General features: G+C 37.9%; 2 protein-coding genes and 2 pseudogenes across 2 annotated transcripts; 1 reads left to right on the top strand and 3 right to left on the bottom strand.

Annotated features, from left to right (window-relative positions):
* Window positions 1-9355: 9355 nt before the first annotated feature.
* Window positions 9356-65098, bottom strand: RIF1 (replication timing regulatory factor 1). The gene is given in 37 exon segments (XM_032857758.1): window positions 9356-9625; window positions 10087-10195; window positions 11884-12037; window positions 12660-12775; window positions 12864-12941; window positions 13257-13403; window positions 15364-18615; window positions 19132-19186; window positions 19269-19349; window positions 19735-19886; window positions 21103-21222; window positions 23905-24004; window positions 24562-24764; window positions 25322-25364; window positions 26722-26986; window positions 29382-29481; window positions 36478-36627; window positions 36989-37096; window positions 38427-38607; window positions 39017-39090; window positions 39716-39802; window positions 41780-41880; window positions 42135-42197; window positions 42877-42952; window positions 42954-42988; window positions 43191-43364; window positions 44407-44524; window positions 45882-46033; window positions 48489-48627; window positions 54787-54879; window positions 57083-57272; window positions 59158-59252; window positions 59341-59468; window positions 60668-60764; window positions 63588-63666; window positions 64472-64585; window positions 64956-65098. Coding segments are annotated over 36 exon segments (7434 nt in total). The 5' UTR covers window positions 64576-64585; window positions 64956-65098; the 3' UTR covers window positions 9356-9410.
* On the top strand, window positions 49597-52354 carry LOC116867913 (annotated as a pseudogene).
* A 13231-nt stretch (window positions 65099-78329) lies between the features above and the next one.
* LOC116867933 lies at window positions 78330-81035 on the bottom strand (annotated as a pseudogene).
* Window positions 81036-103243: 22208 nt separating this feature from the next.
* TNFAIP6 (TNF alpha induced protein 6) lies at window positions 103244-118896 on the bottom strand. The gene is made up of 6 exons (XM_032857756.1): window positions 118722-118896; window positions 114403-114540; window positions 112326-112487; window positions 108686-108914; window positions 105975-106015; window positions 103244-103486 (listed from the first exon to the last, which is right to left on the bottom strand). Exons 1-6 carry the CDS (start codon window positions 118813-118815, stop codon window positions 103317-103319), a joined length of 834 nt encoding a protein of 277 aa, XP_032713647.1. The 5' UTR covers window positions 118816-118896; the 3' UTR covers window positions 103244-103316.
* Between the last annotated feature and the right edge of the window lie 7922 nt (window positions 118897-126818).

The following is a 126818-nucleotide window of genomic DNA, read 5'->3' as shown; positions in this document are numbered from 1 at the left end:
GGAGGAATTGGTAAAGTGAAGGGGACTAAGGGTACATTTATCATAGTAAGCATAGTGTAATGTACAGAACTGTTCAATCACTGTATTATACACCTGAAACTAACATTGCATGTTCATTATACTGGAATTAAAAGGAACAAAATAAAAGGGGAAAATTCTGCATGTATTTTCAATATGAATTTATTATTTATCTGCTTAATAATGCAATTTGCTTCCTTGTTTGTAATGCATAGTTTTGGGGGAGCCCATGGAAAATGAGGAAGCTTTAAAAATGAGCTGTTGGGGTGCCTGGGTGGCTCAGTGGGTTAAGCCTCTGCCTTCAGCTCAGGTCATGATCCCAGGGTCCTGGGATCGAGCCCTGCATCAGACTCTCTGCTCAGCAGGGAGCCTGCTTCCCCTTCTCTCTCTCTGTCTGCCTCTCTGCATACTTGTGATCTCTGTCTATCAAATAAATAAATAAAATATAAAAAAAAAAAAGAAATTAAAAAAAAAAAAATGAGCTGTCACTCTTGCTCCTCCACTCAGGGAAAATATGGCCTGAGGGGAGCTAAGTACAATGAAAAGAAGACGGCAACTGGTCTCCCCAAATATACATCCTTAATTTAAGTGCTAATTTAAATTTAGAAATAGGTTATAAATTCACTACTGCAAAACTAAAAAATTAAACACGATAAAAAAAAAAAAACTATGGGGGCACCTTGGTGGCTCAGTAGGTTAAGCCCTCCCTTCGGCTCAGGTCATGATCCCAAGGTTCTGGGATCGAGCCCTGCATAGGGCTCTCTGCTCAGCGGGGAGCCTGCTTCTCTCTCTCTCTTTCTGCATCTCTGCCTACTTGTGATCTTTCTCTGTCAAATAAATAAATAAAATCTTAAAAAAAAAAAAAATAGCTAGGGCACCTGGGTGGCTCTGTGGGTTAAACCACTGCCTTCAGCTCAGGTCATGATCTCAGGGTCCTGGGATCGAGTCCCACATCAGGCTCTCTGCTCAGCGGGGAGCCTGCTTCTCTCTCTCTCTCTCTCTCTGCCTGCCTCTCTGCCTACTTGTGATCTCTGTCAAATAAATAAATAAAATCTTTAAAAAAAAAATAGCTATAGGATCAAATCCTAACCTCAGGGGTTCTTTCTAATCTGCAGCCGGCAGGCTGACAGCACAAGGCAAAGAGCAAATCGTCCTCAAGCTTTTTTTTTTTTTAATTAATTTATTTATTTGACAGAGATTACAAGTAGGCAGAGAGGCAGGCAGAGAGAGAGGAGGAAGCAGGCTCCCTGCTGAGCAGAGAGTCCGATGCGGGGCTCGATCCCAGGACCCTGAGATCATGACCTGAGCTGAAGGCAGAGGCTTTAACCCACTGAGCCACCCAGGCGCCCCACCGTCCTCAAGCTTCTTAAGGTGTCTCTCCTCTCTCGAGGAGACTGTGCACACGTGTGAATGCTTAGAGACCACATTTGCATGCCAGGCACCACACTAGATGCTGGGGTTAGAGTGATGAGCCAGAAAACTGCTGTGTCCTTATGAAATTTAATAGTCCCGCGAAAAAGGCAGGCCATGCTGAAGCATCTTAATGGTGGAAGAGAGAGCAACTCTCCCATCTTCAATCTTCCTTTAAGCTGGGCTAAAAATCCAGGTTAAATGCACCAATACCATTGTGTGCTATGTTTCCAACCTTGGGAACAAAGTTTATGCTGTCTCAGTTATGATACAGGTTTTAAAATTTCCTATTCACTTTTTAAAGCTGCCGAAGTATACTTTGCAGTTGCTGTTACAGATAAACAGACACAATTTTTATCTAATTCTATGGCTTTTGGTTAATAGCTTGAAAATTTTCATAAACAAAAATAGAGAATCCTACAATACCCACCTCCTGTAGCCTCACAAGTTTTCAATTCATGGCTAATACTGGTCTGTCTACTTTACCAGTGCTCTCCTCCTGTTACCTTAAAAGTGAATCCTATTAATCGCATCTTAAAACAATCACAACTGACACACCTTAAAACACATGACAATCCATGTCCAGGGAATTTTCCTGCTCATCCAATCTGCAAGACTTCTGCTTGGACCTCCATTCCGTGAATACAATGGTAACAGGGAAGTCCTTTGTGCAAATGATCCACTACCACACCCTTAAGACGACCTACCGCTGCAAAATCCTCCATGACTAGCTGTTCATACCAGCTGCAAGAGGTTATAAAAGAGATCAATCTGCAACTGAGTTATATTGGAGTCAGAGTCAGAACTTCTGCCCAGGTCCCTCCATCACTAATCATGACTAGTGTTCACGGTACTACCCGATGCTACTCTTGGGAAATTCTTAATATGGGTTCTTCAGGTCCCCACAAACCCTAACCATCATCCCACCACCACCCCACCACCCCACCACCACCCCACCACCCCATGCCTCAGAATGTGACACTGCATAAGTTATTAGTTAAAATGAAGTCATTAGAATGAGCCCAAAGCCAATACAACTGGAAGTCTGGGGGCGCCTGGGTGGCTCAGTCATTAAGTGTCTGCCTTTGGCTCGGGTCATGATCTCAGGGTCCTGGGATCGAGCCCCACATCGAGCTCCCTGCTCAGTGGGAAGCCTGCTTCTCCCTCTCCCACCCCCCTGCTTATGTTCCCTGTCAAATAAATAAAATCTTTACATAAATAAAATAAATAGAAGTCTGGACAAATACAGAGAACACCACGGGAAGCTGAAAGCAGAGACTGGAGTGAAGCTTCTACATGCCAACAAAGTAAAAAATTGCTAGCAAAGCAGCAGAAGCTAGAGGAGAAGCATGGATCTTCCTCACAGCTGTTTTAAAACACCGATCCTGTGAACAACTTGCCTCAGGCTTCCAGCCTCCAGGACTGTGGAACAATACATTTCTTATTAACACTCGGTTTGTGGCTCTTTGCTGCAGTATTCTTCAACATCATTAAGTCTATTTCATTTTTAATTTGGATGTATGGCTCTGCAAGCGTGTGGAACCCAGAAACTACGAATACAAGAGAACCTTTTCTATGGCTAAAACGGGTGATAAACTAGGAATGGCTCATGTGTCTGTGGAGGGTCATGGTGTTCACTATGTTGGTATGTGGATTATGCTCATCTTACTCAATTCAAAGCCAAACCAAACAAACAAAAACAGTGCCAGAATTGTTTAGTTTTTATAGTTTTATTTAAGATTAAAGTGCATCTCTTTCAAAATGTTTCAATATCCAGTCTCAATTGGCAAGTGGTAACAGTTAACTCTCAATAGATCATGAAAGTTTTACTGTGGATCAGACAGATTCTCCCTCCCTCAACCCAATCATAATGAACCTAAAAATACACTTTTAGTATTGGTCTACCTGCTTCAAACACTGTATAAAGCATTACACACATACCACATCCTTAGTCCCCAAATGCTAGTGCAGTTAACTGACTAATGAACAGGTGCTTCTTCTGTGAAATTTCAACTTAAAACATTTGACTTATCAAATATAAACACTTCAAATGTACAACAAAGCTCTCAGAGTTCATCAAGTGGTGGGAACAAAAATATTGCAGGGCTAATAAATGACTGATCTGGCTTCTCTCAGCCTTTTCTAAGTGCATTTAGTCAAGTCTATCCACAGGAGGTAGTGTTAAGACAGATTGAAATCAATGGATTCACCACCAACACAGAAAGCAAACTCCCTCAACTCCCAACTTATTTCACAGGTCTGACAGAACCACCCAGTGCTAGATGCCTTTCCCTCACACATCAGTGTCCCTTAACATCCATAGTAAACACATTACTGTCATTTGAGATTAAATAGGAGAAAAAAAGTGTACCTAAAAAGTACTAGTATCTCCTAGTATATGTGTATTTGAGCAATACAGTTAAGATACAAATGCAATCATGGGAACACATTTTTTGTAAAAGAAAGATCTAAGTAACAGCAATAGAAATTTAGGACTTAAGGAAGCAGGAGCCCCGTCTGCCATCTAGAAGCAAATGACCAACTGGATTTACAGGCCACATATGAACGAACCTACCCTTTTTAACAGGGATCAGCAGACTTTACACAAAGGGGTCAAATAAATATGTGAATGTTAGGTGTTAAAACAGGCCATACAGCCTGTCACACTATTCCAATCTACTACTGCAGCAGGAGAGCAGCCAAAGATACTATGTAAATAAACATAGCTGTGTCTCAGTAAAATCTTATTACCTCCACTGAAATTTTAATTTCATCTTTCCATGTGTCACAAAATATTATTTCTGAATTTTTTCAACCTTTTAGAAAATGTAAAAACCATTCCTACCTCAGAGGATGGATAAAAAAACAGGTGGCAGGCTGTAGTTTTTCAACCTGTTCGTAACAACATACTAGGTTAAGATTGCCATGCCAAATTTCAGTTTCTATACTCAAAATTCATTGTTCTTCATTTCCTAGAAAATTCTCATTCTACAAAAATAAAAATGTATTTAGATACTTGCTAATTATTCAGTTAAATATAAAAATAGCTATTACACTATATTTCATTCCATGACTTTATTTTGAAGGTGAACTTTCTAGTTATATGCAATTTATTCATGTAAGAAATAATTCCATTATTGGGAGTTATTCACTTTACTCCTCTTTGGGGGGCAGGATATTAAATAATGTGTATTTTATTTTTTAAAAAGATTTTATTTTTAAGCAATTTCTACCCCCAACGTGGGGCTTGAACTCAAAATCCCAAAATTAAGAGTTGCATGCTCCACCAGCAACTGAGCCAGACAGGTGACCTGTAAATAATGTGTATTTTAAATAATTATTCAGGGTATTTATCAGTATCAGTTCTGGTACTTATCTACAGTATTTACATACAGGATAACTACCAGTTATTTTCAAAGTATATATGACTGTACCTATACTAAAAAGCTACCTTTTTAATTTTATTCCATGTGCTATCCATTTAAAATACTGTCCTTTCAATCTCATATTCTCAGGTAAAAGAAGAGATTTTCTTTTCTTCTAAGGTATACTTCAGGAGAGTAAGCATTTACAGCTTGGCACTTCATTTTTTGGTTTTCATTGTTCTTTGGCTTGGTATATAAAGAAAAAAATGGTTAAGACCACGATATAAAGTTTAACATTCTATTCCAAGAAATGAGTGAACATTCAATTCTGTTAGACTACTATTCTATTAAAAAGCTACAGATTTCGGGGCGGGGTTATGGACATTGGGGAGGGTATGTGCTATGGTGAGTGCTGGGAAGTGTGTAGACCTGGCAATTCACAGACCTGTACCCCTGGGGATAAAAATATATTATATGTTTATAAAAAAATGAAGTTAAAAAAAAAAAAAAAGCTACAGATTTCAAACCCTAATGACTCAGATTTTAATACTTCCAAAAAGCAACAAACAAAGCCTGGTATATGATAAACATATCATATTGGACCATCACAAACCAAAGCCCAGATTTGTTTTATAAATCAAGCACTCAACAAATTTTGATAAATTAAAAATCCCACTACTTAACTTCTGGCTACATTTTCTTAAGTGCTCTGAATGAGTACAATTCTTATGAAAAGAGTACTTACAACACGTGAGGGAAATAGAACTGAATGCCAAGAAAAACTCACTTTTAGAAAAATTATTCAACTGTCTTTCAAACACCATTTTAAGATGAAATGGAAAATTTCAACAATGTAATAACAGCAAAGTAACCAGAGGTCTTTAACTAAAATGACAAGTCATATCTGTCAGGGCTTATTTTGGTACTGCTAACTTTACTGCCAAGTTAATCTTAGTTAGGTAGTCAGTTTTCAATGTTTATTAGTAAAATAGTGAAGCCCCATAACTCAGAAGGCAAGATTTATTTAGAGACTAAATGTATTTCTAATATCTGAAATTTACTTTTATTTTTATATTTAAAAAAATGAGAACATAATCCACTTACACTACTCATGAAAAAAGTCACACTGTCCATTTGTTTAGTTAGGTTCTTTATAACATGAAATACGTAACTGTCTGCCTATTTAAAAACATAAATCTTCCTCCCCAAACCATGAATTTTCCTATCTAAAAAAGGCTCCAAATGAGGCAAAATTCTACTTTTAATTCTTAAAAAACTTCTGAACTTTAATTTGAAGCCTTCAAGACCAGTCTGCACCCCCAATCATAAACCTGAAAAAAGTTGTTTAAAAAACAAACACTAAATCTTTTTTGTGGCAGTAATTCCTGAGACTTAAAGCCACTTATGTTATCACCTAATTCACAGCCTGAAGCTTCCTGGCCTAACCACCACAAACGCAACCCACAGACATCAGCATTTGTATGGGTCACGTGGGAGCTTTTAGAGATAAACTAAACTATCAGGCCCTATTCCCGGACCTGCTGAAACAGAATCTGCATTCTTACATACAAACAAGTTTGAGAAGCACTGTGTTGAAAGTCTACACTTAACACTTGTATATAATGTCTAAGACCTTCCTGATGGCTTAGGGATTAAATAGATAGGCACTGTGCTAATGAGTGAACAGCTCCCTCTTCAAGCGACCAGTCTTAGCCTAATACTGTCAGTAACTGCTATTTTATGGCCTTCTAGCCTAGCTGCAAATTATCTCCCTGAAAATCAGTAATGAAGAATGAGATGGAAACTACACCCTTCTTACCGGATTATAAAGTTGGAAAGAATGACATTAAGTTTAAAATGTGAACGCTTTAATAAACTCGCATTTTCTGTTAAATTCCAACAAAGGTTTAACAGCACGTATTTTTAATTACTGTCATTCCTTTATCTTAAAAAAAAAAATACTCTAATTGTGTATTTTACCCACACCCCTCCCATTTTCCCCTAATTTTGCTTCTTGCCCTGCCACTTTTATTTTAGGCAAGATATAATCCAATTTCCTTGACGTTTTTATGATTCTTAATATATAACAGGATCCCTAACTATTTTCAGGCTATAAAGAATCCACGAGCAATGCCAGAAACTATCACATTCAGATTTAAATCTTATTTTTGCCTATATTATCCGATAACATTATCACTAAACCTGATTCATCCTACACCATATGGAATTTGAGCAAAAGCTCCATCCATACCATTCAACAATGGCTTTCAAACTTGTTCAAATATAACACCTTTGACAATGGGCTCCGCGCAATACTGAAAATTTAAATCCACCACATGAAGTCCATTTTGGAACAGGAGAAGTTATACCGTGCTGCTTTCTATAAGCAACCAGATTCTTTTTATAAATGCCTAAAATAAGAAATCACATTTGAGTGTTCTTACTAATATTTGCTATTTTTAAATTAACCATTAGAAAATACTGAAAAACTGATTTAATTTTAATAGTTAAACAACATACTTAAACTGATCAAGAAGAATTAATAGTTTTTGCTATTTACGAATTATTCAAGTAAAAATTTAAGGCAAGAGTATTAAAAATAAGGTGCCTCAAAAACACGCTTAACTGTATCAACAATGAAGATTTAGCAAACTGGTTTCTGCCTTCAAGTAACATTTTTAAACAGATCCTTGTTCAATCACAGTATCTGAAAATACATACTTGTGCTTTTATCAAATTCAGTGATTTAAGTAAATGTTTATCACTCTTCTCCTATACTGTTCGAAGTTCTCAAGAACTTCCATTTCACCAGCTAGTTTACACAAACATTAAGATGCAGTCATGAGATAAGCCAATTTTGACTCCATACAAACACATATACATACTCCTTCTTACACCTGTTAACTAAAAATTTATGTGCCTCTTTAGTATAAAGTATAATTTGGGAAATGGGAGGCAATATAAACCACAATTATAAGTCTGTCATAAAGTTTCTATTTTTACTTATTTTGTCTAGCTTACAATCCTCAGTTTTACAGTCCCAGAATTTCCTTTAAACCCAACCTTGGTGTAGGACTATGAAACTTCTACCCCTAAAGTATTTGTAATGATGGATTTATAATTACGAAAAAGACACCAACTTTTCTGGCTGGCAGGTGGTCCCCTTCTGAATATAGGAACTAACTAAGCATAAGAATTAAACTTTCTGTAACTTGCTAAAAGAATGTTAGTTCTGAATAAAGTATGAAACTGTGAAGGTCATTCACTCATTCTAATCAGAACAAAGGAAATATTCTCACTGTAAAGAGACAAAACAAATATGGGAAGTCAGGCACTAATACTAGTCGGTAAAATTTACAAATGTTTTAATTATATACAACTTTTTTTAAAACTAGGCAAACATACATATTTCAAAAGAACAATTTCAATTTCAAATTTCTTCCAAGTTTGCTTTACGTGTAGGTGAAAAGAACAGATAAATCCTAGATATCATTTAGCCCAAGTTTTAACAAAAATAGTCACACTAACGCTCCACTTTAAAAAGAAATGTAATGAAGCTTTCTAGTGGCAGATACCCTCCTTGCAAACAAAAAAAAAAGGGGAAGGGGTGGTATGAATAGCGAAGTCTTCATATAATACTTTCTCATTTCTGTAAGTTTAACTCCTTCTGGTTACTTTAGAAAATAAAAATTCGTGTTTTTACTAAGTACAAAACTATCTGTTTCTGTAGATACAGAATCCTACAAACATCCGCAGCAAGCCCACAAAGCACTTCCATGGTCCACACTGCTATCTCAGTGTTTAATATATACAAAATAGGTTTCTATTAAACAAAGGTATTCACAAGTAGCTGCAGAAAAATTCATGCCATTAACAAAGGCTGAAATTTATAAATTAAAAACACTGTAATCTATACATAATGTACAAATAGTCGTGCATTTTAAAATAAGTGTGTCTCATACGACTAAATTTTCACAAGCAAATGCTGCTGCATAAATATTTGCTAAAGCAAATGAACGGCATCTTAGTAAGTTCGGCTTATGTTAACCCCAGAAGTTGCAGCTTTTGGTATTTTTCTTGGAAGCTGCCCAAAGTTGACATCTGTGGAAAAAAAGGTTCCAATTCTTTTGCATCTCATTTAAGGTTTTCTACTGAGAACAAATTTCTTAAACCTCAGGCACAACAAATATAAATTAAAAAAAAAAAAAATCAAGTATAAACACTGTTATCAGTTCAGGAAAAAATTCAAATAGAAACGTTAAATTTTACTTACTTAAAATAAGGTATTTTTCATTTTTCATGAATGTTTCATCAGAATATGTAGGAGTTTAAGATGTGTGCAATAAATTGCTTTTGTTTCTAGTTTTTGCTTCCGCATTTCAGTAAGATATTTAAATTTTTGAAAAACTATGCATAGCAGCCAAGAAAATATTTTATGAACAAAAATCGTACACAACGAACTTACAAAACTGAACTTACATAAGTCACAGCCCTTCAGGGTTTGAAATGCTATCAACTTTGCAAACTTTCAGACTGAAACTGAGCTGTATTTCAGAACTTTTATGATCAACAAATCCAGTGATGTTGGGGGGGAAAGTCCAATTTTCTCTTAAAATACTAAACGGAATTTTCATGGGTTGGTGACCTCCAACGTGACTGCAAATTTTTTATTATGGAGTTTGCCATGCTACCAAGTTTCTCATGCATTTCAAACAGCTGGCTTCCTGAATAGTTACGGAGATCTTCTGAATCTAGCTGAAGAGCAAGTGCACTGATCTGTGCCACAAGATTTTTAGGTAATGGAGTTTCCAAAGCAACAGGATCAATTAAATCTAAAAGAAAAAAAGCACAATTAATTTATTCCAGATAAAACTTAAGCTGTACATATTTCCTTTTAAGTTAATAACAAGTTTAAGTGCCTAAGATTTGAGAGTGCAGGCTGAGGTACTGTTCTTCCTCAAGACACCAAGGCAACCGAAGACTCCACACCGTAACTTACTCAGTGCCACTGAAGAAAGAGCCAGTCTACTTCATTTTTATTAACAACAGAACTGAAACACACTATTTACTTTATATCCCTGAGTAGCGGTTGACAGTTCGAGAAAAACAACTAGACATAGTTGGAATCAGTATCAGCTACTTTTTCATGCACGTGGCCACTGGCATCAAAAAACCCCCCCAAAACAAAAAACCTCATCAAATTAACAGAGCATGGTCAAATTAAAACCAGAAGCATATATTCAAAGTCAACTGACGCTGTAAATAAAAATTGTCCTGCTTTGCTAAAACATACCTGAGGCAAGTCTTTCTTCATCAGAAGGGAGAGATTTAGTTTGTATTCCATTTACTGGTTTTTCAGAAATATCAAAAACTGGAATCTCCTCTAGTCCCCGAGATTTTACCTGGATTACACACAGGCCAGTAAAACAAAAACAAAACGAAAAAATTGAAAGTTGCTTTTAAAAGGACCAACACCACCATCACTGGAAAAGAATCTGACATGTTTCCCAGCCCATCATACGACTATTAGCTTACTAAATCTTGCTAAGAAACTATGTTGTACTAGTGACACAAAAAAATGGGATTATAAAGTGTTTTTCAGTTTTTTCAAAAAGCTGGTTAAGTATCTCTAATATTTAATGGGCTTCTCAGGAAATCGCCAGGTAGCCAAAAAATATTACACTGTATTTCCCAAGTTTAGCAGCATAAGAAAAGAAAATCCAAGGCAGATTATTCCCAAACTTAAAAAACATATGGACTTTTAAAAAAAGAATACAACTTTTGGGGTGCCTGAGTGGCTCAGTGGGTTAAACCTCTGCCTTCAGCTCAGGTCATGAAATCAAGCCCTGCACTGGTCTCTCCCTGCTCAGCAGGGAGCCTGCTCCATTCCCCGCCCCCCCCCCAACACCGCCAATTTGTGATCCGTCAAATCAATTAATAAAATCTTTAAAAATAAATAAATAAAAGAACAAAACAATTTTGAAAGCTGTCCGTAGGCATACAGATTAATGACTGAGAAGATACTAGTTTCAGAATGTTATAGTTACCATATTGATGGGTCCATCAATTAGACTCCTGTGTAGATACCCAAGAGAAAGAGTAACACATCCACACAAAAACTTATGAGTGTACATAAGAGCAAAAGGTAAAAACAACCTAAATGTTAAGCAATTGATGGATGACCTAAATGTTGTACATTCATGTAAGGGGTATTATTTAGCCATAAGGAGGAATGAAGTACTAATACACATGAACCTTGAAAACATTATGCTCAAAGAAGTCAATCACAAAAGACCACGGCTCATATAATCCCACTTTTATGAAAGGTCCACAGCAGACAATTCTATGAGACTGAAAATTACTAATATAATCTTAGAAGTTTTTAAGGATTACAAATACTTAATTTTTAAATCAAAGACTTTTAAGAAAACAGCAGAAGTCTTCAGTAGTTAGCTAACTCCAGTCTCAGAAATTCTAATGTAAACACTGGTTTTCAAGCTTTAACATAACCTGTTCTCATTTATTCACAATTTTGTGTAGTGTCAGTGAACACATAAAAGGTCTCTGCATAGGTTTCACAAGAGTGTGACTCCTTCTGAAATAATGAGTTTTCTATCTGTATTTTTATTGAGGGTTAGTGAGTAGAGAATCTTGAAAAAGGTCTATGGGCTAAAATATTTATGTGCAAAAAGTTGGTAAGAACAAGAAAAATTAGTTACAGTTGTGTTGGACATCAAAAGAGAAATACTGTCAAATACAAATTTGAAAGATTTTTTTAGAATGTTTAGATTTGAACCTCTAGGTTTTAGGAAAAGCAGCCATGGAACCAATCACCAATTTGGTGGAAATGAATGAGACAAGGGGATAGGAGAGGAGAACTCAAAGCATAGAGATGCATTACACAAACCAGACAAAACCAAGAAGCAAACCTCTCTGTGAAATTATAAAGTGATGTTTTAAGTTAATCCTGAATGGGGGGGGGGGGGAGGTGGAGGGGGCATAAAATGAGTTTTTAAGCAAGACTACCAACTTCTGTAATTGCTACTGAGAGATCATTTATCTATACATGATTTATAACATCTAAGTTTACCTGCTGCTCATGATAGATTCTAAGAGCCTTTTTTACATTGGACACTTTTGGAGAACGGATAGGAAGAGTTTTTATTTCAGATGCTGTAAGAGTACTCAAATCACCAATCGTTTTTATATTCTTAGCTCTAATGAGCTGTCCCAGTCCTCTTGCCCTGAAGAGATTAAGAAAAAAAAGGAAAATTTTATCAAATACCTTCACATTTGTTCTATTTGTGAGGGCCTATCCAGCTGGATTTCCTGATTTATGCTCAGTCATAACTGAATTTTATACAGGCTCACCTAGCCCACTCTGAGGGCAGGCACATATACCTTTAATTTAAAACAAAATTTGAATTTGACGTGTTTGTTTGGCTTAAGCAATAATGCTGGGAAGAGACTAAGCCCAATTTGTGTCTCAGTCTTCACTGACTTAATGGCCTCATGACTTTGGTGGAGTAACCTTTGTAAACTTCAACTGGTAAAGCAGAAATAATAATTATACTCCTTATGGGATCTGTGATTAGCATTAAATAAGAGAACATATGCAAAGAGTTCAGCACAGCATGTGACAAATATTACACATACATTTAATTATCTTAGCCATTACTGTATTATGGTAGATGTTTCTCTTATTGCCTTACCTGTCCCATCTTCCCACATTAATTTATATTTCTAAAACAAAATGTGTGAAAGCACATGTATGGTCAATTCTAAATATAAGAATCTCGATCACTTAAATATTCCTCTTAAACAGCTGGCATCTTTAAGTATACACCAGCACAAGTAACTACTTACCACATGTTTGAGGTAATCTGAGGTAAAATGATATCAACTGGAGCCACACAGTTCACCAAAGCTGGGTAAACACTTTCTGTTGGACCTGGCATAGATTCTTTAGCCATTTCTGTAATCTTAGAATAAATTTCAAAATCGTTAAATAGAGGTCACCTCACTAAACATGAAAATATAAAGTTACATGAAAACTAAAGCACTTCTTACTAAACACTTCTTTGAGCTCTTAAACTTAGGGCTACGTGATCCTGGGGACAGAAATCCTTTGATTGAAGTGGCATTATGCTAGACAGAAGAAAGGAGAGAAAAAAAAAACTCAGAACCCTAGAAAACTATAATATTATAAACTCTACTTTCATTACTTAGAGTGCGGTAATTTCCTAAAATTTTGAGAAAATGTAAAATGTAATAAACTATTACCTAACCAATTACTGGATTATCACGGACTCTTCCCACCTCTTCATGTTTGTTTACAATGTTGCAGACAAAACAATGTATCCAAACCAAAGACATCTTGTTCTTTATCAGTTTTAAGATAAACTACACTACGCAATTCGGTACCTGCATTCATGTATGTGTATTTTAAAGCTCACAGCTTACCTTAGATTGTGCAGTAGGTGAAGTTTTAACACTTTTTATTATGGGAGAATTATTTGAAGAATGGGACCTAACAATAGAGCATCGCCTATCAATGTCATCTGCCAATCCTGCTTGGTATATTGGATCTGCAAAGGAGACCCGGCGAACCTGAAAACACAGGCCATGCTTTTATTTACAAAGTTAAAGTTAAAAAAAAAAAAAAAAGAAAAAAAGAAAAAAAAAAAAAGAACAAAAACCACACCATAAATTCTCACTATTAAGGTCCCCCAAAATAGAATGTAGGTTTAGAAGCTTAATTTACTTCACTAGAAGCCAAATGTACATAGCTGTATTTCTTCCTAATGGCTGCTTTCACAGGTAATACCACAGGTCATTCCAATTATCCATGTTCTAAATGATATCTACATAATATACCAACAAAAACTGAAACAGGGACAGTGGCAGAAAAATGAAATTACACGTAGCAGCTGAAACTATATCATCCAATTATACTAATCTTGTGGGCTTACTGCAGTGACTTAAAAATACAAGGTAAAGAGGCAGAAATAGTACTAACTGACCTCTGGTATACCTTTCCAACCTCTGTTCTAAACTCTTTAGAGGGTCCCAGAGTCATAGCAACTAGGTGGCAATTTTTCATTTTAGCCTCTTCTGAAGTCTTACGATGCTTTCATTCATTCAGCTATTTGATATAATATGCAATAAATAAATATGCAATAAGGCATAACCACTAACCATGTATATAAATGCCTCCTGGTCTTGACTCCCAAGAGTGGGCAGATTCCGTACATATCTGCTATAGAAAACTATGTCTTACTGTTACCTAAATAAAAATTAAATCTGAGGTACTATCACACAAAACATGACTAGTTAACTTTTTTAAAAATCTAAAATATACTGAAGGAAAATAAAATATACTGAAGACATCAATCCCAACGCATTCTATCTTCATACTTTTCAAAGACTTCACTTAAGTTACTTAAAAAAAAAAAAAAAAGAACTTCAATATAAAAGCAAAGCAAAACAGCCAAAACCTCAATTCTCAGTGTAAGAATTTTTGGTATATCTTGAGGAAGTCTTCACAATGTGCCTGCCAGAAACAAGATTAAGTCTACCTTCAATTTCTTTTTTTTTTTTTTTTTTTAAAGATTTTATTTATTTATTTATTTATTTGTCAGAGAGAGAGAGAGAGAGAGAGAGAGAGCGTGCACAAGCAGGCAGAGAGGCAGGCAGAAGTGGAGAGAGAAGCAGGCTCCTGGCCGAGCAAGGAGCCTGATGTAGGACTCGATCCCAGGACCCTGAGATCATGACCTGAGCCAAAGGCAGCGGCTTAACCAACTGAGCCACCCAGGCGCCCCCTACCTTCAATTTCTAATGTATGTATGTATATATAAACACATGTATTCCACATTAAATGGCAGGTTCAATTTCATAGGTAGAGAATGCTCACATAACCTTTTCAGAACATCTCCTTTACTAAGTAGAGGACAAGCTGAGCTATGTAAGCATATGTAACTTTTACTTTTTTAACTTAATCATTCAACAAATTATGTCCAAGTTATAGGGTCAGGAGCTAAAGCAAATACAAACTAAAGGAGTCAGTTTAGTAAAGATGGGGAAATAAAATAATAAATGAAATCACATCCAGAAACTGATAAAGGCACAGCCTGAGATTTTTTTCATTAGATAAGGTCTGGAAGTAAGAATTTATATGAAAACTTAAATGGGAAACAGACTACATAACGTCCTAGCACAAAGTGAGTGCTAACTAAAGCTACTTTATCAGTTTCTAAATGTCTCCTCACATTATGAACAAAAAAACCAAAACCTAAAAACCCACAAGAGATCCTCACCAATTCTGCAAAAGGTGAATAATGTATATGGTTGAAGATCTTTAGTGTCCTAAAGTAAAGGAATATATACGGCCTTCAGTTTCCTTTTATCAACACTCTTTTTTTCTACCTGCCCCTTTCCCTGGTCACTGTGGTTAATTATTCAAAATGAGTGGTCCTATCAGTCTAACATTCTGTCATTCCCCAGGAACCACTGTACTGCCAAATACTCAATTAAACATGGGCTAAATAATATTCAGCCTCAACTCCCCTACCTTGTGAACAGGTGACGATATCTCATCTTCCTGAGGTCTTTTTAGTCCTCTCTTTAAAATGCTGGTTGATGGAGAAGCCAAAGGAGACCAGACACAGCGTGTCTGCATGCCACTAGGACTGCCATTTGCTGATACAAGTAAAGGATCTAGTTCCCTTAATTTTTGAGGAGATGCATTATTGTCTTCTGTTATTAGTTCAGAGATGGCTGTTTCAGATGTCAGAGACTGTGATGTGTCCTCCACTTTCTCTGAAGTATGGTGAGCTTCCTGTAGAATTTCATCATTTCCCACCATTTGATTGTCAGCTGATACTGTTTCTTCAGACTTATTAAGTTCATTTTTTGTTTCAGTTTCATTAAAGTCAACTTTTCCTTCTTCAGTGCTCATCCCAAGTGTGGTGAGAACAAAACTGCTGACTTCCATACTTGATATCTCTGATTCAGCTTGTACAGGCTTGGTAGAGATTCTGGTAGTAGAGTCCTGGCCTTCTGTTTCACTGATTTGGTCAGCTTCAGCGCTCACCTCACCAATCACTGTCTCTTCACAAGTTTCCATTTCAGCATTCACTCCTTCAGATGAGCCTGGACCAGATTCGTGACTTCTTTCATCTAATTCTCCAACTGCTGTTTGTTCAGGTATCTCTACCAGAGCACTCATTTCTGTGGTATTATCATAATGATCAACAACAGAATTAAATTCTTCAGCTACTGCTTCTTCAGCCTTCAGTTTCTCAGCTGCCTCTGCATCAGATTCATCACTTCTGTCACTATTTATCTCCACTACTTCTTCTTCACTAATACCAGTTTCAGTACTCTTTTGTTCAGAAAAGCTAGCTTCAGATTTATCAATTTCTACACCCAATTCAATAGCTTCTACTTCTGGACTGAATTTTGCATTAGCTTTACATGCATCTGTTTCAACATTGACAATGTTCTCTATACTTAGTTCCTTTTCCGAGACAGCCTCTGACTTTTCTTCTTTGGTCCCCAAAGTAGAACATTCCAGTGAATTATTTTTAGAATCACCTAAACATGGGCTAACAGCTTTACATTTTTTATTGGATGGCTCTTGGCTCTCAAGAGGTGTTGCTTCTTCAGAATCCATATCACAAGTTTCTTCTTCAAAATTTACTACTCCAGAAGGAAGAGGGTTTTGTATAGTATTTTCTTTCAACTCATTTTCTGATATAATTAACGAATCATTAACAGCATCATTCTCCTCCTTGAGTCCCAAATGAAAATTCACACAATTATGTTCATCCAAAAGTTTTACCTCAGAGCACAGATTAGCTTTAGAAGTCTCTGATACAGTTACAGGTGTATGCATATCTGTCTTTTTTGTTTCACTGACTTTTACATCATAATTTTCTGTACTCTTTAACCCAATTAACTTTTCCTGAGGTTGAGATTTTTCTCCACAGCAATCACAACCTTTAGATCTTCTTACCCTCCTACTTCTCTTATGTTGGCATTCAAGTGTTTGGAAAGTTTTTTCAGAAAGCAAGGAAATGTCTGATGTCCCTATTTTTGAGGATTCTCCCATGTTGTTATTTTCTATAGAATCTCGTTTTTGTAATCTCTTGCTGGCATTCCTAGTCCTTAGATTTGAATCTGGCACAGAAGGGTCTGAAAAGGAATGTTCTGTACATTTGCTGGTTTTACTTTTTCCCTCATAAGCAGTTGACACATCAACAGAAACCTGTAATACATCTGAAGAAACTGTAGAATCTTTAGGAGTTACAATAGTATTCTCATCTTTTTGTTCACAAATCTGAGATTTTAGGTCTCTCCCCACTTCAGAATTTGCTTTGTAATCAAGTGTCTGGTTTTCAACATTTACACATTCCTGTTTTATCACTTTGTCCTCTTGGTCTTCAATGTCAACACTATCACTGCTTTTGCTTTTCCACTTTCCAGATCTCTTCTTTTTAGAACTTTCTTCTTTTGCCTCAGAACTATCAGATTCTGAGTTTTCAATGCTGGAAAGTAAACCCTGGGATGCTCTTCTTGTTTGATAGCGTGTTCGTCCACTTACTGGTTTTTCAGAGGACTTATCTACAATGTCTTGGGCACTGTCTCCCTCAGACTTAATATTCTCAAGGTCTAGCTTTTTTTTACTTTCATCAATTTCAGAGGTAGTGCTAGTTTCCCCAAAAGTCTTCTCGTGTAAATTATTCCCTTTATCAATTAAATTTTCCTGTAGAGTTTGTTCAGAAATCAGTTTTTGCTTAGGTAACACATCATCTTTTACATGCAATGGACTTTTCTGAAGGGTCTTTTCTTCTTCCTTACGTCTGTCTTTTTTTTGATGATTATTTTCTTTCTCTTGGCTCTCAGTGGTAGGCTCTGCTATTTCTGAACGTCGTCTTGAGGATCGTCTAAGCGTTTTCTGATTTGGAGTTATCTGAACAGGACTATCCTCATCTACCATTTGATCTGCTGGTATTATAGCTGGGGGTGTATTTTCTTTGGATTCCAAATTGATTCCTAATGTTTTCTCTTCTGCAGTACTGTTTTCTAGTAATATTGCATTTTCTATTGATGGTTTAAGCATTGTATCCTCATCCTCCACTGTAGGTTCAGAGAGATGAGCCTGATTATCTAACACACATTCTGTTTGATTAAGCAAACCAGGTGGGTTATTTTCTAAGACTACTGTGCCATCAATAGATTCCTGAGTATTTTTCTCCTGATCAAATCTCATTAAGAGCTTAGACCTTTTGTTCCCTGTTTGTTCAGCTTTACTTGACCTTCGGCTTGATCTCTTAATTCCATGTGCTATTTTTTCAGCATCAGATTTTGCAAGAGCCATTTCTCTTTTCTTTGCTTTTGGTGGGTTATCTATTTTACCCATGACTTCCTGGCTATTTTTCATTGTAACAGTTGATGACATATTATTTAAGGCAGACGGACTAAAAGGTCTATTTTCTGAACCATCAAACTTCTCCAAAGTAATAAAGGTTTGCCTCCGACTTGTAGGCTGTGGGAGAATTCCGGAAATGATGGCATTAGAAACTGAGCTAATGTTGACACCAGAAGTATTTTCTGCACTAGATGAATATTCAGTTGTTTTCTTTGATGAAATTAAAGCATTCTTTCTGGAGTCATTATTACTGCTCGGTACTTCTGGACTGGTTTCATCATTAGAACCACGCTCATTATCTGAAAGAGAAGCCTTTTCAAGATGTTCATCCATACCACGGTTTTCTGTGACATCCTGAGGAATAACAATGTCCCTCTCCATTTGTTCCTCCTGCACAGAAACGTACACATGTATATAGGTTAGCCAACAAGTCCAAAACTTTTGGAATTCAAAAGGCACATCACTGACTTTCAGTATTTTTTTTTTTAAAGATTTTATAAATTTGTGAGTAAAAGAGAGTACGAGAAGGGAGGAGGTCAAAGGGAGAAGCAGACTCCCCATGGAGCTGGGAGCCCAATGTGGGACTCGATCCTGGTACTCCGGGATCATGACCTGAGCCAAAGGCAGTTGCTCAACCAACTGAGCCACCCGGGTGCCCTGATTTTCAGTATTTTGTAAATATTCCAAAGGTGGTGACAGATGCCCATTAATTTGTGTTTCTAATTATAAATACTTAATAAAGCAAAAAACCATTTATTTTAAACAGATACATTCACATACATCCACAAACACAATAACTACAATTTTGCTAAAGTATATCAGAGTTATGAGATTATGCAATATATCTTAAAATTAACACAAGACACTTCATAATGGAATAATGATTCTAAAAACCCCCAAATATACCTTATATATCATCTTGGAATCTTCCGTTGATTTTTCAGTTAAAGGAGGAATTTCCCTGAAATAAAAATGTATAAATGAAAATACTGTTTTTAATTAAAAATTAGAAAGTCAGTTACTTCAACAGCTTCCATACTTACATGGACTCTTCCTGGGTATACTGAGAAAACAAAGTGTCTTGTGAAACATCCAGATTATTATACATGACAGGAATATCGTATCTGAAAAAGATCTTACATAAATAACTTCAAAATGTGATATTCCTATAATTAGACATTAAACTTAGATTTGTACATCTACTTATCTTTTAAGAACAATGTAAAATTAAGGCTTAGATATTTATTTTCCTCAAAATCATTTTTGATTTTTTCCAACACCACCTCCATTAAGGAGTCAGCTATGAAGGCATAAACATGTAGTATGTTACTAAGTAAACATTTTTATTATGAAATGCAGCCATGTACGGTGTATCTTTTTGGCATTAAAATATATATTAAAATATATATTATACCTAGTATTTTAGTTCTAAACACAAAGTTACAGTTATACTGCATGAAATCTAAGTGTGAGTACAGAACACCCAATTCACGATAAAAGGCTACAAACCTCTTTGTTTTGAGTACTTCTTTCTGATGTTCTGTTAGTATTCTTTCCTTTGCTTCTTTTCCTTCTGGAGGTATAAACACGAAGTCAGTAGACTTTTCCTCTTCCAAAGGCATTTCACTCTTTGTTTTTGTAGAAGATGGTTCTAATTTCAACTGCAAATTTATAAACGGCAAATGTACATTTGAGTTTCCAAATTATTTTCCAATACTTCAATCAATTTCTACTCTAGCACTCAATAAACTTAGAGTATAAACTTATAATGACTTAGGAAGTTCGAAGTTCAAACCTATTGGATAAGTTAATAATTAGTACAATTATCCTTGGTTAATAGTACAATGCCCCTCACTTTCTGCTTCTAATCAACATTCAGAAAATAAAAACTATTATGCCTCTTTAAAAAGTAGGCAATTTAACAACATAGACATAATGTTTTTCAGGCCAACATACAAAAATCAAGTGGTATGGCAAAAAGAGAATGTATCAGCAGCTCTCAAGCTGAAGCATAAACCAAGTCAAATTGAGTAAAAGTTGCCAATATAATACACGCTCCATACCAGTAACACTGGTAGTGTTATTTTTACAAATTTTCAGTGCAACTATTTACACTTATACTTTTTAACTGAAACAAGACTGTGTTGAGAGTCATTCTGCAAAAATGGTATTTTTTCTTTCATTTTTGCCAAGGCCATGGTCTCAAGATTCTAGAATACCCTCATTAGAAGTCATGGGGAGAAAATTACTGCGTGAAAATCAGTTAATTACTGCGTGAAAATCAGTTACTGGCAATTAGTAAGATGAAGGTTACTAGACTTGAGGCCAAAATAGGTATCTTACCTAAGTGTTCTCTTTCTATTCAGTAACAGAAGTTCTAAAATGTTCTTATGCTAACTATACTATATTCATACCTAGATTTCATTCCATCTCAAGGGGGCTACTGCCTGAATTAACTATACTTAATGGATGTTATATATTTTTTCTAAAAGATTTTATTTGTCAGGGAGAGAATAAGAGGGGGAGCAGCAGAGAAACAGACTTCCCACTGAGCAAGAAGCCTAATGTGGGACTTGATCCCAGGACCCTAGGATCACGACCTGAGTTGAAGGCAGACAAGTAACCAACTGAGCCACCCAGGCCCACCTGGATGCTACATATTAAGCATACTTTAGTAAAAATGAATCAATTCACAAAGCTTCTAGACTTCCACGCTATCTTAATTGTCTTTTTAGGTCAAGCTCTATTTTTCCCCTTTAATCCTATCTTCTATTTGGCCTTTAATCACTTTTTTTCCCTATTAGAAGCTGTATTTTCTCCAACATCCATCTACTTTAATATTAAATTACCATTAAATAAAAGTTTGGAAAAACATACTTTGACTGGTGGTTTCTTATTTTCTTTTGCATCCTTTGTTTGTGCCAGAAAAGAATCTCTTTTTCCACTTGATTTTCTTTCCATGCCACTTATCTTCATATTTAACTGTGAATTTTCTGTCTGTTTTATTAAAAATAAAAGTTTTTAAGTGCAAATGTTTTATTTCTCCTTTTCATGCTTTGAAAATTCCAGTATAATAAATACTTATTTCAAGTATAAAATCTCTTCTCATTATTCACTTATTAAAATCATGTCAAAGAAAACATGTCTTATTTATTAACAGTAAACAGGTTTGGCATCTCTAACTCATACAGTAGCTACTTTGCACCATTTTTATAAATTTTATGAATTCTGAATATTTTGAGAATTTTACAAATTATAAAAATAAGATACACAAATAAATGCTAAAAGTCAATCAAATTAATGAACTCAAAGACCCCTCCTATTACTGGGAATATTTCCCTCCTATTACTGGGAATATTTCTAAGAAACAATAACATTCATAAAACTTTAAATATCAAACAAGGAGGCATGCACGATAGAAAGTATTACCTATCATATCCCTTTTAGACTTTTTCAGGATGAATTACAAGTCTCCACAAATCTAATTATCTGATAAGGAATTTTATTTTGGCCAAAAATGAAAACTGGAGTGCTTAGGTAACTGTTAACTTTTTTCTCTCATAGGTTCTAAACAATGAACAGCCAAGACTCCCATTTGTTGCTGAGTAGGAAAAAAGTTGTGTAATAATGTCTACCTCATGGGTATGTAATACCCATACTTTTACTCCTTGATCAGACAGTGATTATTAGCCAAAGTAATCTTGTTCCAAATGGGTTATATGATAGCGAAGATGTGTTTTTCTGACAGAAGGAATGAGATATGCTGGAGAAGAACTGAAAAAATGAAGGGCAACTCTTGCTTAAACACAGACCAGTAACTATTATTTCTGGTTTACCTAAAGCAACACCTTACCATTTATTTTAATAATTACATCTACAAAGGAAAATGCACAAAATGCCATAGTTCAAAAAGGATCATTAATGAACAAGAATCAGAGACTATTTACCTGAGAATCTATGGTGAAATTTACTGCTCTTCTATCAGAAAATTATTTTAGGCCAAAGGGCAAAAAAATATCTAAATAAACAAATGAAACTACATCAAACTAAAAACCTTTTGCACAGTGAAGGAAACCATACACAAAATGAAAAGGCAATCTACTGAATGGGAGAAGATATTCACAATACATCTGGATAAGGTGTTAATATCCAAAATACATAAAGAACTCATGCAACTTAATATAAAAAAAAAATCCCAATTAAAAGATGGGTAGAGGACTTGAACACTTTTTTTTTTTTTTTAAAGATTTATTTATTTGACACATGGAGAGAGATCACCAGTAGGCAGAGAGGCAGGCAGAAAAGAGAGGGGGAAGCAGGCTCCCTGCAGAGCAGAGAGCCCATGCGGGACTCAGTCTCAGGACCCTGAGATCATGACCTGAGCTGAAGACAGAGGCAAAACCCACTGACCCACCCAGGCACCCAAATGAATACATCTTTTACTGGAGATATAGAGGGCCAACAGGCATATGAGTATATATGCTCAATGTGACTATCATCATCAATGATATGCAAAGGAAAAATCACACCATGACATGGGACTATTATGGAAAAGAAAAAAACAAGTGCTAGCAAAGATGTGGAGAAAAGGGAACCCCTATACAACTGCTGGTGGGAATATAAACTGGTGCGACCACTATGAAACACAGTATGGAAGTGCCTCAAAAAATTAAAAACAGGGGGCGCATGGGTGGCTCAATTGGTTAAGCGACGGTCTTCAGCTCTGGTCATGATCCCAGGGTCCTGGGATGGAGCCCCACACTGGGCTCTCTGCTCAATGGGGAGCCTGCTTCCCCCTCTCCCTCTACTGCTCTGCCTGCTGGTATCTCTCGCTCTCTCTGTCAAATAAATAAATAAAAATCTTTAAAAAAAAATTAAGAACAGAACTACCATAGAACCCAGTAGTTTCACTTCTGGGTATTTGTCCAAGGAATTCAACCCCACCAATTTGAAGAGATGTTCACCCTCATGTTCACTGCAGCATTACTTAAAAAAATCAAGACATGGAACAACCAAGTTCTCATTGAAAGATAAATGGGTAAGACAAACACACAAAACAGACGATCACTTGACCATAAAAATGAACGAAATCTTGTCATTTGTGACAACATGGATCAACCTGGAGGGTATTATGTTAAGTGAATATCAAAGACAAATACTGTAGGATTTCTCTAACATTTGCAATCTAAAATGTAACATGAACAAACAAAGCAAAACAGACTCAAAGACAGGAAACAAACTGCTGGTTACCAGAAGGGGGATTGGTTGGGGACATATGAAATTGGTGAAGGGGATTAAAAAGTACAAACTTCCTGTTATAAAAGAAAGAAGTCATGGAATGCTAAGTATAAGAATACAGTAGGTAATATTGCCATAACTCTGTAAAACAGATGGCAAACTAGACTTATGAAGGTCATTTCATGATGTATAAAAATATCAAATCACCGATGTACATCTGAAACAGGATACTCTATGTCAATTATACTTCAATTTTTTAAAAGTGTTTAAAGCTAGGAAATGGGACTTCATAGAAAAACCCTATATCATGACACTCTTATGCTCCAGTTTTACGCACTTATCACGTCAAAAAAATTTCTAACATTTTGTCTTTTAAGAAATTACACTGCAATCCAATAAATTAAGTGCTCAAATATTCAAAAGTAAAAAATCTCAACTTACTGAATCTGAGTATGGTCCACTGGATTCCTCCGTAATTTCAACATTTTCCAAACCAGGTAAAAGCAATAGAAATTTCTGTTTGGCTTGTCTTAGTACTGGTCTTTAAAAAAGTACATAAACATACACACCTTGAGTCAAGTAGTACTGGTGAATACTGGCAATATGTTAACAAGAACACTTTAATCATAATTTTAGAGTACCAAAATACATCCACCTTAAAGACTGTTTCTCATTCTACATAAACAAAACTGGGACAAATGTAGAATTTTTAGTTTTTTGCTAACCTCTTCAGTTCCCAAATATTCTTCAAGAAGTTTCCCAATTTTTATCACGTAAGATTCTAAGCAAAAGTAGACTATTACATTAAACTCTTGTGTACACATCACCTATATTTAATAACCACCAATTTCTTGCTTTTTATATTTCTTTTATTAAGGAAAATGTAATACTGCTTTTAATGTTCCTAAAAATCACGGTTATTCTCAGGACCAAAGTAAGAGGTCAAGTTATGTTTAATAACTACCATGTTATTCCAAGTAACATTTCAACTGAGGAATGTTCTGCAATAATTCTTCAAAATAAAAATTCATATTAAAACCAAAATACCAATTTAAGCAATCACAGTAACTATATAAAATAGTTTTGTGCTTAGCATACTTTAACTCTTCAGGGTAAGTCAACGTTGTCATTTTAGCAAATGTGGCATTCCAGAACTGAGCACTTTGTTTTCTAATCTGCTTATTCTTGTGCAAAAATATTATGCATAATAATGGAGAGATCTGTTCAAGAAGTTCGCTGTCATAAGTTCCAGTGTAGCTGAAGTGTAGACAAGCAATTATCTCTCCCAGTAGCTTTTCTAACTAGGAAAAAGGAAAATTTTATTACGATAACATATGGAAATGTCCTTTTAAAACAGGAAAAAATAAAAGCACAAAACATACTGAACAACTCAAAACATGTCATTTCAATTTTTTAAATTCAAACTTTTTTTTTAAAAGCTCCCATCTGTCTCCTTAAATATATGATTATAAACTGACAAATTATCAGGTGAATTTACTGTGATTATTAATACAAAACCATGATTTCAAACAATCTTCCATTAACAGAAAAAAATTACATTTCCTCATGAACAGAGAGTAATAGTTAACTACACAAGTTTTACCTATAAAATACTAGGAACCAATTACCCTCACGTATAAAGGGCTAAGATAGGAGGTGGGGAGCTGTATGAATTTAAAGCAACATGACTGAATCCTTCTTTAAAAACTATGTGCCCATGTCATGTTATTAAATGTCCATTAAAACTGGAAGTATAATCCTTTTACAAATCAGAACTATGTACCAGGAAGTCAATTACTTAAACCCTAACATTTTTCCACCATGAAAATATGTTTTATAGACAACTGTCTATTTTTACCTTGTTGCTCATACAACTATACACTTTAGGAACTTCATCAAGCCTGGGAAGAAAAACACAAGAGTTACCACTTATATTTCAGAAAGTAAAACCTAAAAATATATAATGTAGCCATAAAAATGAGACATGTGTAGTGATATAAAAAGGTGCCCAAGACTTAATTTTAAAAATGTCAAATTATCAAACAAACGTGAAACAAACCGGTCTTCAAAAAATGAACCCCCGGGGCGGGGGAGAGCCACAGAAAAGCATCTAGAATAGATCTCAAAATACTAATATTAGTCACTTCTTTCTGTACCTCTTTAAAAAAGCATAAATTGGGGCGCCTGGGTGGCTCAGTGGGTTAAAGCCTCTGCCTTCGGCTCAGATCATGATTCCATGGTCCTAGGATGGAGCCCCGCATCAGGCTCTCTGCTCAGCAGGGAGCCTGCTGCCCTCTTTCTCTCTGCCTGTCTCTCTGCCTAATTGTGATCTCTATCTGATAAATAAATAAAATCTAAAAAAAAAAAAAAATTTAAAAGCATAAATTATTTTTAAGCTTAAAGACTAAAAGATGCACAAAGAGCTAATGTACTTTTATCAAATTTGTTCCTAAAACTTTCTCCATGTATTTAATTTTTAAAAGACAGACTATTATGACTGAACCACATAAGTTTGCTAGAAGAAACATCGATGAATCCTTTCAAATTGCTTTTTTAAAAAAGTTATGTTATTTGGGAGTTTTCATGGTTCAAGGCATTGCTTATTTCAATTTAAATGGAAAGGACACTGTAAATTTTTACAGGGTAATTCAGAAATTTAAGTATGTATACCTTTTGAACCAACAATCTGACATCTAGGACCTCTTTCTGCAGAAGTAGTGGCAAACATGGACACTGTTATGTGTACAAATATGTTCAACTATAATACTGTTAAGTTAGGGAAAAGGCTAGAAAAACATTTATGTCTGCCAAGAGGAAACTGGGTACAAAGATTTATGGAACCCTCTGCAGACATCAAAGAGAATGAGATTCTTAGATGAATGGTACAAGACGCATACAATATTTTAAGGGTATACCATATACTTAACCACAAAGTAGCATGTCAAATATGCTTCATATACATCATAAATTTAACAGGTATGCTTGTTTGTATTATCAAATCTGAAAAGGTATGCACTAAATTGAAAGGGGGGGGGTTGAACTAGCACTCAAAATTTAAAAACTCCCAATTTCTACCTCTTATTTATGTATGATTTGAACTACCTTTTTAACAAATGCAGTTTACTATATTACCCTCTTCACTAAATGGTAACAATTACCATCCATAACAAGAAGCTAATAGGAAAATGACAAAAGTTTGCTACCTACATCTAAAGACATTTAATGTAAAGCTATTACATAGAAATTCTAAATACTTACTTTAAGTTTTCATAAAATAATGCCAGAGGTCTTGTTAAAGTTGCAAATATTTTTCGGATCATAGAAGGCAAAGAAATACGTCCAAGTACATTAGAAAGAATACTGATGATTGAGTTGCCGACAGTGAGGAGAGTATCAGAATGTACTTCCTTGAAGCTCAGAGTGTGGAAAGAATAGATCACTCTCACAGTAAGTTTAAATAAAGAGGCCAATTTCCCTAGAGGTTCCTTCTTCTTTTTGGACCAATCTGAAGGTCTCTGTGGTGCTAAGATAAAATTGAATTTATTAAAAACTCAAGTATTTTGAAAAGTGTTACTCTATGTCTTTATAATTTAGATCATTTAAATGAAAAGTAATCTATAAAAATGACAGATACTTCTAATATACATGTTTCTGTAGAGTGATACCCACAAATCTTAAAATGATATACCATTAGTGGTAAGTATCACAACATTGTCTTTAAAACTGAAGCAGAGACAAAGAAAAACTAGTAGGCAGATCTAGAAGAAATACAGAAAAATGAGCATTTTCTCTAAGGAGTTGTGAAATGCATTTCAAATGTTTATATTCTGAATTTCAACAACTGATTTGTAAGAAAGTACTAAGTTATAAGACAAGGTCCATGGAGTGCCTGGGTGGTTCAGTCACTTAAGTGTCTGACTCTTGTTTTAACCTCATGTCATGATCTCACTGATGGTGGGATCAAGCCCTGTGACAGGCTTTGCACTCATCAGGGAGTGGGCCTGAAGATTCTCTCCTTCTGCCCCCCGACCCCCACAACTCACATGCAAGTGCTTGCCGTAAAATAAATAAATCCTTTTTTTAAAAGATAGGTTCCAAAATTAACTTTAGAAGTCACAAAACTTCCCTTAGAAATTACTGCTCCCCAGATCATCTATAATAAACGGAACCCTACAAATAACACTCAAGTCACAGATCCAAATCCTCAGAAAGACTGCAAAAAAGGCAAGCCTAATGTATCTTAAAAGCACTGTCTGACTTTTCTGTGTACTATTTTTAGATCCTGTCTCTCTTCGGATACCTACCTACAAGGATAAACCCACATTTGTCAAGAAAATCATAGGTTTTTAAAAATTACCTTTCTCTCAAAGAATCTATTCTCTTAAGGTAAAATATCTCAGATTTAAGAGAAAACTCTAAATCAGTGCTTGTTGATGAAAAATATGTGGTGAAATAAAAAACAAGTGTTACCAACAAATGGAAGTCAACCTTCTTCCCTAGGGAATGGCCACCCAAAAATTCCAGGCCAGTATGCTAAGGCTGAGAAGACAGCCATGAATCACGTGACACATATCCCACACCTGTCTACTCAAGAGGATCCAGGAGCAGTGACATCTTAATAATAACAAACAGATCTCGGTTTCTAAATGCCATCCATCCTCAGCAAAGGACCAACATTCCTTGGAAATATGGTTGGTTCCAGGCTGAAGAATGAGAAGTACAGAATGAGCCTGATGACCTTATGCCAAAGGGGTCAAAAAATAATGGAAACACATGAAATGGTCATACAGGCCACATGAGCACAAGTATTAATAACAATGAATTATAAACCACTTAATAACAGAAAGCCAGTGATAAAAATAAGGTAGGGGCACCTGGGTGGCTCAGTCATTTAAATGGCTGACGCTGGATTTTGGCTCAGGTCATGATCTCAGGATCTTGAAAGTGAACCTCAAGTCCAGCTCTCTCCTCAGCAGAGTGTCTGCTTGAGATTCTCTCTACCTTTGACCCTCGCCTACTCACACTGGTGCACTCTCTCTCTAAAATAAATAAACCTTAAAAAAATATATCAGGGACAAACGAAGCTATAGCTTACATCAGGATGTCATTTGCACCTGGAAGTGACTAGTGCCTAGTAGTGCTCAACAGCTATAGAATGATTTTATTTTAAGGCCCCAAAGTGGGACATGAACGCATGACCCTGAATGTAGAATGATTTACCATGAAAATATGAGATAAATATCAGGGACATCTTTTAAAATTAATGTAATTAAAGACAAAGGAGATAAACATCTTGATATAATTCAATATAATCAAATGAAACGATGTGAACTGCTCTGGTAATCCTCTTAGTGCTTTAGAGAAGAAGTATTAATGGATAATAAATTAATGGGTGAAAAGTTTGCTTAGAAAAAGGATATTTACATAGTCTTAAAGAACCTGCCACAAAATATTAATTACTCATAGGTACTTACTTATAATAGAAAACCTGGCAGATACTGTGTTAACCAACTAGTAAGTGTTAACATCACCAGTAATGAGACAAATAAGAACATTCTAACAAACATCAAAGTTTCCTGCCCAAATAATTCCTTGCCTATGATGGAATAAGTAAAATCACTCATATTAGGCAATCTGTAAATAGAATAATACCGATCTTTCCAGGTTATACAAAGGAAGAACAGTATTTGTGTGTGTGACAGAGACAAAGAAGAGAGATCACAAGCATGTGCAAGAACACATGAGCTCACAGCATACCAAGGTTATACAATATAGTTGTATGACAACCACATATGACATAGTTATACAACATCTAAAGCAGGTAAAATGAGGTCAGAAAAGATATTAGGATTTAATCTCAATAGTTTAGACAGTTGTGTTTATGCAATAGTGGGTGAACAAAGTAAAAAAGTACTTACATTTAACTTTGGGCTGATACTTAATATTGTATGGTGAGAAGTCGATGCAATCAATCATTACAGTAACTATGTGAATGATCCTATCCAAGAACAACAAATTCTAGGAAAGAACAATTAAGCATTTTATTAGAAACTTTCAAATACTGGCATAGTTTCCAAAAATAGTAAGCATCAACAAAAAATATGACCTTCACCGCCATATATAACATGTAAGGTATATGAATGAAGTATACAGTTATAAATATTTCCTAGTTAACTGCTGTGCACCAAGGACTATAATTTTTGTTTCCTCACATTTAGGGAAGATAATTCAGTCTTAAGATGCCCATAAAACTCAGCATATAAAACTAGTAAATTGAGACTGGAAGAGCAAGGTTCTCAATTAGATTCTTTATCAGATTCTTCATGAAAGATTTTTTTTAAACTTTTTTTTTTTTAAGATTTTATTTATTTATTTGAGAGACAAAGATCACAGGTAGGCAAGAGAGGCAGGCAGAGAGAGAGAGAGAGAGAGAGAGAGAGAGGGAGGAAGCAGGCTCCTTGCTGAGCAGAGAACCCGATGTGGGGCTCAATCCCAGGACGCTGGGATCATGACCTGAGCTGAAAGCAGAGGCTTTAACCCACTGAGCCATCCAGGCGCCCCTCTTCATGAAAATTTTAAGTGTTCATTAAACCCAGGGATGAAACGAAAAATGAAGTTGCTAAGGTCCCTCATATCCTTTTCCTCCTCCTCCTTCTGAAATCCAACTGAAATAAAAAATTCACAGAAGCATCAGAGATTTCCTAGAAAAACTTTTTTAAAGACAGGGAGGGAAGAATAAAAAACAGAACAAAGGAAATTACAGCACCAATTCCAAAACAGTGAGCCTTCCTAGAAAAACTGAGTAACAGGAGACATACCGAGAGTTCTAAGAAAAAAAAATAATTAAAACAAATATTGAAATCAAAGATCTAGAAAATAGATGCACTTTCTTCTCCCCTTATTCTCCATTACTAACCACTTTTCCACTTCACTAGACTAATATTCACATGTCTGCCCCCCAAAGATAACCTCCCCAATGAGTATTATGGGCCAGGAGGAGGAAAAGCAGCAGTGCCCTAGTTAACTAACGAAAACTATGTGGAAAGTCAGTACAGATGACAATCTATATTTTCATGTAGAAAAGCTATCGAAGTTCCAAGTGCTTCCTCCTTGCTCATAATTTCAAAGTAAAGGACACTTCTAACTACAATTTGCTATCAAGACTGGAAAAACGGCTCTCTTTGCAGTTAGGAAATGCATTCCAGCTACCAGTGTCAACCTTGATCAACAAACATGTACAATCCTATCTTTGGTTGCTGGGGTAAAATGGATATTAATATTAAAAAGGGATATAAATATTAAATTTGAATTGCTATTCAAATTTGACAGATGAATATAAGTTTCAATAGTATCTGAATGAAGCTAAGTATTAAAACATAGTCCATGTCTTATTCAATATGAAATTAAACATACTTATTAAAACACTCCCGTATTTACTTATATGCTACAAAAGACATAGAAAGGTTAAAACATAAGTAGAGAAATATATACAAAGAAAATCCTAAATCCATACAATGGAAATACATGTAATAATCACAATAAATGAACTTAGTTAAATATAACATCGATGAACCTTCCAATTGAAACATTGAGCCCAAAAGACACACAATATGATTTTACTATAAAATTTACTATAAAAGGAACACTGCTAAACAAATGTACGTAATATACAGGTGTGGGTGTACAGTAAAAATATTTTTAATGAAATATATTTTCAAAAAGTTAGGATAGTAATTCCCTCTTAGGGAGAGGAGGGCATGGTGATTTAAAATGCATAGGGGACGGGGCATCTGGGTGGCTCAGTGGGTTAAGCCTCTGCCTTCGGCTCAGGTCATGATCTCAGGGTCCTGGGATTGAGCCCCACATCAGGCTCTCTGCTCGGCAGGGAGCCTGTTTCCCCCTCTTTCTCTGACTACCTGTGATCTCTTTCTCTGTCAAATAAATAAATAAAATATTTGAAAATAAAATAAAATAAAATGCATAGGGGAACATCTGAGGTGCTGACAATGCTCCATTAGCTGAACTGGATGATGCCTACAGAAATATTTCTGCACGATAATTTGTCAAACTGAAATGTTTCATGCTATTTTCTTTGTAAGTTTCTCAGTAAGTTAAAAAAAAAAAAAAGATTACAGATTCTCAAAAAGATGTGAGCATGTTGTATCAATTAGTATCAAGTTGGTAAAATCCAAAAAAAAAAGGCAGCAAAGAGGAACTAATTACTGTGAATTCATAAAGACACAAAATAAGTAAGACAGTGTAGCAGTAAAATATGTAATAAACATTTTCAAATACATCAAATTCACAATCAGGGAGACCCTTTATTAAAGCTCTCAGCAACAGGAGATGGGGTAGGATGGTAGACTAGGAAGATCATTTCATCTCCAAAATACACCTAAGATCACACCCACATCAGTACAAATAACCCAGAAATGACACAAAAACTGGCAGAACATATTCTTCATGGCTGAAGGTAGAAAAGTGGCCACATGGCAAATAGAATGGAGGATAGAGATGAGCTTGGGGATCAAGCTGGCTCACAAAATACTCCCCAGTAGGGAGAGCCACTGCAAGCACAGAGAAGGAAAGCAGCAGACCCTATCCCAGGCACCAGGAAGATGAATCCCTGTAACATTTGGCTCTGTGTGAGGCTCAACACCTGGAACTTTAATAAAATCCGCTGGCTAAGCCAGGACTACCAGCAGAAATTGAGTCCCCCACCTTAAAGGGACAGCAACAAGAATACAAACAGCATACAAACAACCTCATTGAGATACAGCAGTCTAAGAGATGCCTGGGGTACAAGGGAAAGACAAAGACATATATAACTAATCCCCAAACAAGTGCTGGAGGAATAGGGATCTTTAAGAGACTCATCCAAGAACAAAAGCTGGCAGGTGCCAATTTCACTCCCCAATGCCCAGGCTAGATACATGGACATGTACAGGAACTAGATCGGCACGAACTCTCCACCTTGCCTGCTAACGGCTTGCCTTGCCCCACACAACGAATGTATGAAACACCCTGAAGCACCAGGTTCTAGTGAACAGGGGACACTGTTACTGCAGGGCACCACAGGACCTCTTCTTCATATGGCCACTACTTACAAGAGCAGAGACACAGCTGACGTTACTAACATGCAGAAATAGATACAGAGAGTTAGATAAAATAAGGAGACAAAGGAATATGTCCCAAATGAAAGAACAGGATAAATCCCAGCAGGAGACTAATGAAATGGAGATATGTAATATGCCTGACAGAAAATTGAAAGTCAATAGTCATAAAGATGCTCAATGACTTGACAAGAGACTGGAGGACCTCAGTGAGACTCTGAACAGAGAGAAAACGTAAGGGGCACCTGATGGTTAAGCATCCAACTCTTTATTTAGGCTCAGGTCATGATCTCAAATTCCTGGGACTGAGCCCCAAGTCAAGCACTGTTGAGCTCAGCTCCACGTCTCCTTGTCCTTCTCCTTCTGCTCCTCCCCCTTTCTCTCAAATTGGTAAATATTTTTTTTTTAAAAAAGAGAAAACATAAAAGACAACCAGAGATGGAAGAACTCAATAACCAAACTAAAAAAAATACTAGATGGCATAAATAAGGCACTAGATAAAGCAGAAGACTGGATCAGTGAGTGACCTGGAGGAAAGAGTCATAGAAAGCAATCAAGCTGAACAAAAGAGAAAAAAGTAATAAAAAACAAAAAGAGACCATGGAAACTCAGTGACACCATCAAGCATAAACATCTACCTTATAGTGATCTCAGAAGAAGAGACAGAAAAAGGGACAGAAAATTTATTTGAAGAAATAGCTGAAGAACAGTTATATTAAGAACATTTTGACCTAAAACAGAACACACATTCTTTTCAAGTGTGCATGGAATGTTCTCCAGGATGGACATGTTAGCTGCAAAAGAACTCTCAACAAATTAAAAAAAAAAAAAAATCAAACTCATACCACGCATCTTTTCCAACCACAACCTTATGAAACTAGCAATCAACCACAAGAAAGAATCTCAAAAGAACACAAATACATGAAAGTTATAAAATAACATGACACTGAACAATGAATGGGGGAAACAAGAAATCATGAAGACATATGAAATGAAAACACAGTGTTCTGGATGCAGCAAAAGTGGTTCTAAGAGGAAAGTTTATAGCAATATGCACCTACTTCAAGAGGCAAAAAAAACCCTCCCCAACAACCTAATCTTAAACCTAAAGGAGCAGGAAAAAGAACAAACGTGACCCAAAGCCAGCAGAAAGAAGGAAATAATAAAAATTAGAGCAGATATAGAAGAATTAGAGACAAACAAAAAATAGAACTGATCAATATACCAAAGCTGCGTCTCTGAAAAGTACAACAAAACTGATAAACCTTTAGCCAGATTTATGAACCAAAAAAAAGAGGACTCATGTAAAATCAGAAATGGAAGAGGATAAACAGGGACACCTGGCTGCCTTAGCCAAAAGAACATGTGACTCTTGATCTTGGGGTTGTGGGTTTTAGTCCCACCTTGAGTGGAGGGATTACTTAAATAAATATCTTTTTTTTCCTTTTTTCTTCCTTCCTTTTTTTTATAAGTTCAATTACTTTAGTAAATATAAGGCTCTTACAGTTACTTATTTCTTCGTGTTCAAGCTTTACTACTAGGTGTCATTGAAGGAATCTGTCCCTTTCATTAACAAAGTTACTGGCATAGAATGGTTCATGAAATTATTATTTTTTTAAAAGACTTTTCTTCATTTTTAAAAAAAAATTTTATTAACATATAATGTATTATTAGCGCCAGGGGTACAGGTCTGTGAATCACCAGGTCTTTTTTCATTTAAATCTCATTAACATATGTGTTACTTAAAGGTTTCAGAGGTAGAGTTCGGTGATTCATCAGTCTTTTTTTTTTTTTTAAAGATTTTATTTATTTATTTGACAGAGATCACAAGTAGGCAGAGAGAGAGGAGGAAGCAGGCTCCCTGCTAAGCAGAGAGCCCGATGTGGGGCTCGATCCCAGGACGCTGGGATCATGACCTGAGCTGAAGGCAGAGGCTTTAACCCACTGAGCCACCCAGGTGCCCCATCATCAGTCTTATATAATACCCAGTGCTCATTACATGACATGCCCTCCTTAATGTCCAGCAATAAGCAACCACCCCATCCCCACACCCCCCCCCTCCAGCAACCCTGTTTGTTCCCTATGAGTCTCTCTTTTTTTCTTAAAGACTTTATTTACTGAGAGAGAGAGAAAGTGAAAGAGAAAGCATGAGGGGAGAAGGTCAGAGGGAGAGGCAGACTCCCCATGGAGCTGGGAGCCCGATGTGGACTCGATCCCAAAACTCCAGGATCATGACCCGAAGGCAGTCGCTTAACCAACTCGAGCCACCAGGCGCCCCTGATTATAAGTCTCTTATGGTGTGTCTCCCTCTCTGATTTAGTCTTGTTTTATTTTTTTCCTCTTTCCCTATGAACGTGTTTTGTTTCTTAAATTCCACATACTAGTGAGATCCTGTGGTAATTATCCAACTGACTTACATAAGTCTTTAAAAAAGAGAGAGAGAGAAGTAACTAACACCACAGAAATGCAATGGATTATAAGAGAATATTATGAATATTACATGCCAAGTAATCAGACAACCTAGAAGATACTGATCAATTCCTAGAAATATAACCTCCCAAAACTGATCAGGAAGAAACAAAATCTGAACAGAATGGTTACTAGCAATGCAATTAAATCAGTAATTAAAAAACTCCCAACAAACCAAGTCCAGGATCAGATGGCCTCACAGATGAATTCTACCGAACATTTAAAGAACAGTTAAGAACTAACTATTCTTCTCAAACTATTCCAAAAAATAGAACCAACCAATGCCAAGCAAAATCTAAAGCATACTTCACAAAACCTGACAGATTCTAAATTTCTTCCAGAAGAGAACAAAGATGAAAACATAACCAAGACAATATTTAAAAGATTAAAACTATGGTTGCACATTCTCCCTAACAGTAATAAAGTCACTCAACAAATTTAACTATGTACCAGATAAAGTCCAGGGATACAAATCAACACAGATTGTCCCTAACCTCATGGAGTATTGGTTAAGGAATGTAATGAAGTACACAAATGATTCTGATATAAGCCAAATTATATTAAGTAACGTAATGGAGTACACAAATGATTCTGATATAAGCCAAAAAGGAAAACAAAGTGTCATGATAGATATTAACAAATGTAATTAAATAAGATCCCCTGTAGAATGAAGCATTAAGCCTTATAGGCAGTTGTAAGCAGTTAAGATTTTTATTCTGAGTACTACCGAAGTTTTTTCAGTGATAAGATCTGATTTGCATTTTTAAAGTCACTCTGAAATTCTATCATATCAAAATGCAACAATCAAAACTGTGCTATTATTTTTGAAAAGCTATAATTATAAATGCATTAAAAAAATCTGAAAAGACAAATTTCTAGCTCTTGATAGATAGCCTCAAGAGCTAACAGTGATAACCACTATCAAAGGGTAGAAGTTTTCGTCTTTCTAGATGAAAAAAAAAATGCTTTAATAATAGAATTCAAGTGTCAAGAATACTGTATTCATGTACATATGTTAATTATTTGTGTAAATAAAAAAAGATCTATTCTAGAATGATACATACCAACTAAAAGTATTTGCCTTTTAATAAAGGAATGAAATGAGACCTACATTTTAGGTCTACAAACTTCCAAAGGATTGCCTTTAAAGATCTAAGAGATAGATATGAGAAAAGTTGGCTCCTCCTGCAATGGCACAGGCAGATATGCAACACAGTAATAAAACTGCAGGACTGTTCAGGGTCCTGAAACACAGACCTCAGAGTCACGTAGACCAAAGACATAAAACTGTTATGCAATGCTGCTACTTGTTTTACATTATTAGCCACCTATAAACTAGAAGCCTTGTAAATGACAGTTCACAAATGTTATCTCAATTTATCTGAAAAGTATTCTTCAAATACAACCAAGGTCAGTACTGGGATAAACTCACTGAAAAGCCTGAATCTTCTAAACTGGACATTATCTTGGAAGAAAGTTCCTCACAGCATAAATTCTCTTCTGCAGTTGCTACCAAAGCAGCACAGCGGGCAAATGCTCTATATAATTCTGACCAAGTTCTAAGTAAGGTCTTCATGGTAGCCTAAAAATAACAATAAAAAAGAAAATTTAAAAATGTTTATCTACATATCAAACACCCAACAGAATATATCTTAAAAGCCACTGTAACATTTAAGGTGTCACAGAAGAGACTAGGGTAGAGTAATAAATTTGCCTCCCCCAGAAAATTCTATTTGAAGACTGTAACAATGCCACAAAACCAGCAATTATCAAAGGTCAAGAGGAATTTCTGTCTTTCTTCACCATTTTCCCTTACCCTAAGCTGATTAAAAATCGTAAGGTGATTGCAGGAAAAATTACTGTAGGAATTTATTATAAAGGATGAAAGAGCATTTCTGAAAAAAATGTAAATTCCTTAAGTAAAGAATATGACATTGCCTTACCACTGGAAATTTCTGTACTGAAAAAATATGGTTTATTGGTAAAGTCAATGCACCATATATGGCACTAAAATTATGTTCTAAGGCATCACCTTGATTCACTTCATTGGTCTGAAACAAGAAAAATAATGAAAAAGTTAGACAAATTACCATCTAATTTTAGTCCTGTGTAGTACGATCTTATTATTTGTAGTGAGGTAGATTCAGTGTGGAGATGTTCAAGAGGTGGTAAACTCCTAATAACTATGAATATGACCTTAGTTGGCAATAGGGACTTTGCAGATATAATCAAGTTAAAATAAAGGCATACTGGATTAGGGTAGGCCCTAATCCAATAATCAGTGTTCCCAAAAGTAAAGTGGGATTTGATCAGACAAAAAAGACAAGAGGTAAAACTGCCATGCAAAGACCGAGGGAGACCTTAGTGATGTGTCTATAACCCTAGGAACAATCAAAATTTCCAGAAACAAAGACAGTTAAGCAGAGGAACAGAGTAATTCTCCCTCAGGGCTTCAGCAGAAGCCACACCTATCAATATTCTGGGATCTAGAGATATAAAAGAATAAATCCGTATGTTTTAAGGTGTCTCATGGTAATCTATTACAGCAACGCTGAGAAACAATGCATGTAGTGTTTAAGGCCTACAAAAGAATCCCAGAGAGAACTCAAAATCTTTTATTATACATAGAAGGTAGGATTCAAGCAAAACTTAAAAAAAAGACCTCTGCTATCCTTCAAACAGCAAGGAATTATTTAGGAATGTAAACTTTTTTCTTTCAGAGGACCATTTAAATGATGTGCTGAACTTAGTAGTGAAAACAATGGTGACCACACTATCCATAATAAATTCTCTGGAGTCTTCATTTCATTTGAGAATTATAGCAAAATATTTCCAGAAAATACTTCCATTTAAAGACTGCTAAAGCAACGGATCAACTATTAATAGTGACAAAAGCTGAGCTCCACACCTTGCCAATAATGTCATATCAGTAAGTATTTAAATGTAAGGGTTATTAGTCAATTCAACAGATTACTGGTTTGGGACTACTCTATGGCTTTGAGGTATTCACCAACTGATTTACCCATGGAATCTGAAGAACATACAGTCTAGTCAAGATAACCATTATTATTCCTCATAGTACAAAGACTGAAAAAACTCAAAATATAAAAATGAAAAGTTGTAACATATTGGGAGTCTTCTGGTTTTATAATCACTATTGGAAAAAAGGGAGCTGATTCGTCTCCATTAAATTATATTTTCTCGATTATGCAGAAATGCAATGAAATCAACTAATATAAAAAAGTAAGAATCCCACAGAAAAAAAATTTAACATTTTCTATTCAAGTTCAAACTTCTATTTATTTCCCCATGTTCTCTAATAAGAAGAAAAGGAAAATGTTCCTTAAGCTTTAGGGGAAACATGTAGCACTTATGTCATACCTGATTTATCAATTCAGTTAATGGGGTAACTATAATACTCCACATTCTCCAGAGATGCTCCTTGTTTTGCAACAGCTTTGCGTTTTGATTAATAACATTTAAAACAGAGTCACTGAAAGCTAGTGGTGAAGTTGGACCGGAAAGGACACAGCCAACAAGTGTTTCCAGATTGAGAAAAAACCTGAAGAAAAAAAAATGGAGCCGCGCATTATCCAGCATTTTCTGCCAAAATATGTTATGCTATTAGAAAATTCTAAAAATAACTGACAAGAAATGATAAAAGCCTCACTTTGGTTTTTTAATTTAAAAAATGATATAGCATGTAACTCAAAAAGAATCTCATTCATCTGGGGCACCCGGATGGCTCAGTTGGTTAAAGCATCTGCCTTTGGCTTGAGTCATGATCCCAGGTCCTGGAATCTAGCTCCACACTGGCTCCCTGCTCAGCAGGGGCAAGTCTGCTCCTCCCTCTCCTTCCCCTGCTTGTGCTTTCTGTCTGTCTCTAAATAATACATAAATAAAATCTTTTAAAAAAACCTCATTAATCAAATAACTTTTCCAATATAAACAAAAAGACTAGTTTAAATTACCTCTCATCTTCTACACCATATTCCAAGAGATTATTGTTAAAAATTAACTGAATTAAGAACAAAGCAGGAGTTCCCTGAAGAAAGATGGGAGACTGCAGTCAATCTTCTTGTTAGAAAAAGTATAATCTTCTTGTTACATCAGTGTTCTACAATCAATTATGTAAAATGATCCTTTTATGCTAAAGAAATTTAACTTTTGATATTACTTAGAATATGACACAATGATAGCAAATACACTTCTATAAACTGCACACAAAAATTACTAACTAGTATATTTTACAAACATTATTCCATCTACATGAGCAACTGAGGAATGGTATATTCCAGATAAAAAAAGAACACTAAAACTTGCTGGACCAATAAATACCAACATCCTGTAAATATTACATTTATTTCACTATAATTAAGGAACCATTACTAGGCTCCCAAATTTTTTAATAGTAAATTTTACTATTTAAAAATAGTACCACTATTACTATGTATAAACAAATAGAAAACTTTCCTGCTAGAACTTTTTGTGTAGTTCAGAAAAATAGTTCCATTAATAGTGTTACATTTAATTCCTTTTTTTCTCTTTAACATAATCAGCATTTCCAAAATTTTACAATCTACGTTTCACTATGTTAAGGAAAAAAAAAAGCTCATGGAACTTTATCTTTTGGCAAATTTTAATCATAGCATTACATTTAAGATACTTGCATTAAGAATATCCATATTAGCAACCTGATATGCTGGTGAACCTAATACTTTCTGGGGTAGTCCTTTAATTGTAATTTCCATGAGGACCTAAGAAAAATAAAAAGTTTTGTTGTGTATTAGCCGTAAAAATACTTTACTTAGTCAAAATCTAGTACTGTTAGCTACATTTTTAACAATTTATCGTTAAGTAATGCTCATTCATTAATGATTCTCTGTTCAAGAAGTTCAAACACAACAATATTTATATATTTATGTGAATTTATTTACATTAGTTTTAAAACTACAAATGCAGAAACATAAAAAAATAAAATGACAAAGTCCTTTATCTCCACTGAAAACCACGTCTATCAGTTTGTGGAGTTCATTTTTCTAGACCTTTGAAATTTCCATGTATTTAAGTACACAGAGAAACAAAACTTCCTGGACTAGCTGTCATACATATAACCTTTTATAGCATTAATGACATACTGTGAGATACTCTGGAACTGCCCTTCATCTAACTCTGTAGGAGTTTTCACATCAATATATGGAGACATTCTTAACTGCTGTATAAATGCGCACAGTCTATTCAAACATTCTTCTAATAATAGCCCTTGAGGTTATTTTTTTAATACTGCAAAAAAGATACTCCACAATGAACTATGTACTCACTAGTTTAAGAGGAAAGTATATTTCAAAGGACAACTAACTAGAAGCTGGGTCTAAAGACACATCTTTCAAATATTAGAGTCTATCAAACTGCCATTCAATATTATACTGGTATTAATTTGAACTACATACTAAGTGACATGGTATGATGGAAAAGGTTATGTTAGTTAAAATATGCTTCCTTTCGGGGCGCCTGGGTGGCTCAGTGCGTTAAAGCCTCTGCCTTCAGCTCAGGTCATGGTCCCAGGGTCCTGGAATCGAGCCCTGCATCGGGCTCTCTGCTCAGCGGGGAGCCTGCTTCCTCCTCTCTCTCTGCCTGCCTCTGCCTACTTGTGATCTCTGTCTGTCAAATAAATAAATAAAATCTTAAAAAAAAAAAATATGCTTCCTTTCATACTCTCATCTGAATCAGACACTAATGATAATACTAAACAGCATTTGCAGACACATTTATTTTGTTCCTGACCCATCGTGTACTGCACGTATAAACCTAATTATATAAAACTACTACTATACTTCCTTTACAAAAAGGTAGGAGAGTAGAAAAACTGACAAGTTCACTCAGCTAATAAACAACTGGGTGGGGAAATTCAATCTAGTCTGCTCCAGAGCCCTTGCTATTAACCACTATGATCTACTGCCACAGTAGATAGCCCAGTACATAGACTCAGAAGGAATTTAAGTAGGGTACAGTTTACTCCATCTGCAGTTATCTTGGGAGACTTACTATTATAAAAAGTATATCCATTTGTTTTTTTCATTCTCCACTACATAGGATAAAAAAGGTCTTTAATGCCAAAGTCATTAACTTGGTTAAACAGAGTTCATTTAAGTTGCAAATTCTTAGATATTTTCTTAAATGTACAAAATAACTATTAGTGGAGCTCAGCAATCTTATACAATTAGTATTCTGAGCTCCCTCAGTTCTCGTTTCATATCCTTTACGTCATTTTCTCTGTATGGCTCATTCTTCTGACAGGAAGATTTTTGTATTGCCGGTATACTCATTTACTTTATTGAGGTTGCAAATGACTCCAAATTGATGGAGTAACACTTATTACAGGGCAAAATTCCTGATAAAACGCTTAATAAAAAATTTTAAAATCTGATCTGGGGGCACCCGGGTGGCTCAGTCGGTTAAGCATCTTGACTCTTGGTTTCAGCTCAGGTCATGATCTCAAGCCCTGTGTGGGTATCCATACTTAGCGTTGAGTCTGCTATAGATTCTTTCCCCCTCCTTCTCCCTCCCACCCTGTTTCTCCCTTGGCTTATGCTGAGTGCATGCTCTTTCTCTGTCTCTAAAATAAGTAACAAAATCTTAAAAGAAAAAGAAACCTGGTCTGTTTAAGCACCTCCAACAAAAAAATTCAATTTGGTTACGATTTTTTAATTCCACCACGTAATCATTATCCTTACCAGTGTTTTTGACACAGGAAATACTTCTGACTTCACTATGCTTTCTAAAGATTTTAGTAACAGGGTCAAAACTTCAGAACCTGGTCTCTCTTTTTTGTTACCTATCAAAAAAACAAAAGGAAGAAAGCAGTTCTAAATATGCAAGTATTTTAAGGATGAAAATACAGTATTTTTAGGGATAAAAATATACTTAGCTAAGAAACATTCATTTTCCAAATATATATCAAACAGCTTTATTTGAAAGTCTGGAAGCTATACACTTCAAAAACTGACCTGAAAATAAATTTTATGTAAAAAAGCCAAACAAAAATTAATTGAGTGCTAGAAAAATCATTTGATCAGTTATAGCAGTTACCTGATTCAATAACTGACTTCATCAAGCTGATCAGCTCCTTCCAAATAGCATTGACAACTGCATCTGCCAAACAAAACAAAACAAACTTTAGAATGCAATGGATAGGACTATAAAGGCTTATCCTTATATCCTTACACTAAATAAGATGAGCAATACTTGAGTATAATTCTCAAAATATTCAAACCCGTAATCAGTTTATGAAACACTATCACAACAAAGACATAATTTTTCAAACTATAATCTATTAACATTGGGCCCTGTAACTTACTTAAGGGTAATTATTTTCTTTTTTTTTTCTGCTGTCTGCATTTTCTTTACTGAATACCTTTTGCTTCTGAGACACAAGGAAAAAAACAAAGATTCGAAAGGACACCTGAAAGCCCCTAGAAAAAAATTTCCCAGCCAGTTAAACAGCAAACTATTTCATTTTTCAAATTTCATCTAAATATTTGATAGGCTATCAAACACAGGAGTTTAAGTATCAATCCTGGAGCCATTGAGCCCAGGTTCGAATCGGCTCCACCACTAACTGTGACTATGCACAAGTTACTAACTTCTCTGTACAACACAGTTTCTTCATATGAAAAATGGACTAATAGAGAAGGTTACTATGAGAACTAAAATGATTTAAATGTAAAGTTCTTCGAGCACAATCTGGTCAAAAGAGGGCACTATATAAATATTTGCTATTTTATTTTGTCTTTTTAAGCATAGGTTTAAATAAAAATTTTCTCTTATTTACCAGAAGCATCTTTTCCAACTGCAACAAAGCTATCGTGAACAGCAGTGATGAGTGTATTTGCATGTTTAGAAAAAAAAAGAAGAGCTGCTGATTAACGCATGTTCGAGTGGCTCTAAAAAAGAAAAAGGACAATTATGCCAAACCCAAGCTTTATGAAATAAACATTTCAATAAAAAAATCTTAGGTGGTCTGACATGTGTTTTCTATTAAAGAGATTTATATTTATATTTATTTCATACAAAATTACCCAAAATTTTGGCTTTCTTCTCACCCTAATGCACTCTTGTTCTGAACTGTTTTAAAAAATTAAATACCTAAGCTCAGTATGAGTTTGTTTTGCTTTGCAAAACTCAAGACTTCTGGACCCAACAAAAAATGAAGCAGCATTTCAAGTCCCAAAAGTTGAATAGAGGGGATCGTGGCCATTCCACCAAAATTTGAACTTAAGTTCATCCGGGGAGTTATAGGAGTTCCGTATGGGGAAGCACCTAAAAAAACAAAACAAAACAGAACAAAACAAAACAGAAACCGGTAAGTTATATTAACTCAACTACCCAAGTGAACATATTTTATTAACTTCATTTCAATGAAATGTATCTTTAAAAGTAAACAGTTTTTGTCAAGCAAAAGTTGCATTTTTGCTTAAAGCCCACAAAAGAGTTCCTAATTATCTTATTAGATTAAAAACAAGATTAGTGTCGGGGCACCTGGGTGGCTCAGTGGGTTAAAGCCTCTGCCTTCGGCTCGGGTCATGATCCCAGAGTCCTGGGATTGAGCCCTGCATCGGGCTCTCTGCTAGGCGGGGAGCTTGCTTCCTCCTCTCTCTCTGCCTGCCTCTCTGCCTGTTTGTGATCTCTGTCAAATAAATAAATAAAATCTTAAAAAAAAAAACAAAAAAACAACAAGATTAGTGTCACACACCATTTGAATGAAGATAATTATCACGCATTAATCCATACTTTGAAATAATATGCAGGCATCCCTGACGAATATAAAAATCTGACTAGAACAGCTAACATAAAATTAAAAAACCCAGCAAATAATTTTCTTCCAATGGTATATAAACTAAGCCACTTTTTAATAAAGATTTTGGTTGAGGGGAGGGGAGAAAGAGAATCTCAAATAAATGCTGGGCAGAGATCTTGAGATCATGAACAGAGAGGAAATCAAGAATAGACATTTAAATGACAGAGCCACCCAGGCACCCCCCAAACCACTTTTTTTTTTAAACATCCGTTAAAATCTGGTTTTTTTTTTAAATAAAAGCCCTAAGATTCTGGTTCTGAAACAAATGGAAGAGTCATCTGTAATACATCTCATATGTATAGTGGAAAAATACCCTTCTTTTCACAACTACAACAATGCAATTACAACAGTAACACAGGGAAAACAATCAGTATAGAATGAACTTTGTGATTAGGGAGCCAAAATTATGAAGTGCTTCATTTTATGTGAACTGAGCAAAGGCTTCATTCAAGCCCTCTTTAAAAAAAACAGGAAAACAAAAACCCAAGTATGTCAATGTCTTACCTTTGTGTATAGGAGTTATAGGATTTAAACCTGGAGAAGCAGCTACACGAGATGAAGTGCCTTGAGGTGAAGCATTAGAATCGATGCTTATCGTACTTTGAATCAGAGGCACGCACACCTATTGGGGTTAAAAACAAAAAAAGGGAAACAATCTCTAAACTACCTAATTACCATATTTTTAAAAAGTCTTGCATGACGTAGTTATATTTAAGTACTCTAAGTTCTTTTGGTATGTTGAATCCTACTGGCTGGATGCACTGGGTAAAAACTAAAACTGGAAAAGTAAAAATTTTTATTACAACTTTATTTGCCCTACAAATGTATAGTATCCATAAATTTCAGTTCTAAATTCCAGATGGAAAATTACACACATAAACAATGCCCAAATTTTAAGACTGTCGGTACAGACTCATTTTAACTTTTTAAAAATGCACCCCCCCCCAAAAAAAAGAACTTAGGGAACCTCAAGCTCATTTCTAAGATCATTCCAGTACCAATCCAATCTATACCAATGAATGTGTGGCGCAACTGGGTAAGATTAGCCTACTTAGGACCTTATAATGGTACAATCTATAAAAAATATGTCCCCATTACATATTACCATCATTACATATTACCATTAATGCCCAATTCCAATTAATTTATGCTGTTAAGCCTAAAAGAAGGCCTTAATACATTAAATAATTAATTTAAAACATGCTAAAAATTCAAGTATATTTTATTATAAAACACAATTTCCAATAATATACTCACTGCTGCGCAATTATGTATATAGACCAAAAGACAAGGACTACAGATTTAAAAAGATATACCCCAAATCCCAGAAAATCAATAAAGAAATGCAAAAGACAGAAATTAAAATTATCAGAGCTATCCCTTTTTATTCACTGTATAAAAATACAGAAACCGAGGATGGGATTAACTGCAAAATCAAGGAGGTATATATAGATATGCCTAAATGCCAGCAAGGATATCAAAATCTAAAAAAAATTGCTAATATTTATATGAAAATTTTCATGTATTAATATGAAAAATTCATAATACTGAAAAGCTATGCTGGGATTAAATTATTTGTTACCACTATGTAGCTTGGAAATAAGAGACAAAAAATAAGAACTGATCCAGCTTTTTATCAACCTAGTGTCAAATTTTATTTCTATTTCAGTAATGTTGATTTTACACTCAATTACATTCTAAATCCTATGAAATTTCTTTTTAAAAAAACTCTCAAAATGCCTTTTGAGTAAGAATAGGTATTTGAGTGGTTGCTGGTTGAGAAAGCTTTAGAGGCTCCATTTCACACAACTAGAGAATATCTTTTGAGGAAAATAAACTCAAGTTCTATGTTATGAAAATAGGACCTTTCATATAGTGTGCTCTGCTAACACAACAAATGGAACACTAAAAGATTAGATCGTTAAGAATCTAAGAATGCATTAAAACACACCAAGCATTATACTCAACACTTTCATTACCTGTTCAAAATTAGCAGGAAGGTGAGGTCCAAGTCTCATCAGCAGATACCACCAGACTTCTAGCTTTGTTAGTGCTAGAGTTTCTGTTCTCACGTGGATGGAACTCAAAGGCTGCATTAACAACTTCAGTCTTTTTGCACTGCATAGTATTTCTTAAAAGAAAATAAGCACATGGGTAAAAACATAAAAGCTGAAGACTGAATTTTAAGAATAAGTATGTAAGTCTCCTTTATCACTCCAAGAGAAAAGAAAAATAATTTTTTAAAATCAGCTGTTGTTATACCTCAACTTTTTAATGTGACAAAGACTTCAATACAACTAGACTACATGTAATAAGGTTAAAAAAAAAAAACAGAAAGAAAAAGAAAGAGGAAGCCATGTTTATTAGATACTGCGTGCGCCAGGGACGACTTTCCTATGGAGGGACATTTGGCAATGTCTACAAAATCTCAGGTCTAACAACCGGAGAGCCAGAGGTACAGAGGAGGCTGTTGGTATCTAGTGGGTTGCACCTAAGGATACTGCGAAACTTCCTTCAATACACAGGGCAATCCTCCACAACAAACTGTCCGGCCTAATATTGAGTTTAACAACTAGGAATACATAAAATAAGATGCCCTGTGTTCAAATAACTTATCAAAAAGACTTAAAGGATTTTGAAACATCCGTCAAGCTATGTATTTGGTGGTATGGCATTAATGTTTCTGACAGCTACTGTGCCATTTATCTTTCACAATTAACATTTCTATAAAGAAAATAAAGTCAAATCACTGTGGGAACAAATTCTCTTTTTTCAACTCCTACTCTATGAGAGGAGCTCCGCAATAATATCCCCATAGCAAAAATTGCCAACTGACATTCTTTTTTAGATACAAGACCCTCTTTCACTCAGGGCAATGACAGATACCCAATTTTTTATTTATCTAATCTCCCATTTAGCCATTCTATCCAATGAGATTTAAGGGGAAGTTTATGTGGAATTTTCGGAAGGCTCTAGAGATAGATGGCTCATCTGAAAACAAGTTCATTTTTGCTCTTCTGCCTTTTATCCTTCCTGTAACTGCAAGTAAGCATACTGATAATTACAGAAACAACAAGCATCTGATTCCTTAAGATTTCCTGGATCCATAATACTAGGGATGGACTCTTTTAGCTCTGGACTTATTTCAAATCAGATAGCATTTTATTTATCTTCTTTAAGTCATGACTACTTTATGCTTTAGTCCAGGTTTAGTCCAGAACATCAACTTGCATTACCAGTTCATAAACAACAAAAGGTAACATTTACAATTAAAATTTGTGCCTGGCAATGCACTTTCATCAATACTTTCAATGAAATCAAGTTAATGAAAATAATCACCTTACAAAATACTCTAAAAATGGTACGAGATTATTAACTGTCTTTGGCAGAGAAAAAATACTTGATGAAATCAGTATTAGCAGATCTTCTAAACATATAGTATTGAGGGATGCCTGGGTGGCTCAATGGGTTAAAGCCTCTGCCTTCGGCTCAGGTCATGATCCCAGGGTCCTGGGATCGAGCCCCGCACGGGGCTCCCTACTCAGCAAAAAGCCTGCCTCCCCCACCCCTGCCTGCCTCTGCCTACTTGTGATCTCTGTCAAATAAATTTTAAAAAATCTTCAAAAAACAAAAACAGTACTGATTATATCTAAGATTAACTACCCAATTAAATAGCCATTCCTACTGACCTACTTTTGGGCTATATACTCCTCCTCATATATAACAGTTGGCCTTTGAACATGGGTTTGAATTGCATGTGTCCACTTATACAGACTTTTTTTTATATAGTACAATACTATAAATGTATTTTCTCTGCCTTATGATTTTCCTAACATTTCTCTAGCTTACCTTATTGTAGAACTAGAGTATAAAGTACATATAACATACAAATTTTGGGTTAATCGACTGGTTATATTATTGGTTTCTGGTCAACAGTGGGCTGTTTATAGTGAAATTTGGGGGGAGTGAAAAGTTACACGCAGTGGAATGTTGGCATCCCTAACCCTCCCATTGTTCAAGGGTCAACTATATATCAAACACCTCCACTAGACAATAGGAAGATAAAGTTACAATAAATCAAAAGGAATCATTTGTATATATTAATAGTAAAAATCCACTTTAGGCACTATTCTAAAGGTCCTGTGAGAAAAAAGTTTACCAGTCATGTTTCACAGCTATCACGATTGTTTCCTATCATCTACTCGCTATATGACCTTTGATAAATTACTTAATCTCTCTAAAATAGTGATAATACTTAGTATTTCAGATCTATTGTGATGATTACAATAGAGGTACACAAAAGTGCTCAACTAAGTGCTGAAATATACTAAAAAGCCACAAATGGTATCTGTCACTTTGCTCAATTTTTTAAATAGTTCAAAACAAATTTTCTATCAGTGATTTTCAGTAATGCCTAGGCTTTCTAATTCTATTTTTAGCTATAAGTTTACTCCCTTAAAATAAAATAAAAAATATTTAATAGGTTAAGTTTCAGTACAAAGTCCAAAAAATCAGAATGGCTTTGTTCTTTTCATCTTGAGAAAAATCCACAGAAAAATAAAAATTTTAACGTATTATTTACTTACCTGGATTCAAAGCAAAATTATCTATTAAACTCTTCCAAGCAATAAAAGCTATTTTTTTAATCATGGGAGCTCCACTACGAAAACCTAGTTCTTCCAGCTGTAAGAGAGAATTAATGAAACTCCCACTTCGATGCAACGTCTAAAAAGGAAAAATCATAACAAAGTTATTTATCTGCCTAAAACAACATATAGGCACTACTATTTTTCACTTAACTAATTTATTCAGTGTTAGCTATGTAAAGTCTTAAAAATTTAAATTTTAGAATGTACTGGATTCTGTCTGCACATTCAAAACTCAAGATCACAAAATATAATGCTCCATGAATTAAATAATGCACAAAACAGAACATTTCTAAAACATTAGAGAAAATTAGGAAGATAAGTCCCAAATTTTACCAGAGTACCAAAAAGATGGTATCCATATGAAAAATTAGTATTTAAGAAAAAAGGGAAAAACGGACAAATGACAAATAAACAATGCATCACAAGGAAACATTAAAAAAATGAAACATTAGCAATTGTAGCTATAAATCACATACACACTGAACAGCATATAAACATTAATATAAAATAACTTGCTTAGAAAATCAAAGAATCCATAAGAAAGCTACTAGAGCTAATAAATTCAGCAAGCAACTGTGGAGGATACAAGATCAACACACAAAAATCAGCTGTGCTTCTACACAATAGCAACTAACAATCTGAAAAGGAAATTAAATAATAAGCATTTCAATCTACAATAGCACCTAAAAGAATACTTAGGAATAAATCTAATCGAGGTGAAAGGCTTGTACACTAAAAGCTACAAAATACTGCTGAAAAACATTTAAAAAGACCTGAATAAATAGAAAACCATTCCACATTCAAGTATAGAAAGTTATTTTTTTTTAAGATTTTATTTATTTATTTGACACACAGAGAGAGATCACAAGTAGGCAGAGAGGCAGGCAGGGAATGACTGGGAAGCAGGCTCCCCGCTGAACAGAGAGCCCAATGCGGGGCTTGATCCCAGAACCCTGAGATCATGCCCGAGCTGAAGGCAGAGGCTTAACCCACTGAGCCGCACAGGCGCCCCAGTACAGAAAGTTTTAACCATTAAAATGTCAATATGACACAGAGCAATCTACAGATTCAACACAATCTCTATCGAAAGTACAGCAGCCACGGGGCGCCTGGGTGGCTCAGTCCTTGGCGGGGCGGGGGGATCTGCCTTCAGCTCAGGTCATGATCCCAGAGTCCTGGGATCGAACCCCCTCATTGGGCTTTCTGCTCAGTGGGAAGCCACCTTCTCCCTCTCCCCTTGCTTGTGTTCTCACTCTTGCTGTGGATCTGTCAAACAGATAGATAAAATCTTACAAAAAAAAAAAAAAAAAAAAAGGTACAGCAGCCTTCTCACAAAAAAAGAAAAGCCAATCTTCAAATTCATTATGGAATTGCAAAGAGCCCCAAAACAGCCAAATCGATTCCAAAATAGATTTGGAGAACTCACACCTCTTGCCTTCCAAACTTACTTCAAAAACTGAAGTAATTAAAACATATGGTAATGGCATAAGGATAAACATACAGACCAATGAAATAGAAAACCTTAAAATAAACCTTCACATATGCTGTCAATTGGTTTTTTTCTTTCTTTCTTTATCTGAGGGTGGGGGAGATCGGGGAGTCTCAAGCAGACTCTGCACTGAATGTAGAATCCCATGTTGGCCTCCATCTCATGACCCTGAGATCATGACCCAAGACAAAATCAAGAGTTGGACACTTAACCAACTGTGCCAACCAAGCACCCCTGCTGTCAACTGATATTCTTTTCTTTTTTTTAAGATTTTATATATTCATGGGGTGCCTGGGTGGCTCAGTGGGTTAAAGCCTCTGCCTTTGGCTCAGGTCATGATCCCAGGGTCCTGGGATCGAGCCCTGCATCAGGCTCTCTGCTCGGCAGGGAGCCTGCTTCCCTTCCTCTCTCTGCCTACCTCTCTGTCTTCCTGTAATCTCTGTCAAATAAATAAATAAATAATCTTAAAAAAAAAAAAAAAGATTTTATATGTTCATGAGACAGAGAGAGCAGAGGCAGAGAGAGCAGGCTCCCTGTGGAGCAGGGAACCCAGGATAGACCTTGATTCCAGGAACCTAGGATCATGACTTGAGCCAAAAGCAAACGCTTAACCTACTGAGTCACCCGGGTACCCCTTATTTTTCAACAAGGATGCCAAGTCCATTCATTATATAGAGACTATTCTTTTCAACAAATGGTGCTGCCAAACTGAATACCCACATGCAAAAGAATGAAAACTGGACCTTTGCCTTACACCATATAAAAAAATGAACTCAAAGATTAAAAACTTATGAGAACTAGAACTCTAAAAATCCTACAACAACACAGAGGGGAAAAAAGAATCATGACATTGGATTTAACAACAACTTCATGGCTGTGACACCAAAAATGAAAGAATGAAAGAAAAAGTCTAATTTATACTGGACTTCATCAAAAACTTTTGTGCACCAAAGGATATTATCAAGTGAAAAGACAACATTACAGAATGGGAAAAAATATCTGAAAATCACGTATCTGATAAGGGATTAATAATCCAGAAAAAGGGGGCGCCTGGGTGGCTCAGTGGGTTAAAGCCTCTGCTCGGGTCCTGGGATCAAGCCCCGGTCCTGAGATCGAGCCCCACATCGGGAATCTCTGCTCAGCAGGGAGCCTGCTTCTTCCTCTTTCTCCCTGCCTGCCTCTCTGACTAGTTGCAATCTCTATCAAATAAATAAATAAAAATCTTTAAAAAGAAAAAAAAAAAAAGTGGGCAAAGGCGGGACACCTGAGTGGCTCAGTTAAGCATCTGCCTTCAGATCAGGTCATGATCCCAGGGTCCTGAGATGAGCCCATCTCTCTGATCAGCAGAGAGCCTGCTTCTCTCCTGCTGCTGCTCCAGCTGCTTGTGTGTACGTGCGTGTGCTCTCGCTCTCTGTCAAATAAATAATAAAATCTTAAAAAAAAATTAAAATAACTTTTTTTTAAAAATGAGCAAAGGCTTTCCTGCCCTGGGTTCTGGGTAGTCAGGTATTAGGTCTCAGAGACCAAAACCCTTAGGACTTGAGACTAGGTGGCTGGTCTGAAGTCACCATGCCACAAAACAACTTAACTGAGTAACTGCTATGGGTATCACTTGGAAGACCATGAGAAGAAGAGAAAGAAAAGTCAAGAGGCTCATGAACGTTCAAAGGCAGCAGATGAAGGCTAAGCACCACCATAAGCAGCACTATCCTGAGAAAAAACCAAAAATACTATTAAGGTGCATGAAAAGGGAACCACCAAACTAAAGAATGATGAAAGATTCCACAGGGAACAGTACCTGCCTATCTATAGGGCACAGAGAGGCAGTCCTGAGCTAACATGCTTTCAAATATACTTAAAAGCAAATAGAGAAAGCAGGAAAATAGGAAGACTCTCTGCTCAAGGTTCACATCAGGGAGAAACAAATACTAGGTTATTCGAATAGGAAAGAGAAACAAGAGAACATGAAAAAGGTTGTTTACTGTTACTAAAATCTGCTCCACTAAAAATGGCTTTATATGAAAACTACCTAAATATGGAAGATTAGGACAATGGATTTATGTTTCAAGAAGGCCCATATAATACGTCTTAGACTGAAAGTCACCTTTTACCTCTCTATATATGGTGAACAGAAAAACCCCTCATCCCCACTACATACAACCTTGGTTATTACTACCAAGGGTAATGTAAATGACATAGCTGTGAGCAAGCTGGGTCTTGTGACACAAAGAGGTAAGGTTATTAGGGAGAACTACATCCAGGTTACTAACAATCCTGAAAATGATGGATCATAAATGCTGTCTTACTTGCTTGATAGCAGCTACATACAAGTAACTCCCTACAATCATTACTGATGGCACACCAATCAGGAAAACCACCACTGTGACTGTTTCTGAATTATTACCCAACAGCCTTTAAATCCGCAATCAAGAGAACTATTTATCATATTGTCAAAAACATTAAAACGCCCCAGTTTTACAAAACAGAACAAAATGTTTTGGAATGGCTAACATATCAAAAACCAAACAGGGGTGCCTAGGTGGCTCGGTCATTAAGCGTCTGCCTTTGGCTCAGGTCCTGATCCCAGGGTCCTGGGATCAAGCCCCGCATCAGGCTCCCTGCTAGGTGGAAGTCTGCTTCTCCCTCTCCCACTCCCCCTGCTTGTGTTCCCCCTCTTGCTGTGTCTTTCTCTGTCAAATAAATAAAATCTTTTAAAAAAACAAAAACAAAAACAAGTTTAGCAGGGAAAAACTAGAAGCACCTGAGTGGGTCGGTCGGTTGGTTAAGCATCCGACTCTTAACTTCAGCTCAGGTCATGACCTCAGGATCCTATGTCAGGCTCCTCACTCATCGGGCATTCTGCTAGAGACTCTCTTTCCCTCTCCCTCTGCCCCTTCCCCTCAAGCACTCTCTAAAATAAATAGGTAAATCCTTAAAGGGAAAGAAAAACTAGAAAGAACCCTAGTGTATTACTGGTAGGAATGTAAAACAGTGCACCCACTGTGGAAAACAATTTGGAGGAGTCTCTAAAAGTCAAGCACACAACTACCATTATGACCCAGCAATTCCATTCTTCTTACGCATATATCCGAAAGAATTAAAAGCAGAGAATCCAACAGATGTTTGTATATCAATGTTTACAGCAACATTATTCACAACAGCCGAAATGTAAAAACAAGCCATGTGTCTATCAACAAGTGAATAAACAAAAGTAAGTTACAGAGTGAAATATTATCCAGCCATAGGAATCAAATTTAGTTAAGTGCTTGCTACAACATGATTAATACTTGAAAAAATTGTCTAGCATAATAAGCCATATACAGAAGGACAAACAGTGCATTTGCGTGGGATGCCTAGAATTAGCAAATCCAGGGACAGCAGGTAAAACAGCAGTTACCAGGGGCTGGGGGTGGGGGAGCTGGAAGAGTTATTGTATAATATATATGAAGTTGTTGGGAGAAGATGAAAAAGTTTCGGGTATAGATAGTGACAGTATTTACACAACTTGTATATGTATTTAATGGCACTGAACTGTACACTTACGAAAGTTAGGAGAAATATTATTTACCACAATAAAGAAAAACACATCTCTTCCCCTCAAAAACAAACAAATAAAAACCCCAAACCTGGCTTAAAGACAGAACATAGTCAATCCTAACAATCCGCCAAAATTCTATAAAGTCCACAGCAAACACTGTGTTAGCAAGTACTGAGCCACTGCTCCTAAGAAACATGTAAGGTTAGGTTCCTACAAAAACCTGTTCTGTCAAACAATCTCAACCTTGCTTCCTATTTATCTCCGTTTAAAGACACCATATGGATTAGTGATTCTCTAATACTGAACTCAATGCAACAGCACGGTTATTCATGCCTACACAGAGCTTATGTAACATATGTAATTTCTCCCTAGGGCCCATCACAGTCTTCCGATGCTTTGGAACCACAGACGATGCTTTGGAACCACAGACAGTACTTTGGCACTAAGCATAGGGGCCATTTAAAACTAAATTCACTAAAAAAAAAGCACAAAATGGGGGAAATGTGTCATTAAGTGGATTTATGAAAAGGACTTTTTTTCTTTTAATACTTTTATTAATTTGAGAGAGCATGCGAGAGAGAATCCGCACGTGCAAAAGCAGGGGAAGGGGCAGAGTGAGACAGGTTCCTGGTTTAAGCAGGACGCCCTCTATGGGGCTCACTCCCAGGACCCTGGGATTATGACCTGAGCCGAAGGCAGATGCTTCACCAACTGAGCCACCCAGACATCCTGAAAAGGACATCTGTTTAAAAAATAACACTGAGGGGTGCCTGGGTGGCTCAGTCGGTTAAGCGACTGCCTTTGGTTCAGCTCACGATCCCAGCCAGAGTCCTGGGATTGGGTCCCACGCTGGGCTCCCTGTTCAGCAGGGGAGTCTGCTTCTCCCTTTCCCTCTGCCCCTGCTCATGCCCCTGCTCTCTTGCTGCACGCCCCCCGGCCCCCCAGCAAGAAAAATGAGTTCAAATAAAAAGGCAGGGCATTATCTTGCTCTACCTCAGCTGAGAATCTGCATACTGGGTGACTCAAATTTATGCCACTCTTTAGATTTACAATTGACTGGAAAAGCAGCGGAAGCACTTATTGTGGGCTGGCAACCAAATTTTAGTGAACAGCTGAAATCTACATATATGGTGTGCACGAATAATGTAAAGTTAAGAAATGAAAGGGTTTCACAGGTGTAAACTGTGAACTATTAACTGGAGACTTACCTTCCCAAGAAGTCTGACAAACAAAGGCCACAATTTTAACACGTAAGTCTCATTCTTACTCATAAACAACTTTTGGAGTTCTGAAAGTAATTTCTGCAAACAAAAGCAAAAATATTTACCAAAAACACTCTTGAGAAAACAAAATATGCAGTATCAGACTCAGTTGAAGTAACTTTTCCCAACGTTTTATTAGAAAAACCTTCATGTATATAGCACAGCTCAAAGTTTCACAGTGAAAGTCCAAATATAAATATCATTAATATCTTACTATGCCTGTCTTATCACAAATCTGGCCATTATTCCATCCGTCAATTCAGCTTAATTTTTTTCGTCCAATATACTTTTCCCCGAAAACTTTAGCATATGTATCATTAGAGTTCAAATGATAATGTTTTAGTTCTTCACTCTTAAAAATACATTAATAGGGGGCACCTGGGTGGCTCAGTGGGTTAAGCCTCTGCCTTCAGCTCAGGTCATGATCTCAGGGTCCTGGGATAGGGCCCCACATCGGGCTCTCTGCTTGGCGGGGAGCCTGCTTCCCCCTCTCTCTCTGCCTGCCTCTCTCCCTACTTGTAATTTCTCTGTCAAATAAATAAATAAAATCTTAAAAAAAAAAAAAACATTAATAACTTCATGGCTAACAACTGAGAACATTTTCAAATTTATAAAGAATTTTACATATGCTTTTTTTTTTTAGATTGTATTTATTTGACAGACAGAGATCACAAGTAGGCAGAGAGGCAGGCAGAGAGAGAGGAGGAAGCAGGCTCCCTGCCGAGCAGAGAGCTCGATGCGGGGCTCGATCCCACCACCCTGGGATCATGACCTGAGCTGAAGGCAAAGGCTTTAACCCACTGAGTCATCCAGGCGCCCCTTTACATATGCTCTTAAAAAAAATTAATAAACTTAATAAAAAAAACCTTGCAAAGACATTGGAGCTACTTTATTGGGCTCCAAACATTCCCATGAGGCCTCCTGAATTTTAAAAAAATAAACAAAATCCCAGGTTTTAAAATCCGGAAGGCTCCCTCACCTCACTTAGATTACTGAAGTATTCTCTGAACTAGTTTCCCTTCTTCTACTCAACTCCTCTAGAAGTCTATTCTCAACACAGGCAGAGTGATCCCTTTAAAGCCCAAGTAAGTACACATAAACACTCCTAGACTCAAAACCTTCAAACAGGTTTTCAATATAAGCCAGAGAAAAACAAATGATTGCAATACTGCCAACGTCCTCTGTGACTGGGCCCTCTATTTCTCCTCTCCTAATCCTCTCATCCTCATTCACTCTGAAATACTGCACATGCCAGAGTTCACTGAACACCAACAAACACAAAACCATCAAAGCAGGGCCTTTTGCTCTCATGGTTCCTCCTGCCTGGAATGAGTTTACTCCCTATCACAAAAGTTGCTAATTCCTGTACCATTTCAAATTACTGTTTAAATACCCTATTCCTGGGGTGCCTGGGTGGCTCAGTGGGTTAAAGCCTCTGCCTTCGGCTCAGTTCGTGGTCTCAGGGTCCTGGGATGGAGCCCCATATCTGCCTCTCTGCTCAGCAGGGACCCTGCTTCCCCCTCTCTCTGCTGACTACTCTTGACTTCTCTGCCTACTTGTGATCTGCCTGTCAAATAAATAAATAAAATATTTTTAAAAATAAATAAATAAATATCCTATTCTCTTTCCTTCTGTGACCATATCATTCCTCTCCAATGGCACTCTCCATCTAGTCTCTACAGTTCTCCATAATGTTCTTCACGAATATATTATATTCTCTATTGCCTCTCAGACCGACTAGACAAGAAGCTCCACAAGCTCCCTTTGTTCACTGCTATATTCAGTGTATAAAACAATACCCGGCATGTAAGTGCTCAATAAATATTTGTTACAAGAACAATGGTAGAAAAGACTAAAACCCGAGGCAAGTAATAACTTTAGGAAAATGTACACATTACACGCACTTATGTGCTTTAAATTTATACCTATTGATATTATCTTAAAATAACCCAAATAGCACTGAAATCAGTTAATGTTGTTCTTTTTTCCAGAAATGCAATCCCTTTCTATCACTAAGGGCAATGGGGATGAAATAAAATGCCTAGATCCTACGAACACTAAATAAAACAGCTCCCTTCCTTAAAGCAGTACTATTGCCTACACTAACTTAAGCAATTACTTATGTTCTATTAAAAGTAGAACTTCCTAGATCATAATGCAATTATACCACTATGATCCCTGTGCTTGGGCCAGAAACTTACAATGCAGTATCCAAAAAATCCTTACACAAAACGATACTTACAGTAGTCATAAGCTGCTCTGTAATATATGCTATTTCTTGTTGTTTCTGAAGCAACAATGGCATTCCCATCTCTAGAGCAGTTGCTCCCCGCAAATGTACCTTTTGAGCTGAATGAACCACTAAAGGTATGACCAGTTTTGCCCACCTAACTGACTCTTCTCCCATTTGAACTGGGGCTTGTTCAATTAGCCTGTAATAGAGAAATCAATGAAATTAGCTTGACCTCACCTTTTGACCTCACCTTTTATGTCTAAACTACCAGGAAAATAAGCAGCATACAGAAATATGCCTAATACTGTCCATCTATTTTAGAATATATACATATATGCATACATGCAAATATAACTTTTATTTACTGATTTCTAAGTTTCCATATTATTTTTATAAATTTTTAAAATAAGAATATACCATTTTGTCTTCAAATTAATATTTAAAGTACTGATCTTTTTAAAAGACAAGGAAATTCAACATTCTTTTAGAAGACAGCCAGAGAGGGCCACCTGGGTGGCTCAGTCGGTTAAGAATCTGCCTTCACCTCAGGTCATTATCCCAGGGTCCTGGGATCCAGCCCCGTATCACATAGGGCTCCCAGCTCAGTGGGGAGCCTGCTTCTCCCTCTACCCCTCCCCACCTCTGCTCCTGCTCGCTCTCTAATAAATAAAATCTTAAAAAGGAAAAAAAAAAAAAAGAAGAAGAAGAAAATAGCCAGAGAATTGTGATATAGTGTAAGCATCATTCAGGACATCAGAACACTAAGTAAAACAAATAGTTCAATTACAGAAAACTTTATAAGAATGAAAAACTAGGGGCGCCTGGGTGGCTCAGCTGGTTAAGCAACTGCCTTCGGCTCAAGTCATGATCCTGGAGTCCCTTATCGGGTTCCCTGCTTAGCAGGGAGTCTGCTTCTCCCTCCGACACTCTCCCTTCTCATGCTCTCTCTCTCTCTCACTCTCTCTCAGGTAAGTAAATAAGATCTTAAAAAAAAAAAAAAAAAAAAAAAAACACCTAGTAAGATAGACCACACAACACAGTCTGTGTGCCGTTAGCATGTCCCTGAAAGAACAGGGATGCACAAGAAGGTGGTAAAGCATTTTCCTGTTCTCCCATCTGCTGCTAGTTGCTGTTAATGCCTTCTTATATCTCCTAACCCTAACCCTAACCCTACCTGGGAGCCTATTATTATTATTATTATTATTATTATTACTTTTTAAACTCTTGCAAAAGCTTTAATGGAATTAATTTTAAAAGTCAGAATCAAAAGAATAAATGAAACAAGATGGGATCAGAAGGGAGACAAACCATAAGTGACTCTTAATCTCACAAAACAAACTGAGGGTTGCTGGGGGGAGGGGGGTCAGGAGAGGGGGTTGGGGTTATGGACACTGGGGAGGGTATGTGCTATGATGAGTGCTGTGAAGTATGTAAAGCTGGCGATTCACAGACCTGTACCCCTGGGGATAAAAATACATTATATGTTTATTAAAAAATTTTTAAAAATTAAATAATTAAAAAAAAATCAGAATCAAAGGGCACCTGGGTGGCTCAGTGGGTTAAGCCTCTGCCTTTGGCTCAGGTCATGATCCCAGGGTCCTAGGACCAAGCCCATATCGGGCTCTCTGCTCAACAGGGAGCCTGCTCCCCCCCCCACTCTCTGCCTGCCTCTCTGCCTACTTGTGATCCCTGTCAAATAAATAAATAAAATCTTAAAAAAAAAAATCAAAATCATTTTTGCAGCAGCAACATAACCAAGTTTTTACCTAAGCTCTATACCCAACATGGGGCTTAGACTCATGACCCCAAGATCAAGAGCAGCATGCTCTACCAAGTAAACCAGCCAGGAACCCCAACCAAGACTTCGTTTTTAAGACTCAGTAAAAATAAAGACAATAAATAAAGAAACCTAGTAACTTAAACATATCTACTTCCTTCTTTTTCCTGTTACCTTTCATCCTTGAGACTTTTATAAGACGTTTTGTTCTTTTAACTTCTAACTCATATTCTAGTCCCCAAAGTCCACTCCTTGAAGTAAATTCTAAATTTAATGAAATTATTCTTCCAAAACAGCAAATTCATACCTTATGATGACATTTAATGCTTCATAATCAACAACTGCAGAATGCATCTCTCCTTTATTAAATACTATTTCTAATGAATCAATTATACTGGATACCTAAAAGACAGAACCAAATAAATACAAATAGGCCTCAATTTTTTAAGTGGCATGTAGTTAAGAAAATGTATACAAAAACCATACTCACTACTTTGCCAATGACTTCAGCAGGAAATGTCTGCTTGGATATCACCCACAGTGCCCTAGTACGTACATTTTTGTCTGGGCTTTTAACACTATCATTCAATTTTAAAAGCAGTTCTTGAGTATCTGTCTCTGAAAAACAAGCAGCCTTAATTATATGGAACAGTTTGTATCCTTTAAAATCTCAAATACAGAAACAATATATATATATATATATATTCCTGTCAAAAAATTAAATGCATATTCAGAGAAGAGGATCAGTGAACCAATGCTAGTATCAAATTTCTTCCAAAACACAAAACTTAGGTTAGATGGGAAAGTATATTCAGAGAAAACAAACAGTATACTTAATTTGTGCAACTGAAAAAATTTCATAGGTATCATTAGTTTTAAACATATAAAACAATTTTTGGCAAGATGTTACGAATCCTACACTTCTGTTCTAAAATGAACTTCTATTTTAGATTAGGAATATCTGTATGTATAAAAAAGGGCATAAACTTTACCATCAGAAAAGAAGATAGTAATAACTTTCAGGCATCCTTATTCCCTGTCCCGGATTTCCCCCTTTCGAAAGATCACCTCCTAGGTTTCCATTAAAATGGCAAACTACAGGGACGCCTGGGTGGCTCAGTTGGTTAGGCGGCTGCCTTCGGCTCAGGTCATGGTCCCAGCGTCCTGGGATCGAGTCCCACATCGGGCTCCTTGCTCGACGGGGAGCCTGCTTCTCCCTCTGCCTCTGCCTGCCTCTCTGTCTGCCTGTGCTCGCTCGCTCTCTCTCCCTCTGTCTCTGACAAATAAATGAATAAAATCTTTAAAATGGCAAACTACAGAGTGGTAATTAAGATTACTTGAAAACTTAGCTGCTTTTGGATCCAAATTATCTCAATACCACTATGTAAAAGAACTTTTCAATTCAGCATGTTCCTTAGGGTATATGCTTGTTTTATACAATAAAACACCATCTAAATTATTACCTTTCAAAGCATATATGCTTTATAAAGGAGAAGGTTCAGTTTTTAATAATTACAATCACTTTAAAATAGGTTTATATTCTTTTAGAGCAAATCTGGTGGTATCAAAGGTAAAGCTATATCTAGAAAAAAAGAGATCTTCTAAAAGATAATAACCAAAACACTAGTTCTTTCTCAAAAGTAAATCCTAAACTACTAAACTTATGAAACTAATAGAGAACAGTACTTTTAACATATCAAACCATATTTATAAACTCTAAAAATATTTTTTCTGTGTCATAGTGGGTGCTGGATACTCCCAGACCAAGTACCAAAATATAAACTCTAAAAATATTACGTTACAATAAATTTAACTACCTGATAATCCTGAGGTAATTTTGGGATTATATAAGCAAAACCCCAAGGCCTGTAGAGCAGCACTACAGAGGTCTGAATTCTGACTGGAAATGTGCATCTACAAAAACAAAGAGTACATTTGTTATAAACAATTAAAATTATAAATTCTCAGAGAAATAGACCAGAAAATAAAAATATTTTAATCCAATCAATCAACAAATGTTTGAGAATAAATAAAAAAGGAATAAAACCAGGAAGCCATTTATATAGCTTGGCAAAGAAAGGAAGAGCACTAGAAAGAGATCACATAAAAAATAATGTTTCTCTTAACATCTCCACACAGCTGAAAGCAATAAAAGAGCCAACAAATGGAAAATGCTGAAGACACCTCCACTAAGGTAAGCAAAAGACTCAAAAACAAAAGCAGGCATCCTAGCTTTGGAGTGGAGTGACACCTCCCAGAGAGGGGTTGGAATGGAACATTTACGGATGATCTGAAGTGATAGGAGCTTTAAACATTAACTTAAAAGAAATCCCTACTTTGTAAATTAGAAAATCTGAGTATCAATCTGGAATTTAAAGCCCAACCCATATTACATATGCATAGGCTATAAAATCCCAACTCTGTCAAAGGTAGTCTTATAGTCCCCAACCCTATGTTTATTTGTAACTGTGTCTTTCTTGGTACCATTTCCTCTTTTAAAGTGATTTATCTTCAAATCCCCCCACTGCTCTGAATCAGATATCCAAGGAATCCTCAGGTATTTGCTGCTCCTGAGCAGGAAAAATAGGTATGTGAATAGACACTTCCCTGGGGCACCCCTTTTATAATTAAATAAAATACAAAAAAACAAACAAACACTGGAGCATAAGATGTATTATTATTATTTTATTTGACAGTCAAGAGATCACAAGTAGGCAGAAAGGCAGGCAGAGAGGGAGGGGAAAGCAGGCTCCCTGTTGAGCAGACAGCCCGATGCAGGGCTTGATCCCAGGACCCTGAGATCATGACCTGAGCCACCCAGGCGCCCCGCCTAAGACCTATTAAAACAATGAATTCAGACAACCACAGAAAAAGCATTACTGAGAGCTACTACTGTATCTCCTGGAGAACAGCTAACTGTGATCAACATTTTTTTTATTAAATATATACTCCTGAAGTATTCCGTAACAGTGTTGTCTTCAAGAATATTGTGGGTGGGGCACACGGGTGGCTCAATCCTTTAAGTGACTCTGGCTTTCAGCTCAGAGTCCTGGGATCTGAGTTCCAGTTCTCTCTCCCTCTCCAGTCCCCTCTTAAGCACTCTCTCAACTATATCAATCCTTGGGAAAAAATGTTGTGGGTTCTGGGGGTATTCAGTTAAGCGTCTGACTCGGGTCATGATCTCAGGGATCATGGTCAGGGAGTCTGGTTGAGATACTATGCCTCTCCTTCTCCCCCACTCTGTCTCTCAAATAATAAATAAAATCTTAAGACAACTATAGAGAAACATGTTATATTTCACCTAACCTGGCTCCTATTCTAAAGGAATTCAATTATCCTTGTAGTGCTTAATAATTCACCTAGAAAGCTTCTGTTGACTTTCCTATCATTAACCGCCCACATACTTTCAAATAATTATTCAACAGGCATTTAAGTTACAAACTCTATTAAACAGTGCAAGCAACTGAGTTCCTGATCCTACATGTTCTTGAACACCAAATTTATGAAGATGCATGTTTTCATCACATCCAATATATTGCTGAGATGTGGAACACAATAATGAAAAAAAACCAGGATATTACAATTAATACTGTCAAATAATACTATCAATAAGTCCTGAACTACTACACAAAAACTAAGCTCCTGCTTACACAAACAAAAAGCACTACTACTGACTATAATAGGAATACTCATGGGTAGGCAGTACCTTAACTGCCTCAACATTTAACTGGAAATCATGCTAAAATGTACAATAAATGAGAATATTTCTTTTTAAAAACATAAAACATGGTCCTAAAAATAAGAACTCTGGAGATGTAGTTCAACCTCTTCATTCTAATAGCAAGGAATTCAGAAACAAAGCGTTAAGGACAGTCACAAAGCCACTGCGTACTGAGGATAAGAAGTCCGCAGTCTGATGTTACTATAACACCTCCCTACAAATAAGCAAAGAAGATAATCATAATAACGGTTTTTTAACCAGATAAGAGTGGCAAAAATTGATGGTGAGTGAAGGAGTTAAAAAAAAAAAAAAAATACTGCCAAAAAATAGACCAAAGACAAAATTATAGAATCATTTACTTTCAAATACATCCCCAGAAAAAAACAAAAAACACGAAATAATTGCTGTTAACTGCTTTTAAATTATTAGTACAGGTTTTGGGAGAGCGCAGGACTCTTGATCTCAGGGCAGTAAATTGAAGCTCCACAATGAATGTAGAGATTACGTAAAAAAATAAAATCTTGGGGAACCTGGGTGGCTCAGTGGGTTAAAGCCTCTGCCTTCAGCTCAGGTCATGATCCCAGGGTCCTGGGATCGAGTCCCGCATCAGGCTCTCTGCTCAGCGGGAAACCTGCTTCCCCCTCTCTCTCTGCCTGCCTCTCTGCCCACTTGTGATCTGTCAAATAAATAAATAAAATCTTAAAAAAAATAAATAAATAAAAATAAAATAAAATCTTAAAAAAAAAAAAAAGCATAGGTTTTGTATTAACCTGGCAATGGGCAACATTACACTAGTTAAACCAATTTCTTCTACAAAGTGGAGATTCAAGAGTACCCTCACAGGCACACAGAGGATTAAGAGTACAGGTAAGGTAATTAAGAAAGTACTCGATACATATTAAACATATTAAACACTAACACAATACTATAATGATTCCGTTTCAAAGTTTTTATGAGTCAGCTGTTAAAATTTTTTTCCCCTCAACAAAAAAACCATTCAATAAACAGATACATACTTTTAAAACTCTGAATAGCTGAGGAAGTTTTTTCTCAATTTCCATAATGACTTCTTTTCCATCTTCTCCAGTCATTCGACTTAAAAGTAGAAAGAACACAAACTTATGCAAATGACACACAAAAGAAACTATAATTACACCCTAAAATACCCCTTTTTATCCTCTTTCTGAAGTTTGTTAGAACTCTACCAAGCTGAGGAGCCCAGTGCTTAAAACACTTAATACCTGTAAATACATCATGCAACACACGGCCTGAATTTAATGCAAGAAGAACCCTTAAGAGTAACTTTTGCTCCACAGTGTACACATTTGGACCATATCAGCATGTAAAGAGGGAACACGAAAACCCAGTGCGAATTGCAAATTCACTAAAAATTTATTAAATCTTTATCGTTTTGTACCAACTGCTACCCTTTCCTAGCTTTTCCAAATAAGTAGATAACTCAGCAAAATGTGATTTGCAGATTTAAAAAGACTGTGAGGCATTTAGTTAAAAATGAAACCCGGGTTAGTGCTCTCTATTAAGTAAACGATTCTGAGTTAACGCACTATCCCAATACCTGGGCGGCTTACACTGAAAAGCATCCCGCCAGCATCCCCACTTCCAACCAAACTTAAAAAAAAAAAAAAAAAAAAAAAAAAAATTCCTTCGCCAGCCAGACACACGTGGGGGCTTCCTCATTCCATACCCACGCTCTGAGCTCTGCAGCAACACCGGGAACGTCACTTAGCACGCACCACCTCCCCCCACCTTGCCCGCGACCCCGGCGTCCTCACAGCTGCCAGACCCCTAGAATACACAAACTCGCTTCTGCGTGCCCCCGGCAACTATCTTCTCCCCAAAACCCACCAGAGCGCTCACCCCCAACCCCGGCGGGCCTTACCTGGTCAGGGTCAGGTAAGCGTCGGTTTGCTCTCCATGGGGGGCGGAAGGGTCTTCCAAAGTCTCCAACAGCGGCGCCAGGGGGCTCTCAGCCGGGGCCGTCATGTCGGCCACACTAAGGCACGGACCGGAAAAGAAAACCCAATGACCGACGGAAAGAGCCCCGCGGCGGCCGCGTCCGAGCCCCTGCCCCAGACCCGCGCGCCCGTCCCCGGCCTCACAACCCCATCGCGTCCACATGCCCGGCTCCTGGCCCCCAAATCCAAGACCCTAACCTCCTGCGCCTTGCAACACGCAGCAGGGCCCACGCTGCGCTCCGGCCCAGGCCCACTCCCGCCACCACTTTCCCGGGCAGCTTTCAACAGTGGGAGGAGACCCGCCGGGGGCGGGAGAAGCCCGGGGAGCGAGGCAACCAGCCGCGAGGGGGCGGAGGGTGCGCTAAACTGAGAGTTGCCAGGGCCCAGCACCGTGGCCCCGATACTTACCCCACGTACGAAGATCAGGGTTGCGTCCTCTCCGCGGCTACCCCGCGGCACTCCGACCGAGCCAGCACTCGACTTTCCCGGCTCGGGCTGTTTACTCTCGCGTGCGGCCCGCTCCCTCCCAGACCAAGATGGCGACAGGGGCGGGCCCACGAGCGCGCGGGAGTAGGGCAGTCCTGGCGGGAGAGCCTCGAGCCGATCCAACAGGCAGAGGCGCGCCGAAGTCATCGATAGCCTCCCAGCGCATTTGGTGGCTTCGCCTAGCCCATTAGGGGCGTCTTATAGGTGGGGGTGTTTTGACCGAAATTTAACCCGCGAAGGACTTGAAATTCAAAATGTGAATGACTCGTCAAAGTTCACCAGACTAAATTTAGTGGGTCTTCAGACTCTTTTCGAATTCCAAGCCCTGTGCTTCTTGAAATACTAGCAACAAGTTATTTAGCAAGAGATGACCGCACTGTAATGTTTGAGACTAGGAGCTGCATCTAGATGGGTGTAGATTCCAGCCCTAGCTCTGGGTGACTTCAGCAAATTAACCAACCTTTTTAGGCCTCGATTTCCTCCTTGGGAAAATAGGGATGATAATGGTAACTGCTTAAGGTGAAAGTGAAGTGAGAAAAGGTAGCAGAAGCCTTTGGTTTTCACATTTTAAGTGTACATAACAATGGCCTGGGAGTATTCATGATTAAACCATAGATTTCTGGGCCCTGCCCTTAGACATTGTGATTCAGTAGATTTAAGTAGCTCCCAGAGATCTGCATCCTTTTATTTAGGCCCCAGGTATTGAAGGGTGGGACTTGGCCAGGACTTCATTCCGTGGAGAAAAAACTGTAAGCTCTTGATGAACAACTTTTTTTTTTTTTTTAAGATTTTATTTATTAGAGAAAGAGAGCAAAAGCAGGTGGAGGGGCAGAGGGAGAGGGAGAAGCAGACTCCCCACTGAGCAGGGAACTCCCCCTCCCACTTGGGGCTAGATCCTGGGACTCCAGGATCATGAGCTGAGCCAAGGGCAGATGCTTAACCAACTGAGCCACCCAGGTGCCCTTTGATGAAGAATTAATATGCTGCTCCCCTTTTCCGCAGCCTCTGAGCCCTGTCCGTATCACACAGGATTGTATCAACTTGAAACCAGGAATCTAAGGCTTTGGCAGAAAGTGGTTTTTCCACTTTGTCCTCACAGGTTTTGGATCCCCCACCCCTCAAGCTTCCACTTAAGGAGTATAACTATCAGCTCCAGAGGTCAGGGCCACATTTACCCTTCTCTGCCCTGAGCCAAGTGTCTGCCAGACTAAGAACTCAGCACAATACATGTTTCTTAAGCAAAAAAAAAAAAAAAAAAAAAAAAAAAAAAGGAAGAGAAGAAAGGAGACAGATCCTGTGAAACAAACTATGGACATTAAAGAGTTTAAAAAAAGAGTGAAGAGTTGGATCTGGGTGAAGTGAAGGTAAAGAAAGGTTTTCAGTGCAGCCTGATAGTTCTATAAATGTCAGTAGGGAAAGTGCTCATTTTGTGGGTTTTGCAAAGACAACATGGATATTTAAGAAACTAAAGTTTTGAGACGATAAATGGACAAGTTTGTAACATTAAGATCTCAGTATAGTAGAGATGTTATATTGGAAAGTGAGAGAAGATCTTGAAACCGTATTTTTTTTTATAGTGGCTATGAGATGAGATTAGTAAAAAGGACACTGAGTTTGCCTTAAGAAGGTACCTCTGCCCCTCTTTCTGCGCCTTCCGGCGCTATATTCTTCCAACACTTATCACTATCTGATGTTTCATTATATATCTATTTTTTATTGTCTGTCTCTCCCCATGGGAATGTAAATTCTTTAAGAATAGGGACTTTGTTTTATTCATGTTTTTCCTTGTATTTCATTTACAAAGAAGAGGTGGGGGGGGGTCATGTTGCTTGTACCTCTTTCAAATGCATAGTCCTGTGATCTTCCTAAAATGTTTCATTGTAGTATTTTATAATTGCCACTCCCGGGACAATCAATCATGGGATGAATTTCAAAATTTTTGATATAACATGTAAGCCTATGATGATTGGGCACCTGCTAATCCTTCGTCACCAGCCTTATACCCATTTCAGTCAAATTTTGAAGAGTGGACCAGGATCTCTAGTAATTCTTTGGTCTTTGAAGATCTCTGTTCTTGCGTTTAGAGCATTAATTGCCTTTTTCAAGTATGATAAGTAAGAGTAGATTAAAGTAACAGCTTTTCATTAAATCCTTCCTCTCTCTACTCTTTCCACAAGGAAAATTAAATGCTTCTACCTCCTTGCTGACATAGATCTTTATTTGGAAAACTGTTAAAATAAATAACTCATTAATTATTGTTGTTTAGTGTTTTTTTTTTAAGATTTTATTTTTAAGTAATCTCTACACCCAGTGTGGATCTCAGACTCACAACCCTGAGATCAAGTATCCAATGCTCTACCAACTAAGCCAGCCAAATGCCCTGTTATCCTTTACTTACAAATGTCTGAGTGACAGGGTTCAGAGTTACTCTGAGGAGAATTAGTTCTAGCCTAATCTCAATCAGTGCCCCTCCCTCTTTTTTGGTATTTTCTCATCTAATGAGATTACAGAGTGAAGACAAATCCTCTTCCTCACCCAGACCTCTCTCCACACCCTTCCAGGAGATTGCTGTCCCCAAGCTTCTCTTTTATAGACATTCTGGAACTACTACCTTAGATCTTCTTTAGCTAGGCAATAAATTCAAGACAAATCCTCTTCCCCACCCAGCCCCCTCTCTCCATACCCTTACAAAGAGATTGCTATCCCCAAACTACTCTTTTGTAGAAATTCTGAAGCTATTACCATAGATCTCCTCTTTTTAGGCAATAAATTCATAGTACCCGCCATTCAATAAGTACATTTTGTTGCTTTTTTTCATAAGTATATTTTGAATTAATTTTTTATGCATTAATTCATCCATCTTCATCTAATCATTCAACCAATATACAATTTCTGTCTTCTTTGCCTCTTCAAATCCTATGTATCTTTTTCTCCTCAGAACATCATGAAAAGCCTTGCACCTTCAATCCAGGATAGCTTCTAACTTCCCCATTTCTGTCTTTAACCACATCATTACTCAGCAAATATCAAGCCTATAATCTTGGGTGTCTCAATGACTCTTTTCTCCTATGTGCCCCCGGTAGTCCTAATGATTCCTTCTATTTAATAAGTGTTAGACCTGTCCACCTAATACCTACCTACGATCCCAATTTATGACCTGAACATAATCATTTCAAGATTATAAAATCGCTTTTTAACTGCTTTTTATTGAGTGCTAGATATCGCATATTCATTATCTCATTTATTCCTCACAGTGGTTCTAAGATGAAGAAGTACTTTTCCTGGATTTACAAATTCAGCCCCGAGTCAGGCTCTCTGCTCAGCAGGGAGCCTGCTCCTCTCTCTCTCTCTCTGCCTGCCTCTCTGCCTACTAGCCTAATCTCTGTCTGTCAAATAAAAAAAATCTTAAAAAAAAAAAGAGTAAAATAGATAATTTTAATCTAGTCATATGTAACTCCATAGCTAACATTTAAGCTACATATATTCATGAACATTTAACAAGCTCTATCCTGCATAAAGCACTGGTGTAGTATGGTTTTCATAACAGATTTATTCTTGAACATGGTAAAAATAATTCAATATAAAGAGTCCTATAGAGGCGCACTAATTACATGACTGCAGTAGTAATTCATTTAGCAAAGTATCCGTCTGTAATCCAAATTACTGGTGTTAATGCAGTACCCCAGCTCTGGAACCAAATAGATGAGGATTCAGATATGGGCTCTGCCCCTGTGTGACCTGAGATCTCCCAGAAAAATGTTTAACTTGGGACACCTGGGTTATTTATTTATTTATTTATCTGTGAGAAAGAGAGCACAAGCAGGTAGAGGCAGAGGGAGAGGGAGAAGCAGACTCCCTGCTGAGCAGGAATTCCACATGGGGCTCCATCCCATCCCAGGACCCTGAGATCATGACCTGAGCTGAGGGCAGACCTAACCCACTGAGCCATCCAGGTGCCCCAATCTGCATTTTTTTTAAAGATTTTATTTTATTTATTTGACAGGGAGAGAGAGATCACAAGTAGGCAGAGCAGCAGGCAGAGAGAGAGAGAGGAAAGCAGGCTCCCTGCTGAGCAGAGAACCCGATGTGGGGCTGGATCACCAGGACCCTGAGACCACGACCTGAACCGAAGGCAGAGGCTTTAACCCACTGAGCCATCCAGGCACCCCCATAATCGGCATTTTAATAGGCACACTAACTGTGTCTTTTTAGCACCAAATTGGAGATTCCTACTGTGTACAAGCCACAAATTTTCCTTAACTTTTATAGAAGAGCTCTTAACTATTAATTTTATTTGTAATTGGAAAATAAATATCTATTTTTAAAAGAACACACCTAAAAAATGAATAAGTTAAAATAAAATAAAGGAACCCAGCTATGTATAGCTGGAATCCTTTGCCTATATCTCAAAACATATTCATGCAGAGAAAACAAAAGTCTTTCATAAGCTCAAAAACTACAAAAATAATTGAAACTGACAGCCTTGAGGAGCCAAAAGAGAAAGTGACTCATTGTTAGGCTTCAGGCCTTTCTAGAGAAAGAACATAATCACAAATTTAGAAAATTAACCCAGTTTGAATTCATCACCAGAGCTGCTCATGGCAGGATTAAATGCTCTGTTTTTCTTGATCACTGGGTTATGGAAGTTTTTCTTAAACTGTCTATTCTATTAAATTAATGTAACTGGAAATTTTAAATCCCCTAAATGTAGTATGAATAAAACAGAATTTTGACCTAAATTTGTAAGCTTGGTTGTCTGCTTTCATATGATACTTGTGGAAATACAAGTCAGTGCAATCTCTAAGAAGGACAATTTGCAGAATTTATCAAAATTTCAAATTCTCAAAGTTTTTATTGCTGAAATCCCATTTTTAGATGATTATCCTACAAGTGCGCTCATTCATGTGTAAAGTAAACTATGATGACTTTTGTTCATTGCAGAGTTGTTTGTAAAAAAAAAAAAAAAAAAGGCAAAACCAGAAATGACCAAAGGACATGCTAAATAGATTATGGTACATCTAGACTGTAAAATACTATATACTATATAGCTATGTACTAATATATAGTGATATCCAAAATGTATTTAATGGAGAAAAGTTCCACTGAAAAGAGCCAGACATTCTTTGAGAAATAACTAATTCTAGGGATGGAGATGAAAAAATTGTAAGAGCCTGTAACATCTTTTGGTATCAGAAAGTAAACAAATGCTTAAAAAAATCACATGAACATGTGAACACAGCTCCGCAAACAGCTTGAAGTGTTCCCCTGGCTGAGTCTGGAATAATAGATTATAAACGATGAAATGAAAAAGAATCTATGAGCCCCTAGTGATACTAAACAATATAAATAAATAAAAGTAAGGTAGGGAATGACAGAGTTAGGAAATCACCATTTTGCAATCATGAGAGTAATAATTGATTCAGGCAATAATCATCAGTAAGTGCTAAAACCATTGAGTAAAAGTCTGATTGGGAACATAGCCTCGAAGTATCTCCCCTTAAGGTACTTATCAAACAGGGTTGCCTGGGTGCTCAGTCGCAGGTAAGCTCCCCTCTCTTGGTTTTGGCTCAGGCCAAAACTCAGATCATGTCATGATCTCATAGTGGTGAGATCCAGCCCTCCATCAGGCTCTGTGCTGAGTTGAGCATGGAGCCTGCGCCATGCTCTCCTCTCCCCCTGCTCCTCCCCTGCTCATGCACATGTGTGCTTTCTCTCTCAATAAATAAATAAATAGATAATAGATAAATAAAGAATTAAAATTTTTACAAAAAGATATACAGGGGCGCCTGGGTGGCTCAGTGGGCTAAAGCCTCTGCCTTCGACTCAGGTCATGATCCCAGGGTCCTGGGATCGAGCCCCGCATCGGGCTCTCTGGCATGGAGCCTACTTCCCTTCCTCTCTCTTTGTCTGCCTCTTTGCCTATTTGTGATCTCTGTCTGTCAAATAAATAAATAAAATCTTTTAAAAAATTAGGGGCACCTGGGTGGCTCAGAGGGTTAAAGCCTCTGCCTTCGGCTCAGGTCATGATCCCAGAGTCCTGGGATCGAGACCCACATCGGGCTCTCTGCTCAGCGGGGAGCCTGCTTCCTCCTCTCTCTCTCTCTGCCTGCCTCTCTGCCTACTTGTGATCTCTGTCAAATAACTAAATAAAATCTTTGAAAACATTTAAAAAAAAATCTTTTAAAAAATAAAAAAAAAAAAGAAGAGAGATACCAAATAAAAGACAAATGGTAACTTAAAATGGAGACCCCCACAAAAACCATCAAAACTGGTACAAACTGATATGGTATGCCTGCCAAAAATTCATAACTTGAATCTATCCATGAGGAAAGAATCAGAAAAACCATAATGAAGAATATTCTATAAAAACCGAACCAAACCAAATAACAAAAGTCAAACAAAAAACTGCCCTATAGTCTTCAAATGACAAATGACAGTGTCATAAAAAACAAAGGAAAGCAGAGGGACTATTTAGAAAGATCCAAGAGACATGACAATTATGCAATACATAGGGGCCCACGGGTGGCTCAGTCAGTTAAACAGCTGACTCTTGATTTCTGCTCAGGTCACGATCTCAGGGTCCTGGGATCCAGCCCCACATCAGGCTCTGCTCGGTGAAGAGGCTGCTTGAGGATTCTCTCTCTCACTCTATCCCTCCCCCTGCTTGCACACTTTCTCTCAAATCTTTAAAAAAAATAAAATGCAATATGTAATTGTGGATCAATACATTTTGGAAGCAATAAATTTTGCTCTAGAAGAGTATTAAAATTTGAACAAAGACTACATTTTCTGTATTTGATAATTGTACTATGGTTATGTAAGAAAATCAGAATAAGAAGTTCTAACAAATTTAGGAAAAAGATTGTTGGTTCTGTAACCATAGATCCAAGTTGCAACCAGAATCAGTTTTAAACACATTCAGTGGATAAACACAAATCATCTTGGTGAACCTGCTTTTGCAAGCTGACCAATCATCATCAATTGGGAAAGTCGGCTGAGCAGGGCTGGATTCACTCCAAAAAAGATGATTCAGAGAACAACCAATTAACAGTGGTCACTAGCGTAAGCAAGCTTTAAGGGTAGTGCCAACTGATCTATGCCTCTGAAAGCACACCCATCTTGAATCCCATGCTTCCCAAAGACCCAGCAATTGGCTTTGCTCAGACTTTGCCTGACCAATATTCATCCTTTTATTTCAGAAATTGAGTGGTAGTCTCCTTATCCATCGGTAATTCTGGAGTTCCCATAGGTCATTTTGAAAATTCTTTGTTGACAGCATTTCAGGTAATATTTGGGGCCAATAGTTAACTGGGCCCCTTGTGCCCAAACTGTCAGTCAGGTCAGCTTTGAGATGAGTCAGTCTCAATAACCATTTGAGCTCTTTTTTCATTGAATTTTTGTTATTGCATTTATTCTTCTAGTTTTTGTAACCAAGAAGTTCTTTGCATAAGATCATTAGGTTTGGGGTGCCTGGGTGGCTCAGTGGGTTAAGCCTCTGCCTTTAGCTCAGGTCATGATCTCAGGGTCCTGGGATGGAGCCCCGCACTGGGTTCTCTGTTCAGCAGGGAGCCTGCTTCCCCCTCTCTCTCTGCCTGACTCTCTGCCTACTTGTGATCTCTGGCTGTCAAATAAATAAGTAAAATCTTAAAAAAAAAAAAAAAAAGATCATTAGGCTTAGGTCTTTGTTCTGAGTAATTAGACCTTTTGGTTTGGAATAACACCATTTGGTAATTACACCAAGGTGTTTAATGAGGTTATGAGACCTTTTGGCTTCTAAATCTACCATTTGAAAATGTTTGCTGTAAACCTGCTTATTCTCCTGCTACATGCTTTGGTTTTTGTTTTGCTTTGTTTTAATATATTTTTAAAGATTTTATGTTTAAGTAATCTCTATACCCAATATCAAAAGTCTCTTGCTCTACTGGCTAAGCCAGTCAGGCACCCCTGTTTTGCTTTTCAGAAATTTAAAAATATGTATTTTTAAAGTTCATTTAAAAACAATAGTAAAGCCATTGTATGTTAACATAAAAAGTATATGTAAAAATAAATAACAAGATTTTATGAAAAAAAATAGGAGCATAGCATTATGTTTTACCTTTTTGTAGGACTAAATAGAAAATAGCTGAGTTCTTGTAAAGGCTTCTGCCTTTAATTTATTGTGTTCTTGGGATGCCTGGGTGGCTCAGTTGGTTAAGCCGCTGCCTTTGGCTCAGGTCATGATCCCGGGGTCCTGGGATGGAGTCCCGCATCGGGCTCCTTGCTCAGTGGGGAGCCTGCTTCTCTCTCTGCCTCTGCCTCTGCCTGCCGCTCTGCCTGCTTGTGTTCTCCCGCGCTCGCTCTCTCTCTCTCTCTCAATCTGACCAATAAATAAATAAATAAAATCTTAAAAAAAAAATTTATTGTGTTCTTTTTTGAAGACAGGAAGAAAACGCATCCTGGCACAAGCATGTAGTTGGAAGAGGGAGCACTATTTTAATAGCTTTTACAGACAATTATGTCTTCTCTGCTAAAACACTAGAACTTGACAAGCAATAGTTTCTTAAAGATTAATTGCTTTTTATTGCTAGATATTCCATTGAATGGATATACCACATTTATAAATGGATATACCACACTCATAAATTGCTTATCCATTTATAAGTTGTTTGAAATTTGAAGTTAAATTAAAATCCTGATCTAGGGGCACCTGGGTGGCTCAGTGGGTTAAGTGTCTGCCTTTAAGGTCATGATCCTCCAGTCCCTGGGATCCAGCCCTGCATTGGGCTCCCTGCTCACTGGGGACCCTGCTTCTTCTCCCTCTGCCTCTGTTCCTCCTGGCACTTGTGCTTTCTCTCTCTCTCTCAAATAAATAAATAAAATCTTAAGAAAATCTTTTTGAACATATACGGTAAATTCTGAATGTCTCAAGGAGAAATAAACTTCATTTTCTTTGGTTTAATAGAACCACTGACATAGTCGAAATATTGAATAATCCAATGTCTTGGCTATATTGAGATCATTATCAAAATATTCTTGGGGCACCTCAGTGACACAGTTGGTTAAGCATTAAAATTGGATTTGCCTTGTGGAAAACCCAAAAGATTCCACTCCAAAACTGCTAGAACTTGTACAGGAATTCAGTAAAGTGTCAGGATATAAAATCAATGCACAGAAATCAGTCGCATTTCTCTACACCAACAACAAGACAGAAGAAAGAGAAATTAAAGAGTCAATCCCATTTACAATTGCACCCAAAACTATAAGATACCTAGGAATAAACCTAACCAAAGAGGCTAAGAATCTATACTCAGAAAACTATAAAGTACTCATGAAAGAAATTGAGGAAGACACAAAGAAATGGAAAAATGTTCTATGCTCCTGGATTGGAAGAATAAATATTGTGAAAATGTCTATGCTACCTAAAGCAATCTACACATTTAATGCAATTCCTATCAAAGTACCATCCATTTTTTTCAAAGAAATGGAACAAATAATCCTAAAATTTATATGGAACCAGAAAAGACCGCGAATAGCCAAAGGAATATTGAAAAAGAAAGCCAAAGTTGGTGGCATCACAATTCCGGACTTCAAGCTCTATTACAAATCTGTCATCATCAAGACAGCATGGTACTGGCACAGAAACAGACACACAGATCAGTGGAACAGAATAGAGAGCCAAGAAATAGACCCTCAACTCTATGGCCAACTAATCTTCGACAAAGCAGGAAAGAATGTCCAATGGAAAAAAGACAGCCTCTTCAATAAATGGTGTTGGGAAAATTGGACAGCCACATGCAGAAAAATGAAATTGGACCATTTCCTTACACCACACACGAAAATAGACTCAAAATGGATGAAGGACCTCAATGTGAGAAAGGAATCCATCAAAATTCTTGAGAACACAGGCAGCAACCTCTTTGACCTCAGCCGCAGCAACATCTTCCTAGGAACATCGCCAAAGGCAAGGGAAGCAAGGGCAAAAATGAACTATTGGGATTTTATCAAGATCAAATCTTTTGCACAGCAAAGGAAACCGTTAACAAAACCAAAAGACAACTGACAGAATGGGAGAAGATATTTGCAAACGACATATCAGATAAAGGGCTACTGTCCAGAATCTATAAAGAACTTAGCAAACTCAACACCCAAAAAACAAATAATCCAATCAAGAAATGGGCAGAGGACATGAACAGACATTTCTGCGAAGAAGACATCCAGATGGCCAACAGACACATGAAAAAGTGCTCCATATCACTCGGCATCAGGGAAATACAAATCAAAACCACAATGAGATACCACCTCACACCAGTCAGAATGGCTAAAATCAACAAGTCAGGAAATGACAGATGCTGGCGAGGATGCGGAGAAAGGGGAACCCTCCTACACTGTTGGTGGGAATGCAAGCTGGTGCAACCACTCTGGAAAACAGCATGGAGGTTCCTCAAAAAGTTGAAAATAGAGCTACCCTATGACCCAGCAATTGCACTGCTGGGTATTTACCCTAAAGATAGAAAGGTAGTGATCTGAAGGGGCACGTGCACCCGAATGTTTATAGCAGCAATGTCTATAATAGCCAAACTATGGAAAGAACCTAGATGTCCATCAACAGATGAATGGATAAAGAAGAAGTGGTATATATACACAATGGAATACTATGCAGCCATCAAAAGAAATGAAATCTTGCCATTTGCGACGACATGGATGGAACTAGAGGGTATCATGCTTAGTGAAATAAGTCAATCGGAGAAAGACAACTATCATATGATCTCCCTGATATGAGGGAGAGGAGATGCAACATGGGGGTTAAGGGGGTAGGAGAAGAGTAAATGAAGCAAGATGGGATTGGGAGGGAGACAAACTATAAGTGACTCTTAATCTCACAAAACAAACTGAGGGTTGCTGGGGGGAGGGGGTTTGGGAGAGGGGGGGTGGGGTTATGGACATTGGGGAGGGTATGTGCTATGGTGAGTGCTGTGAAGTGTGTAAACCTGGTGATTCACAGACCTGTACCCCTGGGGAAAAAATATATGTTTATAAAAAATAAAATTAAAAAAATAAAAAATTAAAAAAAAAATTGGTTTTGCCTTAGATCATGAGCTCATGGTTGTGAGACCGAGCCCCACATCGGGGCTGAGTGCACTTGGGATTCTCTCTCTTCCTCTCCCTCTCCCTCTGCCCACCCTCTCAAATAAACACATCTTTTTTAAAAAAGAAGAAGAATATTCTTTGATCTCTGTGATACAAGATTGTGCAGAAAATAGTCAGCCTAGCAGACCTAAAGTGCTATGCTTGGAAATGCCTGTTTGCAAGGTTGGCTCATGGCCGGCATCAGGGAACTTAGGTTTGGGGAGGGTTCCCATTGTTTACTGATGAGACTGGCTCGCTGAAATTTTGTACAAAGAATATGTGTTTTGCTGAGTACTTGCTTTTCCTTTTGGGAGTCTGGAATTTGGGTACATGCCAAGGGGTGTGCCTACATGACTAGCTCCCTGTGGAACCTGGGGCACTGAATCTTTAATGAGCTTCCACATTTGGCACCATTGCACACGTGTTGTCCCAACTCATCACGAGGAGGATTAAGCATGTTCTGTGTAGCTTTACTGGGAGAGGACCCCTGGAAGCTTGCATCTGGTTTCTCCCAGACCATGTCCAGAAGCTTTTTCTCTTTACTGATTTTGCTCTGTATCATCTGTACCCTTTCAGCCATGAGTACTACTACTGTACACGGAGTCCTGCGAGTCTTCCTAGTGAATCATTGTCCCAGGCAGTGGTCTTGGGGGATCTTTAATCCAAACACCTACAAATGCAGTAAGTAAGATCTACTTTTTGAGAAAAATATACTGCAACTTTTACACACAACCAGAATACAGTGCATCTTGGTGTGAAAACTCACATACTATATATGATTTAGAAAACTACCCTCCAAATATCTATGGTTCCAGAATTCCTATGGATGAAAAGACTCCACAGACTGGACTGGGCATTTTAACTTGGAGCAGAGCACATAAACATATGGATTGATTTTTTTCCCCCCTGAATTACTTAAATCTTTCTTCTTTTTTTGATAACTTTTTTTTTTAAGATTTTATTTATTTGACAGAGAGAGAGACAAGCCAGAGAGGGAACACAAGCAGGGGAAGTGGGAGAGGGAGAAGGAGGCCTCCAGCTGAGCAGGGAGCCTGATGAGGGCCTTAATCCCAGAACCGTGGGATCATAATGCGAGCCGAAGGCAGATGCTTAACGACTGAGCCTCCCAGGCACCCCTAAATCTTTCTTTTTGTACAAACATGAACATGTTAATCCATGCTCTAGGGACTTTAACTCATTAAAAAAAATTACCTACAAGACCTATCCCTTAAGGAAGCAGCAAAATAGAGGGTGGGTAGATGGGGGGAAAAAAAGAAAAAAATAAATAAATCTCCTTGCCTTAGAGCAATTACAGGCTTCAACAAATAAGTCAAAATACCCTCAGATCTCATACTAGCCTTTATGTCTATGTTGCTACACACGATAAATCACTGTGGCTAGCAGACACTGCTCAGTATTTTTTTATATATATAATATATATTATATATATATTAAATATAAATAAAAATAAGTATTTAACGTATTAAACAATTATGAATTATCATTATTTTCTCTCTCTTATATAAGCAAATACTGGTGTAACAACTCCGTAAACCTACCCCATAAAGGACAATCCCATTCTTGTGTTTCTGTAATTAAAGAAGCTTTCCATAATCAGAACATAACTTTTTGTTGTTTGGGGCTTTTTTTGTTGTTTTTAACACCAGATTTATCACTTTTTTTTTTTTAAGATTTTACTCATTCATTTGACAGAGAGAGAGATCACAAGTAGGCAGAGAGGCAGGCAGAGAGAGAGGGGGGGGGAAGCAGTCTCCCCGCTGAGCAGAGAGCCCTACGAGGGACTCCATCCCAGGACCCTGGGATCATGACCCGAGCCGAAGGCAGAGGCCTTAACCCACTGAGCCATCCAGGTGTCCCAGATTTACCACTTTTTTAAAACAAGAGATTTTTCCCCAAAATGAAGAATACAAAACAAATCCAGTGTCCATGCATTTCCACTGCCGTCTTTTTTTTTTTTTAAAGATTTTATTTATTTATTTGAGAGACAAAGAGGGATCACAAGTAGGCAGAGAGGCAGACAGAGAGAGTGGGGGAAGCAGGCTCCCGCCAAGCAGAGAGCCCGATGAGGGGCTGGATCCCAGGACCCTGAGATCATGACCCAAGCCGAAGGCAGAGGCTTAACCCACTGAGCCACCCAGGCGCCCCTCCACTGCAGTCTTGACACCTCCTTCACTCTCGGAGCAAGCTGGCTCCCTGAGAATCTGATGGTGGTATATGGGGTAAGAGTTCCTCTGGGCTGGGTTTCTCACTGTGCCTCCTCTGAGTTTTAGGGATGGATTCTGCAAGCTTTATCATTGTGAGTGCGGTCCTTGTCACCTTCTCCCGTTGCCATGGAGACATGGCCAAAGTGGACTTAAGATGGCATGCTGGGTGTTCAATTGGTTAAGCGTCTGCCTTCGGCTCAGGTCGTGATCCCGGGGTCTTGGGATGGAGCCCCCTGTCAGGCTCCTTGCTTAGCGGGGAGCCTGCTTCTTTCTCTTCCTCAGCCTGCAACTCCCCTTGCTTGTGCTCTTTCTCTCTCTCTGTGGGTCAGATAAATAAACAAAATCTTAAACAAAAACAAAATGAACATAAAAAGCAGGTTGGGGATCCACTCTTCATCTGTCTCTGAGGATGACTGGTCACTGGTCAGCCTGACGGCGGCAGGGGTGGAGCAACGGTTGCAAATCTGCTCTGCCGCATTGGGGTCAAGGTGCAGCTCCAGCAGTCGGAAGTAAACCGGATTTTCCAGGGGCTGTTGTCTTGTAGTCTGCGTGGGTCAGGTGGCGGGAAGGCATTGTCTGAGGCTCAGGTCCGCTCCCGCCCAGCCTGGTGAACAGAACTTTGGACACTGTACTACCAAAAACCAACTCAGCATTGTTTGTTGACAGATTTTTTGTGTTTGTTTAAATCTCTTTTTTAAAGATTTTATTGATTCATTTGAGAGAGAAACAGAGAGAGCACAAGCAGGGGGAGAGGCAGAGGGAAAAATGACTCCCTGCTGAGCTGGGAACCTGACGTGGGACTCATCCCAGGAGCTGGAGATCATGACCTGAGCAGAAGGCAGAGGCTTAACCATCTGAGCCACCCAGGCATCCCATCGACAGATTTTTATATTAAAAATATGAAAAGGGGCACCTGGGTGGCTCAGTCAGTTGAGGGATGGACTCTTGGTTTCTACTGAGGTCTTGCTATCTAGGTGGGGAGATTTTGAGCCTGCACTGGGCTCCACATCACTGGAGAGTAGGCTTCTCCCTCCCTCTCCTTCTGCCCCTCCCCCTGCTTGTGCCCGTGCACACACACACTTTCTCTGTCTCTGAAATAAATCTTAAAAAAAAAAAAAAAATAGGAAAAGGGCACCTGGGTGGCTCAGTGGGTTAACCCCTTGCCTTCGGCTCAGGTCATGATCTCAGGGTCTTGGGATCGAGCCCCGCATCGGGATCTCTGCTCAGCGGGGAGCTTGCTTCCCCCCCTCTCTCTCTGCCTGCCTCTCTGCCTACTTGTGATCTCTGTCCATCAAATAAATACATAAAATCTTTAAAAAAATAAAATTAAATTAAATAACAAATACATCAATTTCCTGATATCTTCATGCTAAAATAATTGCTGTCACAAAGCTAAAGACTCACAATAGAAAAGGTATTATAGATGTCAGTATACAATATTGTAATCACTATGGAAACATTTTACAAATTTATAGATACACATTAACAGATTGCCATGATAAACAGATTTCTCCAATTAAAGTCCATATATAACATTATATAAAACAATAAACATAAAAATAACAGGAAATCTAAGCAGAAGTTCAAAGATTCCATCATAGATGCATAAAATCTGGACACCCAAATCCTGAAAAAAAAAAACCACTGGGAATAATCGTGTTATAAGATTCCTAAGGACAAAATCTGGCAAATTCAGAATGGCTACCTGGTAGCACCCAATTAAACCCCAGATGAACACTTGAGAAAGTCTTTTATGGAACAATCCATTCAGAGTATGGGTAAATTGGACACAAAATCAAACCCTTATGGGAAAACTTCTAGGAACAGAGGACTTGGCCAGTTTATACCCACTTGCAATCAAATTAACCTGGAAAAATTGTAAAGGTAGGCATAGTCTAGGACCATGCCCAGAAAGATCCTTTGAGCATCACCATATGCAATTTTTTCAGTTGCTTCCCTCTCTGCTTTATGAATACATACTCATAATAGTACACTTATTTTCTAGATAAACTAAAATGCTTTCCTGTTGAAAGCATGACACTCATACAGGTTAAAAAACTATTAGATGTTGTGTTTCCTAGTGTAGAATATTCTATCTTATTTATCCAATAGTGGGGACACATCTAACTGGAAGTTATTTGTGAATTTTAGTTACACATTTTTTTGCTCTTCACTCCAAAACCTTATTGTCTGTATCACTGCCAATCTTCTAGAAAAATTCAGAGGACCTCAACATAACTGAAAAATTACATCTGTTAGAGATCCAAAGCTGAGAAGCTCCAGTAATTGATGGTTCCTGAAAGTTAACATCTGATTCAAGATCATTAGAATAAGCTGATAACTACACACTGTAGAACATGTCTGTCCAAGATCATTGGAACAATATTCTCTGTTTATCACACTCTTTCTTAAATATTTTTATCATTTTTTTCTTTTTTTAAGATTTTATTTATTTATTTGACAGAGAGATCACAAGTAGGCAGAGGTGGGGGGTGGGGGGAGCAGGATCCCCACTGAGCAGAGAGCCTGATGTAGGGCTTGATCCCAGGACCCTGAGATCATGACCTGAGCCGAAGGCAGAGGCTTAACCCACTGAACCACCCAGGTGGCCTTACCATGTTTTTTTTCTTTACTGATTTAATGTTGTTTGCTTTTGATTCAGTCTGGTCATGTTCCCCTAGCCAGTAATGATGTGCTTAGATAAAAGCTTTACTGAAAACAATCACCACCTCTCCTCAGTAAAGCTGGGGGAAAAAAATTAAGCAAATAAAATTTTTAATGTTGGGGAAGAAAAAAACTAAAAACAAAACAATCATTTCTTGAATTCAGTAAGTTAGTTGCCCTAATAAGCCTTGTTAATACAACCAATTTGAAAAACGACATGAATATATGCAGTAAAAGTATAAAAATTCATATTAATGTATCAGATTATATGTGCTATGTATTGACATTTACATTAATGTAATATATATTAGTTAAGATATATAAAATAATATGTAAAATTATATTATTAATTTCCTCCAAATTATATTCTTTGTTTACAAAATACAAATGAAAAATTTTTTTTTTGCTAGACGAGGAAGATGTAACTATTCTTCAGCTGTAGCAGAAACTGTTTCTCAAGACCACATCCAGAGCCAATATATCTCCAACTCTATTGAGATCTCTCCTGTTTCTTAGCACTCCTAGATCCTTTTTCCTACGTGAAAATCTGTTTAAGGCTGACCCAGAACCATGGTTAATTGATCTATAGGGCTATTTGCAAGATCATTCCATGGGTATAACTCCCCAATACCCTCAGTGAACTCCATTTCTTTATTTTTTAAAAATATTTTATTTATTTATTTGACAGAGAGAGAGATCACAAGTAGGCAGGCAGGCAGAGAGAGAAGGGGAAGCAGGCTCCCTGCTGAGCAGAAAGCCCGATGCAGGGCTCGATCCCAGGACCCTGAAATCATGACCCGAGGCCAAGGCAGAGGCTTAACCCACTGAGCCACCCAGGCACCCCTCTATTTCTTTAAAAAAAAGAATCTGAAAAGATAAAACTCTTCCTGGGGAAAGATTCCTAAGGGTATTTTCCCCCATCCACAAACAGAACTTGAGGTGGTAATTTAAAAAGAAAAAAATGCATTCTTTCACATTTGCTGAGCCCTACAGACAGTAGAATAGAATAGCCTTAAATTTGTTTGGCCAGCCAGGGAGGAGCCTGTGCTATTACTAAGACTTCTCATTATATAGGGAGTAATGCTTTAGGTGAGATAAAACCATAGATAGCTAAACTGAAAGAAAAGACAAGTGGACTACCTAAGGTAGACTCAGAATTGTTAGGCCTTATTTTATTCATCAGGCTTGTGAAATCTTGGTTCATGGTTATGAAGTGCCTTCCTTTCCCTTTTCCTATTACGAGTAGTTCTAGTTGTACTTGCTTGTCTCACTCTTGTTCAGTGTCTGCTGTCCGAAGTATTAAATGTGCCTATATAGGAAAATACTGCTTGTTTCAGAAGCCGGGATAATAAGTAATGATTAGAACTGGTCTTAAACCTCTTCAGCTTATCAGCAACAACTCACCTCAGCAAACAGTGCTAAACGCCAACACATCAGCATCAGCTCCTCACTTCTGAAAGTCAGCCGATCAGCTACAAACTCTCTCCAGTCAACATGCTTCAGAGCGCAGATCAACAACCACCTCAGCCGAGTCACTGTACTTGTACTGATGACGTAAATCCACGCATGCCTCTGAAAATCTACCAGTCTGAAAATCCTATAAAAAATCCCTTTCTAGGGACGCCTGGGTGGCTCAGTGGGTTAAACCCTTTGCCTTCGGCTCAGGTCATGATCTCAGGGTTCTGGGATCAAGCCCCTTGTCGTAGGGCTCTCTGCTCAGCAGGGAGTCTGCTTCCTCCTCTCTCTCTGCCTGCCTCTCTGCCTACTTGTGATCTCAGTCAAATAAATAAATAAAATCTTAAAAAAAAAAATCCCTTTCTAGGGGCGCCTGGGTGGCTCAGTTGGTTAAGGGTCTGCCTTCAGCTCAGGTCTTGATCCTAAGGTCCTGTTCAGCAAGGATCCTGCTTCTCCTGCTCTGCCTCCTGGTGCTCTTGGTGTATCTTCCCCTGCTTGTGCTCTCTTGTGCCTGTGTGCTTGCTCTCAAATAAATATATAAAATCTTAAAAAAAAAAAAAAAACGTTTTTAGAGTAAAAAATTTAACATCATTTTTTAAATGTCAGATATTGAGTGTTGGTCTTATTGCTAGACAAATATGACCCTGTTCTTAAAGGATACCCAGGATACTTAGAGTAAAACACACAATGTCCTCAGCAGAACCTCAGACTGTACAGTAATGTTCATTTATATGACAGACAAAGCATGCGTGGCAAAAATATTAACAATATTTTGTTAGTAAATCTAGGTGAAAGTTTATCCTTATAAGTTACAGACTATAAGTCTGTAACTTTTCTGTACATTTAAACTATCTTTCAAATTTAATTAAACAAAACCGGAAACATCAGAAATTGGTGGAATAGGAAATTTCAGGCCCTCGTTTCCCCCATGGAGGCACTTACTTAACCATAACATAGGTGCTGACGTGCCCTTGTGAGAACTAGAGAAACCAGTTAAGAGTTTGCAGCATCCCAGGTGAGTGCAAAGCCAAAAGAGACACATAGAAGCAGGTGGGGAAGTTCTCGTTTGCCTGTTCCAAACCCACCCTCTCCCCAAGCATAACACCATGCTATCAATAGGCAAAAGACTCCCAACTTCTAGCTTCTCCCTTGGGAGAAAAAGAGAAGAATGGAATGTTTATCCAGTGTTCTGGTTTCTCAGAGGGCTGCCCGAGGGGTCGGTTTCGTCTTGCCTGACTCGGATGCTGATGGTAAAGAAACGGAGGCTCGCTTTGGACGTCAGGTGGGGGAAGGCCAAGAACAATGGTCAGCACCACCATGTTTTTATCACCAGAGGGACTACAGTGCTGCAGTCAGGCACTAGGGGGAGAAAGAGATTTGGGTTCCTGAGAAGAAAACAGGGGAAAACCCCTTTAAGTGGGGAATTAACATGCACCAGCCCAGAGAAGAGACACATCCCCAAGGAAAGGTCTGAGAGGTCTCCAGGATCTCTAGCCAAGCTGATTGGTTTTTCAAATGCGTAAATCTCAACAAATGAGAACTGGGCAAACAAAGAAACAGGGAAACATGGCCAAATCAAAGGAACAACAAGAAAAACAAGACAATAGTCAAAACAATCTTGAAAAATAAGCATAATTTTGCAAGACTTTTTGATTTTATTTTATTTTTTTAAATATTTTAAAATTTTATTATTTAAAATTTTTAAATTATTTTATTTATTTGACACACACAGAGAGAGAGAGAGAGAGCTCACACACAAGCAGGGTCAGGGAGAGAGGGAGAAGCAGGCTTCCCGTGGAGCAGAGAGCCCAATGCAGAGCTTGATCCCAGGATCCTGGGATCACGACCTGAGCCAAAGGCAGACGCTTAACTGACTAAGCCACGCGGGCTCCCCTAATTTCATTTAGAAGTATCTATCTCTATAACCACCATGGAACTCAAACTTATAACCCTAAGATCAAGAGTCACTCACTCTACCGACTGAGCCAGTCAAGCACCCCAAGACTTTTGATTTTAAAATTTATTGTAAAGCTATAGTAATCAGCGGGATTCCTGAGTGGCTCAGTTGGTTAAGCACCAGCCTTTGGCTCAGGTCATGATTCCAGGGTGCTAGGATCAAGTCTCAAATTGGGCTCCTTGCTCAGTGGGAAGCCTGCTTCTCCCTCTGCCTGCCAATCCCCCTGTTTGTGCTCTCTCTGTCAAATAAATAAATTTTTAAAAAGATTTTTTAAAAAGCTACAGTAATCAAGAGAATGTGTTACTGGTATAAAGACAGAGCTGTAGATCAGTGGGGCAGAATACAGTCCAGAAATAGAACCACACATGTATGGTAAACTGAATTTCCACAAAACTGAATTTCCACAAAGATGCCTCCACATGAAATGACCTTCTATGGTCACCTAAATCTCCACAAAGATGCAACTCAGTGGGGGAAAGGATTTTTTTTTCTTTTGTACTCTATATTTATTTATTTAGAAATATAGTTGACGCACAATGTTACATTAGTTTCAGGTGTACAACATAGTGATTCCACAAGACTATACATTATGCTCTGCTTACCACAAGTGTAGCTACCATCTCTCACCATGTAACTCTAACACCTTTGACTACATTCCTTATCTTGTATCTTTTATCCCTATTACGTAATCATTCTATAACTGAACGCCTGTATCTTCTAGTTCCCTTCATGCATTTTGCCTATTTTCCCACTGCCTTTCCCTCTGGCAACCAACAGTTTATTCTCTGAAGTTTTAGGTATGATATCATGATAAATTTTAAAAAAATTTTAATTCCAGTATAGTTTACATATAGTGTTGTATTAGTTTCAGGTGTATGATATAGTGTTCAATAATTCTATACGTTGCTCACCATCATAAGGGTACTCTTATTCCCCTTCATCTCTTTCACCCATCCCTGCACCCCCTCCCCCATAACCATCATTTTGTTTCCATAGTTCAGAGTCTGTTAGGTTTCTCTATTTTTTTGCTTTGTTTCTTTTGTTTCTTAAATTCCACATATGAGTGAAATTGCATGGTATCTGTCTTTCTCTGACTGATTTCACTTAACATTACACTCTCCATGTTGTTGCAAATGGCAAGATATCATTCTTTTTTATGGCTGAGTAATAGTCACATACATCTGTAGATGTAGGTATTGATATAGATATATACCACTTCTTTATCCATTCATCTATGGTTGGACTCTTGGGCTGCTTCCGTAATTCGATTATTATAAATAATGCTGCAATAAACATAGGGGTGCCTATATCATTTTGAATTCATGTTTTTGTATTCTTTGGGTAAATATCCAGTGGAATTACTGGATCAGATGGTAATTCTATTTTTAATTTTTGGGGGAAACTTCATACTCTTTTCCACAGTGGCTGCACAAGTTTGTGTTCCTACCAATACTACAGGAGGGTTCTTTTTTCTCCATATCATGGCCAATGCTTGTTGTTTCTTATATTTTTGACTTTAGCCATTCTGACAGTTGTGAGGCGGTATTTCATTGTGGTATTGATTTACATTTCCCTTATGATTACTGATGTAGAGCATAAATTCATGTGTCTATTGGCCATCTATATGTCTTTGGAGAATGTCTGTTCATGTCTTCTGCCATTTTTTAAATTGGATTATTTGGGGGTTTTTTTGGTATTGCATTTTGTAAGTTCTTTATATATTTTGGACTCGAACCCTTTATCAGATATGTCGTTTGGAAGTATCTTCTCCCATTTAGTAGGTTTTTTCAGTTTTGGTTATTGCTCCCTTTGCTGTCAGAGCTTTTTATTTTAATGTAGTCCCAGTAGCTTTTTTTTTTTAAGATTTTATTTATTTATTTGTCAGAGAGAGTGAGCACAGGCAGACAGAGTGGCAGGCAGAGGCAGAGGGAGAAGCAGGCTCCCCGCTGAGCAAGGAGCCAGATGTGGGACTCGATCCCGGGACGCTGGGATCATGACCCGAGCAGAAGGCAGCCGCTTAACCAACTGAGCCACCCAGGCTTTCCCGAGTAGCTTATTTTTACTTCAGTTTTCCTCATCTCAGGAGACATATTTATAAAAATGTTGCTATCATCAGTATCAGAGAAATTACTGCCTATGCTCTTCTAGGATATTTATGGTTTCAGATCTCACATTTAGGTCCTTAATCCATTTTGACTATATTTATGTATTGTGTAGGAAAGTGGCCCAGTTTCATTTTTTTGCATCTAGCTCTCCAGTTTTCCAACACCATTGTTAAAGGGACCAGCTTTTTTCTATTGCATATTCTTCCCTCCTTTGTTGAAGCTTAGTTGACCATAAAATTGTATGTTTATTTCTGGGCTCTTTATTCTACTCTATTGATTTATGTGTCTATTATTGTGCTGGTATCATACTGTTTGATTACTACCGCTTTGTAGTCTTAAAATCTGGAATTCTGATACCAACAGTTTTGTTCTTCTTTTTCAAGATTGCTTTGGCTATTCAGGGTCTTTTGTGATTCCATACAAATTTTAGGGTTATTTGTTCTAGTTCTGTGAAAAATGCTGTTGGTATTTTGATAGTAATTGGATTAAATGTCAACTGCTTTAGGTCATACGGACATTTTAACAATATTTGTTCTCCCTTTCCCCTGCCCCTCCCCACAGTTACTGTTCTCTCACTCTCTTTTTCTCTCTCAAATAGATAAATAAAATATTTTTTAAAAACCCCAATATTTATTCCTCCAATCCATGTGCATGGAATATTTTTCCACTTGTTTGTATCATCTTCAATTTCTTTCATCAACATTTTATAGTTTTTAGAGTACGGGTCTTTCACCTCCTTGGTGAAGTTTATTCCTAGGTATTTTATTATTTTTGGTGCAATTATAGATAGATTATTTCCTTAATTTCACTTTCTGCTAATTCATTATTAGTGTATGGAAATGCAGTGTGTTTCTGTATGTCAATTTTGTATCCTGTGACTTTACTGAATTTATTTATCAGTTCTAGTAGTTTTCTGATGGAGTCTTCAGGGTTTTCTATATATAGTATCATGTCATCTGCAACTAGTAAAATGTTTACTACTTCCTTACCCATTTGGATGCCTTTTATTTCTTTTTCTTCTCTGATTGCTATGGCCCAGACTTCTAGTACTATGTTGAATAAAAATGGTGAGAGTCGACATCCTTGTCTTATTCCTGAGAGTGGGGGGAAAGCACTGAATTTTCCCTACTGAGTACAGTGTACGCTGTGGGTTTTTCAGGTATGGCCTTTATTATGTTGAGGTATGTTTCCTTTAAACCTAATGTGTTGAGGTGTTGTGGTTGTTGTTGTTGTTGTTTAAGATTTATTTACTTACTTTAGCAGGGGGCAGGTAAGAGGGACAGAAGGCAGAAGGAGAGGAAAAGAGAGAATCTTGTAAGAGACTCCCCACTGAGTGAGAAGCCCAATGCAGGGCTCAATCCCATGACACTGAGATCATGACATGAGCTGAAATCAAGAGTCAATGCTTTTAACTGACTGAGCCCCCCAGGAACCCCTATTGAGGGTTTTTATCATGAATGGATGTTGTACTTTGTCAAATGCTTTTTCTATATCTATTGAAATGATATATGGTTTTTATTCTTTCTCTTGTTGAAGTGATGTATCGTGTTTTGATTGGTTTGCAAATATAGAACCATCCTTGCATCCCAGGAATAAATCTCATTTGATCATGGTGAATGATTGTTTAAATGTATTGTTGGATTTGGTTTGCTAGTATTTTCTTGAGGATTTTTGCATCTATGTTCATGATAGAAATCAGCATGTAGTTCTCTCTTTTTTTTTTTAAGATTTTATTTATTTATTTGAGAGAGAGGCAGTGAGAAAGAGCATGAGCGAGAAGAAGGTCAGAGGGAGAAGCAGACTCCCCATGGAGCTGGGAGCCCGATGCGGGACTCGATCCCGGGACTCCGGGATCATGACCTGAGCCAAAAGCAGTCGTCCAACCAACTGAGCCACCCAGGCGTCCCTGTAGTTCTCTCTTTTTGTGATGTCTTTATCTGGTTTTGGAATCAGGGTAATATTAGCCTCATAGAATAAATTTGGAAGCTTTACCTTCCTCTTCTATGTTTTTGGAATAGTTTGAGAAGAATAGATATTAACGCCCCCTTTAAGAATTTACCTGTAAAGAATTTACCTGTAAAGCTATTTACCTGTAAAGCTATCTGGCTCTGGACTTTTGTTGTTGAGAATTTTTAAATTGCTGATTCAACTTCGTTGCTAATAATGAGTCTGTCCAAATTTTCTATATCTTTCTGATTCAGTTTTGGGAGGTTATGTGTATTTAGGAGTTGATTCATTTCTTCTAGGTTGTCCACTTGGTAGGCATATAATTTGTCATAACATACTTTTACAATCCATTGCACTTCTGTGGTGTTGGTTGTTATTTCTCCTGTCTCATATCTGATTTTGATGCGGGTCTCGATCCCAGGACCCTGGGATCATGACCTGAGCTGAAGGCAGAGGCTTTAATCCACTGAGCCACCCAGACGCCCCTGTTTTGTTTTTTAAGTACACTTTGTACTGGGCATGGAGACTGATGTGGGGCTTGAACTCACAACCCTGAGATTAAGACCTGAGCTGAAATCAAGAGTTAGACGATTAACCAACTGAACCATCCAAGTGCCCCTACAGTCTTTGTTTTAGAGTCTATTTTGCCTGATATAAATATTGCTACCCCAGCATTGTTTTCAATTCCATTCACATGACAAATGATTTTTCATCCTTTAACTTTTTTAAATTAATTATTTTTATTTAATATATTATTTGCCCCAGGAGTACAGGTCTGTCAATCGCAAGGCTTACACATTTCACAGCACTCACCATACCCCATACCCTCCCAACCTTTCACTTTTAATCTACATTTGTCTTTAGGTCTGAAATTAGTCTCTTGTAGGCAGCATATAAATGGGTCTTGTTTTTTTTTTGTTTTTGTTTTTGTTTTTTTTAAAGATTTTATTTATTTATTTGACACAGAGAGACAGCCAAAGAGGGAACACAAGCAAGCAGAGTGGGAGAGGGAGAAGCAGGCTTCCGTCCGAGCAGGGAGCCTGATGCAGGGCTCGATCCCCAGGACCCTGGGATCATGACCTGAGTTGAAGGCAGATGCTTAACAACTGAGCCACCCAGGTGCCCCAATGGGTTTTGTTTTTTCAATCTATTCTGTCAACCTGGGTCTTTTCATTGGATCTTTTAGTCCATTTAACATTCAGAGTAATTATTGATAACTATGTACCTATATAATTTTGTTGCTTGTTTTATGGTTATTTTTGTAGTTCTCTGTATTTTTTTTTCTTCTCTTGCTCTCTCTTGGTTTACTGGCTTCTTCTCATATATTTGGATTCCTTTATATTTTTGCATGTCTATTACTAGTTTTTGATTGCCATTAGTTCTATATATATAACATTTTATGAATATAGCATATAACAATTTAATCCATATTAAGTTGATGGTTGCTTAAGTCCAAACTGTCTTTACTGCTTTCCTTGCCACGTTTTAGGTATATGGTGTCATACTTTATATCCTTTTAATTTGTGAATCCCTTAACACATTTTTATAGATATACATAATTTAACTGTTTCTGTGTTTCCCACTATTCTCACTCCTACTTTTGATCTTTCCTTTGCACTCAAAGAGTCCCCTTTAAAATTTCTCATAGGACTGGTTTATTGGTCATGAATTCTTTTGCTTTTGTTCATCTGGGAAACTCTTTATATCTCCTTCTGTTGTAGTTCTCTGTATTTTGGTAGTCTTGCTGGATAGAGTGTTCTTGGCTGCAGGTGTTTTTCTTTCAGCACTTTGAATATGTCGTGCCACACAGTCCTGTCCTGCAAAGTTTCTGCTGAAAAATCAGCTAAAAGCCTTAGGCAGTTTCCTTTCTATGTAACTGTTTTCTTTTCTCTTGGTGCTGTTAAAATTCTCTCCTTATCACTAGTTTTTTGCCATTTAAAAAAAAGATTTATTTATTTATTTATTTTATAGAGCGTGAGAGAGCACACGTAGGAGGAGCCACAGAGGGAGAGGGAGAAGTGGTCTCTCCCTGAGCAGAGAGCCCAATGTAGGACTTGTTTCCAGGATCCTGAGATCATGACCTGACCCAAAGGCAGACACTTACTCAACTGAGCCATCCAGGCACCCCAACTTTTTGCAATTTTAATTACTGTGTGTCTTTTTTTTTTTTTTTAATTTATTTATTTGACAGAGAGAGAGATCACAAGTAGGCAGAGAGGCAGGCAGGGGGGGGGGGAAGCAGGCTCCCTGCTGAGCAGAGAGACCGATGTGGGGCTCGATCCCAGGACCCTGAGACATGACCTGAGCCGAAGGCAGAGGCTTAACCCACTGAGCCACCCAGGTGCCCCATTACTGTGTGTCTTATTGTGGACGTCCTTGGGTCGATTTTGTTGAGGGAACTTTATGCCTTCTGTATCTGGACTTCTGTTTTCTTCCCCAAGTTTGGGAATTTTTCAGCTATTATTTCTTCAAATAAATTTTCTGTACACTTTTTTCTCTTTTCTCCTTCTGGGATCCCATAATGTGAATGTTACTATGCTGATATGGTCACTAAGTTTCCTTAGTCTATTTTCATTTATCATTATTATTTTTCCCTTCTATTCAGCTTGATTGCTTTCTGTTACTCTGTCCTCCAGGTGACCTACGTCTTCTGCTCTTGAAAGTACTGGACTTATGAAAAAGAGGTCCTGTAATGCCCGGCAGTGCAGTGTCCCCGGTCAGACAATATTTCAGGGGTGTCTCCTATGTGCATTGTAAAGACACTCCTGCTAAAGTAGCTGAGCTGCTTTTGCTTTCAATCCAGTCATCTGCAGTGGCTCTTATTGCCTATTGTGGGCAGGAGTTGGTCCCTGTGTTGTTAGTGGGCTAGTCTGGGGCTGCATTGGGCTAAAGTTGAGTCAGACTTGGCCTTTGCCAGAGATGCAGTAGCACTGACCTGAAGGTAAATGTGAGCATGGGGTGTGTGGTGTCAGTACCATAGGCTGCAGTGGAAGAGAAACTGTAGTTGCCAGGGACGTGGGTAGGCCAGGTTGGAGGGGATGGATCCATAGGAGAACGTGGAGGGTAGGGCTCACTGTTAGCAAGTTAGGTAGTTGTATTGGTACCAGGCTGGTTCCAGCAGGTGTCCATGTGCTTATGCGAGAGTGGAGGAGGCAGGAAAAGTGAATGGCACCTGCCAGCTCTTTTGTTTCTAAAGAAGTCTCCCAACGATCCCTGCCCATCCAGCAGAGAGTCTGAGATTAGTAAATACACCTCCTTCCTATATACCCCATGCATTTTTCGAAGTGCTGATTTTATGCTGTGCCTCTGCAGGCTGTTTGTTGTGTTCTCTCTTTAAGGGCAAGGACTCAGTCCCTCTCACCATCCTGGCTCTCCCATGAGCCCAGTGATTTTTCAAGTTCCAGCTATTAAGCCCTGCTGATTGTAAGAACTTGTGAAATTCAGCCCCTTTGGCTTTCAAAGCCAAATGTTTTGGGGATTCACATTCCCCATGTGGGCTTCCTGATGTTAGAGACTGTCCCCCACCCCCACTCTGTGCCCGTGGCTCCCTTTCCCCCCCAGACAGTCCCACAGGTTCATTTAGCTCCCCACCCCATCTCTGCCCTTCCTATCCTCTTCCATATGGCTTCTTCTCTATGTAGCTGTAGAGAGTCTATTCTACTACTCTTCAGCTTGTTTTCTGGGTTATTTACACTGGTGGGTTATCTAGTCGTATCCATGGAATGAGGTGAGCTTAGGGTCTTCCTACTCTGCTATCTTCCTGAGAAGTCCCCATGATAATTTTTGAAGATTGAAAATGTGCCTGTATTCAGTTTGTTGCTTCTCAGCTTCAAATACTGCCTTTACTGACTGAAAATTTAGATTGGTCCTTTAAAATGTATCCTTTATGCACAGCTGCAGATTGCTAAGCTTTGCCAGTAGAGAGCACTTGGAGAGATGGGAGAAAGGAGCTTTCCATCTAGTTGCGGCATGGTTGCCCAGCAAGTTCCTGTGCTGCACAATGCTTCTTTAGCATCCAGCTCCTACAGTGCTGCAGGGTAAGCAGCAGCAGCTTTCCCTGGTAACTATCTAGGATGATTTTTCAATGGAGGGTCTTCCATAAGCCATCTCTCTCTCTCTCTCTCTCTTTTTAAAACATATAATGTATTGTTGGTTTCAAGGTTACAGGTCTGTGATTCATCAGTCTTACACAATACACAGTGCTCGCCATAGCACATACCCTCCGCAATGTTGATCACCCAACCACCCCATTCCTCCCACCCCCCTCCACTCGAGCAACCCTCAGTTTGTTTTCTAAGATTAAGAATCTCTTATGGTTTGTCTCCCTCTCTGGTTTTGTCTTGTTTAATTTTTTCCTCTCTTCCCCCATGATCCTCTGCCTTGTTTCTCAAATTCCACATATCAGTGAGATCATATAATAATTGTCCTTCTCTGATTGACTTATTTCTCTTAGCTAATTACTCTCTAGTTCCATCCACATCATTGCAAATGGCAAAATTTCATTTTTTTAAAAGATTTTATTTATTTATTTGTTAGAGAGATAGAGAGAGTGCAGACAGGCAGAGTGGCAGGCAGAGACAAAGGGAGAAGCAGTCTCCCTGCAGAGCAAGGAGCCGGATGTGGAACTTGATCCAGGATGCTGGGATCGTGACCTGAGCTGAAGGCAGCGGCTTAACTGACTGAACCACCCAGGCATCTCAAGATTTCATTTTTTGATGGCCGCATAGTATTCCATTGTGTGTGTGTGTGTGTGTCCATTCATCTGTTGATGGACATCTAGGCTCTTTCCATAGTTTGGTTATTGTGGACATTGCTCTTATAAACATCAGGGTGCATGTGCCCTGTTGGATCACTACACTTGTATCTTTGGGGTTAACACCCAGTAGGGCAATTGTTGGGTCATAGGGTAGCTCTATTTTCAACTTTTTGAGGAGCCTCCATACTGTTTTCCAGAGTGGCTGCACCAGCTTGCATTCCCACCAACAGTGTAGGAAGGTTCCCCTTTCTCCGCATCCTCGCCAACATCTGTCGTTTCCTGACTTGTTAATTTTAGCCATTCTGACTGGTGTGAGGTGGTATCTCATTGTGGTTTTGATTTGTATTTCCCTGAAGCCAAGTGATGTTGAGGACTGTTTCATGTGTCTGTTGGCCATTTGGGTGTCTTCTTTGCAGAAATGTCTGTTTATGTCTTCTGCCCATTTCGGATTAGATTATTTGTTGATTGGGTATTGAGTTTGGTAAGTTCTTTATAGCTTTTGGATACTAGCCCTTTATCTGATGTGTCATTTGCAAAGATCTTCTCCCATTCTGTTGGTTATCTTTTGGTTTTGTTGATTGTTTTCTTTGTTGTGCAAAAGCTTTTGATCTTGATGAAGTCCCAGTAATTCATTTTTGCCCTTATTTCCCTTGCCTTTGGCAATGTATCTAGGAAGAAGCTGCTGCAGCTGAGGTTGAAGAGGTTGCTGCCTGTGTTCTTCTCAAGGATTTTAATGGATTCCTGTCTCCCATTTAGGTCTTTCATCCATTTTGAGTCTATTTTTTGAGTGTGGTGTAAGGAAATGGTCCAGTTTCATTCTTCTGCATGTGACTGTCCAATATTTCCACCACCGTTTGTTGAAGAGACACCATACCTCTTTCTGAACAGGCTTCCTGGGCAGGGTGCTTTCTAGCAAGTCTCTAGCAGAATGACTTTTCTTATACTCAGGAACCACAGGAGTCATTCTCTCCAGAAAGGTCTGGTTTTCTCTGGGACTTTTCCTCAGGTTCTCTATCTCAGCTCCATTTATCTGCTTATATATCCTTGTATATTTACTTTCCAGTAGTCAGTCCCTATTGCTCCACTCCCCTGTAATAGTTAATAATTTTTATATTATAGTTTCCTTGTTTAAATTTCCTTCTGGTTTCCGTCTCCTGATTGGACTAATTGAAACAAATATAAAACATATATTCTCTATCTCTTAATTCTTAGCATATGGTACAAATATATATGATAGCCCCCACCTTAATGATCTCCACTTGGCTTTATGACTTTTTAAGCTAATTATATTTTATATATCATATTTAATTCCATTTTTAAAAGATTTTATTTATTTATTAGAGAGAGAGAGAGAGAGCGTGTGCAAGCAGGGGGAACAGCAGGCAGAGGGAGAAGCAGGCTCCCCACTGAGCAAGGGGCCTGATGTGTGACTCAATCCCAGGCCCCAGGATCATGACCTGAGCCAAAGACAGATATCTAAATGACTGAGCCATGCAGGCATCCCTATCATATTTCATTCTAAATAAAAGGCTAATGCTAATTCATTCCTTTATTTAATTAAGGACCTTCTATGTGTCAGTTTCCATTGCAAGGGCCTATAGATACAATAGCAGATTAAAAAAAAAAATCCAGCAAAAATCACTGTTCTCATAGAGCTTGCATTCTACTGGGGAACCAAAGCTAGGTAAATGATTAAAATATGTAGCATGTTAAATAGTGGTAAGTTCTAAGGATAGAAATAAAGTGGGAAAGGGGATATGGAATTTTAGGGAGGAGTTAGTTGAAATAAAAGGCCCAGGAAGACTTTATTGAAATTGTGACTTTTGAATAAAGATCTGAAGGCATGATTGAGTAGGCCAAGTGGCTATCTGGGAAGAGTGTTCCAGGCAGAGGAAACAACATGGATAAAGTCCCTGAGTAAAGAGTATGCTAGTGTGTCAAAGTGTAGTAAGGACACCAGTGTGACTGGGCCACAAGTAATGGTGTTGGAGGGAGTGAGGGAAGAAATAGGAGATAAGCTGAGAGAAGTTAGAATACAGGGTGAGATGATGATGGGTCTTCTAGATCATAGGATTGAATTTGGCTTTTCAACGTTGTCATAAATATACTGTTATTTTAAGAGTTCTTGTTTGTGCTTGCAAAATATTGATTACAAAAGTACTTGGTATTTTAGAATAGAAAAACAAAAAGAACCCTTTAAGATTGTTTTGTAAGTGATCCCCGTTCACTGCAACAAGGGTAGAATTTCAGAAAACAATGTGAAAAGTAGTTTTTGCACTATGTTTTACATGTAATTTTAATTTAAATGAACATCTTGATTCAATTAAATCTAATACTGTGTAACTTTTTCTTTGGCATCATGAGAATCACTGTGAGGTTACTGAGCCTTAGGCAGTAATAGTCCTATTTATAATTGTCTGGCTGTCAACTAAGGGTTCAAAAAAATTTTGTTGTTGTTGTTGTATTTTATAAATACTGTTAAGAATGTGGTTCTTCCAGTGGTGGCCCTAGAGCCAGGGAGTTTGCTTTAATACATTTAGGGTTTGCAGAATGTGATCTCTTCTAGTGGTTTTCTTCACTGGGTGTTTGTTCAAGAGTGAATTAAATGGCTGTGAATATACGTTTTAGAAATTTTTTTACTATTTTTTTAAAAGATTTTATTTATTTATTTGAGAGAGAGAAAAAACAAGAAACAGGGCACAGGCAGAGGGAGAGAGGCACAGAGAAGGAGAAGTAGACTCTCCGCTGAGCAGGGAGCCTGATGTGGGGCTAGATCTCAGGACCCTGGGATAATAACCTGAGCGGAAGGCAGATCCTTAACCAACTGAGCTACCCAGGTGCCCCTGTTTTAGAAATTTTAAAAGCAACATAAAACATGAAAATAACCTGCCTTCTCACTAAGAGCCAGGAAAAAAAAATTGAGAGAGACAAGTTGTAAAGTACATTTCTAAAAAAATTCCTTTTCAAAAAATGTTTTTTCCAAAACTTGAACTTGAATGTCATATTAAATAAAATGCTGAATATAGGGCACCTGGATGACTCAGTGAGTTAAGTGCCTGCCTTCAGCTTAGGTCATGATCCATGAGTCCTGGGATCAAGCCACAGCATCAGGCTCCCTGCTCAGTGGGGAGTCTGCTTCTCCCTCTCTCTCTGCCTCCTCCCCCATGCTCATGCTCTTTCTCTCTCTCTTTCAATTAAATAAATAAAATCTTTTTTAAAAAAATACTGAATATATAGATGTATGAACATCAGTACATTTGTTTTATTTTCAGAGAATGGTATTGATAAAAAGATCACATTAAATTGAAAGTAAGCATTATTTTTTAAAAAAGGAACCTCCCAAAGCCACACATAAACATCACAAAGAAAAAAAAAATGAGAAATATTTATTTAATATTAATAATTATACCTGAGCATGTATTAAATTAAAAACATTCAGATAAAGTAAATTACTAAAACATAAGGAATACTAAATCAGACATGCAAAAGAATGCTAAATTGAATAAAGAAAATCAAGTTTTAAAAAATGCTTTACAAAGTCATTTAGGAATTTACTAAAAAAAAAGTTATCTATACATATTATAATTCTTCTCATCCAGTTATTTTTGTAGAACTCAGAATATAACCATAATGTATCTTAAACCTCAGAAGGAAGGTTTGTAAATGATTCAGTTGAATCTCCAGAAGTCATTATAACCTGTCTTTGACCCTGTGTATCCTCCTTTCACTATTTTATTGAGATACAGGAGAATCTAGGTCAGTGGTAATAGATGGCATTTAATATCATTCTAAATATTTCACACATCTGGGGCACCTAGGTGGTTCAGTTGTTGAGTGTCTGCCTTCAGCTCAGGTCATGATCCCAGGGTCCTAGGATCGAGTCCCACATTGGGCTCCCTGCTCAGTGGGGAGCCTGTTTCTCCCTCTCCCACTCCCCCTGCTTGTGTTCTCTCCTGCTGTCTCTCTCTCTCAAATAAATAAATAAAATTTTTTTAAAAATTTCACACATCTGAATATTATTTTCAGGAAAATCTTAGAAAATTTACATTCATCATCATCATCAATAGTAATAATACCTTATATATTAGAATGCATTATACTTTTCAAATTTACTTACATTTTCAATTTCCTGTTGAAATTCCATTCATTGAGATTTCCAAAGGAAACAAACAAAAAACAAAAAAATAATAAATTCTGCACTTGATCTTAGCCAAAAGGCCGAGAAGCGATAAAAAATAATAAATTCTATAAAACAAAACAAAACAACGACAAAGCCTATGGGGATGAGGAAAAGAGAGGAAAGAAAGAAAGAGAAAAGAGAGAAAAAAATTTGATGAACAAGGAAGTAAAAAGGTATTAGGTGTAGGCAGGAAAACATATAAACATAAACATTATACTAACCTTAAATAGGATTCAACTAATTAATTTCTCTAGAAAAATAGCTATCTTCTGCCTACTGCTTCTTCTTGTTTATGCTTTGTCACCTTGAATTATATTTTAATTCCTCAAAGTCTAAGCATGAAAACTGAGAAAATCACGTGAAAATGTGAAACTGATTAAGAGGTATATTAACTTTCTAAGATGCTTAAGGCAACACAAAATTACTATTTTATAATTCTGTAGTTCCAAAGTCCAACATAGGTATTTTGGGGTGAAAATCAAGCTGTCACCAGGGATGTATTCATTCTGGAAACTCTAGGGAAGAATTTCTATTTGCCTTTAACAGCTTCCAGAGTCCACTCACACACCTTGGTTCATGGCTCCTTTCTTTCATCTTTAAAACAAGTGACATTGCATCTCTCTGACCCAACTTCTCTTGTCACATCTCCTTCTCTGATTCTCTCTTTTTTTTTTTTTTTTAAGATTTTATTTATTCGTCAGAGAGAGAGAGTGCACACACAAGCAGGCAGAGGCCGAGAGAGAAGCAGGCTCCCTGCCGAGCAAGGAGCCCAATGTGGGACCTGATCCCAGAATCCTGGGATCATGACCTGAGCCGAAGACAGCGGCTTAACCAACTGAGCCACCCAGGCATCCCTGATTCTCTTTTTCTTATGTCTCCCTAATCCACTTTTAAAGAATCCTTATGATTACATTGGGCTAACCTGGACACTAGGCTAATCTCCTGTTTGAAGGAGCCATTAACTTAATCCTGTGGGCAAAGTCCCTTTTGCCACATAAAGTATCATATTCATAGGTTCTGGAGATTGGGATATAAAATCCTGGGAAGGGGGTGCTAGTCTGCTTACCACAAAAGCTTATATTTAAAGTCCCATTCTCTGACCACTACCTCCTGTCTCTCTGCTGCATCCCCCTCATCCTCTGATTCTACAATCCTTATGGGATCTTCACTTCATTGAGTCTACACTTCTTCACTGTCTCCCATTTCCTCAAACTCCCCTCTTCCCTTCTTATCAAAATAAATTCCATGGGTTATCATCACAGTCCCTCCTTTACGCACATCCCCTACTCCCTTGCCCATCTATCGTCCTACTTACTTGGTGAAAACCCAGCTCTGATGGCTCCAGGTCTCCCCCAATCTGTCTTTGTCTTTGTGTAGCTGAACATGACTGGAGGAAAACATAGCCTCGCTGACCAGCAAGTCAAGTCCATACCACAGATTTGACATGAGCTCTTGAGTCTGCCTGGTACCCACATGGGATTTTTCTGGTCCATTCTCTTTCCCACTTTCCTAGAAGACCCTCTCATGCCTTCTCCTGTCTTCTCAAACCTCATACATTTACTTCTTCATCCTCATTCTTTTTTTTTTCTTTTAAAGATTGTATTTATTTATTTGAGAGCGAAAGAGAGAGAGAGAAAGCACGAGTGGGGGGGGCAGAAGGAGAGGAACAAGCAGACTCCCTGTTGAGCAGAGAGCCTGACACAGGGCTCAATCCCAGGACCCTGGGATCATGATCTGAGCTGAGGCAGATGCTTAACTGTGTGAACCACCCAAGCGCCCCTCTCCATACTCATTCTTGGCTCATGGCTTAACTGTTTACTGAGAAATTCAAGACAAGCAGAAGAGAGCCCTGCAGATTCCCACATATCTCTCTACAGGTAAGCTTCTGTCCTCACACTGTACCTTCTTCCTAATGGATCTTTGGAGTTAACCCAGGACATCATGATCTTGCATGTAGAAATCAATCTTTATTTCTAATAACTCTTAACTGAAGTCTAGTCATTTTCTTCAACTGTGAATGTAGGTAGTAAACCACAGTAGCAGGGCCTATGCTTTTGTCATGAGACAGTTTTTGTATCTACTTCAGAATATTGTACACATATGTATCACTATTTTAAAATTATGGTAGTTATGGGGCACCTAGGTGGCCAGTCGTTAAGCATCTGCCTTCCACTCAGGTCATGATTCCAGGGTCCTGGGATCAAGCCCTGTGTCGGGCTCCCTGCTCAGCAGGAAGCCTGCTTCTCCCTCTTCCTCTGCTCCGGCTTGTGTTCCCTCTCTTGCTGTCTCTCTCTCTGTCAAATAAATATATAAAATCTTTTAAAAATAAAGAAAAGAAAATTATGGTGTTTATTAAGTACACTACTAGATATTATTTATAGCATTAATGTAGAAACACATGCATTAAAATATCACAGATTTTATTTTATTTGATTTTTTTAAAGATCTTATTTATTTATTTGACAGAGATCACAAGTAGGCAGAGAGGGTGGCAGAGAAACAGGAGAAAGCAGGCTCCCTGCTGAGCAGAGAGCCCTATTCCAGGCTCCATCCCAGGACCCTGGGATCATGACCTGAGCCGAAGGCAGAGGCTTAACCCACTGAGCCACCCAAGCACCCACAGATTTGATTTGAAAAATGATTTTATAATGGTGTTTCAAAATAATTGATTTTCTTTGTACTCCTTTTTATTTTATGAATTTGAAAACAATACTGAGGGGATGCCTAGCTGGCTCAGTTGGCAGAGCATGCGACTCTTGATCTCAGGGTTATGTGCTCAAGCCTCACATTGGGAATGCCGCACACATAAAATTAAAAAAATTAAAAATTAAATTAAATTAAATATAAAATAAATAAAACATAACATGAGAAGTAGTCATAGGTTTCAACTGTTAAAGGATACATGGCATAAGAGGGACTATGGGAAGGACCACCCATGCTGCTATCTAAAGCCAGTCCCTCCATTTGTGCATTAGAACCACTCTCCTTTGACCCAAGATGACAGACGTCCTCCTTTTACCCCTCTAGATCTATGCTCTGACTTCCTGCTTTGGACCACAGAGCTGATCTCTGTGAACAGCACTAGCCAGGTTTCCTCATATTCTGATTTCTCTTTCGGTTCAGATAGTAGGAAGCACCAGCAGGACATTAAAGTATAGGAGGAGGGAGAAACTGGAGTATTTACTTGTGATCCCTTCCCAGAGACTTGGGTTGGCAGAACCGTATTTCAGCTTCCGTTGGGCAACCCTTTCCTATCAAGGAAGTTCACATTCTGGATTCATATATAACTGCCCTGATTTTTCTCTTCCAGGGTATCCTCCTTCTGTGATGAGCATTTAATGATTCACCATTCTTTGAGGGCTTTCTATAAAGTCAGCTCACATCTCTGTGATAATCTCTTCAGTTTCCCTCTTTTGACTGTGTCATCTCCTTCCTGCCAGGACCCTGACTACTGTCCAGAAAATGGCCCCAGCATCTCTCATTTCTCTAAGTTCATTCCCATCAAGAAAGTCTTCTTTCAACCCAGTTTTCCTGATGGCTCCATTTCCTTGACTGCCAGACTCACTGTCTCCAGTGATCTCCTCTACTTCGCTCTACAGGAACACTCTGGTGGGCCTTTGCCTCCACCCCCCAAAGACTGCTCCTTAAGGTCACCAACAATCTTCCTGTTGCTGAAGCCAGTGGTTTTTCTTAGCACTCATCTTTGTAGATCTGCTGGCAGCATTTAATAGTTGATCACTTTCTCCTCCTTGATAGGTTTTCCATTAGGCTTCTAGGACCCCAAGGGATATTCCTTCTAATTTATCCTTTGCTCCTTCTCAGTCTTCTCTGCTAATCTTCCTCTTCCAGGTCTCAGTTCTTAGCCTTTTTTTTTTAATCTATACTCATTCCATTAGCAATTTTATTTATTTATTTATTTATTTATTTGACAGACAGATCACAAGTAGGCAGAGAGGCAGGCAGAGAGAGAGAGAGAGAGAGGGAAGCAGGCTCCCCGCCGAGCAGAGAGCCCGATTCGGGGCTTGACCCCAGCACTCTGGGATCATGACTTGAGCAGAAGGCAGAGGCTCCAACCCACTGAGCCACCCAGGTGCCCCTGCATTAGTAATTTAATAAGGAAGTCTCTATTTCTAACACATAGTGTACTAATTTATAATGGTTTATTATTGTTTCTCTCCTTGCCCCAGAACATAAACTCCCCAAGCCTGGGGATTTTTGTTCATTTGGTTCTTGACTGTTTCCTAAGTGTCCAGAACAGTGCCAGGCACAAACATTTTTTTTTAAATTTAACTGGATAGTAACCATTACCCCTCATATAAAAGGTAGCAACTATGACTTCTTCCTTCTATGAAAGCAAAGCCATAAAACAATAAGGAAAAAAAAGTTAATGAATAAACATATCAAGTTGTCTTGGGACTATGCATTCTAAATGTAAATACAGGGGACTGAAGCAAGGTCAGTAGGTATGACTGTAAATAAAATTTAGCTTTTAATAAAAATCATAAAAATCAAACTTCACATGAAATTATAACATATATATGACAGACATGAAATTATATATCTGATATATACTGACTTCTTATAAGTCAATAAAAGATTATATAAGTAAAAAATGGGTGAAAGACATGAAAAAATAATTCACAAAAGAAATAAAACTGATCAAAAATATATAAACCGACCATCAATCTCACTAGAAATTCAAACCATAATGAGATGTTGCTTTTGCCCATAAAAGAGAAAATTTTATTTTTTAAAAGCTGTACTATTTATTGTATTATTATTATTTTTTAAAGATTTTATTTATTTATTTGACAGACAGAGATCACTCATAGGCAGAGAAGCAGGCAGAGAGAGAGGGGGAAGCAGGCATCCTGCTGAGCAGAAAGCCCGATTTGGGGCTCGATCCCAGGACCCTGAGATCATGACCTGAGCCGAAGGCAGAGGCTTAACCCACTGAGCCACCCAGGCGCCCCTATTTTATTATTATTATTATTATTATTTTTTAATTTATTTGACAGATCACAAGTAGGCAGAGGCAGGCAGAGAGAGACAGGAGGAGGAGGCAGGCTCCCTGCTGAGCAGAGAGCCCGATGCGGGACTCGATCCCAGGACCCTGAGATCATGACCTGAGCCGAAGGCAGAGGCTTTAACCACTGAGCCACCCAGGCGCCCGTATTTTATTATTTTTTTAAGTAAACTCCGTCCCCCCCCCAAAACGTGGTGCTTAAACTCATCATGCCAAGATGAAGAGTTGCATGTTCTTCTGACTGTGCCAGCCAGGGGCCCTAAGAAAATTCCATTTTAATTAATATCTGAGCCAGTAATTCTACTTCAAGGACCCTATCCCCAATAATTAGAGAGCTGTACAAATATGTACGTTCAAGGACATTTATTGCAGCAATATTTTTGAAAGCAACTTTAAATTCCCACAGTAGAGACAGGCTTAAATAAAGTATGGAAGAATTATACCATGGAATATTTTACAGCTGTTCAAAATTATGTTTTTGCAGAATACTTAATGATCCAGAAAATGCTTAAGCCATAAAATTCAAAGTTAAAAAACTCAGATATAAAACTGTACATGGAGCCGGATTCCAAAATTTCAAGTACAAATACATATAGATACATATATACATATACCACAAATTGAAAAATAACTAAAAGAAAAATATATAAATGTTAATGTTTGTTATTTTTATGCAGTGGGATTATGAGAGATTTTATTTTCTCATTTAAAGTTTTCTATATTTTCCAATTTTCCCAAAATTATCAGGGATTGCTTTTCACATTTAGAAAATAAATAAATGCTATTAATAATAATATAAAAGTGAGATCAGAGGGGTTCCAAAAGATACAAATGTAAACAGTGAGTGTCCTTTTTTGTTGTTTTATAAATGGCTAAATCGTCCAGCTAAGAAGTTTTTATTTCCGGTAGAAGTAGTACTTGTGTTTTTTCCTTGACTGGGTTTGGATAGCGGATCCACTGCAACGTACTTGATTTGGAAACCTCCCGCAGTCACTGAAGCATCGCTGAGAAACTTCAAGGTCATGACATTTCCTGGGGAGGAGGGGGAGTGCAAAAGAACAAAGATGTTACTCTGCTTTGATTTGGCTGGCAGTCCAGAGACTCATCATTCTTAGAGGAGAATATAAAAATTCATGAACCAGGGACACGTGGGTGGGCCAGTCGGTTAAGCGACTGCCTTTGGCTCAGGTCATGATCCCAGGGTCCTGGGATGGAGCTCCGCATGGAGCTCCCCGCTTGGCGGGGATCCTGCTTCTCCCTTTCTCCCTCCCCTGCTTGTGTCCCCTCTCTGGCTATATCTCTCTCTGTCAAATAAATAAATAAAATATTAAAAAAAAAATTCTCCAGTGAAATGTTGAATAGTACAAGAAAAGAAAATCAGAAACAATCATCTTTAGGATGTTAAATATTCGTACATGATAAATTATGGTACATCCATACAGGGACCTAGTAGGCAGTCGTTAGAACGAATTTGAGGGGCGCCTGGGTGGCTCAGTGGGTTGAGCCTCTGCCTTCGGCTCTGGTCATGGTCTCGGGGTCCTGGGATTGGGCCCGCATAGGGCTCTCTGCTCAGCAGGAAGCCTGCTTCCTCCTTTCTCTGCCTGCCTCTCTGCCTACTTGTTATCTCTCTCTCTCTCTCTGTGTCAAATAAATAAATGAAATCTTAAAAAAAAACAACAACAAATTTGAATGATCTACATACTGTATGCTGACTTGGAAATATATCCATGATATCTGTGTATACCATGTTTATAAAATACAGGGAAACACCTGGAAGGATAATCACTACACAATCATCCAATGCCCTTCTTGGGTGGGCAGAGATGGGGTGGTTATATTCTTACTTTATATACCATTTATTAAAGTGGTATAGTTTCTGGGTAGTTTTTAGTTCATTCATTTTCTGGTCTTGTTTTTAATATAAATATCCTGGGGTGAGTAAGCACATATTTAAGACGAAAACTAGACCAAAATGTTAACAGCATTAAACTTGACTGGTAAGATTATACTTCAAATGTATTTTAAATCTTTTTCTATTTCTTGATATCAATTTCCTCCTCTTGCTTTTTTGCTAAATCTTTGGCTGTTTGTTTAATTGTGTTCTCTTCTGTGTGTTGATTTGTTTCTCTTTGAATGATAAACGGTGTGGGTTTTTTTTTTTTCTTGCAGTAGTGTTAAAAAAACAACACTGTTTTGATTATGCTAGCAGTTAAGTTTTTTCTGTTTTAGACAAAACAAGAAAAAAATGTGAAGTTTCAGGCTTTGATTCTCTGTTTCTTTCTTTCTTTTTTTTTTTTTAAATTGGATTCTTATCCCCCAACTAACTCCTATGGATGGCTCCTATCTACTTTTAACTTTCTGTTAACATAAAATACGTTCTCAAGAAAAGAATGAGGTAAACAGTTTAATGGGCTGCCCTTACCAGGGAGATTGTAACAGAGAATGAATGAATAATTTTTAAGCATTAATCATTCAAGGATTGAATAAGAAGTTTTATTTCTTGTAATATTGACGCATAAATGAGAATTTCATGAGAATTTCGTGCCTTCAGGCTAGGGTTTAGGAGTAATTTAGCTGGTAGTATCTGAGCTTAAGGACTACTTAGAAATTACAATTCTGTGTTATTTTGTTGTTTTTAGTTGCAGAAACACTGTGATAACTTTATGACTTGGAGGAAAAAAAGAGCAAGTCAGAATGCCAACTACTAGTGCTAAGGATGGAAATAAAAAGAAAACAACAAAGAAAGTGAAGGTTCTTAGCCAGAAAATAGCAGTATGGAGCAATGGCAGTGGCATTTCTTCTGGATATAGATATATATGACTACAAGCTCATTGCTTGAGGTACATTGCATGGGACAAAGTCACAAAAGTAATTGGTAGGAGTTAAAAAGATTTGGAACACTTTGCCAACCATAGCTAGCCTTTTGAGATTTACTATGCATAATTAGCATATTAAAAGCTCTCTGACATCTTCCAATAAAGAGACCTGTTTAACATAGTTTAAACCAATGTTTCCCCAGTTCCCTTGGCCTTAATGTTCTTTTCTCATGCAACACCTATTAAAAATATTTCATAGAGCTGCTCTTTACAACACTGTGGGGAATGCTGTCCAAAGATAAAAATACAGTTAAGTGTGATGTAACATTTTTTCAGTGACCGAAGATATTTTTAACAACTTTAATACTTTTGAAAATACCTTTCAATCCTTTATTGATAAAAAACTGGTCTTTTATTTCCACATTTTATGGACGTCATAACCCATAGCAAAATTCAGGGATTTGCAGACTCAAGACCATCTCAGACTGCATTCCTTCATCTTATGAGTCTACGCATTTTTGGTGTAAGGGGTTGGCGTTAAGTCCTAAGTATAAACACTTCGTTTTGCAAACTGGTAAGCTACATCTGACCCAATGGTTCTCTTAACTTTAAAAAGTTAATAGTAATGACTACTGGGTTCTTCACTTTCAGTGACACTATGGAAAAACAAATCATAGTCCTATGTCTCAATTTAGAGCCATTACCTGTGCTAACGATGTCTTCTGGAAGTTCATCTCCACAGTATCTGAAAGGAAATTTTTAAAAAAGAGAAGTCACACAGAAGAATATTACACGGTTATTAAGTGGCTCTAACCTGTAATTAAAGTGCTTTATTTTTCCTAAGTAATGTCTCGTTTTCCTATTATTTAAAACTTTTTATTTTTTTTTTAACTTGAATTTGTAAGGGAGAAGAAGGATTAAAACAAAGTTTGTTGTTTCAAATAACCTGAGAATATAACCGAGATTCTTAAAAAAGGACATGTGGCATTTCTACTGTGTGTACTTGCAAAATTATTTGTGTAGTAGACAATTTTAATCTCTCTGGAAAAATTTTAAATTTGATTCTGATTAATCCTATGAAGTTTCTTCATGGTTAAAGAGGAATATGTGTATGGCTGATGGTATTACTAATTTGAATTCTAGAGTAGACTGATTTGAATGTGGAAAATTATGTTGGACCTTACAAGAGGGACTGTTGTTTTTTTTTTTAAAGATTTTATTTATTTATTTGACAGACAGAGATCACAAGTAGGCAGAGAGGCAGGCAGAGAGAGAGGGGGAAGCAGGTTCCCTGCTGAGTAGAGAGCTCGATGTGGGGCTCGATCCCAGGACCCCGGGATCATTACCAGAGCCGAAGGCAGAGGCCTAACCCACTGAGCCACCCAGGCACCCCAGAGGGACTGGTTTTTATCTGAATCGACTTGAAAGGAGCTTCTTTGTACATTACCTAAAAGGAAAGAATTTATCATAAAAATCCGATAAGTGACAAATTAGTCTATGGAAAACCTTTTAAAAAAACAGTATATGATTTTATCTAGGGCTGTAATTGATTTGTGAAACTAGGTTTAGAATGAAAATATCATCTTGACTCTCAAGGTAGGATGTCCGTTCTTTCAACAAATGTTTTGCTCTTAATTTCTCCAACCCTGCTTCATCTATAGCAGTAGTCTGTCAGCTAAAAAGCAGAATAAAACAAAACAAAACCAATTTCCCTCCAAAAGTTGTTACTCGTGTATGCAAGAAATGCGTTTCTTTTTCTTGGTGTTTAAGTTACACATTTCAAAGTCACAACAAACTACTGAGTCTGTCATTTTTAATTATTTTAATAATTTTAATCATTACCATTTTCTTTTATTAAATTACTGTCATGGATAATGGAAAATTGATAACTGATAGTCTGTTGATACTGGATAGTCTCAGATACACGTTATTAAGTGGGGGGCTAAATAAATAAAACACATAATTATATACGCTTTGATTTGTAATATTTTGTGAGACATTCAAAGTTTAAACTATATTGAAGATTCAGAATGACAACACAGAATGTTGTGTCCCAGGATGTTGAAAACCCAAGGGAGAAATATTGAGGAAAGGAGCACTTGTTTTTTATGTCAAAGAAAGCTATTTTAAAGAAAATTTCCACTGTACGTTTAGGTAAATTTTGTGAGAGAAGGGGCTATACTTTGCTTAATTCTTTCCTTCCTTTTTTTTTTTTTTAGATTTTATTTATTTATTTGACAGAGAGAGATCATAAGTAGGCAGAGAAGCAGGCAGAGAGAGAGGGGGAAGCAGGCTCACCACTGAGCAGAGAGCCTGATGTGGGGCTTGATCTCAGGACCCCGGGATCATGACTTGAGCCGAAGACAGAGGCTTTAACCCACTGAGCCACCCAGGCACTCCTATACTTTGCTTAATTCTTATATTCATAATGCTTAGCACAATACTTTGTACACAGAAGGTAGATAATAATTAAGAATTTATAATTATTTTTAGGAGGTTGATAGAAATTAGAATACTTAAAACCCTCCAACAAATTTCTCAATTCACATGTGTCCTCTTCCTCTCATTGTTAATGAAATACTCAGGTCTTTTTATTTTTTTTTATTTGTTTGAAAAGTTTTATTTATTTAAGTAATTTCTATACCCCACATGGGGCTTGAACTTACGACCCCAAGATCAAGAGTCACACACTCTTCTGACTGAGCCAACCAGGCACCCTGAAGTCTTTTTTTTTTATTATTATTATTTTAAAGATTTTATTTATTTATTTGACACAGAGAGATCACAAGTAGGCAGAGAGGCAGGCAGAGAGAGAGAGGAGGAAACAGGCTCCCCGCTGAGCAGAGAGCCTGATGTGGGGCTCGATCCCAGGATCCTCAGATCATGACCCAAGCCACAGGCAGAGGTTTTAACCCACTGAGCCACCCAGGCACCCCCAGCCCTGAATAGACTATTTAAATTTTTAAATAGACTATTTAATTCTTACAACTTAATAGTAATCAAAAGGCAGCTGTCACTATTTTAATTATAAGAACATGTAGCAGCTGACTGGCTTCACATACTAAGAAAAATCTTTGGGGTTGCCTGGGTGGCTCAGTGGGTTAAGCCTCTGCCTTTAGCTCAGGTCATGATCTCAGGGTCCTCGGATCGAGTCCCACATCGGGCTCTCTGCTAGGCAGGGAGCCTGCTTCCTCCTCTCTCTCTCTCTACTTGTGATCTCTCTCTGTCAAATAAATAAAATCTTAAAAAAAAAAAAAAAAGAAAAAGAAAAATCTTTGCTAAAAAAGGATATGGTATTGCCAGGGAGTAAAAATACTAGAGAATCAATAACTGTGGGGAACACTGAAGAAAATTAAAGAAACATCAAACAAGATATTGAAGGTATTTTTAACTCTTTATATGGGGAAACACGTACCTTCCCACAAAACCATGGACATCATCGTAACTGTCATATATTTCAACATAGTCAGCCAAGCAAGCTGGGTCATCTTCAAGGTCAAAGTCCAAAAAGCTCAGGTGAATACGCTGACCATACTTGAGTCTAATGTGCCAGTAACAGATCTGGTTATCATCGTACTCATTTGGGAAGCCTGGAGATTTAAAAATTCTCTTTGGATCTGTAAAGACACCACCACACTCCTTTGCTAAAATGGATAAAACAAATAAACAAACAAAAAAAACAAAAAAGGAAGGAAAGCATTAGAAAAAATATTATCCGTATTTTAAAATGATATGCACTTCCTAGTGCCTATTTATTACTTTTAATAAAATATTAAATATATATACTTACAGCTAAAGAATAAATGAATATTTTTCCATTATTCATTGGTAAATTCTTTCAAAGGAATATACACTGAATTTGTATGAAATGAAAAGAAAAATGACAAGAAAAAATAGCAATTTAGTTAATTGTGCTCTTGTACTTTTTTTGTATTTTATCTTTTCAGCTTAGAAGCACAAGCCTCAGGCTGGCTCGGGGAGCGTGCAACTCTTGATCTTGGGGTTGTGGGTTCAAGCCCCATGTTGGCTGCAGAGATTACTTAAAAATAAAATATTTTTTTTTTAAAGAATGTACAAGTCTCAGATGTATATGTTCATGTATTTTGATGAATATGTATACGCCGTTACCAACAGCCCAATCAAGATGGCTGCAATTTTGTCCTGTGGTATCAACACTGTGTCTTCAGGGACTTTTTAGAATAATGAGTCCAGGGGTGCCTGGGTGGCTCAGTGGGTTAAGGCCTCTGCTTTCAGCTCGGGTTGTGATCCCAGGGTCCTGGGATCAAGCCCCGCATGGGGCTCTCTGCTCAGTGGGGAGCCTGCTTCCTCCTCTCTCTGCCTGCTTCTCTGCCTACTTGTGATCTCTGTCTGTCAAATAAATAAATAAAATCTTAAAAAAAAAAAGAATAATGAGTCCAATAAATTCTGTTTGGAAAATCCTTATAGAATTTCAGAGTCACAAGAGACCTTGAAGGTCACTCTAGTCCAGTTAAAAGGAATAATTTATTATCATTTTATACTCCTTTCACTGGCTTTAAACTAACACCTTAATCCTAATATTTGAGGATTTGACAGAGATATTCTTGTTTGTTTTTTCAAGTCATTTATTATTTTACAGATTTCTGCCATGCCTTATAACCTGGAATGAGAACAATCAAACAACCTCTGCCAGAACCCATGATTTTACTGGGTGACCTGGAACGAAAGGTATGGAAAACTCCTGGTTAATTTTGATTTTGGATCAAATAAGCATCTACCATCTGGAAACTCAAAAATAATGTGAATGGTGGTGGTGGTGACTGTGGGTAGCATTCCAAGACATTTTTCATTGTATCAATCAGAGGCTTTTTCCAAGAATATTATCCTTTGGAAAAGAGCCTTTAAAAAAAAAAAAATGTTAGAATTCTTAATATCACAGAAGGTAAGGAAGCTTATCTCCCCCAGGGCCAAACAGGATCTTAGGGAAAGTGACAAAAGAAGGTCAAGGAATCTAGTCTGATCTCTGTACCACTCAATACTTCATTTTCTTCCCTGGTAAAGTAAATATAACCATGCCTCTCCTATTACCTACTTCACAACATTATTCTAAGGATAGTAACATGGAAGATAACTTCAGGGTGTTATGTAAAATGTAAGCTGTTCTTATTGTCTTATTCAATACTACGTGACAGTTTGTATGTGTACATAGCATGTGCAATGCCAGTTTTTGGAGTGATTTGCTCTGTCCTATGCCATCCTATCTTTGTTGTTTATACCATTAGATTAGGAAACAGTTCAAATATTGAACAATTTGATTTAGCTATTCAATTTCTATTTAGCTATTCAGCTCTATATTTTATTGAGCAATTGATAGTCATTGGTTTATTTTTATGATACCATTATGATTTCTTCATTACAATTATTTTTCATTGAACTGTTCCTCTGCCAGTACTAGTTCAGGTGGTCCCCAGTCCCCTTCAGGTTCACCACATCCTAAAAAATCAGCATGTCACTGAATCCAAAAGTAAGCTGAGAGCAGAGTAAGAAGAAGTCTCCCAAGATTCTGTACAAATATTCCCAGAGTAAAAAGGATTCTGCCTCGATGAAAGACAAAAGCAATTTATAAAAATTTTTAAGTTAAGGTGGCATCCTTATAAAAAGGCAAGGAAATACTGTAAGAACCTCTCTACTAGCACTTCTTTATCTCCCCTAGAGATAAATTTCCCCTATGGAAATGATTGAATAGATGCTCAGAGATCCTAAACCTTATCAAGCAAAGGAAGAATCAGAGAACATACTTGGAAATAGAAGTGTCTCTTTAGAGTCAAAAGAAAGTTGCTTGTGTAAATATACCGATGAAAAAGGAAGAGAGGAAGAGGGAAGAAAAGAAGATATACGAACTATTAACAATAACTAAATATAGAATTAAATATAACATAAGGTTTAAGTATGTGAAAATGATTTGAAAATTATAGCCCTATATAAATGCACTACACATATTTATTCATATTTTTGTCTTAAGTGGGAATACATGATGGCTCTAGGCAAAATTCTTTTCTATGTACAATACACATTATTTTGAGATAAAGCTTAGTTACAAACATGAGAAACTATTCTCCAATGATTAATATCATTGAATAATAAATTCCATAGTAACATGCTAGAACTTCACTATAACTCACTGTATCTTCACTATAGGGACTTTCTTATAAGGCAGATTGAAACAGAACACCTGAGGATGCTTGTGATCATAAACATTAGGCAGACTTGGGAACATATTATAATTCTTCGTAGTATCATGCTGGGGGAAATCCATCCAAAAAAGAACAATCTATTTTTTTTCTAAAAACATGAACAAAAAATAGCTCTTTATAGTAGTTATGTTGAATTAATTTTCTCTTTAAAGTTTTCCTAGCTACAATCAACCATGGGAAAATACGAATAAAAATATACTATATAAAAATAACTAACTAGAATATCCAGCATGTAATTGTGAAAACAAACCACAGAGTGAGAGTTGCTCAGTTTGGAAGTTTAAGAATTTATGCACAAGAATATCAGGGGAAGAGTTTCTTTTGTCTCTTTCTTCCCCCATTCTATCAAAGGGGAAATTTTGAACAGTTAACATTTGGTAGTATCACTTTGTTGTTTTAGCTAATTAACTGTGACAAGTCTATAACCCACTTTTTTTTTTTTTTTTTTTTTTTTTGCCTTTGTGGTCGGGAATAGAAAAAGATGTGGCATAGAAAAGATCTGAATCCGAGATCCTGCCTGCCTGCTGACTATTGGATGTTTGATTTTGGTAAGTTATTAAGCTCTTCGACTTTCAATGTCCTGATTTCTAAAATGGGTATAACAATAGCTTCTTGCAGACTCATCATGAATACGGACAGCGTGGAAGAGGAGCAGCAGGCAGGGTCTGGCCCAGCGTAACGGTTCCGTGAATGGTTGTTGTTATTAAGAATTATCATCACCAAGTTGATTTATCTCTGGGAGAAGGAGCTATTTATATTTAGTAACCTCTTAGTAACATGTAACTGTTTTGGCAAAGTATAAAATTATTATTTGTAACAAACCTTGTGGGTTGTAGCAATAGGCATCCCATCTTTCACTCCTATTAAGACGGACTCCGTAATCAATAATCCCAGTTTTTCCAAATCCACAGTTGGGCCCTGGTTTCACAATGGGGTATCCAACTCTGCCCTTGGCCATCCACCCAGCAGCACAGACATGAAATCCTGCAAGAGAAGGAAAGGATTATGGGCTAACTGGTAAACCCCCTCAGCTGAGTGAAGGTCCTCTTAACAAAAGTAGCCCCTTCTCAACTGCCCAAAGCCAGGTAAGTACAAGGAGAGAAACCATTTTCTTTTCTCTTCTTTTCATTTTTTTGAAAAATGCTATTCTTAAAAAATAAAGTTTGAATACATATAAAATGTAACATCCGACTTTTACTAGAAAATGCCGTCCTACTTGAAAAAAAAGAGGCAGTTGGACTGGAAATAATAATACCACGAATATGAAAAATCCAAGTTCACAGCTGGCTTCTTTTCACAAATGACCTATTGAGTGCCATGAAATAATTTCTGAAATTACCATTGATCCTGGAAAACAATTTTTTTTCAAATGATAATTTAAGTAGTTTCTATTTCAGGATCAATTAAAATTTGCTAATATTTTAAGAAATTTGAATAGGGATAAACATATTCATAAATTTTGAACAAAGCCTCAGCCCTGTGTTCCTTGCCCAGCTTCAGATCCTAAGTATTTGACACTGCCGTCCAAGAGCGGTTTTACTGAAGGTCCAGGACAGCCAGTAATGGCCCTGGTCTTTGTACCCATGGTTCCAGGTACTGCGTCATGCACAGCCCTGTGGGTCTAGACTGAGCAATGTGCCGGGCAGACTTTAGGGATTTTTAGAGAACAGTTTTATTTTTATCCTGAGTAATATTTAATGGTAACATAAGCTTTGCTATTGTCTTTTTTTTTTTTTTTTTAATCAACAAAGGGGTTTCTTCAATGGAGAAGAGAGTTCTGAATGGGGGTGGCTTTTGGATTCTCCTGTAAAACCACCATGAGAGATAGTCGTGGTGCTTTTTTTTTTTTTTTTTAAGAAGGCACTAGCACGGGCGCCTGGGTGGCTCAGTGGTTAAAGCTCAGGTCATGATCTCAGGGTCCTGGGATGGAGACCTGCATCGGGCTGTCTGCTCAGCAGGGAGCCTGCTTCCTCCTCTCTCTGCCTGCCTCTCTGCCTACTTGTGATCTCTGTCTGTCAAATAAATAAAATCTTAAAAAAAAAAAAAGGCACTAGCACTAGTGAATCACTTTGTTTGCACCAGGTCTCCTGACATGATCTCAGTTTCTTTTTCCTACCATCTTACAAGCTGCTTATCTTCCTTTTGATCCTAAAGTACGAATGCATTCTCCCATTTAACTTAAAGAAATTGAGAAACAGGGGTACCTGGGTGGCACCGTTGGTTAAGTGTCTGACTCTTGGTTTCAGTTGGGGTTGTGATCTCAGGGTTGTGAGATGGTGACCTGCCTGGGTCTCTGTGCTCAGAGTGGAGCCTTCTTGGAATACTCTCTCTCCCTCTCCCTCCCTCTCCCTCTTCTGCCCCTCCCTCACCTCCCCTGCACAGGGGCACTCGAGCATGTGCACATTCTCTCTCTCTCTCTCAAATAAATAAATAAATCTTTAAAAAAACATATTTTGAAAAAAAGCCACTAAATTCAGTATTTCTTCTACAAAGAAAATTTCTTTATAAAACTCAACATAATAACATTTAACAGCTGAGGAAACCCATACTCAGAAGTTAAGAAAAGATAGAACAGTATGAAAAATGAATAGAAGTGGCATTAAAATTAATGAGGAATTGAAATGATGTTGAGATAGCAATGTCTTTGTTTTTTTACTTCTATTATAGTAGCTCACAGTGGGTTGTGACCCCAAATAAGTTGCTAGCACTAAGACCTTTCCACTGGCTCTAGGCAGAGAAGATGGAGAAGCCAGAGAGTAGACATGTCATAGGGGCTTAGAGAAGCATTGGAAGGATTGAGAGAGAAATCTTATGAAGGGGATATAGAAAAGGTGGAGGGTTTTTTTTTTTTTTTCCCCCAAAGGTGAAAAAGAAGAAAAATCATCGTCAAATTAGTTACCAATTTTTCTGGCTGCCTCTACTTGCTTGTAGGTGGCGAGTTGGCCGCCTTCATATTCGCACACTGCCTTGGCTTCTGCGTAGGTGAGCTTGTACTTGCCAGCCCGCGCTTCTCTGTGGTACACACCTGCTGCTTGTTCTGTGAATTCACACAATGTTGTAAGTATGCTGTGATTCCTTCTTGTGGAACAAGGGAAATTTTGTGGCCTCATCTAGAAGATTGCATCAGCTATTGTTCCTGCCAAGGAGTTTCCCGGGTCAGTGACCTAGGGTGGCTAAGTTTTCATTGTTAGAAAGCTTTGAAAAAAAATATGAATGAGGGGAATTTTAGGGGACATAGGAGAAACTTGAGGCTAAATTATGTGTCCTGAACTGATGGCCTGAAAGAAACCTGTAAGGCAACTTTGTATTTCCGCACTATCAAAAAGTGACAAAGTTTTGACTTTTTTTTGGCTTTCTTTTAAATCAAATAAAAACTTGGAAAGGTAAACAATGGGGGGAGGGAATGAAAATGAAGGCAAAAGAAACCAATGAAAATTGATCCATTATGCAGGCTCACAATGATGGAGAAAAATAATCTAAAATATCCGTTTGAGGCAAATGACTAATGCAGTGTGATTGAGAATTTAGTAAACAATCAAAAACTGAGGAAAGGTTTAAAGAATCCAAAGAAAATAAAGACTGCATTAAGGGGGGAAAAAAAGATTCAAACACAGTCGAGAAAAAATTGGGTACACCGAACTACCAGCATGTTGTTCCCAGCATATTTTAGGGAGTAAGTCATAAGCAAATTGTCTTCCAGTAGATCACTGTTTAAATTGTTTTGAGTTTGGAGTGCATTTTGCCATAGAAACAATGCGACAATTTTTCTAGGACAATAATCATAACATTAGCTCTCATTGTTCTGTGTAGACCTTCAGATTATTGTCAAGTCTTTGTACCCTAACCTGTACAATCAGCTACCATTAAGATCATTTCCAATGAGACCACATATTCCTTGGCATTCAGCAAGACGTGAATCCAGTAGTAGTGCTCCCTCTCCTCCCCAGGCTAAAGCTGACACCCCCACAGCTGAATAAGAGATGCTGCTTGCCACCTGCCCTGTTTCTCTGGACTGCAAGGGATCCTGTTCTTATACGTTATATGGTAACATCCCATCACTTATGCGCTGAAGACCTTAGTCAATCTGATGCTCATAGGTCAGGGAACACAAGGAACATCAACGTTATCTTCCTGTTTGAAAGTCGCCTACTGCCCAAGTGTCCTTCATATTGGTAAAACCTCATCAACTAAAGTTCCGCTGGTTTCCAATTTGTTTATTTTGAGAACATACCATGAGGTCTGCTAAGTGCTGTGGGTCAAGTCCACTTCTCAGGGCAACTCAGACACTAGTGGGCAATGGAAGTACTTTTATTTTGCAGTATAAGAGTACTAAGGCTTTTAGTAGAGAAGGGAGACATGTTGAATTTACTTATGGATCATATTAGAGATTACCAAATATGTTTAAAATTGTACCTATTCCCTGACAATACAGACTACAAGATCTTTATTAGTAGGAATTATTTTAATGTGTGCAAATGTTTCTCAAACTAAGATTTCCTTGTCTTTCACTCCCTAATCAAAATATGACATTCATAGAGAAAAAATTAATTAACAGAGCAGTTTTTGAAAAATAATTTTAAGTTTTCCTCCCAGTAATTTTTCTTAAATTTTTGGTAGCTAGAACTCATCTAGTAATGAGATGGTTGGTAACTTAAATGGTAGAAAAGTCTATGCTATCATTTAAAATTCATTAAATAATGTTAATATTCTACATTTTTCCTGAAAGAGTGACAAACTTCCTATTATTTTGCCTTATGAGTGGTTGAGAACTCTGGTACCTATTTGACAATTTTTTTTTTTTTTTAAAGATTTTACTTATTTATTTGACAGACAGAGATCACAAGTAGGCAGAGAGGCAGGCAGAGAGAGAGGTGGAAGCAGGCTCTCTGATGAGCAGAGAGCCCGATGCGGGGCTCGATCCCAGGACCCTGGGATCATGACCTGAGCCGAAGGCAGAGGCTTTAACCCACTGAGCCACCCAGGCGCCCCCCTATTTGACAATTTTAAGCACACATTTATTTGAAAGCATTGCTCAATTCAGAATTTTAAATTACGAAGATGGTCCTTTGTACCTAATTTTAAAAGTTTTACCTTTCAGAAGGAATAATAATTTATTCATTTTTAGAGTCCCTAGTCATTCATTAAAACTGAGTATTTAACCACTACTTTTTTTTCTGTTAGCATGGGACAACAGTAGCATGTTGGCTCCAGTCTCTCCTCCTGGTTCTTCACTGGATGAGTTGTGTAACCTTGTACAAATTACTGCCTACACCTCAGTGTCTTCTTCTATTTCAAGACGGGAATAATGTTGGCTATTCTGGGAATAAATAAATCATTAAAACCCAGAAGCATAACTTCTGGATCCTAGTAGGAGCTCATGATAGTGTCACATGTCCTTCTTTTTTAGATTCAATACAATGGCTGAAAACAATCGCTTATCTGTGCAGTTTTGATTTTCATCATCTATTTAAATTAGTTGATGTGTCTTATCTTTATATTACAAAAATTACTATTTGAGGAATAGTAATTACTGTTGGGGTCTGGAACTGGACCTGGAAGTTACCAGAGTTAAAAATGAAACTTAGAGGTCCCATACTTTGACCTTCTCATTTTACTACTAGTGGAACTGAGACCAAGTTTGAAGCGCCTTGTTTGTGATAGCTGCTAACAGATTCCTGCCTTCCTATCTGGCTCTCTTCCTTCTCTAAATAGTTTTTAATACCATATTGACCTAACCAACTGTAAACAATTTGTGTTAGGCTGACTGGTCAATAATTTGTCCCAGATTGAAGCAATGTGCAATTACCCCGAGCCTCAGATTTGCAGCATACTATTAACATTTGGGTGTGCTTCTCTCTACCTCTAGGACAGAACTTCTATTGTCTATGTTCACATTTTTATAATATACAGCATCACTTAAAAAAAAACAACAACAACAGTGCCAAATGGCTTGATCATTAAAGAGTTTGACAGTGCTTCAAGGTTTATGTATATGGATTTAACTCTTACTAGCTTTATGGCAGTTTTTTCCATTTCTAACAAAAGTGTGTATATTTTCTAAGGTTGCCGATGTGCAAGGAAAATAAACAAAGAGCCTTGTTCACTCCTCAAGAAAGTCCCAGACGCAGTTTTGGCCAAATGGATTGCCCTGTTCTGCATGAAACTAGTTCACTGGCTCAACCTGAAAAAAGAGGGGGCAAGGCTGTGCATTGCAAATCGAGCTTTTTAATGAAATCCGCATGGCTGCAGTTATTACCAGAGAGAAACACGCTGAAAGGGAAAATATTCCACAACCATGTGCTGCTTACCAAGCATTAGAAAAAGATCTAGGTTAATTTTGCTTTCTCTGTATTTCTTTATTTTATACAAGAATTTGTCAGTTTTCTTCTTGAGTAATTAAACATTTTTTCACTATCAAACACAATCATGAACATAAAGCAATATTAATTTGTGTCACGAGAAAACATTGTTTAGAGTACTATACAGGGTATTTTGGGTTTTCCCTATTTGGTCTTTTTTGGTCTATTGTTTATATTCAGGTTAAGCGTACGTCATTCTTTACATTTAACAAAAGAAAACAGCAAAAGAAACTTTCCTGTTCTAACAAAAGGGGTAGAGAAGTATTTATATGGATAGCTCTCAAACAAAAGGAGTCAAAGTGGTGAGACTCCACTCAGAAATACAAGGTTTTTTCATTTGTCTTGTATTATAAGCTGGCTTTGCATCAAACTGGTCAAAAGATGTTTGGAAAAAGCAAGATATACATTACAGGTCAGAGTACACAGGCAAATGATTATAAAATCATTGTATATTCCAACTTATCTTTTACATTTCTGTTATAATTACCTGCTACAAAATCTGAATGCAAACACATCGAAATAGAAATAAAATACAGTGTTTTTATTTTGCTAAACCTTCCCTACCAAATACCATGGCATCTGCTTTGAAAATATATTTTCTCATATGGAATATAAATATTAACTTCCATTTTCTACTGAATAGTTCGCTTTATAAAAAAAACATTTTTTTTTATTTTAGAAGGCAAGAACAGTTGTTTTTTTAAAGGCACATGCATTCCAATAGCTGTTTTTCCTCAACATTTTCTTTGAAAACATCAGCCTTAAAACAGAACAAAAAACTTTCCTGCTTCAATTCACTTCTCCATCAATTCAAAGAAGTAACGTTCCCAAGAAGCAACTCATGAGTGAAGTTTCTTACCAAGCCATATGGAGTTATGAAAAATTCCATTCTTGTATCCCCATCCGTGAACCTCTTCCCACAGCAGGACAAATAAGTAAGTTAAGATGATCATATCTCAGCTGTAGAGACGTAATAGCCTGTTAGGGCTGCTCAGGGTAAGTTCTCAGAGCAGAGGCTGAAATGTGACTGAAACATCTGGTTTCCACATCTTTTAAATGGTTTTTTTGGACTGTGAGGTCAGCAAGTATTCTCCAATGGCATTTTTCACTGTAGAGTTACACAATTAACTCAGTGTCTGAAGCAAATCCTCTGACTCATTTGCATTGGCAACTCAAACTAAGGATATAGAATCATCATCTACATTTTAAAATTCATCTACTCGGAAAGTGGTTTATTAATTCTGTCTGTCACAGACATTTCTCTATTAGGAAGTTTGTGTAACTTGGTGTAGATTCAGCAATGATTAAAACAAAAATAAAAAACTTCAGTAGGGGTTTTAAGAAAAATCCTGAGTGTATTATTTGCAGGAAATCAATTATGGAGTGTGGGGTTTAGGCTTAAACACTAATCTTGAACTTAATGCTGGTAATGTTACTGTAATTTTCCCCAAACATTGCCAAGCTTGTATAGAAAATTTAAAACAAAGGCGTGTGTAGTTTGGCGAACCCTAAACTGTATCTGGTGATGTAGGATATCTTTGCCTTCTGTCTGTGTTTGGCCTGGGGTTGGATCTGTTGCAGTCTTTGGTTTATTGTGGTCAGCAGGTAAATACATCAGCTTCCAGAAAAGGAGCTCCATTTCAGAGCTTTAGGACATTCCAGCAGCTTTGGGGCACCACAAATTCTTGAAGTTGGAGGAGAAAGATGGATGGGTAGCTAGTCAGAGTTGATAAGAATATGGCCCTAGGTTTCTCCAAACCACTCTAACTTTGAAGATGATCAAAACTAAAGGTAATCATTATTAGTAGTGAAGTCACCATGCCTTAAAATAGCCCAGACTTTCCACTCCTTTTGTGTAGGGTCCCTGGGTCTTAGTGATAGCCCCCCTGCTCTGATGCCAGTGGCATTTCCTGTTGATTGACAGCCATCTTGGGCAACGTTTGCCTCTCTTTCTTAGACGCCATTCTTTGCTCTTTAGTTTTTCTACTCTTGCTGCCAAATTGCTTTCTATTTGCTCTCATATTCATTTCTCTCATGCTTTCTCAGTCCCTCCAGTGATACTGAATCCTTTGAAAATGCCAGCTTTCTGGACTCGCCCTGTCTGAAGTTAGCCTAGAATCCCCAAGGCATCTTGACACTGGACACTGAAGGCTTGTTCTCATCTCTCCTGGAAAGAGCAATTGTGGGGATGTAGTCTGAGGGTACAAAATTCCCTGGATGCTCATTGAGGTATGCATGAAATTATTAGGGTTCGAAATCTCTATTTTGGCCCCACAGCAACAGAGAAATAAGGGAATTATATCCCAGCATACTGACAGGATTAGAGAGCATTAGTTTGGTGCAAAAGAGGACATAGTCTAGACCACGTGGGTGTGACTGTGTAGAACACAGACGTGGTCAGAGAGAAACAGGGTGAATAGATAGTTGGAAGGAGCAAACCATGATATTGCTCTGGAAAGTAGAATTATATGAGTATTTTAAGTTTGTGGTTTAGGAAGTAAATATAACCGAACTTGAGCAAGGCTGCTGCAAAACCATCATGGCTTCCCCATTCTTTGCCTGGTCACATTTCTCTGGTTGTGCCTTCTGCATTTCTTTGAAGTACCTAATTTCCTCTGACTCTCATTTATCAAAAATTAATCTCAGGAAAGGGTTGGAAATTAATCTTTACTTAGGTCAGATAACTAATAACAGATAACCATCTTTGTTTATTTGCATTTTGATGAAGCTCCAAGTCTAGGAAGGTATGAATATTCACTTTGTTTTAACGTGAACATTTAATGATTGCTTTGATGGATTAACCCACTCCAGGTAGAGGACTTCTTTTCCTCTCTCCCAACTCCCAAATGTGCAAATACTTCCCCTTATCTCTATACAGTGTTTGGAAACCCTGTCCTCCCTTTCATCAAGCAAATAGAAAACAGTGCCTAATAGATGTGGTCTCTTGTTTTGAGGGGGGTGTTCATTTCTATTGTGGAAGAAAAGAGGAGGATGAGTCTTTTATATGGAAAAGATGCAAGGCGTATGGGTGGGAATCAAGAGGAAGATAAGAGGGAGAAGAGTAGCAAAGGGAATGGTCTATGAACTTACCTTGGAAGTTGACTAAGATAATTAGGTACCCCCTGCCCAACTCTGAGTGCACACTATCCAGGATGTGTCTGGGGAGCAGAGAGAAGATACACTTCAGAAGCTCCTTTCAAGGGCTCAGGAGACTACCAGTCACAGGCTCTACCTTCTGAGATGAATGCTGTGCCAGACCTGCCTGCCCCCAATCTCTTGATCTGCCCATCCCAATGTGTGCTGTGGTTCCTTTTGCACCTGTCAGTTACTGGCAGAAAACTCAGCAGCACTTCCTTTTTTTTTTTTTTTTTTCAGAAGCGTCTCCCCTTTTACAGTGTTCCAGTACCTATACATCTAAAGAACTACTAGGTACCTGAAAACATGATGGAGAGGGGCGCCTGGGTGGCTCAGTGGGTTAAACCTCTGCCTTCGGCTCAGGTCATGATCTCAGGGTCCTTGGATCGAGCCCCGCATCGAGCCCCGCATCGGGCTCTCTGCTCGGCCGGGAGCCTGCTTCCTCCTCTCTCTCTGCCTGCCTCTCTGCCTACTTATGATCTCTCTCTCTCTGTCAAATAAATAAATAAAATCTTTAAAAAAAAAAAAAAACATGATGGAGAGAACTGCAGATCTGATTTGAGCCAAGACTGTGCTGAACAAACTTGAGATCTTCTAAGCCCACACAGTGGTTTAGTGATGTCACTATACAAACTTAAAAAAATAAGACTTTAAAGTAGAATTTCAGATATCTGTCAGAGGATGAGAGGAGCATATTAAATTTTTTTGGATAAGTGTAGTCTCAGCTGATAGGAAGAAGGTATGGAGAAATGTCAGGTGGATGTGGACTGGGGGAGAAAAGGAAAAGAGGGAAGAGAAATTCCAAGAGATCACATACATATCTGATTATACTTTAAAAAGACTGGATTTGATTAGCAAGACATCGTAGGAAAATGTGATTCTTTGGCCATAGTGTGAAAATGAAAACATTAATTATATCATTTTAGGCGTGTCCAAGTGGCTCAGTTGGTTAAACATCTGTCTTCAGCTCAGGTCATGATCTCAGGGTCCTGGGATCGAGCCCCACGTTGGGTTCTCTGCTCAGTGGGGAGCCCGCTTCTCCCTCGCCCTCTTCCTCGGTGCCCTCCCTCTCTCTCTCAGATACATAAATGAAATCTTTTTAAAAATTATATCATTTTATTGATTATGTTTTTTTTTTAAAGATTTTATTTATTTATTTGGCAGACAGAGATCACAAGTAGGCAGAGAAGCAGGCAGAGAGAGAGGAGGAAGCAGACTCCCTGCTGAGCAGAGAGACCGATGCGGGGCTCGATCCCAGGACTCTGGGTTCGTGACCTGAGCTGAAGGCAGAGGCTTTAACCCACTGAGCCACCCAGGCGCCCCTATTGATTATGTTTTGTAATCTTGGAAAGAGAAAGAAAAAGCAGAGAGAGAGAAAAGGGTGGAGCTCAGTGAGTTACAAAATATGTTAGTGGAGGACATCTTTAAGAACACTTCCAGTAAGGCTGTGAAATTACCTTACAGGAATGCCTTACCCACCCTAAGATCTCCCTATGGTCTAGCATGGGAATAAGGGCAATAATGGGGATAAGGTCATTCCCCTTAGCCTCATTTAAAAGAATTGAAGAGAAACTCTGATGCATGGCATAGAACAAGGTTAAAGAAATAAAATATGGGGGTGCCTGGATGTCTCATTTGGCTAAGCAACTGACTCTTGATTTTGGTTCAAGGTTATGAGATCAAGCCCTGTGTTAGGCCCGTGCTGGGTGTGGAGCCTGCTTAAGATTTTCTCTCTTCCTCTCCCTCTGCCCTTCCCTCCCTGACTCACACACATACTCTCTCTCTCTCTCTCAAAAAAAAAAAAAAAAGAAAGAAAGAAAGAAAGAAAGAAAATATGTGGCATTCCACTCATTCATTCAGTAAATATTTAAGAATCTTTTTTTTTTTCCAAGACATTATTTATTTATTTGACAGACAGAGATCACAAGCAGGCAGAGAAGCAGGCAGAGAGGAGGAAGCAGGCTCCCTGCTGAGCAGAGAGCCTAATGCAGGGCTCGATCCCAGGACCCTGGGATCATGACCTGAGCTGAAGGCAGAGGCTTTAATCCACTGAGCCACTCAGGCGCCCCAATATTTAAGAATCTTTAAGTGAAAGGCTACCAACTTTTACAGAGCCAGTGAGCAGGATAGGGCCTATGTAGAGCAAAGAGAAATATATGAAAAAGTGAAAGATTTCATTATTTTGTATCAAAAGCTTTTAGAAAGTAAATATGACACTGAAAGAGACCTGACATTGGATTTCCCTTAGGTGTATGGTGTGATAGTCATTAGTAATGCCCACTAAGTATTTCTGGCTCTCCACCTTCTGGCAGCGTGTACTGTATGGCTTTCTGGGGTTTGGTGAGGTCATGCAACTGTTTCTGGGCCAAAACGATGTGAACAGAAATTATATATGTTATCTCAGAGCCAAACATTTGATTGCTGCTCCAGAACTCTTTCCCTCCGCATGTGAAATGGTCGCTGCTTCGTCACCTAGATCACTGATCGGTTCCTGATGTTAAGTAGCATGAACAAAACATAAACCTTTATTATGTTAAGTCATTGAGATTTGGGGGTTGTTCATCACTGTCAGCATAACTTGATCTTTCCTGAATTATAGGATGAAGTGAGCATATATGGGTATTAAAGCTAAGGATGATTTAAGAAGGTTGAAAGTCTAAGGACATTCGGATGCAAAGATTAAGACAAGGAGGAGAAAGAGGAAGAGGAGGAGAGAAGAACAAGAAGAGGGAAGTAGAGGTGCCTGGGTGGCTCAGTAGGTTAAAGCATCTGCCTTTGGCTCAGGTCATGATCCCAGGATCCTGGGATCGAGCCCCACATCGGGCTCTTTGGTCAGCGGGGAGCCTGCTTCCTCCTCTCTCTCTGCCTACTGTGATCTCTGTCAAATAAATAAATAAAATCTTAAAAAAAAAGAGGGAAGTAATAGTTAATATATTTAATATCCTTCTCCACCATCCCAGCTCCTTACAAAACACAGTTCCCCAAATCTGCCTATGATCTGCCTTCCAAGGTTATTTACCAGGACTCCCTCTATGCATTTGTTCCCTATACCTCTGATAAGTCTTGGAAATGCTGCCTCCTTCTCCTTACCTCATTGTCTCCTTTGGCTCTTAGTAAGACAGTCACAGAACTCAGTGTTGTAAACTTAGAGATCACTTGGTTTGAATTTTACCCATGTTGTGAATCCTTGCTATGCTGCCCTTCTTGTGTTGACCGAAATCTTTGGTGACCTGAAAGTTGAACTTTGACTCATTTTTGTTATTGAGGTGCAAAGAACAAGTCTTAGCTACATCTGCTTTCAGGAAGAATGACCATCATCTATAAAGCTGGAACAAAGAAAGAAGCACACATATTTGGAAACAAGTTTGCAATTTGCTCACCTAAAAATGTGCTTTTTAGGGGTGCCTGGGTGGCTCAGTGGGTTAAGCCTCTGCATTAGGCTCAGGTCGTGATCTCAGGGTCCTGGGATCGAGCCCCGCATCGGGCTCTCTGCTCAGCAGGGAGCCTGCTTCCTCCTCTCTCTCTCTGCCTGCCTCTCTGCATACTTGTGGTCTCTGTCTGTCAAATAAATAAATAAAATTTTTTTAAAAATGTGCTTTTTAGATATATATATATATTTTTAAATTTTTTAAAAATTTTATTTATTTATTTGACAGTCAGAGATCACAAGTAGGCAAAGAGATAGGCAGAGAGAGTGGGGGAAGCAGGATCCCCGCTGAGCAGAGAGCCCGATGAGGGGCTCGAGACGAGGACCCTGGGATCATGACCTGAGCCGAAGGCAGAGGCTTAACCTACTGAGCCACCCAGGCGCCCCTAGATATATATTTTTAAATAGGTTCAGAAATATTAAGTTCAGGGATGCCTGAGTGGCTCAGTCAGTTAAGCATCTGACTTCAGTTTAGGTCACCATCTCAGGATCCTGAGATGGAGCCCTGAGTTGGGCTCTGCGCTCAGTGGGGAGTCTACTTGTCCCTCTCGCTCTCCCTTTGCTCCTCCCCGCCATTCATGCTCTCTCTTCCTCTCAAATAAATAAATAAAATCTTAAAAAAATATTAAGTTCATAGTGAACCTATCTTGATACAGGAGGGATATGTTATAAAGGTATATGAACGGAAAGTCCAGAAGGATATACATGCAAATGCCAAGTATCTGAGCATGATTGAGTTATGGGCACTTTCTAATTTCTTCTTTTTGTTTTGTATTTTATACATTTTTGTTCAATATATATGTATTATTTGTGGAGTGAATGAAAAGAATTATGATTCATGTACATATATCTAAAGGCATTAATTTGATTGATGTGACAATGAAACAACTAAAGAATAAAAAAAAAATCATGACCAGAACAGAATATGAAATTTCTAAGTACCTAAGAAAAGTGAGTAAGTACCTAAGTACCTAAGAAAAGTGAGTAATGTGCATCTTACCAGGTAAATGGGGCATAGGATTAACAGTCCTTCCAAGAAAAATGAGATTAGTGATAATGGGATCAAAGTTAAAGCCAAACCATACTTCATAGGTTCATGCTGAGGTTACCTGGCATACGTGGTTGCTTTTGGGTAACTCTCCAGGGCACTTGCTATGTACACAATCAATCTTAACTTTAACTTCCACGTAAGAATTAAAATTTTCACAGATGTTCACAGAGGTCGTTATTGATTTATGTTAAGCACTATGCTATATACTAGGTGGAGATATAAAGATTAATAAAACGTGATCTCAAAGAGTTCATAATTTCCTGTTTGGAAAGTTATCAAATGGGCTTGAGTCTTCACCTGGAAGTTTTTGAAAAAGGTTGAGTTGAATGTACACCACCCCTGTTGTCTTTCCACATCCTCTGACACAGCGTTGGGAGGATCCCCCAGGAAGATGAGTGGTCTTAGTATCTTTGGTACTGGTCACACTGGCAAGAGTAGCTGCTGCCCGCTGTCACCAAGACTGGTGGCTCTGCTCATTAAGTATTGGGTATAACTAGTCAGGTGAGTGCATCCTTCTTCAAAAAGAGACTATATCATCAGGGACAAATTCACTTTTTTTTTTTTTTAAGATTTTATTTTTATTTATTTGACAGAGAAAGACACAGCAAGAGAGGGAACACAAGCTGGGAGAGTGGGAGAGTGAGAAGTTGGAGCTGAGCAAGGAGCCAGATGTGGGGCTCAATCCCAGGGCCCTGGGATCATGACCCAAGCTGAAGGCAGACGCTTAACCGCTGAGGCACCCAGGCGCTCCCGACAAACCCAATTCTGAAGGAGGAAATAATTTCCTCCTTCTCTGCCCTTATGGTCTGCTCAGTTGCTATGGGCAAGGTCTCCGTGTCTCCTTCCACTCATCATCCCTTATTTTAATACAACAGGTGGGGCTAAAGGAGGGAGAGGAATCAAGCAGATGTCCCCAGTGTTCTTTTTTTTTTTAATTTATTTTTTATTTATTTATTTATTTATTTATTTGAAACACAGAGAGAGAGAGATCACAAGTATGCAGAGAGGCAGGCATAGAGAGAGGAGAAAGCAGGCTCCCTGCTGAGCAGAGAGCCCGATGCGGGCCTCGATCCCAGGACCCTGAGATCACGACCTGAGCCGAAGGCAGAGGCTTAACCCACTGAGCCACCCAGGCGCCCCCCAGTGTTCTTTTGCCACAGTTAGTAAGCACCACTGGTGAGAGAGAGAAGTCCATGTCTTCCTCCTCGATTCCTCTTTCTCTCACCAATCCAGTCTACTTCCATGTGGCAGAGACTGTTGGATGATTACCAAACCAGGTTCCCTGTCTTCCTGGGCACAATCATAGACTACATTTCTCTGCCCCCTGACAGTTAGGTGCTTGC

The sequence above is a fragment of the Lontra canadensis genome, unplaced genomic scaffold, assembly GCF_010015895.1.
Source record: "Lontra canadensis isolate GAN:19392208 unplaced genomic scaffold, GSC_riverotter_1.0 scaffold13, whole genome shotgun sequence".
Lineage (NCBI taxonomy): Eukaryota > Metazoa > Chordata > Mammalia > Carnivora > Mustelidae > Lontra > Lontra canadensis.
Note: the sequence above shows the minus strand (reverse complement) of the source record. Positions and strands in the feature narration are given on the sequence as shown.

What these genes read in the sequence shown, in the direction of transcription:
- TNFAIP6 (XM_032857756.1), bottom strand. Translation starts at nt 118,815, where the DNA reads ATGATCATCTTAACTTACTTATTTGTCCTGCTGTGGGAAGAGGTTCAC. An exon ending in AGAGGCAGCCAGAAAAATTG is followed by an intron (nt 112,488 to 114,402) that starts GTAACTAATTTG and finishes CTTCTCTTGCAG; the next exon opens with GATTTCATGTCTGTGCTGCT. An exon ending in CTATTGCTACAACCCACAAG is followed by an intron (nt 108,915 to 112,325) that starts GTTTGTTACAAA and finishes TATCCATTTTAG; the next exon opens with CAAAGGAGTGTGGTGGTGTC.